A 144,179-nucleotide genomic window follows, 5' to 3' on the forward strand; every position below is an offset into this window, starting at 1 on the left:
GTGAACAGATAGAAAAGTACATTCATTATAAATGATCTACCTGGTACCACGGAATTCAATTTTGTTTGGCCAATTATGTTGATTCACATATATGCTGATTTGAATTGCCTTCCCATTTCTCTCGGTATTTCTGTACAGAAGGGAAGAGTTAAGAACCTCCCTTCTTAAGAGGTCTTTAAAATAGACTAGAGTCTCATCTGGGGTAGTTTAGGAAAGGCTTTTCCTGAAGGCAGATCAATCTCTCAGGTCTCATTACTGAAGAGTCTTTGCAATAGACGGAGCCTCTTTAGTGATCTCGAATTCTCCCTGTTAACCAGGAGAACATTATTTGCCATTGTCATTCTTCCCGTTTCCCTGCATCAGATGCAGAGAAAATACTGGGGCATCTGAGGCCTCAGGGTGTGTGGGAGAAGTGTCCTTCATCATTTGGACTATAAGCAGCGTCATTAGGGCATGCTGAAGGAAACGAGTCCTGAGAGGTTGCTGTGTGATTCCTCTGACCACATTTGCTGCAGACTCTATTTTCGAAATGCCTCACTAGGTTCTTTCAGGGGAGGTTGTTATCTGCTACTCTAACAACTTGCTTTCTAGCCAAGTCCCTGTGGAGAGGACAAGTTATGGGGCTTCTGAACCATGCTGGTGATGAGAGTGACAGAACGGCAACCAAGGGCCTTTAAGAGCTGTTTGCACATTAGGTTTGTTTGGAGCCCAATCCTGGCCCCATGGAGTATAGTGTTTATGTTGTATTTAATAAGCGCCTCACACTGATGGATGGGTGCTGTATAGCTTTCCAATGGGAGGTTGGGGAAGGTGAGTCAGGACAGCAGTGCAGAGGGAAGGTTGGAGTGGAGGAGAGCTAGCCTGTCTATCATTATCAAGTTCATACTCATCAGTTGTTGTCACCTGATTTAATGCTCTGTTCTGTGGTTCCCCTGAGGCCAGCCCTAGGTGAATGCTTGTTACTATTGAAGGCCATGGATAGTGGTGTCCGTAGGGGACAGGATGAGTAGACAAGGCAGGAAAGTTGTGATGCAACATAAAAATGTGACCCTGTGCCTATGCAAACACACCATACTTTATGCAAGAGATGAATTCTTCTCATTTTTTAAGATATTCCAGGTGAGCTCCTTATTAAAGGAACTCAATGGCAAATTATTTTTAAAATAGAGCTTCTTTCTAGTTATTGTCATGCTAACCTGTTAACTTTATTTTGTAAAGTTGGATTTTCATAGTCTAGATTGCATGACATAGAAAACAACAGCAAGACACCTTGTTAGATGTCACTTGAGCTCAGCTTAGGGATGTGAAGAGTTCCTGGCTTCAGATACCAGAGAAAACAGGTCTGAATCTCATATCCACCATCTGCAAGCTCTGTGACTGTCAGTGAATCATGGCGCTTCTGAGTCATGGATTGGTGCCTGTGCAGAACTGGTGTTAATGGTTCTTTTCACACTGGGTCGTTGTGATGTGAAGTCTCCAGCACAATACAGAAGCTCCACAAATGTTACTTCATCCTGTTCCTTTGATGTGCTAATGCTGAACTGAAGGCGTCACCTGGCTTATCAGAGAAATTGGCCAGTTACGGTAGAGATACAAACCTTCTTCAAATTATTATTACTATTATTTTTAAGGGAGATTAGAAGAAGGATCCAAAGCTCTTTAAAAAAATATTTTTATTACTTTTCAGCAAGAGAGGAAAGAAGAGGGAAATAGAAAGAAAAACATTGATGTAAGAATATTGATTGGTTATGCTCCCCGCTGGGGATCCCCACTAGGGATCGAGCCCGCAACCCAGGCATGTGCCCAGACCCGGAATCGAACCAGTAACCTTTTGGTGCATGGGATGATGCCCAACCAACCGAGCCACACTGGCCAGGGCTCAAATTATTTCTGAATGCTTTCCTTGGACTTTGATGACTCATCCTCAAGTCTAAAGTCACCTGTGCCAATTTTCTGACTCTGGCCCTTGTAGTGCCTCAAGGGCTTCCCTTACGGAATGGACCTTGAGAGTACTGTGCTAAGACAAATACCATACGATTTCACTTATATGTGGAATCTAGAAAGCAAAAGAAACAAACTAACAAAACAAAATAATACTCATAGATAACAGAACAGAGGGGGAGAGGATTAGGGGTGGGTAAAGTGCGTGAAAGGGGTCAGTTGTATGGTGACAGATGGTTACTAGACTTATTGTGATCACTTGGTAGTGTATAGAAATGTCGAATTATATTGCACATGTGAAACTAATATGTTATATGCCAATTTTACCTAAAAGAAGAGTTTTAGGCAATCAGAAAAAAAGTCAGCCTCATTACTTTATGGCGACAGCAGAGAAGGTTAGGAAAGAATCATTATAATAACACCCTAAGCACAGCTTTCGTGGACGGGTTGTTGTTAGAAAGGACGATCCTGAGTTTCAGCTTTTCCTTGGTCATTAGCATTGTGTCCTTTTCTAGTCATTATGTCGCCATTGGCACTTGTTTCTTTTCCTCCTTGATTTTTAAAAAAGATCATTTTCTCTGAAGGATCTTTCTTCCATGATCTCTGAACTGGTAGTTTCACATGTTTAAGGGAAGCTTTTGTAACACCAGTTCTAGGCATATACTTTGATGGTTTGAACCCCTCTGTTTTTTGTTCTTTCCTTTCTAGCTTAAGACTATCGTTACTTCTCACACCTGAAGCCCTATTTATCCAGCCATGATTCACTGCTGACCACTTGGTCTCCCTGTGGTGTATTTAAAATCCAAACTCATAGTAAGAACAGATGTGCATAATGGTGAAGCTTTTTTACATGTTATATTGGGGTGTGTTTGTATATGTGTGTTCTCTTGGCGGGGTTCTTGTCTTTTTACCATATGCCCCACCAGTCAAGTTTCTAGTACTTTCCAAGGCCAAATAAAAGCCTTTTCTTCAGAAGGAGACTATTTTTGTAGAGCAGCATTGGGGCGTTTGGTAGCACGCAGAATTTGCAAGAAAAAGGAAACTCAAAGTCAGGAAGACTGATAAGTGACCCAGTCAGCCCTGAGTCCCTGGGCACCAGGCTTACTTTCTGCTTCAATAAAGCCTCCTTCAAAGCAATCTCCATCCTTCATCAAAGAGGTTTCCAGAGCACTCCCAATGGGTTAACATAAATCCTACTGTTCTTACTCTTTTTTTATTTCCAAGTTGTCTTTCAAAAAGAAAAAAAAAAATCAGTCCTTGTGTCTCCATTTCTTCAAATCTTTATCCTCGGCCTGTGTGGATTACAGATCAGCAGTTAAGAATATTCCACAAAGTCCTGGCTCCTTTACCCTGCAGTGCGCACAGTCACCGATGACCATGAAAGGAATTTGAAAGGCACAGCCAGGCCATCCCAAACGGGCTCAGCACATTCCCTCTCTGCGGCTTATCACACTGTGGATGTTCTTTAGACCAGCCGTCAATCATGCTTGAAAGTTCCCAGTGATTCCTGAGGTAGGAGCCCCTTTGATAGGCGCTAACAATACATCCCATGCAGCACAGGCCAAGGAACATACTTTTGACTTCGAGTGAAAGAAATGCTTTTTTCCAGATCAGATTTGTACGCTTTCTTCAGGGCTCCTTTCTCTTGGGCAGCAGCGGGCTCTGTGGCTCCCTGCCAGGCAAACCAAGTTTGATTACCCAGGATGCTTAAGTGGCTGCCATAACCTGAGAAGAAAGATGCCTGGAGGGAGATGGAGAGGGATGAAGAGGACAAAGAAAGAGATGGAGCAGCAAGAAGAGAAAGGACGAGAAAGCAAGAAGAGCATATCAAGTCAATGACAGATGTGATTGGGAAGGAGCTGAATCCCAGGGGGGAGAGAGCTGGTGTGTTCCGGAGATGGGCAGAGGGAGGACGTCCTGAGGGCCAGCTTGTGCTTTAAATGAACAAATGGTAAAGGAGCCACTTTGGGCAATGTTTGGGGAGCTGAAGTTTCCTCCTTGCTGCACCCCACCACGTGTGAATTCCTTGCTGTTTTTAATATATATATACACACACACACACATAAAAAATTGCAGATCACTTCCATATAAATGTGTATGTATATATATATTGATTTTAGAGAGGAAGGGAGAGGGAGAGAGAGATAGAAACATAATGATGAGAGATAATAATTAATTGGCTCCCTCCTGCACACCCCACAATAGGGTTCAAGCCTACAACCCAGGCATATGCCCCGACCGGGAATTGAACCATGACCTTCTGGTTCATAGGTCAATGCTCAACCACTGAGCTATAAATTCTTCAGCCGGGCAATTCTTCGCTGTTTTTAAAAGTTAGGCTCTGTTTGAAAAAAATTTGAATTCTTTTGCCTAGTTCAGGGTAATAGGCCAGATAACTCTGCTTTGCTGAGGGAGTTTAGCTCTGAGCTCCCGGTGCTAATATTTAAACATCAAAGAAACTCAGGGAGGCCTCCCAGCAATCAGACAAACTTCATTTTCTGTTATTTCCAACTGAAAGAGAAGGAGTCATTGGCAAAATTATGAGACCCAGGACCCCCCAATCCTCATGCATTATTTTGAGTGGACAGGGGCATTGATTGCTCCAAGCTATAGGAAATCTTCCATCAACAGAACAACATAACAAACAAGTGCTACCCACATCCCTGTGCTGAAGGGTGGAGATTGTAATTAAATGTCCTCCTTTCTTTTATTTTCAGCTGCCGTGTAGAGGTACTGCCCTGGAGGGTTGATTTGCACCCTTTCCCCTGGGTTGGAATACTCCCATTAAAAGCCCTTTCCTTAATCAAGTAAAAACACTCTACCAAGTGACTGGCATTTGGCGAACTCTCTCTCTTTTCTTGATTATTCTGGTCTATTGATCTGTGCCTCTGGAGAAATTCTGGAAACTTCCAAGAAGTCTTTCAGAGTTTAAAATATTACCTTCCTTGTGATTAACTTGAATCAAAGGCTAATAAGATGAATTCCTTCCTTGCCTTGCCGATCCCAGTTCTTCCTTCACTCCCATCAATCCTCCAGCGCTCAGAGAACTTACAGACGAAGGAGTATATTTGTCACCAGTGGGTAGCAAGGCAATGGAACAATTCAGATTGGCCAGACAGAAATAAATGCCTTTGCAGCAGAGGTGGAAGGCACACAGTTGGTTGTAGGAAATTGGAAAGAGAGAATTTAACATGAAAACGGTGGAAGGGTAAACCACAGAATTCCATTCATCCTGTCTCTGGTAAATTCCATGATGTCTGGATCCAAATAATCTGGGAACAAGGAAAAAAAATGCAGATCTATTCCTTTGTACTGTATTTAGGAAACATCGTGATTGGCTTTTGAATTCCTGGAGCACATGAGGAAAGAATGCAGCAAGCTTTTTCCGGGAGTCTACTTTCTCCTGGAGAGAAGGTGGCCGAAAAATGAGTGATGGGCTGCCTCTAATTCATAATGATGGTTTCATCTCTCCCAGATATTACTTTAGTTCTTGGATGATCGGTTCTCCCCACCTGAATTCTGATTGCTTTTTAAAGATGAAAAAGATCACAGAGGCTATATAGTCCATTTCTAGCCATTACATGTTTGCAACTTACACACTGCTTTAGATACTAGTGTAAAACTCTTTGAATAATGACAATACAAGTTTGTTATATATATATATATTATTGATTTTTTACAGAGAGAAAGGGAGAAAGACAGAGAGCTAGAAACATCGATGAGAGAGAAACATCAATCAGCTGCCTCCTGCATACCTCTTACTGGGGATGTGCCCGCAACCAAGGTACATGCCCTTGACCGGAATCTAACCTGGGACCCTTGAGTCCACACACCAACGTTCTATCCACTGAGCCAAACTGGTTAGGGAATATATATATTTGTTCCTTGGCTTAACAAGCACTCATAAACAAAGCTGGCTAGTTCGTTTCTCTTTTAAAATTTTGTTTGTGCTTGAAGCCCAGACTTCAGAATGCCTCAGCTATTTTAAATATAGTTAGTGACTTTATTTCATCAGGACAAAACCTAATAGCCAGCACAGGAAATGCTGCTAATGTGTATTTGTCTTACATAACAAGAAACAGGTAAGATGTCTTGTAATATTGAAGCAGATTGTTTTTTGTGCTTGTTCTCAGATTTGGCTCTTGTTTTTTTTGTGTTTTAACTTATACTGTAGTTTTAAGGTGTTCTAAAGTCTGACCACTTTCATTCATACTTATATAAAAAATGCTTTCAAAATCAATGGTAAGGTCTTTATGCTACTTTTTAAAGAAAAAAAATCTTTAAAAAGCAAGGATAAAAATCCATGCATAATCATGCCATCATTTTTTGTCTCAAATTTAAGATCATTGCCTTTCTGCTTCAGCATCTTTATTAACTCACTAGAAGCCCAATGCATGAAATCCATTCAAGGGCCTTGGCCCCAGCCTCTGCCCGCCGTTGCTGTTCCCGGGGGCCTCTGCTGCCTCTGCCTTGGCCTCCCCTGGCTGCAGCTTTGTCTGGAAGGAAGGATTGGGTTTGGAAGGACATCTGGTTTAATTAGCATATTATGCCCCTCACAGTCTGAGGGGTCCCAGACTGTGAGCGGGCGCAGGCCTGTCTGAGGGACCTTCCTCTCCCCCCCCACCCCCCGCCCCCGTGCACGAATGTCATGCACCAGGCCCCTAGTAGATTATATTTGCTTCAGGGGAGTAAAAATGCACATTAGTATTATAAAGACTGAAAAAGTCCTGTAGGAAAAGAAATCTGTAGGAAAGGAATAAACCCAGGGTTTCTCAAGTCTATTTAACCATGGACCTTCCCACTACCTTCCCATTTTTTAAAATCTTCACCCAAGGATATTCTTCCATTGATCTTTAGAGATAGAATGAAAGGGAGGGAGAGAGGAGGGAGGGAGGAAAGAGAGCGAGACATGGATGTGAGAGAGACACATCTACTGGTTGCCTCCTGCATGTGCCCCTACAGGGGCCGGGGATTGAATCTGCAACCAAGGTACATGCCCTTGCCTGGGAATTGAACCTGAGACCGTTTGGCCCAGGCCCACACTCTAATCACTGAGCAAAACCGGCCAGGGCTTGCCTTCCTTTTTATTTTTTATTTTTTAAGACTTCCTTCCTCTTACTGTCCCACAGAACCAGTGCTCTGATTAATACCCTGGATTAAGCTGGAAAATTGTGTCTTCCCTGGGCATTAAATTCGAGAGGTATTTATTGATTGGGCACAGTGTCTTCAGGTATCACAGGAAGTCCTATTAATATGAAAAGGTGACTATGAAGCAGAAGCTTTTATTTCCCATGAGGTCAGGAAAAAACTAGTTGAAACAAAAATCTTGGTGAAATATTGCTTAGGGAGGAACCAGATACCACTTAAAGATATAAATGTCCATTATGGGAAGCAATGGTCAGGTCTGCCTAAAATGTTTGCTATTGCAGAGTTACAGGCTTAATATAATCTTACAGAGAGAAACTGTGTACTCTTCTGGAATGAATAACAATTTAGCATAGGCAAGCAGTATAGACTGATGACTTTAAGTGTCTTTGATTTTTTTTCTAGAGTAAGAGTGGACTGAAAAAAAAATCAGGTGCTGGAAATATTTTTTCTTGTATTTGTAAGTCTCAAGAAGAGCTTCACCACGAGGAGGCCCGTGTACAGCTTCCTCGTGACTCCTTCCGAGTATCATTAGAGCTCTTGTTTGAGACAAATGGGCGCCATCATTTCTTCACCGCTCAGACCTGTAGGAGGAAGACGGCACTGACGTGAGTGAAGCTTCCTACCCGGCAGTCACCTTCCTTTATTTCTGCTCCCCCTCCTTTTTGGTAATGAATTGGGGTGTCGTTAGCTGCCTGCCTTGTGTTCATCACTGTCAGCACTGGCAGGGTAACAGATAACAGCAGAGATTCAAGGCCACCCAGGGAATGAAGCCTGACAGGACCTCATTTATCACTCCCCTTTTAGGGGGTCTCTGTGGTGGAGCTAGCATCAAAGCTGTAATCGAAGCTCACCAGGTCGCACAGGGGCCGGGCAGGATCGCTCCGCCAAAAAGCCACGTGAGCTGTCAAATCTGCTTTGTAAATGAAGTGCTTTTCTAGAGACAGTGTGTTTATAATTGTCATCCTGTACGCAGTCCTCCATATCCAAGAGCTGCCCTCCATGCACTCCCTCGCATTTCTTTTAGACAGATGAAACTTACATTAGGCAGAGAAAAGCTGGGCCAGAAGACGGGTTTCTTTGACCTTGGGCATACCTGAGCATCCTCTACTTCTGAGCTTTATTTTTTGTTCTTAAAGGATTTGAGCGCTGCCTGCTTGAGCGGCTCAATTATTCGGGCGAGGTAGGGATGGCCTGACTTGAGTGCTGCCTCTTCTGTTCTTGTCCCTCCTGGGAGTCTGTTCTCTTGGTTAACCTGCATCCACGCAGGCCAGCAATGCCCGGGGTTACATCGGCAGCCTCCTCAGTCTGCCACTATCCATTCCAGAACGATATGTCTACATCTCTACTTGGATGTTGTACAGACTTCTCAAATTCATTATGTCCCAGACAAGAGATTACATCTTTCCTCTAAACCTGCTTCCCAACTGTATTGTCAATCTCAGGAAATGCGTCACCTTCCAGCAAGAACGGGAGGGGCATCCTTGTTTCTTTTCTCATCTTTACCTTCCTCTGAAATCCAATCAAAACCAAATTCTGTTGGAAGCAACTCCTAAATATCTTCAATAATTATTTCATCTTCTCTTTTCATCTTTTTAAAAAAATATATGTTTTTATTGGTTTCAGAGAGGGAGAGAGAGAGAGAGATAGAAACATCAATGATGAGAAAGAATCATTGATCAGCTGCCTTCTGCACACCCCACACTGGGGATGGAGCTCTCGCAACCGGGGTATGTGCCCTGACCAGGAATTGAACCATGACCTCCATGTTCATAGGTCGATGCTCAACCACTGAGCCATGCTGACTGGGGTATTTCATCTTCTCCATCGCTTTGTTTCACCTGGACTTGTTCAATCGCCTCCTGAATGCTCTTCCTGTCCCTCCCCCTTTATGCTATACAGAGCTGATCATGTCACTTTACTACTCAACAGTTAACAGTGACTCCCATTGCCTATTGGATAGGATCTACCTCTTCCTGTGACATTCCAGAGGCTTCAGAATTTGGCTCTTGACTATCTGACCACTTGCATCTCCTGGACTCTCTGCCTTGGACTTAAGCTCTAGCAATACAGAATTACCGGCATGTCCTAGAAGGTGCCAGTCTCTTTAATGTTCCTGTACCTTTTCACATGCTCTTTCCTCTTCCAGGAATGTTCTCTAAATACATGCTCACTCAGCCAATCCTACTCATTATTTAAATTTCAGTGCAGGGACTTTGTCACCTGTGAAAACTTCTCCCTCCTTCAGTTATTTGCCTCTTATTATCAAATTATTTTTCATGCCTGCTTTCCCACTATAAAACAAATACCATTTATTGAATGCCTGCAATTGCCAGGCATTATATTACCTTTTTAAAAATCATATTTATATTTCATTCTAAAATCAGCTTATGAGGTAAATACTATTAGACCAGTTATGTGGATGATGAAACTGAGGCTTAGACTGAGTAAATAGCATCCCTATGTTCATGCACCTAGTAAATGGTGGGAATGAGCTTCAACTCCAAGTTTATGTGACCCTAAGCTGCTGTTCTTTCCATTGGTTTAAACTGCATCTCTTCATGTCTTGAGAATAAGCACTGTGTGATCTTGTTTTTACTTCCTTAGTGCTGAACACAGTGTTTGGTACTGTAGACATTCAACATATACTCACTGAAAGAATGAAACTCATAAAGGATTCCGTCTGTCCTCACAAGGTACATTATACACATCATCTCCCTTTTCACAACAACCCTAAATTATGGGCATTGACCTCCCCATTTTTGCAGTTGTGGAAACTGAAGTTCGAGCAATTAAATGACTTTGCTAAGATCATGTATGAGGCAGAATCAGAGCTTTCTCACTCTATAGCCCGGGTTCTTCTCAACATGTCATGCTGGCTGCCGATGAATGAGTTGTCTGATGACAGTGAAAGAATCAACATCAAGGAAGCCATAGAGAGAGATTAAGAGCATATGGTTCAAGTCCAAAATTGTTACTGTGCCCTTCAAGGCTTTCTGGGGTTCATTATATTCTTTCCATCTGTTTTTTTTTTTTTTTTTAAAACACAGCTCTGCGACCTCCATTCCCCTTCTCTGCAGTCAGGCTGGCCTCTTCACATTTCCTCTTACACATCATGCCTGCTGTTCCTCTCTCTGATTTTACTCACACTCTTTCCACTGCCTGAAGTGTCCTCTGCTGCTGCACCCAGCCGAATCCATGCATCTTTCAAGGACAAGCTGAAGTTTCATATCCTCTATGAACTATTCCCCATAGCTCCATCCTGCCTGCCCTGACCAAACATAATGTTGTCTGCACCTTATATTTTGGTCTTGGTTACATAATTTTATTGCTTTGCTCTATACTATCTTGCCTCCTGTAATTACTTCAGCATTCAAGTTTTATTCCCAGGAATATTGCAAACTTTCTGACAGGAGGGACTGTGCTATATATTTCTTTTTTATTCCATGTGGTGCATAGCACAATTCCAGGCAGGCACTCAATAAATATTTATTGAATTAAATAGAATATGGCACAGACTACATTTAAACTTTCACAAAGTTCCTTTTCATAAATTATATGGAATGATGGGAGGGAACCACTTGTGCATATTCAGTCTGGGCAGGTACACAGGAGATTGCAGGACTTCCGTGCAGGTTCTTGGACAAAGAGAAGTGGGAAAACCGGGATTTGGAGCCAACGGTGGAAAAGGAAGACTGCAGATCAGGGCGGAGTGGGAGCAGTGGCTGCAGGAAGAGCTCAGAAACAAGAGATATGCCTCATAGCAAAGAGCCAGCCAAGAGCCTCTGTTTTCTGACACTATTAACAAGTTAAATAATTTCACAGTGTATTCTTATGTAGTCATATTTGCTAACCAGATATCTTTCTGGGTCAGCCAATTACCACTACTCTCAATAATTTCTGCAGTGTTTTTTAGTTTTACTTTAAAAAAGCACTTCTGTTTCTTTGTATTACTCCCTTCTCCCAATTCTCTCCCTTGACCACCTGTTCTCTCTCTCTCTCACACACAATCTTACACTCACACATCTACATTTTTCCTTTCAATTTCATAATCTTCCCTGAATATTTGGCAGGATAATATTCTCTCTTAAGTGACTAGATTCTTGAAAGATTTTGTGATTAAAAAAAACACTTCCATCTTGTATTTACCTGTTCTTTGGAGGAAACCCATGTTTAGAATTTGACTGATTACAGGTAATATTGACTCTAAGCTTATCGTTGGAACACAAGATGACATTATATTAAGCCACTCACAATTCTGATGTTCCCCTAATAATATTTCATATCTTTATTTTTAAATACCTGGCATTTTTTAAATTCTTGGTCTCATTCCTATAATTAGATACTCTAGGTTATTGCCAGGGATACTTTCCTAGGTTCTTCTAAGGAGATAGAAAACCAATATTCCAGTAGCACAGATTTGAATTAAGTGGCATCTTGGGAGACTTTCTTGTCCCTTTCCTTGCTTTCTAGTAGAAGAGAAGTTATAAAACATTTTCAACCACTTGATTGCAATTGAAAATCTGTAAATGTCTCCACGGAAGAACATGCCACTATCTCACCAGGAAATAGTCTCTGATAAATGCTATGAAATATTAAGATACTTGCTTTCCAGGAGGAAATGCTTACCCCCTCCTTCTCTCTTTTCTCTCCCTTCTTTTCCACATCCTTGGTGCTTGATTGTGAACCAATGACATTTCTCCATTAAAAAACTTCCTGCTCTGGCCTGGTGGCTGAGTTGATTGGAGCACTGTCCCATGCACCAAAAGGTTGTGGATTTGGTTCCCAGTTGGGGCACATACCTAGGTTGTGGGTTCGATCCCAGTCGGGGCATTTCCCTGCTAAGTGTGACCACATGACAATGTTCTGGCCAATGAGCAAAGATAGGATACTGTTTATGTACTTCCAGATCTGTAAGGTAATAAGTCTATGTTATTCAAGCCACTAGGTTTGTGATAATTTATTATAGTAGTCATAAGAAATGAATCCAGCTTAGCTGGTGTGGTTCAGTGGTTTAGTATTGACCTATGAACCAGGAGATCACAGTTCAATTCCTGGCCAGGGCACATGCCTGGGTTATGGGCTCGATCCTCTGTGTGGGGTGTGCAGGAGGCAGCCAATCAATGATTCTCTCCTATCATTGATGTTTCTATCTCTCTCCCCCTCGTTCTTCCTCTCTGAAATAAATAAAAAATATATTAAAAAAATGAGTTCACTAGGTTTGCTTGTTTTTCTACTTAACCTCTTTATTCCACATAGCTCCCCACTATCTCCCTCTTCTCTCCACTCACCCTTGTGCTATGAGGTCTATTAGTCTTGTCAATCCATTGGAATTTTAAACAATAAAACAGAAGTAGGCACTTAAATTCCTCTTCCTTTGTATAATTGCTCTCAGGCACCTAGTAAATATAGCCCTTTTCACACATGAAGATGGTACTACCAAGCCCATTTAGTCACATCGTTTTGAACTTGGGTCACTGTAGCAACCTTCTCTCTGTTCTCCCTACTATATTTTATCCTTCCAACTAGATAAAACTGATCTTTCTAGAACCATTCTTCTTATTATCATCAAGAATTTACACCGGCCCTCCATTTCCTGACAAACTGAGGCACGGTCTTCCTTTTAGCTCATAATCCTATCCGCCTCTGGAGTCCCAGATCGAGCTTGATTCTCCTTCACTGGATCACTGAACTGCAGTTGGCACCGGCTTTGTGGTTTTATTTGTGAACTAGAGGTTTATTCCTTTGTTCGTTTGCCTGTTCTCAAGGCCAAGTACATGGTAATAATGCAAATGGTTTCATCCTTAGGCAGTACCATTCTCTACTGCCTTCTGCACTTCTCCCTCATGACCATGTAATTAGTGCCACGATCCTGCAGAGAGGTAGCTGTGGATAGGAAGAGGGGGCTCAGAAGCTGTTAATGGGACCAGATCTGAAAACTGGATGCCATCAGGATTGTGTGAACTGTGCCTAGAAGTGTTTGGCAAATATTGGCATTTCATTTGGCTACTTGATTGACTATTTGGAACACTCCCATAGTCTTCACCATATCCACCTTTATGTAAACTGCATTGTCATCGTCATCATCACCATCACCATCCAGTATTTTCTTAAAAGCATAACTCGGATATTAGGTCTAAAACTTCCAGCTTGCGGGGGGTCATCTGTCTTCGATATTTAAATAACATTTGGTTTATATACCCATTCAAGTGGGAAATTCAATGTTTCTTCCATTATCTCTAGGATTCCTAGGAAGTGGCTTATTTTAGAATCACTGCTGGTTGTGAGTTCTTACTTTGGATCCATATCTGATTTCCAGCCTGCATTTTGCTCTCTTGGATACTGTCCCCCGACCCCCACCCCCCTCCCATGATGTTGTCCTGCTGCATATTGCCCTTATCCAATGTCTTTCTCCCCCTAATCCCACCAATTTAAGGTGCTATGTATTGCAGACTTTGTTGAAGATATGAGGGTTGCTGGTGGTGGACCCAGAGGGTCAGAGGGTCTGTGTTTATTGTTTTTGTTAAAAACATGTTAGACATTCCTAGTCTACTCTTCAGATAGACCTGCCTTAAAAATTACTGGTTATTTCTTCTACCATGCCTTTAATTCCTCCTTTCAGAGGAATTAAAGGTTATGATTCATATCCATTTTGGGACAGAATATTGTTAGATATTCTTTGTCTTATCTTAGAAGATTCAAGCTAAGCCTTATGAACTTTAAGATTATAATCAAACATGTCTATTTAGATATGTTCCTAAACAAAAATGATTTTTTTCCTTGAGAAAAATTCTGTAATACACTATTTTTTTTATCTTTTACGCTGAATTGAAAACATAAACCAGAATTAATTGTGGAAACTGTAAAATATTACCACTCCGTATCTTTGGGTATTAGGATTATGAATGATTATTGCTTTCCTTTTTTTTAGGACTTTATATTTTTCAAAAATTTCTATAATGAACATGTATTTGCTACTAGGAAAAATTAATAAAGCACTTTAATCTAAAATAAATATAAATACAAATAAAATTATTGCATTGATTAATACGTAGGTACTTATATATATTTCAAAATATTTATATCTTTCAGTTTTAGAATCTAAGCTTCTAAAGGAGGTGATTTTTTAAGTAACTTCCTTAGAAGGAACTAATGTACTGTGAGTCTCTGATAACTGAAATGATATCTACCTCATTCACTCCTCTAGCTGACAAACTGCCACTGCTTCAAGACATTAAACCATTTTATGGGGAAACTTGATGGGTACAAGTTATTGTCCCATTACCACTGTAAGACACAGAATAAAATACCCTTGAATTGGACCCATGGGAATAAGGACTGTAAAGCAAGAATAACTTTGAAGAGAAGAAACTAAAGTGATCAAAATGGACACCCAAAGTTTTGAAGGCACACAAATATTAGGGAAGGATGCGATGAGACACAGCAAGATAATGACTAGGGAACATGGGCCTTTTGGGCCAATTTTTATTTTTTTATTTAATTCCTGCTGCTAGCAGCGCTAAATCAACAATTCCGTTTGGGGCAGCTGCTCTAGTGATGAAGCTTTAAGTAAGGATATTGAAATAATGGAGACAAATGCTGGAGTCACCCTTTACCATAATATATTTTCATAATGCCTAATAGCCCCCCATTTAATCAAGAAATTGGAAGGACAGGAACAAGTTGGTAATTTACAGTTGAGATGCAATAAAAATGTTATAATTCATGGATGAGACACCAGACTCCATTATGTATTATGAATTTAACTTGACTTACAACTCTTTCTGGAATTTAAACTGTCATATCCGACCATATGCATTGACTTTTATAGTGATTTAATGAGTTATTTGGTGAAAATTAATGTTGACAAAGTTACAAAATTTTCTAATTCCATTCTGTGGGGTTTTTTTGTTTGTTTGTTTGTTTAAGATTGTTGCTCTCTCTTTGGATCCTAGAGCTGTCTGTCTTACAATAACTCAGGAGTTTCTGTTTCCCCCTAATGCAGGGATAGATTCTTGATCTCAGATGGGTTTTGCTCATTTTGTGTGCTTGATCTTGGTGGATGGATCCCTGCGAAAGAGCCTCACAGAACACAGTGATGAATCCCTGGTGGCTGCAAGACAGTAGCGTAGGTTTGGAAATACGGGACCCACAGCCCTGTATCTGAGTGTCAGCTGATTCCCCAAGGAAGTGCCTCATCTTCAGGGTGTGGTTTGGCTTCCACTTAGTTTTGCTGAGGGGCCATGTTGGAGCAGTCAGACTGCTGGTCCTGCTGCTGGACTTGAAGGGTGAATGATTATCTTGTGAGGACAAGCTCAATTCCTATGGACTCTCAAAGGAGAATTTCTGCTACTAGATGAATGCCGTTGATACCGAAAGAAATGAAATAATGCCAGAGTGTAGTGGTAGCATAGTGAAGAATCTCATCAAGTGAGCTGTAATTTGAGCAGGCACATCTTATGCACTCATTAGAAAAAGTAGGGAACAAGTAATTGGCTTATTATGTACTCCTTAATTGGTTCAACTAACTCAGGGCGTAAGGGAATAAATGGTGAATCCTGTTTGGGGGTTTGGCTAGGCCAGGGAGACCTCATAAAATTTCCCTACCTGATAAAAATGATTAGACACTTCACCATTTAGCAAACACAATAAGGAAATAACCCATAATCTATTGAGAGCTGCCTAAACATCCTGACCGTGTGGTCAATGAGCCGGCATGAACGTAAAACTCCGTGGGAATAGTCATCTGATGTGTGGGAGGCAGTGACCTCCTTTAGGGCACCTAGACCCCTGAAGAGCGACTTACTTCCTCATCCTACAGGAAGCCATTTGCCTCTCAGGGGCAACACTTTTCTTACCCATGAGTCTCATCCAGCTGCCACTGTTATCTGCATATGTAAAGGGAAGTGGAAATTTCAGGTAATTTCTTAGATCACATGGACCCCTAAAACATTTTTCTTCTATTGCCTAGATTTTCCAGTCAAATTTTTTTGGCCTAAGTGATGATAACCTTAATTTTGCATTTTACGTTGGCTATGTGGACTAGACTGTGTCACAAGAGGGAAAAATAGTAAGTTGTGGAAGGAAAAGCTTCCCAAGGTGCTTGAGATAACTCATAATGCTATGTTAAAAGAAAATTTGCTCGTGATAATTGATGCATTTTTATCCTTCAACATTTATTATTTAAGCCCAGGTTTTAATATTTAGATAAATAAATATGACATTATCTGAATGTTAAAAAAAAAAAAAAAGATGTTAGAGCCTGGCTGGAGTGGCTCAGTTGGTTGAATGGTTGTCCCATGAACTGAAAGGTTACTGGTTCTATTCCTGGTTAGGGCACGTGCCTGGGTTATGGGTTTGATCCTACCAGGGGGTATGTAGGAGGCAGCTGATCGGTGTTTCTCACATCAATGTTTCTCTATCCCTTCTTTTCTCTCTCTGTAAAATCAATAAAAACACACACATATATATGTACATACATATATATATTTAAAAAGGTGTTAGATATTTTTAGCATTAGAACCTGCCTACCTCTCACCACCTTCACTGCTAATACCTTGTCCAAGATACCATCACCTCACACCTGGATGACTGCAAGTCTCAACTGCTCTCCCACTGTCACCCTAGATCTGGCTGCTGTGTTTCTATTTGTTATGCAGTAGCCAGAGTTATCCTATTAAAATGCAAGTCAGGTTTTGCCATTTTCCTACTAAAAACCATTCAGGGCTTCTCATTTCACTCCAAGTAAAGTCCATGGCCATCGCCATGGCCAAAGGCCCTGTGAGATTGGTTCCCCCGCAACCTCTCTGCCCTCTTTTTGAGTCTTTGCCACTGCTCCAAGCACATTGGTTCTCTTGTCATTCCCAGAGAGTACTCTCTCTCCTTGTGATCTTTGCACTTGTTTCTTCCACTGGGATGTTCTGGCGCCACTATCTGCATGGCTCCATTGCTCGGTTGCTCCAGAATCTCTACTTAAATGGCCCCTCATCAGAGAAGACTTTGTGATCATTCTGCAAAAAAGATAATACCCTCAATACCCCTTCCTTTCCCTTATTCTTCTTCATAGATGTTATCATCACCTGATATTTCCTATATTTGTATCTTGGTCTGTTTGTTTCCAGGCTCCCCTGCCCCTCAACATGTGCATGAAAGCAGAGACTTTGTATTTTTGTTCACTTCTCATGGCAGATTGATTTTCCAAGATGTCCCCTTGAATGTGACATTGACACTTCCATGTGGAGAAATGGGGCAGAGGGCCTGTGCTTCCTCTCTTTGAACCTTGGCAGGTCTGGGGCCGTTGGCAGAGTGATGCAGTGTGATTTCCAAGGATAAGTCATAAAGTCTATATAGCTTCCTCTTGGTCCTCTTGGGATCCCAGTCTTGCAACCAGCTGTTATACTCTCAGGGACCCCAGGCTACAAGAAGAGGCTGCGATTAATTGTTATAGTGACGGCCCAGCTGAACTTCAGCACTGATTGCAGCCATGTGATTAAGCAAGGCTTTGTGATGACTCTAGGTCCAAGTCACCATCTGATGTCAATTGTATCAGAGACCCCAAGAAACAATTGCCTAGATTACCCTAGTCAACCTTCAGAACTATGTGACATAATAATAAAATAGTTGTTATTTTTTAAGTCACTAAATTTTGGGATACTACATTTAACTCAGTAGACATCAAGAACACTGCTATGTCCCCCAGAGCCTAGCACAGTGCCTGAAACATACTTCCTCAATAAATATTTTATTTTTTATTTTTATTTATTTTTATTTTTTATTGCTTACAGTATTACAAAGGGTATTACATATGTGTCCCTTTTTTCCCCCCGCCCTTGACAATCCCCTGGCCTCCCCTCCCCCCCCAGTGTCTTATGTCCATTGGTTATGCTTATATGCATGCATACAAGTCCTTTGGTTGACTCTTACCCCCCTCCCTCCTGCCCCCCAACCCTCCCCGGCCTTCCCGCTGCAGTTTGATAATCTGTTTGAGGCTGCTTTGCCTCTGTATCTATTATTGTTCAAAAGTTTATAATGGTCTCTATTATCCATGAATGAGTGAGATCATGTGGTATTTTTCCTTCATTGACTGGCTTATTTCACTTAGCATAATGCTCTCCAGTTCCATCCATGCCGTTGCAAATGGTAAGAGTTCCTTCTTTTTTACAGCAGCATAGTATTCCATCATGTAGATGTACCACAGTTTTCTAATCCATTCATCTACTGATGGGCACTTAGGCTGTTTCCAGATTCTAGCTATGGCGAATTGTGCTGCTATGAACATATGGGTGCATATATCCTTTCTGATTGGTGTTTCTGGTTTCCTGGGATATATTCCTAGAAGTGGGATCACAGGGCCAAATGGGAGTTCCATTTTTAGTTTTTTGAGGAAACTCCATACTGTCTTCCATAGTGGCTGCACCAGTCTGCATTCCCACCAGCAGTGCATGAGTGTTCCTTTTTCTCCACATCCTCTCCAGCACTTGTCATTTGTTGATTTGTTGATGATAGCCAGTCTGACAGGTGTGAGATGGTACCTCATTGTTGTTTTGATTTGCATCTCTCGGATGATTAGTGACTTTGAGCATGTTTTCATATGTCTGTTGGCTTTCTGAATGTCCTCTTTGGAAAGGTGTCTATTTAGGTCCCTTACCCATTTTTTGATTGGATTGTTTATCTTCCTTTTGTTAAGTTGTATGAGTTCCCTAAAATATTTTCTGATTAGACAAATGATACAGAACTCAAGCAGTTTCTTGCTAGAAATTTCTTTTTGTCTTCTGTAACCTAATGGCAACTCTTGATTAATTAATTTATGTATTATACATCTCCTTGTATATTTAGAAATTTTAGGTTAGCAATGCCCTTTTAATTTTTAAATACATTTATAAAAGAGTAGATAGCTCACAGGATCTGAATAAAGGATGGTAAACCAAAGATGAGGCTTAAACAAATGGTCTTCTTATCATTTTTTTTCTTTTTGTCATTTCATTATATATAATCATCTTTGACAGAAAGAATGTTAGTAAGTCTATGAAAAGGTCTTGATATTACCTGTCTCCTTGTTGTCTTCTTCCTAGTTATAACTGCTAATCATGACTTATATAAGGAATAGAGAAGCTCTGGCCTCGTTTCCATCCTATACTGTTACTATAGCAGAACTGCAGACAAAAGCAAAAAGCAAAGCAGAGTGAAAAGAAAATAACCCTAGTTTTTGAAGTCATCATAATTCACAGGAAGTAAAATTGTTTTGAAATGAGCTCTTTTCTCAGGAAGAAAGCGCCATTCCCCCTGGAGCGCTACTGTTTTCCTCTTCACTACCCAGCGTCAAAGCCATGGGGTGCTCTCACGCACAGCCCTTAAAAATGGCACCTGTGTCCAGTCCTAAAAGTTGTCCAGCCTGATTCAGTCACTTGACTTTAGACACGAAGGAGCCAAGCTTCTGTCTCGGGACAGTATCACGGATTTAGATTTAGATTGAACCCGAGTCCCTTTGGCAGGCCTCTGTGTCATCACGACAGACACGCCACTGTCCCCCATCTGGCTGTTCAAGCATGTGACTTAGGTCTTGCAGAGACGAGTAGACCAGGGTGACTGTGGTTCTTCTTTCTTTTTGAAGACACGCAGGAGAAATCCAGGAAATGGCTGCCTCATTTACAGTATCATCTGAAGTGTGTAAATTTCCCATCTCTGCTGACTCCAAAAGGAAACCCGAACACCTCAGGGTCGGGAACCATCTCATAACTAATGCTTTTCCAGTCTCCTGCGGCGTCTAGGCGTCAGCTCCGGGCAGAGTGGAGCCCTTCAGGCGGGCTCCAGATGTGTTCCGTGGCCCTTGGCCTCTCTTTAATCTTGATGATTTTCTCTCTTATTTCTGGGGGCTGACAGCAAGTTTGCAAAACAGCATGAAGGAATAAAGTCACATTAGAATTTTAATGTGAGCTTGAGGCAGAGCAAAAAGAGTGGGAATTTAAGACCTGGCACTCAGACACTGCATAGCTGTGACACAAGGTCTGGGATGAGCGTTGCTTACACCCCAGCGAGCTTTCCCAGCTGCCTCTGCATGGACCAGAGACAAACCTTCCCTACCAAGCCCTGCATTGTTTTAAGTCCTGGTTCCTTTTGTTTTAAGCTACTAAGCTTTGGGGTAGTTTGTAACGCAGCAGTTAAGTATCAGAACACCATTCCCAGTCCTGACTCCCAGGGGAAAAACATTTGACATTTCTATTTTGGATATCTAAAGACATTTTTTATTTTATTAATTTTACACATAGTCTGTTGTTTGTTCTTAAGATGAAGAGAATAATAAGGCTATGGTAGTGCACTCTGTGGCCCCATTCATCTCCACCCTCAATTTCTGTTCCCCAGTGTCAACCCCTTTCAATTCTTTTAGCTCTTATTCTGGTATTAACATTTGAATTTCTCAACACACATATACTCCAGTTTTTGATCTTTACATTTTACACATTGGTTCCTATTGTAGAAGCAAAGTTTCAGCTTTCTTAATGTGCACTTCCTGCCACACCCTCTCCCTGCTACACACCCTTTGATTTCTTCAAACTCTCAGAATTATTATAATTTTGGGGTAAAATCAGTGCCCAATGTCTACATTATTATGGTTTTATAAATACCTGTAATGTTTATACTTGGGCTACATATGTGCTTTAGTTACATTTTCTTTCTTGAACAATTTTTTTCTACAGTCAATAATTATTCCATTCTTAATTCTGCATAGCTTTCTGTGTGCCTGTTAACACAGAAATGGAAATGGAAATGGAAGTGTTTGTGAATGCAGCCACATGTATATTCTCATTGAAGTAAGTGAATGCAACTTTTCTCTACATATTTTCCATAAAATATGTAAAATAACCTACCAGTTCCACTGCTTTGGGGAGACGTCCTTCCTAGGGCCCCCTGTCTTCCTGCTCACATCTGGACTGCATGCTCTCTAAGATTGCCTCATGCCGGCTGCCCTGGGGCTTCCTAATCTGGGGAATGTCTTTCACTTCTCTCGTATTTGGATCTCTTCTGTATTAGTTGTCCATTGCCGTGTAACAACACATCAACCCAAACTTAGCAGCTTAAAATGATACATATTTATTTTCCCACGTTCCCCCCAGTTTTTGTGAGTCATGAATCCAGGAACAGCTTATTAGATGGGTGGTCTGGTTCAGAGTTTCTCTCAAGACTGCAATCTTCTGAGGCCTGACTGGGCTGGTGGGTCTGCTAGTAGCTTACCACAGCCAGGAGCCTCTTGGCCAGGGGATCTAGTCCCTCACCAAATGGACCTCTTTATAGGGCTGCTCACTTCATGGCAGCTGGCTTTCCCCAAAGTGAGTGACTCAAGAAAGTGCACAAGACAGCGACCAAGATGGAAGGCTCAGTGTCTCTTATCACCTGATCTCAGGAGTGACAGATGGTTACTTCTGCCGTCTCTCTGGGTCACACAGACCAGTCCTTGTCCAGCGTTGGAAGGAGCTGTACAGGGTATGAATTCCACGGGGAGGGGTCATTTGGGTGCATTTTGAAGACTGGCTAGTGTATCTTCTCATTCCATGTCTATTTTTCTCCTTGGTTGACTACTTCTTTTTGGTGGATTACATTTTCTTGCAGCATCCCGAAATAGGTTGACTTTGCATTTGTGAACATGTCTTTAATGTGTCCTCATCCCTGAATGATGGTTTGGACTTTGAATTCTAGGTGGATCTTATTATTCTTCAACACTTTGAAGGCATTGCTCCATTCTCAGGTAGTTTTCAAAGTTCTCATTGTCAAGCCTGATGCCATCCTGAATCTCCATTACCATGTGTTCCCTGTTCTTGTGAAAAAGTTCTTGAAACTTTTAGGCTCTTTTCTTTATCCCTTGCATTCTATGGTTTCATATCACCATGTGTGTTTTCTTCTTCTTCATATACTCATGTCTTTCCCTGGGTATGTATTGGGTTCTTTCAATCTGGAAACTCAAAATCTTGCATTCTGTGACTTTTTATTTTTATTTATTTTATAATTTTCTTAGTTATCTCTTTCTGGGGTTATATATGTTATGTAGTTAACCTGTATTGATTCTCTGGTTTTCTTAGTGTTATGTTTTCTATTTTCTATCAATTTTTCTTTGATCTACTTTCTGAGAGATTTCCTCAACTTTATCTTCCAAACTTCTATCGATTTTAATTTTCTGCTCTTACATTTTTAACTTCCAAGAAGTCCTTTGTTGTTTGATGGTAATTCTCTTTTTAAAAAACATTTGTCCTATCATTCTACTTTTATCATTTTGTCTCATTTCCCCCACTGGCTGCTTTCTGAGAAGTCTGGCTTAGTAACCTTGGACTGCCTGTTCACACTGAAGAGTGATGCATCAAAAGTTGATTGGAACTGTGTGTGCAGAGGCAGGACGTGGGCTTTAATTTAGGGTAATTGGTTGGTGCTGTTTCACTGATGGATATCCCAACTCGCAGTATTTATAGGTCTTTTTCTTGGGTTGTTCAGTTTCCTCACAGAAAAATTACCCAATCTCTTGCTTAGGGTGTATGTGCTGCGGGAAGGATAATAAACTAGGCTGCCAGGATCCTAAGAGCGGAGTGGGGCAGGGGGGTGGGGGAATTTCACCTCACCTTATGCATGATTTCATTGTTTTCTTGTTTTAGAAGGGCGTTCCTCAGCCCTGGCCTGTGTCCCTGAGTCTGGAGCATGTCTGGGTTTACCTCAGTAAATTGCTGGCATGGACAGAGATGGTCACCTGATTGTACAAGCTAAGAAGGGGGTTTAGGGGAATGGGTTAGACTGCTTCTTAGACAGACTTTCAGCTACTACTGCTCTGGTTGAGAGGCAGCCTTCCTCCAGCCTTCACAGGTGCCAGTGTCTCCTGTTTGGGGGATGCTTACCTTGTTGTTACTGCAGGTGGAGGGGCACTGATTAGAACAGTGGTTCTCCGAGCAGCCCTGTGAAAGGTCAAATGAATTTTTATAATACTACTAAGATATTATTTGCCCTTTTCACTTACATTGTCCTAGGAGCTTACAGAGGAATTTTCCAGAGACAATATGATGTGATATTACAATAGATTAAATGAAGCAGCAAATCTGAGAATCTGGCTGTCTTTGTTAAGCCAGACATGACAAAGCTTTGTAAAAATGTACAACACAGCTACTCTTCTCACTATATGTTTTTGTTTTGGAATATATAATTATCGTCCATAAACTATGTTACATATTCATGTTAACATATACTGAGTTTAATCTAAAATGTACCAGCTTGTGGTAAATATTGATATACAACATAGGCAAAAGTAGGTTTACAGTTATGAGTACATGAAACAGGGTTTATTTTTTGTATTATTATTATTACTTATTGTATTATATTCCATACGAACAACTGTAAACCTACTTTTCCCACCCTTGTGTATAACCAACATGAGCAACAGCTCCTTTGGGTTCTCAATAATTTTTAATAGTATGAAAGGATCTTGACCAAAAAGGTCTGGGTTGTCTGCATTAGAATAACACTCCTGGGTTCTTTCTTCTTCTTCCTTCACTTCCCCCTCCATGACAAGGAGTGACTTAATTGGACAGTAAGGAAGGGCAGGCACAGCTCAGCCCTTTCTTTTCACCTTTTTTTAAGGCAGCGCTTCTCAACCTGTGGGTCGCGACCCCTTTGGGGGTCGAACGACCCTTTCACAGGGGTCGCCTAAGACCATCAGAAAACACATATATAATTACATATTGTTTTTGTGATTAATCACTATGCTTTAATTATGTTTAATTTGTAACAATGAAATTGGGTTCACCACAACATGAGGAACTGTATTAAAAAGTCGTGGCATTAGGAAGGTTGAGAACCACTGCTTTAAGGTGATTCTAAGGCCTTAAACTTGAGATTTACCTGTCTGTAGAGATCATGTGTTCTCATTGGGTTTTGGCCGTGGGTCCACTTAGGGCCTCCTGGGTCTGCCCTGGTGAGACCTGAGTGGCCCTTCAGTGCTTGTGTAAATCTGTCTCATTCAGGAGTAGAGTGGGCAAATGTATCTAATTTAGGCAGAATAAGCTATGTTTTCTAATAAGAACTTCATCTGTATTAAAGGAGACATTTAACTTTAAAAAAATGTTTACATTTTGAAATGGTTTTAGACTTGTGGGTAGTTCCTCTGTACCCTTCCCCCAGCTTCCCCTAATGCCAATGTCTCAGTAACCGCACTACAGAGATTAAGCAGGAGATTCACAATCTATAATAATCTATAATAATAAAAGTGTAATATGCTAATTAGACTGGACGTCCTTCCGGACGACCTTCGGAACGAAGCCAGGGCTGTGAGGGAAGCCCGGATCCCAGGTGCCAGAGGGAAGCCAGTGCCGGCAGCCCGGGGAAGGAAGGCCTACTCTGGCACAGGCCTCTAGTATATTATAATAAACCATTCCATGGACCTTCATTGAATTTCGTCAGTTCTTTCACAGATTTTCTTCTGGTCCAGGATCCCATCCAGGATTTCACATTCCAGGTGACATTTTGATCTCTTCCTGTCTGGCTCTGAAGTTACATCTTAATTGGTCATGTACTCAGTTGAGAGAAAAGGGGATATCATTTATCAGTCAGCCGTGTCTCTCAGCACTTCCAAATATTGAATCTTTCTAGAATTTGATGGTGTGAAAAGTTAGTTCTTGTCTTTATTTCCACAGCCTTCACTAGAATACTTTGCAGCCTTCTCTGATTAACTCAGTAACCACAAGTTCACCTCTTTTCTATCTTCCAGAACTTTGTTGATGCCTCTCTTTTGCTCTTGTCTGACCTTTTGTGGTCCCTGGTTTGCTTTCTGGGAGACTTGCACTCTCTTCCCACCCATGCTCTGAGAACTTGGGAGTTAATATGTTTTCATTCTTTAATGTTAATATTGGTTGAGTTTTAGGAAGGAGCAGAGATAAATAATAGGTTTAATATCCTTGTTTAATTAGAAATCTAACCCTCATATATACCCAATTTGTACATTATTTTTGTTTTTCAATTGAAAATCTTATTTAAATTTCTTTTAATGAAACTTTTATAGTTACTCTTAAAGCAGAGTTGGTAGACTATGGAAAGATTATGGAAAGACTGGGTAGCTTTTAAATCAATTTTATAGGTTTACTATTTATTGTTAGCAAACATATGTAGGCCCTAATTAGAGTGCTTTTTTTCTCCTACCTTGAATTTCTTAGCTTGGAACCATAAGCTACTTCCAAGGATTTGCTTGGTAATTTAGGCTTGGCTGGTGTCATGGCACCTCCAGCTACCCACTGCTCAGAGTTGCCTGCGAGTCTGTCCTAGCCTCCTCTTCTTTCAGTTTCTGAAAAGGAAGAATTGTTGGAAGGAAGAAGCACAATCTTATCTCTGGTTCCCAGTTCTCAACTTTCTTCTATTATTTTCTCGAATTCAACTGAAAAGGAAGAGTGACATTGTGGCTATGAAATACTTTTCTACAAAGTATTTCACCGTCCTTGATTACTTTTCCTTGAATTCAAACGGAATCCAGCTCTTCACAGTTGACAGTATTTATAAGAAGAGTAAAGCATTCCCCTCCCATCTCTTATTTTAAAACCCTACCTCCATATGTTATCTATACCTTATCTTTATATTTTTGCTTTGTATTTGTGTATACATAAATAATGTGTTACATTATTTGTTGTGTATTTACAAATTGCATTGATGATTTCCTCTTGTGGGGTGGGGGCGGGGAGGGAAAGGAAGTGGAGAAGAGAATGTAGGGGACAGTATACTTGACTGTGATGCTTTATTTCTTAAACACAAAGATCTGAAGCACTTATGACACAGTATTAATGTTCATTTTGAGTGGTGGAAATAAGTGTTTATGAAATTTAAAAATAACCATTTTAATGCTAGCTGTAGCTTGATTTTAATAGGAATAATAGTGATTAGTTGGCTTTCTGTCATCAAAGAATGAAGTACTTTCCATAAGAGAAATGACTCTATCCAACTAAAACTTAACTTTAGGTGTGTGAACCACATTTCTGGGCCATCGTTACATTGGTATGGGACAATATACACAACAGTCACAAAGTATTTATTTCTGTATATCTGTTCTCATTTGGTCTGCAGAGAGTTTAGCCCCCTCAAATTTGGTAAAATAGTATAAAAATCTCTAAGAAATATCTGTGTTATGTAAATTTTAGAAACATCTTCTCCTGGCTTGCTATAATAATGACTGCAGTTACTGAAGACAGCCAGCTCAGCTATGTCACCAGTGTCCACCCAAGGTGGACAATGTTCAAGTCACCTGATACAATGAAGGCACTGACCCGTGTGCTTGATACCATGTAGAGCGTTCCCGCAGTCAGCACCCTGAGTGACAGTGTGCATGAAGCTGCTGATGCCACCACCTAGCTACCACTGGCACCGGTGTTGCTGATGTTGTATAGTCAGAGAGTCCCATGCAGGCTTCAGAGAAAGAAGTATTTTGGCCCCTATCGGCACACTCTGCCATGGGAGGGGCTGGAGGAAGAGTCTGAGTGACAGGCTCTTTCACTATGCGCTCACTGAATTCTCCCTTCCTAGCTGGGGCCATTGGCTCTGATTAGGATGAATTCTTTTCTAGAAAGAATCTTGATCATCATTAAAACAGATCCCTTGTGAACCTGTCCCACCAGTGCTTTTGCAATGTCCAGATATGCTAAATTTTTTAAAAAATATATTTTTATTGATTTCAGAGAGGAAGGGAGAGGGAGAGAGAGATAGAAACGTCAATGATGAGAGAGAATCATCGGCTGGCCGCCTCCTGCACCCCTCCTACTGGAGATTGAGCCTGTGCTCTGACCAGGAATCAAACTGTGACCTCCTGGTTCATGGGTCAATGCTCAAACACTGAGCCACACCAGCCAGGCTGCGCTAAATTTTTAAGAGAACATAGCTTAGATTCATGCTGGGACCCTGTTACAAGTTCCTAAGTGCTTATATTTTTAAAAGCATGATTTAAAAAGGAACTTTTCCTAACATGGATTACTTACTTTCCTGACTTTAGAAATTATTTTTGTAATTCAAATGTAGATACTAGTGAAAAGAAGGACCTCCTGCATCTCTGGGAATTATCTATAAAATCAAAGCATAAAAAGCATAAAAATGACTGTAGTTAAATGCAAAACATGACAAATATAAATATTGCTTAGGTCCAGAAGCAAGAAGTAAAATACAAAACTGGTTACATTAGCATTTAATAAAGATACTATGAGTTAAGTAAATGAGTCATAAGAAAAAACACATCAATCAGAAAAGGAAGTAGGTGGGCAGTGATGGAAGTTAGCAAAGTCGCAAGGCAGGCCTGCCGTTATGTCGCAGTTCTGACCAGGAGAGTTCTGGTCAGCAAACTTCATCTGTCTTGGCACATGAACAGCTTTTGTGACATGAACAGCCATACAACTACCAAGCCCACATATAGAACAATCAATTCCATTAAATAGTAGATTTTCAAAGCCAAATACTATTGATCCAATTCAATGATCACTAAGTCAACAGGTTAAAATTGAAGTCCCTTGGCTGTTAAATTTCCTGTTTTAAAGATACAATTTGTATTTGGGTTTATATATTAGTCTTTTGTAGGCAAGAAGTGAGTGCATCCATAGAAAAATGATCTGCTCTCAGGTCGTGAGGTCCCTGGAGTCCTCATGCTAAAAGGAGACAGAATGTCAATTAGAAGCATTCTGTCTAATAATAATTGCTTCTAATTTTTCATTGATATATATAAAAAAAACTGAAGTAATTCCACCTCTAGGTACATTCTCAAAAGAATTGAAAATGGGGATTTGAACAGATATTTCTACACCAGCACTCATGGTAGCATTATTCACAACAGCCTAAAGATGGAAACAACCAAAATGCCCACTGATGAAGAAATGAATAAACAAAATGTGATATAGGAGCACAGCACAATGTTATTGAACCTTAAAAAGGAATGAAATTCTGATACATGCCACAATATAGATGAACCTTGAAACATTATAAGTGAAGTAAGTCAGATAGGAAAGGATGAATATTGTATAATTCCACTTATATGAAGTACCTAGAATAGTCAAATTTATGGGGACAGAAAATAGAACAGTGGTTGCCAGGGGTTTGGGGAGGGAGAAATGGGGAATTATTGTTTAATGGGAATGGGGTTTATGTTGAGAATAATGAAAAAGTTCTAGAGATGGATGATGGGTGGTGGTGATGGCTGCATAACAATGTGAATATAGTTAGTGCCACTGAACAGTAACTTAAAAATGGTTAAAATGGTACATTGAATATATGTATATTTTGCCTAGTTTTTTTTTTTAAAAGATAAGCACGGATGACATTCTAATGTACATAGAAAATGCATATGTGTTCATGTGGATTTCCCAGAATTTGGCTTACTTCCTTATTCTAGAGCCTATAAGAGGTTTTACTGGATCAAAGTTTATGGGATTTAATAAACATCACCAGGTTATTTTATGAAAATAATCGTGCAAATGTACATTTCTCCCAAGTACATATAGAAGTACTGTTCCCATTGTTCGTACCTGACCCCTGTCCCCAGCTAAAGGAAAGAAAATTATTTTAATAATTCACAGTACTAGCTAAGGATTAAGCGCTGAGCTTTATAAGTGAAAAATGGTGCCTTGTTTTAATATGCACCTTGTTTATTAGTGAGGTTTATACTCTCGGTGCACTGTTCAGATTGCATCCCTGGGGTCTGTTATGCTCAGCCCCACCTGCAGGAGGCAGATGCTCTCGCTGCCCACCCTCGGGGCACCCCTGGCAGCCAGTATGCTTTGACAGATTCACCACCAAGAGTTCTCGAACTCATACCTCAGGGCCACCCTCCCAGCTTCCAGTCCCATCAGGTCTCAGGCCCCATTTCACCTTGTCTTGAGAGTGTTTATCTGAATTCGCCGTCAGTTTAGAGATAAAAACTAGAAAAGACATTGGATTGGGTTTCTATCATGGTTCCTATGAACACTTAATTGTGTTGATTTAGGTCTGTTTCCTCTACTTATAACAGCATTTTGATGGAAAGAATGATATGTTATTGTATAATATGTGGTGGAGGTTGTGTCTGTCTGTCCTAGATTTGTGTTCTAGGATCTTGACATGACCTCTCCCTTTTGTGGATTCAGGATCTATTGGTGTGAAGTTTAACCTCTGCGGCTGAGGCATTGTCATGTCCAGCTTTCTATCAGTCTGATGAACACTTATTCGGGAGTTCCTTTGTTCGTGGGTGTTTGCTGTGTGCTAGACATTGCATTGGCTTAGGTGTTGGAAGGCCTTAATTCATGCTTCAGCCCTTTGGATGGTTCATTTCAGTTTTCTGAGTTTCTGTTTTCTAACTTGTAAGAGTCTGGCAATAGTATCTCTCAGAAGCGTCTGGGGATTTAGTGCAGTGATTCTGGTCAGGCTTGTTGCTAGTCCTTAGGAGGCTTTGTGAGAATTAGAAAAAGGTGTCGTTACCTCCAGGAAGACACAGCCCTGCGCCAGGACCTGCTCTTCATGGGTGGAGTGTGGGCTGTATTCTCCCACCCATCCTCTCAGCTGGAGGGATGCCCTGGCACAGGCCACAAGTTGCACAGCTGGACACAGAGACTCTGTGACTTTTGATGTTTAGATAGTAATGACAAATGTTACGCATATACTGGGGATTATTATTAATAAGTTCTGTCTATCTCTGTCTTTGCCTCTATCTATCTATCTATCTATCTATCTATCATCTATCTATCTATCTATTATCTATCTATCTATCCATCTATCTATCTATCTATCTATCTATCTATCTATCTATCATCTAGCTATCACCTCCATTCAATTAATCATTCCACCCTTTTCTCCAAAGGATTTGAGATGGCGTTGATTAAATGATAGAATCACACCTAATATTTGCATGGTGCTCTCTCCTTTATTTAATTCTCATAATGACCCTCTGAGGGGACTGTCCTGTCTCATTTTACAGGGGAGGGAGAGGACTATGTCTCAGACACACGTAATAAATGATGGGGCCAGGATGGAAACTCAGATTTTATGACTTAAACCCATGTTTCTTTTCTTTCTTTCTTTTTTTTTTTTTTTTTTTTTTTTTTACCAATATCACACCATCCAATCAGCTTGTCACTATGATAAAATACAGTATGCTACAACTATTTATATTTTCTGCATTATATCTCAAAAATTGGAACTGCTCTGCAGTTACTGAAATGGAACAAAAATAAACATTTATTATTATAAGCACAATGGAGACATGCAGAGTTGGTATTCTCTTGGTTTGTGTACTGTCTTTAGCTTTTAGGGAATATAACTTAATTTATATGCGAGAGAAGCAGCACATTCAAAGGATGTAGATTACATAGAAATGAGCTATGTTCAAAAGGGACTCAAATAGCCAGAGGAAAGGGATATGGGGACAACATCAATACCCACAGCTTAAGTAATCGCTCACATCATTTGTTGTGGCTACTGTGCATTGCCGTGTGAACATATCACACATGATCTTATACAGGGGATTTCTCTAAGCAGTATTGTTGCTAAACAAAATTGGATTTTAGATAAATCTCATACATCCATTTCATATTGCCCTTTGTTACAGGATTTCAAAATGCTTGTGAAACACTAAGGAAATGAAACAGTATCTAGCTCTTATCAAAAGGGTGAGGGTATTTCGTTGATGATTAAGGAAAATATGATTGAAGAGATATTTTGAAATTGCATGTATGCCCCTCAGAACCACAACCCTGGGCTTCAAAAATCCCCCATTGTTAAATATTTTCCTAGAAAAGATGCATCTCTGTGATTCCTTTTATGGTAATTACTCATGCATTTCCAATCTCATCTTTATTATTGAGAGTAAGCATTGTATTGTTTTATTTCAGTGGTACAAGATTTGGGAAAATGTCACAAAGTAAATTGGATATAATTTTATAATTCCAGGCCTTGGAGCATTTTTCCAGAGGTAGAAGGTAATGGTTGCCACCTCCTCCCTGGGGAAGAGCTAAAGTCAGGTGGCTTTTAGAACAAAGAGAGACGGTGCTTCTTGGGGTTGATGTTGAAGTACAAGAAAAGGGAGGTTGACCCCTTCTTGTAGTTCTTTCCTGGGAACAGGACAAACACCCACATTCTAGCCTAAATTTGTCAGCTGTGTCTCAGGAGACAATTTGATTTGTGGCAACACTGAATCTAGATTGTAGAGAACAAGAGAGCCCACGTGGTGCTTGGCATTTTGGTAAGAAATGTGAGTTAGATAGGAACTTACTGATGTTAATCACATGGAATTGTTTTAAGGATAGAAGGAAGCTTCAGGATGATTTAGTCTAATATTTTTGTCTTTTCTGACAAAACTAGCTTTAGACTTACCCAGTGATGATGCCAAGGCCTTTCAGGTGCCAGGCACACCATTCATCCATGTCCTTTTGTCTTTAAGATGAGGGCAAATATATATATATTTTAAAAAGTATAGATAAGATTTATTTAGAACTTTATTGGTACATTGGGCACTGTGCTTTCTTCAATATTTTATTTAATTACTAGAGGCCCGGTGCACGAAATTCGTGCGGGGCGGGGGGTGGGTGGGTGGGTGTCCCTCAGCCTGGCCTGCACCCTCTCCAATCTGGGACCACTCGGGGGATGTCCCTGTGGGATCGGACCTAAACCGGCAGTTGGACATCCCTCTCACAATCCAGGAGCGCTGGCTTCTAACTGCTTGCCTGCCTGATTGGCCATAACCGCTTCTGCCTGCCAGCCTAATAGCCCCCTAACTGCTCTCCTGCCAGCCTGATTGATGCCTAACTGCTTCCCCACCAGCCAAATCACCCCCAACTGCCCTCCCCTTCTGGCACGATTGCCCACAACTGCCTTCCCCTGCTGTGACTCACCTCCTCCACCGGGACCGGCCTCCTCCGCACCATGCGGGGCCGTGGGACTCCCAGGCCTCACTGCACAGAGCGGCCGCCGGGACCTGCCTCTGCTGTGTGCGCAGCCATCTTGCGGTGGCCATCTTATGGTGGCTCTCTTGTGGCGATGTCACGAGCGAGGACCACCTAGGCCTTTATTAGTATAGATGCTATTGTTACCCCATCTAACAGATAAAGAAACCGCTGTCCAAATCACACACCTGGGAGAGCTAGGATCCTAACCCACTCTTATCTCAGAGACCATCCCCTGCAACTAATCCCCTCGGCCACAGTCTCTATGCTTAGTGTCACCTTGTGAAGGAGTTTCTGCTTGACATCAGCCTGTGATGGTGCCCTGGGGAGTGCCCTGGGGAGATCCACCTGGTCATTGTCTCCTTACTCATTTTTTTTTTTCTCTTCTGTGTTTGAAGCCAGAGGCAGCCCACACACCGATGGAAGCATCCCACCTCTGACCCTGGTTTCCAGCTCAGGGCTCCATTTGCAGCTTTTCTTCTTGGTTTATTTATACATTTGATTGTAAAGGTCCTCAGAGCAGAGACTGCTGTGTGTTTGGGACAATCGTATTTATTGTATAGGGCTGAGTATACTTTGGGCACACACATAAATATTAAAGTAACACTATTACTCATTTTGATTGAAGGAGATTTATATGTAGTTATTCTCTACAAAGAGCAGGTAGTTTGCTCAATTGCCATTGTGAGAGAGGTTATAAGTGGGTCCCTCAGCCTTTCTCAAACTAATGCACATTCTGTGTATTGAGGGCAAAGGAAGTGTATTTCCTTCCGCCTTTATTGGAGTTTGGCGGCATAGAGACTATTTGCTGCATCCAGAGCATTTCCCTATTTAGTTGAATGGTTTGCTGCCTTTGGCCTTATAGTTAAGAAAATACACCATTGGTGGGTGAGGAACATAACAATGAGGTACTTTGTACCTGGAAGCATTTCTACCAAGTGCTAGAGCTTGATTTATGGCGTGAATGTTGTTTGGGGGATGATAAATATGCAGTGTGGATTCATTTTTGACCTTAGTAATTCAAATTGCACAATTTCTTTGCATCCAGGGTCACTCGTAAGCGGTATGTGTGCCCGTCGCTGGGGTGCTGGTTTGCGTCTCTACGTTGTTCAGGCAGGTCCAACATAGGTAATGAACCAGGAGCTGGACAAATGGAAGTTTTCTATTCATTTTCTCTGGTGCTGTGTAGGTTCCCAAGAAAGAACACAAGTGGTGCCCCTGCTGGTGCCCCTGCTGGTGTGTAGATGTGTCTGTGGATCTCTGCTCACCTGGTGGGGATGCCCAGCCAAGTCAATTTGCAGCGGTACCGAGGAGACTTTGGGAGAGCACCCATGAAGAGATGGACTCAGGGCAGGCGGAGGTGTTTTGAGTACTGAGTACCGCATGTGTCTTGCATTTGTCTCCTTAGCGCAGCCCCTCTGCCTTGTGGCTGTAAGTGAAAGCCTGGTGTGTTTACTCAACACTACCTAAAGGCAGGATACCGATCATGCTGCTTAGGGACTGCTAAGGGACTGTCCACGAGGGCGGGGAGGTGTCCATCCTCCCTCCCTTATTACTGTAGACCACTGTCCAGCATGGTTCTCTCAGGTCCCTTACTGGTTTCATTCTAGAGCAGTGGTCGGCAAACTCATCAGTCAACAGAGCCAAATATCAACAGTACGATTGAAATTTCTTTTGAGAGCCAAATCTTTTAAACTTAAACTATATAGGTAGGTACATTGTTATTAACTTAATTAGGGTACTCCTAAGGCTTAGGAAGAGCCACACTCAAGGTGCCAAAGAGCCGCATGTGGCTCGCGAGCCACAGTTTGCCGACCACGGTTCTAGAGCATTCTGTTTGTTGACCATCACATAGGCCTGCAGAAAGCTCCGTGAGAGCAGGGACGGCCATCTGGTCCCCACATTATCACCAGCACCTCACATCGTGCTTGCCTCATAGAGGAGCTCGATCGACTTGTGGGATGAATGAAGTTTGGGTGAAGAATAGTGAAGTAGGGCTCAGGCTGCCCTGGGTGCCTGGCGTTGCTGGGGTGAGCTGCGTGGAAGCGAGAAGTTCGGGGACATAGAGCTACTCTGGGCGGTTGGCCAACCCTTCCAAGTCAGGATAAGGTGCACTGATCCTTGCGTGTTTTTTAATATATATTTCACACTGGGATTCTGTCTTAGTTTCTGTCACGTGACTTCAGATTTGTGGCACCCTCTGAGTTTACAGGAGCAGAGCCTTCGGTTGACTTCACAAAGTGAAGCCAGGGCTGAGTCACAAGCCCCGGTGCCTTAAGCGTTTGCCATTTGCTTCTCCTCCGTGTCACAGGTTTCAGGAATGCCCCTGGTTGTCAGGGCTGCTCATCTTCTGGCTCCAGGATCAGAGGACTTTAACACCTTTTCGCCAGCTGTGCTATGTAACAGGGGTCATTTGTGTGCCACCTGCTGAGCCCCGTCATCTCTTGTTTATTTTCTTCTGTCTCCACTCCTTTTATCCATGGAGTGTGTGTTTCACTGCTCCTTAAACAGTCATAGGCAAGCATGCAATAAGAGCCGGCCACAGGTACAGAGTATTCTTGTGACACCTGCTGATGAAACTGGACATGGGCAAGATGGCTTGTATTCATAATGAGGCCATTACGTCTCATTTCTATCAGAAACTTGAAAACCTCAGAGGGATGCAAAATTCTATGTGATGTTTCTGAGAGAAGAGAATTGTTCTGGCATTAAGGAAAATGTTCTGGAGATCCCCAGACAATGGAAAACTTAGTGTGTGCCTGCACAAGAACACGTAGCGATGGCATTCATGGGTGTTGTTGCTAGGACCATGAGATTGGAATAGATTTAAAGAAGTACCCAGTGTCTTATTATTTTCCCAGAATCTTTTGCTGTACCATGATTTTGGGTATTTGTATATCCATGTCTCATTTCCATCTGGCAAATTCCCACCCATTTTAAAAAAAGACTTTTTATTGGTTTTTAGAGAGGGGAAGGGAGAGGGAGGGAGGGAGAGGGGGAGGGGAGAGGAGGGAAGAGAGGGAGACGGAGAGGGAGAGGGAGAGGAAGAGGGAGAAGGAGAGAGACCAGAGTGCTACATCAATTGGCTGCCTCCTGCAACCTGGACATGTGCCCTGACTGGGAATCCAGCCAACAACTTTTAGGTGCATAGGATGACGCTCAACCAACTGAGCCATACCAGCCAGGGCTCCCACTCAACTTTTAAAGGCTCAGCTCCTTAAGGAAACAGTGATAGGTGCCCCCCATTCCCAACCACTACTTCTATAACATCCTTCAGTGCTTGTATGTATTGTAATATTGCTCAAGATAGGGCAAGGGATGGCAAGTTTTTCTCTAAAGAGGAAGAGAGTAAACAACTTTAGTTTTGCCAGACATGTGCTCTCTGCTGCAACTATTGGATTTGGCTGTGATAGGGTATAAGCAGTTATAGACAATATCTAATGAGTGAGTGGCTGTGATAGGGTATAAGCAGTTATAGACAATATCTAAATGAGTGAGTGGCTGTGGGCCAGTAACATTTAATTATGGACACCAAGATTTGGGATTCATACACTCTTCATATGTCATGAAATATTCTTTTTCATTTGATTCCCCCCCTCCCCAAACATTTAAAAATCTAAAAACCATTCTTAGCTCCTGGACTATACAAACTCAGGCAGGGACTGGGCCCGTGGGCTTGGTTTGTTCACCCCAACTTAGAGCATTTATTTGACCACACGTCTGTTTCTTCCATGTGACTGTCAGCAAATTGAACTCCGAGTGAGATCCCCAGGACATATGCTTGTGTGGGAGTATAAGTAGTAATGCTTCCCAATATTTGTTGATTACTTATTATGGTGTCAGGCATCGTGCTGAGCATTTTATATGCATTTTCTCATTTAATCCTCATTTAATTTTGCTATCTAGAGACATTAAAAGCAACAATTATCATTAGACATTATGCTAAACACTGTCTATGTAGACTCATTTAATCCTCTCAACAGCCCTATGGTGAGTAGAACTGATAATATCTACTTTACAGCTGAGGGAAATTAAGTTTAGAGAGATTATTTGTCCAAGGTTACCCAACCAGGCAGTAGACTGGGTTAGGAAGGAGCCTGGGTCACCAGACTTGAGGGTCCTAACTCCTAACCCTCATGATCTAGAGTCCTGGGGCTTGGCTGCCCTCTTCATGAACTTGAGTGTGAGGCAGGTTTGGGACCTGGCATGGTGATGTTGAGACAGAGATGGGGGCCTTTCTCTTGTCCTTCCAGCATTTGGTTATGTGTAAGAACTACCTCAGCTCTGTTCCTAGCTAACTGTGTAAAGTTGGGAATGTTGCTTAACATCTCCGGGTCAAAGTCTCCGGCCAGTATGGCCAAGAGTTTGATTTGTCCACGGTCAAAGGTCTGCTCTTACGAGGTTTCTGTAATTTCATTCTCTACCATTTTCTGCTTATGTATGGCTATTGCCTGTCTGTTCTTTTCCCAATCTTGACTATAGAAATCTCAGGTCCCACGGGGTTGCTTGCACCTGGAGGGGAGGACGGGAGAAGGAAAATGTCCATCTAGTTACAAATACATTTTTAAGCCCATGAAATGTCTGCTTTAGGTATATTTGCTTTTTAGCTTTTTTTTTTTAAGTGGACAGGTTGTTTTTCCAAGGAAAACAAGTAACATTATCTCTAACAAATGACCATAGTGATAGCACCCTGTATTTCCTTCGCACCGTTTAAAAGTACCGTTTGAAGGCATTATCTAATTCATCCTTCCCATATTCCTTTGAGACGGGTAAGAAGCTTTGTTATTAGAAGATCCTTTTATGTAGCTGCAGAACGAGGCTTTCTTTGTTGTAAACGAAAGGCGCTGAGTGTCCCAGAGAGATTTCAATAGCAGGCCACCAGGTGAGGGGTCATTTCCCAGACTAATGGTCACAACTCTTAAAAAAAAAAGTCAGACTTCTGCCAGAGTTTCTAGATATTAAAAAATATATTTTCCTCTTAATATAAATGTGGCCTTTGCTATTTATAGATTTGACATCCTTGCATCCTTCTTTGGCTGGTGAATATGAGCCAGTTGAATTGGGTGGGGTGGAGAGATCTAACTCATTCCAAATAAATATTTGTTAAAGGAGTGAAGGGATGGTGGAGACAATCTTCAAAATAGTACGAATGTTATTTATGGGGAATTTCCTTGTAACATGGACTTGTGTCGGCAAGACCTTTGGTTTCTATTAGATTTGACTGTGCCTAAGCAACATCTCTCTGTTTCTCTACAGACATTAAAATGTCCACAGAGGGATAGATCTATAAAAGTCAAATAAAACACAATTTTTTCCAGGTGTCTCTATAAATAAACACATCCAATGACCTTTTGAGTACAACTTTTCGATTTGTGTAAAAGGTAACACCTCCAAGATGACTTTGCAGGGGAGGCTTTGGCTTTTAGCTCTGCGAGGCAGTGATTACCACAAATATATCCTGACAGCCAGGGAAAGTCTCCGGTCACATGACAAAAGAGATAGGATTTGTTTGGGGAGGGCTTCCTTCTTCCTGTTTGGCCCCCAGGCCCCAGATCCCTCACACTGCCCTCCGCCTCTCAAAACCCCCAGGAGAGTGGAGAGTGCTCCTTCTGTACCAACCCTTCCTCAAGGTTCTAAGGCTTCCGGATATTTCTTCTCTTTGTCCTTTTCTCTATCCCCTTTACCCTTTCTTTCTTAGCGCATCCACTCTCTCTAAGCAGGAAATCAAGTGAATTCACATTATGGTATAAATCAATGCTAGGCTTTTATGAATAAGGGAAATTTAGAAAAGTTTGAATTACCATTATTTCTATTCAACTTCTATCACCATAGTTTTATAAAACAAAGGACAGCTTAATGCCTTCAAATTAGGATAGATATAATCTTACAATAAAAGATAGTTCAACCTAAAAGAGATGGTTGACAACTTCATATTGACACACCAATATCCTTTTTTTTTTTTTTTAAAGGATATACTTTTAGAAGAATTCAACAAAATTACAACATTCATTTTTTTATTTTAATTTTACATGAAAAACTGTCAACAGAGCAATCTACATCAAGAGATCAAGATTGTCTAAGGTGATCTGGAACTTTTTTTTTTAGTATAATCATGTCAAATATCAAATTCACATGTAGGAATCTGACGAAACTGAAGCTAGATTTTGTAGCTCGTTCAGTCATCTTGAAATGTTCTTGGTGAACTAAGAGAGCTCGGGAATCATAGCCCTCAAGTTGCCTGTGGCTCTTCCACAGAAACTGTTCCAAAGGCTCATTCTGCAGGGCTGGTGAGAAACCTGGGAAATTAAGTCAGAGCAGGGTTAGGGTTAGAACATTTTCTGAAAAAAGACTATAGAGCAAGTGCCAGGTAGCATCTGCTGACACACAGGTCTGTGTGCCCTGGGGCCCCATTGACACCCCTGGAGTCATCTGAAATGCACCTCAGAGGGAGGCTTCAAGCTGGTAAAGTTTTCTGCATGCAGGGGTCAAATGCCGCCAGCCTCTAGGAACTGTTTGTGTGAAAGGCATCGCTAACCTTTCAAGGGTAATTTGCATTTGAAAAGCTTTATACCCAGGGCTGTAGTGTGGGCAAAGATCCTTTGGGGAATCTGATCAGAGCCCTAGGCACTTTCCAGCCCGTACAAAAATTGCACATTTCTGTGTACAATTTCAGGCGATTTATTAAGCCCTGCTCTCATAAATGGATTTTGAGGAGCATCAGGATGAAGCTAAGGCTTAATGGGAGAATATTAAGGGCATGGAACCTTCCCTGTGATTTAAAATAATATCCAGGGCGGGTACCAGTAGCCCTGTTTTTAATGTCTCAGAGTCTTAGGTCTTTTTAATTATGCACCTTCTTTCTCATGCAACTAGGCATACATAGGATGAATATAATTATAGTCTGATCCAAACAGAAAGATACCTATTTTTGTTCTTCTAGCAAATTAAAGGATTGCTGAATGATAGTAAAATAGTCCCAGTTTATGCTTTGCACAGAAAAATATAGAAGCCATGATTGCCTTTTGATCTTGGAAACCCTCTTGGTGTTCAACCCCATAAACCAAGGCATCCTACCCAGACGGTCATAAAGAATTCATGTTCCAATGTAATGCAGTGACACTGCAGGCATTAGAGTCGTCCTTACGCTGAACTCCTCTGTCTTGTAACTGTGATGCTGAGAAGGTACAAGCATAGTTAATACTTTCTTGTACCCTTGGACGCAAATTCCTCTGTGTGTAACAAAATATGTGCTTATTAAGCCCTCGAGTTTTGTCTCTGATATTTCTATTGGTGAAAGTGATACTAACAATTAGAGAGATTGCATTGCCCAATATACTGCATACATTTTTCATGACACAGAAGCACGATTCGCTTTCCATTCCCTCCCCCTTGCTTGTGCTAATGCAGACCATCCATAAGGTAGAGTGGTTATCTCTAGGCCCTTCTTTTATACTAATCTGTTCAGTATCATCAGACAGGGTTCCTCCTGTGGGGACACACACACACACACACACACACACACACACACACACAGCACAGATTTTGCTTTGACTATTTCTTTTGTAAGCATATAAAGAGAAAATAGCATGATACTTTCACACTTCCTCTCCACCACTCACATGAGAGTTCTAAATTAAAAAAAAAATCTTTTATTTTTATTGTTGACGTTATTACAGATGTCCCTCATTCCCACCTCCCCCTTTGCCCACTCCCTCCCATACCCTGCCCTCCTCTCCCTCTGGCCCTCACCACACTGTCGTCCGTGTCCATGGGCTATGCATATATGTTCTTGGGCTAATCTCTTCACCTTCTTTCATCCTGGCCTCAAAATCACCTGGACCGAAATGACAACCCATCAGCTAAGAGACCAGTATAAGCTTGGATGGGGCTTCCAATTCTTCTTTATCTCACTGCCTTTCACACTCACACCCCAATCTCCCCGCTACTCTCCACTCCACCCTGCTCCTTGGTCTCCTGGAGTCTCTGGTACAAATAAGAGAAAGTTCGGACCCAGAATGCACATAATGGTTACTTTTTTTTTTTTATAAATAGAGATTGAATTCTATTTTGACTTTACTAAATATTTTTAGCCAATGTATGCATAAAAGATTTGCTTCAAAGCTAGGCTCTTAATGGAACTCCATCATCTCATCTGGCCTGTGTGAAGAAATGTTGAATGGGACTGACTTCAGTCTCCTAAAATGGCAACATCTCTGATTTTATCTAAAAACAGTGATGCTGTTTAGGACTAATTGTAACTAGCTGAATGTAGTGCATTGGGAACTTGATGCAACTTAAGCTACCAGCTTGATCCTTAAGAAAACCAGGACTTGGAAATCATTGTCAAAGTCCCAATCTGAGAGCTGGTATGCCTGAATTTAGTTACTGTCAGGAAGTTGGTAGTGTGATCTTTATTTAAAGAAAGCCTGTTCTTCCTCCACATGGACAATAGCGGGAGTGACAGCACTTTCCTGCCAGAGATTGGCTAGATACTCACCAGTCGGCTTCCTCTCCCGGGGCACACAGAAAGAACACCTTTTCCAGTCTTGCTTACCATCGGGTTGGGCCTATTGCAGTGGTCCCTGGTCTATGGGCTATGAGGAGAAGTGATGGATGGCATTTTTAGTTCTGCTCATAAAATTCTCTTTACCATGACCCACCTGGCTTCTTCTCCTGGGTTGTCTTGGAGATGACAGTGTCACACCGTGTGCGTGAGAGTTGTTTAGGAAAGCTGCCCTGCACTATGACGAGAGTGAGAAATAGGCCTTTACCATATGATGCCATTGAGTTGTTGGGCTTGTTAGTTACAGTAGCTGGCATTACTTATTAAAATTACACATTCACAGCACCTTTGAGATACTATTGTTAGCTTACGAGGGGGCTGTGTCAATCAGTTTTATAAAATCCTCCCTCAAGTTGACATGCTTATTTTAAAAAATGTCAACACCTACAGAAAAGTTGAAAGATTTAGACAATGACCATCTAGGTATTCTTCATCCAGATTAACCAGTTGTTCATATTTTGCTGCATTTTCAGTATCTTTTCCATTTAGCTACCTATTTTCCTTCTTCTTGGCACATAAGTCACAGACACCAAGATCTGTGAAGTTTTGCCCCAAAATTTTATGGTTGAGACTCCCCCCCCCCCAAATTAATTATTTGAATACAAGTACTTATTTTGAAAATGTTTTTCTGAACATAGGCTTGGTATAATTTTTATTATTACATAACCTTAAAGTTGATGGAGTAGATGATACAACTGAAGCTATTTGAAGAAAATGTCACATTTCTTTTCCACTTTTATAAATAGATCCTTATTGAATGTTCACTATGTGAGGCGTTTATGGGAGGCAGCTTCTGACACAGCTTTCAGTGCTCCCAACTGCTGGTATTCATGTTCTTGTGTAACAACACCATCCCCTCAAGTGTGGGCTGGACTCAGTGACTCACTTTGAACAAACAGAATATGGCATAAGTGACAGGATGTCACTACTATGACAAAAGACTGCAATCTGTCTCGACAGCACTCTCTCTTGCCTTCTCACTTGCCTGCTCTGACGGAGCCTGATGCCTCTCCATGATAGAGAGGCCCAGGGGGCCAGGAATGAGGAAGGTCTCCAGTCCACAGCTGACATGGCACCGAGCCCTGCCAACACCAGTGGAGTGAGCTTGGAAAACAGGTCCATTCCTAGGTGAGACCTCAGATGAGACCATGGCCCCTGCCAGCACCTTGATTACAGCCAATGACAGATCCAGAGCTGGAAAGCCCAGTAAGCCTTGCCCAGATTCCTGCTCACAGTAACTGTGAAATAATAAATGATGCCTTAAGCCACTAAGTTCTGAGGCAATCTGTTTTTTCAGCAATAGGTAACTAATATAGCACTGTATTAGATGATCAGGGTATGCTGTTGGCTAAAGAATGATTTCTGTCTTTGAGGAGCAATGGTTCTGTGGTGATCACTGGAGGGGCTACATGGACAAGTTCTCAGGGATGGGGCGACAAGTGCTCTTCATGCTGCCAGGTGCTGTCAGAGGAAATTGTGTTGAGTAGCTGGTACCAGGTCTAGTTAGGATTGGACTATACCAAGGAGTGGGAAGAAGGCATTTCTCACATGGAGAGCAGTGCAGGGAGGTGTGAAAGAGGCTGGCGTGTTTGGGAAGTGTCAGGTGGTCTAGTGAGGCTGGATCGTGGGTGAATGAGGAGGGACCTGGAAAGGGGCATGTGATGAGGCCAGATCGTGGGTGAATGAGGAGGGACCTGGAAGGGGGCATGTGAGGTGTGAGGCTGCAGGGCCTGGGTGAGGGAATAGGAGTTGTTCCTTACCAGTGACAAAGTGGTGAGCCCTGGGTTGAAAGTTTGCCTGTTGAAATTGGTATCAACCAAGATGTGAAGAGCACAGAGTCCAAATTTGGGGTCAAAAAAATTTTTGATACTTCATTATCCACATAGTCTATGCCTAGATAATACCAAGCAAAGTAATAAAAAGGTCATCACATTATTTGGTTTGCTATTAAAAATAGTTTTTGCCTGATTTTTCATTGAGTTCTTCCTGTCAGAATCAATATAGTTATCTTTTTCAAGGTGATGAATATATTAATGCACTTTATTATGATCATCATTTCACAACACATACATGTATTGCATCATTATAAACTTTAAGCTTACACAATGTTAGATGTCAATTACATCCTAATAAAACTGGAAGGAAAATAATCTGCATAAACACAGAAACAAACAGAGACCTGTTTAATGGCACTTATCCCTATATTATGGGCTTCGGGGGCCTTTCGACAGAAAACTGTACTCGTCCCCTAGGACTAATGATGGGGAAGTCCCCTTTCTCACTGAGCCTACAAGTTCCCCGGGCCTGCTATTACTATATTCTGGAACCTGGAGGGGGGTGGCACATATCAGGCTGTGTATGTATATTTAAATTCCCCTATGGAAAGAATCAGGTGGCAGAAAGTCATTACAGCATTGTTTTAAAGGCTGTGGAGAATAACGGAATCGGGTATTTCAGAAATCGATACCTACATAGCCTCAACAAGCCCCACATCTCTCAACTACAGACGTTATTAAAGAGAGGACAGTGTGTGCCTGAAGCAAACCCTGTTGAAAAAAAAAGATATTTTCTAATCTGTGTTAAATGGAAAAGTTAGGATTCTGTGATGATGCCCATTTTGTTGGGGGAAAAAAGTACCTTGGAATCACAAATCCACCACTTTTCAAATTTCGCTCAACTTGCATTCATCTCTTTCCCAGTTAAATGATCAAGTAGTTTAGCATGCCTGACCCATGCTGCTCCTATTTCTTTCCAGGTGTTACATTTTTCCTCCCTTGGATTTATTTACTTTATTCTTGGCTCTTTCCCCTACTTGTAGCCAATACTAACTGCCTTCTTGGATAGCTGATATTTGCTTTATTAGCCGCAAAGTGGGTATTAACATTGGGATGCCCATTTCCTTGAGCATCTGCAGGGCTTTGGGGGGAGGGGGGAGGGATTTCCCATTTTTTGCTGCATGAAGTGGGACTGATGAAGTCCTGGGCTCCTGTGGCCAGCCTGGCTTGGTTCAGTGAGTGCAGCTCAGGGATGTTGATTCTGGTGATGAGCCTGGCCTGTTAGATCATTTTTTGCACTTCTTTCTCAACTGGGGCCATTTGTACCAGAATCACTGCTATGGCGGTCTGAGTGAGTGGGGTCACCTTGGTGTATATGGAACAGCAGTGCACATCTATCAATCACAGGTCTGGGCACGTTTACGCCACTGTTTGAGAAGGGCCAGCCTCATTCCCTCGGTTGAGATTTATCTGTTGCTCGATATCAGTTGCACTAAAATCTCACTTCCCCATCTGCCGTTCTTGCGGATACCTCAGTCCTCGTTTGCACACTTCAAGTATGGCAGTTGCAGTCCCAGAAGGAAGAAAGGTTGAGTGGAGGTCAGGTCTATAAAAATATCAGAGGAAAGCTTGGGGAGGTCCAAAATCACTGTAAATTTTTACCAGCTCCTCTACCAGTATGTCCTACAGTTTTTCAGAAATCACATTTCTCAAGACTAGTTCAAACTCCAAATAATAATAAAAAAGCATCTCTTCTATTCTGAGTCACATTCTACATCATTCCCTAACTAAGTATGGGTACCAGTTGTATACATTGATAAGAATCATTACAGAATTACTCCTTTTTTTGAAGTTATGTTTTCTTCAGTGTTGTCATTTATAACAAAAGAACTGCCAAGATCAGGCCATAAGAATAATAAAAGGGGAGAAAAATCCCAAACAAACCCTGTTCTTCATGTTCACTGGGCTTCTCTGTTTGTAGCCCTGAACTCCACAAGCTGCCTAATGCTTTCACTCAAGAAAGTCAGGTTGTTTTGAAGATTTGGCCATTGTTTGCACTTCCCAGTATCCCAGAGCCAAATGCCTGTTCAATATTTCCCACGTTCACTTTGCTGGGAACATTCCGCTGTTGACCACAGCAGAGCAGTGACTTGGTGTGTTTCCCCTGGCAGCACTTCAGTATTTTATTGTTAAGAATGGCTCATAGGTGTATTAGTCAGGACATGCTGTGTAACAGTCAACCGCAAACATGTTAGTGTCTTACAAATGTGAGGTCTGTGTCTCGTGCATGCTAGGTGCCCGTTGTAGGGTGACTGGGGCTGGGCTCAGTCATCTTCACTCTACTGTGGAGCTACATATTCATTTGTACATTTGCCCTCTGTGTTTTGACAGGTGAACATTTTACTAAATATTGTATCACTGTGCAATAAGGATTGTCATCCTTGTAGACTCTGATTGCAGTTTCTTTTCTGTCCAGTCCCTGACCTGACATTTTAGTTTTCTTCTAGGAGAGCTGAATCCCACTTGTTGGTACTCCTTTCTGAATCAGTCAGGGTTAGCTAGGTTCTGCTGTAGTAACCCCCAAATTGCAGTGGCTTCAATGACAAAGGATTATCTTTTATTGCTATTACACATTGATGGACTCTGCTCTATCCTCCTCCCCAGACATCCAAGCTGAAGGAAGCTCCCTATCTGCTTCTATAGGGGCTCAGGGTGATGTCTTAGTTATGTATTTCTGTGTAACAAACAACTCTAAAACTAAGTGGCTTGAAACAACAACTCTTTACTTGCTCACTATTTTGCAACTTGGGTGGGCTTAGCAGGGCAGGTCTGTTCTTGCCTGGGGTGGCTGATGCAGCCACAATTAGTTGGTGGGTTGGCTGGGGACTGGTTGCTGCTGGCTGCCTCACTCGCATGTCTGGGGCTCAGATGAGATGGCTGAATCTCTCTATAACCACCTGGTCTCTCACCTTCAAGGAGTCTAACTTGGTCTTTCTTGTTCTAAGAAAGAACGAGAGGCAAACTTTCAAGGCTTCTTGAGGATAGTGCTCATGTTGCCACTTTCTCCACGTTCTATTGGTCAAAACAAATCATAGGGTCTGCTCAGATTCAAAAGGAGAGGAAAGACCCCACCTCCTGATGGAAGAAGCCACGGAGAATTAGCACCTCTTTTAATTTACCACAGCAGGAAAATGGGATTGTGGCAAATGAGGTACTTGTTCTTTTTTAAAAAATACAACTTTATTGTTGAAAGTATTACATATGTCCCCCTTTTTTCTTTTTTTTTTATTATTAGTTAAGGTATTACAAATGTGTCCTCATCCCCCCCATTAGCCCCCAACCTCCCCCCCCCCCCCACACACAAACTCATGCTCCCATCCCCCTGTTGTCCACGTCCATTGGTTTGGCTTATATACATGTATACAAGTCCTTCTGTTGATCTCTTCCCCTTACCCCTGCCCTCCCCTACTTTCCTTCTGGGGATTGATAGCCTGATCGCTGTTTCTCAGTCTTTGGGTCTGTCCCTTTTCATCAGTCTATGTTGTTCTCTATAATCCACAAATGAGTGAGATCATGTGGTATTTATCTTTCTCTGACTGGCTTATTTCACTTAGCATAATGCTCTCCAGTTCCATCCATGCTGTTGCAAAAGGCAAGAGTTCCTTTTTTTTTTTTTTTTTTTTTTTTACCGCAGCATAGTATTCCATTGTGTATATGTACCACAGTTTTCTAATCCACTCATCTGCTGATGGGCACCTAGGCTGTTTCCAAATCTTAGCTATGGTGAATTGTGCTGCTATGAACATAGGGGTGCATATATCCTTTCTGATTGGTGTTTCTGGTTTCTTGGGATATATTCCTAGTAGTGGGATCACAGGGTCAAATGGGAGCTCCATTTTTAGTCTTCTGAGGTAGCTCCATACTGTTCTCCACAGTGGCTGCACCAGTCTGCATTCCCACCAGCAGGGCAGAAGGGTTCCTTTTTCTCCACATCCTCTCCAACACTTGTTGTTTGTTGATTTGTTAATGATAGCCATTCTGACAGGTGTGAGATGATAACGCATTGTCGTTTTGATTTGCATCTCTCGTATAATTAGTGACTTTGAGCAGGTTTTCATATGTTTTTCGGCCTTCTGTATGTCCTCTTTCGAAAAGTGTCTATCTAGGTCCGTTGCCCATTTTTTTATTGGATTGTTTATCTTCCTTTTGTTAAGTTTCATGAGATCCCTGTAAATGTTGGAAATTAAACCCTTATTGGTGGTATCATTGGCAAATATGTTCTCCCATGTAGTGGGTCTTCTTGTTGTTTTGTTGATGGTTTCCTTTGCTGTGCAAAAGCTTTTTATTTTGATGTAGTCCCATTTGTTTATTTTCTCTTTAGTTTCCATTGCCCTAGGAGCATTATCAGAGAAGAAATTTCTTCGGCATATGTTTGCGATTTCGCTGCCTGTGGATTCCTCTAGTATTTTTATGGTTTCCCGTCTTACGTTTAAGTCTTTTATCCATTTTGAGTTTATTTTTGTGTATGGTGTGAGTTGGTGATTTAGTTTCATCCTTTTGCATGTATCTGTCCAATTTTCCCAACACCATTTATTGAAAAGACTGTCTTGACTCCATTGTATGCTCTTGCCTCCTTTGTCGAATATTAATTGGGCATAGTGATTTGGGTCGATTTCTGGGGTCTCTATTCTATTCCTTTGATCTATATGTCTGTTCTTGTGCCAGTACCAAGCTATTTTAAGAACAGTGGGTTTGTAATACAGTTTGATATCTGGTATTGAGATCCCACCTACTTTGTTCTTTCTCAGGATTGCTGCAGCTATTCGGGGTCTTTTTTTATTCCAGATGAATTTTTGGAACGTTTGTTCTAGATTTGTGAAAAATGCCGTTGGTAATTTAATGGGGATTGCATTGAATCTATAAATTGCTTTGGGTAGTATGGACATTTTGATGATGTTGATTCTACCAATCCATGAACATGGTATATTCTTCCATCTGTTTATGTCTTCCTCTATCTCTTTTTTCAGTGTCCTGTAGTTTTCAGCATATAAGTCTTTTACCTCCTTAGTTAAGTATATTCCTAGGTATTTTAATTTTTTTGGTGTAATGGTAAATGGGATTGCTTCTGTAGTTTCACTTTCTGTAAGTTCACTATTGGTGTAAAGAAATGCCATGGATTTCTTAGCATTAATTTTGTATCCTGCTACATTGCTGAATTCATTTATTAAGTCTAATAATTTTTTGATGGAGTCTTTAGGGTTCTGTATGTACAGTATCATGTCGTCTGCAAATAAGGACAGTTTTACTTCTTCGTTTCCAATCTGGATGCCTTTTATTTCTTCTTCGTGTCTGATCGCAACGGCTAGTACTTCCAGTACTATGTTGAACAGGAGTGGTGAGAGGGGGCATCCCTGTCTTGTTCCTGTTTTTAGGGGGAATGGTTTTAGTTTTTGCTCATTGATTATGATGTTGGCTGTGGGTTTGTCATATATGGCTTTTATTATGTTGAGGTATGATCCCTCAATTCCTATCTTGCTGAGAGTTTTTATCAAGAAAGGGTGTTGGATTCTGTCAAATGCTTTTTCCGCATCAATTGATATGACTATGTGGTTTTTTTCTCTCAATTTGTTTATGTGATGAATCACGTTTATTGATTTGCGGATATTGTACCATCCTTGCATCCCTGGGATAAATCCTACTTGGTCATGGTGTATGATATTTTTGATGTACTGCTGGATCCGATTTGCTAGGATTTTGTTGAGGATTTTGGCATCTATGTTCATGAGGGATATTGGCCTATAATTCTCTTTCATTGTATTGTCTTTATCTGGTTTTGGGATTAGGGTGATGTTGGCTTCATAGAATGAGCTGGGAAGTGTTCCTTCCTCTTGGATCTTTTGTATGTCCCCCTTTTTTCTCCATTGATTCCCTCTGACCCTCCCCCACCCCAGGCATTCACCACTCTATTGTCTGTGTCCATGGGTTATGATTTATGCATACTCGGTCTTTGGTTGATTACCTTCCATCTATTCACCCTTCCCTGCCCTCTCTCTGAGATTCTGCACTCGGTTCCATGTTTCCTTGTCTCTGGATGTACTTGTTCTTAAATCTTTTGCTGGGACATGGACATGACAATTGTCACTTCTACTCACATTTCATAAACCGAAGTAAATCACATGGTCATACCTAACTCTAAAGAGGGTGGGGACATGGACTCCTACCCTTTGTTAAAAAGATAGAAGGCTGAAACTATTCAGTAAAAGGAAATAATGATGTTAAACTTTTTCCAAATGTTGAACATAAAGGCTCCTATTGTTAGGGGTTGATAGGTTTTTTTGAATTGATTTTCAATAGTGAGCTGCTCAAGTAGCAGAATTTACCGATCAGATTCAAGGATCTTAAATTATATTTCAGCTGTTTGTAAGATTCTGTGATGCTGTTTTATATATGGCTCAAGCCTTCTCTAACGATTAATCATTTTATAGCCCTGCATTTACTATAATAATCTTCGCTGTGTCTGCCATGGATTTGTTCTCTTGGGTATAGCATCAACACATCAGATCATGATATTTATCACTTTTTGATAAGATGGGTCATCAATGTGTCTTTTTATTTCCTTAGTTCAAGGACAAGAATTCAATGAATATATGCATGAAAATGATTAATGATTAATTGGAGTACCATGTATAACAAATTTAAATTTAGTAGTAGCAATATTTTGATATGACTTTGAAGAGGTGGCAGTAATTTTAAATTCCCTTGTAGGTTGTACTGTTTCAATCAGAGATGGTTCCTGTTTAAGGAATTGAAGACTGGTGAGAGATTGAGGTAGGTTAATAAAAGTCATATAGTGTTCTTAACTATTTTTATGATGAGACTACATAAACCATGTCAAACATATATATATATATATATATATATATATATATATATATATATATATATATATATATATATATATAAATAACTTAAAACATTTCCCCAGCATGATTTTAGATTGAGTTAGCCTTATAATCTGTAGGGAAGTCAGCTGGCAGCGTGACGCAGGGGATCTAAGAGGCTAGTGCAGGTATGAATGGTGGGTGGGTAAGAGCAAGGGCTCTGGAGCCCAGTGGATCTGGTTCAGGATCTGGACCTGCTTTTTCCAGGCAGCTTGTCTCAGGGAGTGCGAGGATGAGCACATGGGTCAGCCACATTTCCAAGCCTCCCTTGCAGTTCAGGTCATGTGACTGAGTCCTGGCTACTAGAATGAGAGGGTGCCACTTTCAGGCATGGGCTAGAAACATGCCCTTCCATCTTTCCCCTCAGCTATTGGCATTGAGAAGATTTGCGGGGACAGAGGACCTGGAAGAGGATCAAGAAGTTGGAAGTTGCCTTGGTCTTTGAATGATTGGTTATAGTGCAGCCTACTTAGCCGTCCACACCTATATCCGCTGCTGCATTAGGCTGAGACATGAGCAAGATAGTTGCACTTTGTCAAGCCTCTGAGATCAGGGATTTGTTATGGCAGCTAGTGTTACTCTATTACATGTGTGCTGTTAGGCGAGATCCACAGTCCTTATCAGCTTCCCTTTCCTTATCTATAAACTGGGGCAACTAATTCCCACTTCAAGGGATTTTTTTTTTGGGTATAGATTTAAAAAGTGCTGAGGTTTATAAAGTGCTTGTATAACACCTAGCATTTAGTAAATAATCAATAAATGGTAGGTACTATTAATAATAATAAATTGGAATGTTAGGGTGTTTCCTTTGTAAAGTTGGAACAAACTACTGTTTTTCATTTAGTCCTAATGGACTATAGATTAATTATGGAAAATAGCTTTGGAAAGACTGAGGCAGCAGAATGAACAGTTTATTAAACACTTAGTTGGATACCTTAGGATAAGTAAAAAATAGAAGAATGCTATACTTTGTACATCAAATACAGTAGACTACATAAGGCATATGAACCTGGGAGTTGCTTATTCACCATATCATCAGATGCCAGCATGGGTTTGGTAAGACATTAGAGTTGAGGTACTTTGCATGTGTTAACGCCTTAATCTTCACAGGATCCATATAAAGTGGGCTCTGCTATAACCCCATTTTACCGATGAGGAGATTAAAGCCCGAATGGTTGCATATTAACTTGTCCAAGGCCACTCCAGCCGCAAATGGCAGAGCCAGAAATTCAACTGGGCATCCTGGCTCCTGGGTCCATGCTTTTGACCACTACATTACACACTCACATACACAACTGCAGAGAAGGTGCTCCATAAATATGGTTTCAATAAATGAATGAGGCCACTTGACGTTTTTCCAGAGGCCTCTATTACCCATGTGAGAATTACAACCTCCTAAATAGCAATCGTATCCCTGATCCTTTAATATATAAACATATGGTGAAAGGCGGTGGGAGGAAGTGTCAGAGAGCCATGTTAGATCTGCCAGATGCTAAAATGAACCCAGATTTCCAGCTGAGTGTGTGAGAGCAGCGCAGCCTCTGCTGGCGTGGTGTTGGGATCATACAGTTTTGGTCTCCACTCAGGCAAGCCTAAGATTTGAATTGGCAAATAAGCATAAATGCCCACCTCCTGCCCTTTGAGAAGCTTCTGAATTGGGCTACCTGTGCTCTTCACAGAGTGTCAACCAACGGCATGCCTTCCCCAGCGCTGTTCTGCAGTTTTGAGGAAAAAGAAATGTCACTTGAAAACGGAAGCGCAATTTACACTTAATAGTCCCCAAATCACTCTTCGAAGCTTAACTGCTTTCCCAGCAATTTTGTGATAGATAGCATTGCTTATTTTGTGTTACAAGCTACCCACAATTGGTGATATTTTTTACAAGAGGTCAGAAGGCGAGTAACAGTGTAGCTGGCACGCTCCATCTCAAAAGTATTCACACACATATATCTCTATATAGATCTATACCAGCAGAGGAAATAAACCCGGTTGACCTATGATTGCTTTCTTCTTAAAATTTCCCTGTGTCTGTGTCATAGCTCTGATCTTAAATCTTAGTGGGCAAGTCACAGAATGTGCTAGTTTATCCAAGAGATTTAAAAAATGACCTATTTTGTGCCTTCTGAATTTCAATGAAAGGAGAATTATTTGTCTTCACTATTGATCTGTTGCGTTGAGTAGTTCTTGCGATGATTAGCACTTTTCTGTATTTATAGAGAATCAACACTTCATAAATGTCAAAAGGCACTTTGCTTTACACAAGTGTCAGTGTTCTAACATTCCACAAAGTTAGCAATTATCACGAGAACCACATGTGGAAACTGGGAAGTAAGTAATTACAAAGGCAAGTAATTTTTTTTCTTCTTGATAGAATTGGAAGATGAGGAAAAGTCCTTCATTGTCTGTGTTATTTTGATGGCCTGTCCTTGGCCGTGGAGCCAGCTTTTTCATCTCCCTTTTCACTTGGTTCTTTGCATTACAGTCCCCTCTCAGGGCTTGTATATCCATCAGGTGGGCAATAAATGCCTGTGATGTGGGATGCTTATACTGGGACAGAGAAAATTGCATTTGGTTGTAGGAATCAGAAAGGGAAACTAACTTTTTGGGATTCTGTGTAATGTTATATTAAGGTCCATAAAGAAACTTCTATATACATTCATGACAATGTAAACGAAGATTTCAGACAGTTTTTAAAATTGGAGGGTGGGGGCTTCTACATAATGTTTAAGCGCTGTCTGACCATTTACCCTGCACTGGGCTGCTCAGCTTCTCCCTGTCCGATAGACATAATCCATGCTTGGAGGTATTCTTTTGTTTTGTGTGTGTGTGTTTTTTTGGTCTCCAATAAGGCCACTTTGAAAAGTTGTCATAGCAACACTGGCCACTGGTCACAGATAATATAGCAGGGCAAGGAGGTACCCTCCCTGGACTCCAGCTCTGTTAGTTCATGTTCTGTGTGCTGGAATGGCTCTTTTGGAGCTAACATTTTATTGCAGCAAAACATATGCCAGAGACCCCTGGAAAAGCCATATCTTGTTCTCAAAGTGGATAGGTCACTTAAACCTCCCCGACTGAGCTCTGTACCCCACCACCTTCACTATTTAATGGAGCCCATGTCCCATCTCTTGACTCGGGAATTGCCGTTCTCTCCTGAATCTTTCCCAATCACCTGCTTATGGAATGATGCTCAGCCAGGGCTTGGAGTCTCTTCTCAACAGCTTTAGATGGAACAGGCGGCTTTTCAGAACTGGGTGGGAGCCCTGTACAACTCTTCTGGTTCAGTCTTCCAGCAAAGTTTGAGCTGTCCTGGGTGTTTTTCAGCAGACTTATGCTGCTTATGTATAGTTATACATGTTCCAGCTCTTGCGTTTAATGACCACGTTAAGTGATATTGCTCTCATAGTTCACAGGGACAGCTGGCAAAACCCTGTGTATTTCAGGAAACTGTAAAGGAATGATGAATTCCATCTGTCTTCCTGGCACAGATTTTTTTGCTTCAAGTTTTCTGTGTTAAAGGTCCTGGGCTGTCACGTTTACGTTGACTAACTTGTCATGTCTGTTCAATGGATGAAGACATTTCTGCTTTCATATTTTTGCTGCTGTTTGATTTCCATGGTCTAATTTCTGGTACTTTGAAAAATCTTGCAGCGGTTCTCAACCTGTGGGTCATGACCCCTGAAAATACATCCTGCATATCAGATATTTACATTATGATTCATAACAGTAGCAAAATTATAGTTATGAAGTAGCAACAAAAATAATTTTATGGTTTGGGGTCACCACAACATGAGGAACTGTATTAAAGGGTCGTGGAATTAGGAAGTTTGAGAACCACTGCTGGGTGTCTTTCAGAGTTGCATTTTTCCTTGTCCATTTGCCTCTGTCTCTTCCATTCTTATTTTTCTGGCTTCTCACTTTGGCGCTATAAGAACATGATAGGCACCGAATAGATGTTGAGTGTGTTGAATTTTAGGATGGACAGAGAGAAAGCACAAGTTGGATGAATGCTATTTGAGTATTGCATCTTTATGCTGAAGTCTTTCAAGGGGCTATGGCCTTATGTCAGGAAGTAGAATAGATTTGCACGTCTCCTGCTGAGAACTGGCTGTTCCCTGTTTGAAATCAAGTGCAGATGCATTGGGCTACGGGCGGAGTGTGGGGACTGGCACCATTTTACAGGCTGATCTGATAATGGAGAATATTCATATGTTGGAAAGATGTCTGTAACTGCCGCCGGAAGCTAGCAAAGAAAAGAAGACAGTAATTCCTTCTCTGGAATAAGCCATTTCTATGTTTGGGTATTTCCATCAGATTTATTGCCATGATTATTTGAAATACTCTTATGTAGATGGAACAAAGAGTGTATTTTGCCTTTCATCCCACCGACGCCGGTGATATGTGGTCCCTGATTTTGATCAGCTGCGGTAGTGCCATGCGAGAGAGCAAGGCGATAATAAATGAGAAGGCAGCAGAGATAAACTGCCCCGTCCTGCCCACTCACCTCCATCCTTTAAACACAGATTGACTCCGGGACATGAAAGGACTGCCAAGCAGTTAACCTGCGCAAACAGCAGCAGAGCTGTGGCAGATGAACTGTCCTTTGATGAAAGCATCTCAGTGCCTCCTTAATTACATCCCCAAGGATTCACATATCTTAACAACCAGAGCAGCCACGTCGCAATGGCCACCTGGAGAAGAAGGGAGAAGGATCAGAAACCAGCTGATTAAATTACTCAGGGACTGTGGTTCACAGAACTCTAACAAAAGGTGGAAAGGAAATCTGAGCATCATAGGGAATAAATCACACAGCATCTTGATATTGTTTCAGATTCTTCACTTTCCTCCAAGCCTGCCGTGCCCCACGCAGCTCAAGAAATGAATTTTGGTAATTGAAAAGATTCTAGGATAAAATGTTCACATTTCCACGTTCCCAATGGTGGAAAGAATCTCATAGAAAACCCCCTAGGGGTTTGTCTACAGTACTCTTGTAGCTCTAAATGTAAAACTTTAAGAAAGCAAATGCCATTATATCTCCAGTTATAGGGGTCCATAATGACATTGCAAACAGTGAGGTTTCATTTACTATTTGAGATGTAGAAAAACTAAATGCCAAGGATGTTACTATGAAATACAATGTCATCTGGCACACAGTTGGTGTGTTCAATAATTATTTGAATCAAAGATCTGTGCTGTTGCCTTATCCTATAATTCAGGACAATCCCTTTCAGTTCAGTATACTTCAGTTCAATTCATCAACCATTTACTATCAGTTTGCAAGGCACCGTGTCAGGGACTGTAGAGAAAAATAAGATACAATCTGATGTTGTTGTTAGTGGATGTGATTGCCAATGTAAATACCAACAAATATAACATGCATACAACAGGAAATACTTGCTTCATGAGAGAGCTACCAAAAAAGCGAATAGCATGACGCAGGTGTGTGAACATGACTTCCAGAGTGCAGGTTACGGGAGAGAAGCCAGGTGGTGGTCACTGGCAGCCCCCTTCAGTTAGGTACAGTGAAGGTCACAGCGATTGAATTTGTGGCCCAGAATGAGTATGTGGTGGTTTTATTGAAACGCCCACTTTTTTAAAAAAATTCTTTATTGTTGAAAGTATTATATATGTCCCCGTTTTCAAAACTTCCTCTTGCAGAGGATGCTGTGTGGTCAGTCTAGTGGGGTGAGCAAAGACTTTTATTTTTTCCCAACTGACCCGTGCTCAGATCCTTCTTCCACTAATGGTTAGCACTGTGGAAACTGGCAAACCTCTCTGGTTCCCAATTCTTTTATCTCTAAAATAGCAATAGGATTCCTATTAATTCTGATTTGCAGGGTTGTCGTAAGGATTAAAAGGGATAGTACATGTAATGTGCTTAATACAGCAGCTGGCCTATGGTAGGCCCTCAGCAAAGATCCTCCTCTATCTTTCTCCCTTCCAGCTCAGAGGAAATGTACATAAGCCAATGCATTTTTTGGAGGCTTTTACCATTACTATTCCATGGAAAAGAGTAGTGATGCTTCTCTGGGCTGTTTCTTTTTAGTAGCACTAAGAAAACTTAAGAAAATGAAGTATCTGTAAGTAATTTGAGGGGCATTTGTCAGGATGAAGGGGACCAATCTACTGCAGAGGACCAATCTACTGTCTGCCTTTACAGAAACCTAGTGTCAGAGAATTCTTTTAAGCCTCTTTCACACACATGCTCTAAAAATTCACCTCGTTTACTGTTGAATTATGTTAGAAAAGTAGCCAGTGTATCTATGATCGAAAGTGGTGGTGGGTTACATTTATGAGCAATTCCCTGGAGTTTGAGGCTCTTTCAGTGTTAAACGCATTATGTTGTGTAGTTTCCTCTCATATTTTATCCTGGAAGCTTCTAGTTTCTCCTTCTTTTCTGAAGGTCTTCTTGAAATACAGATTCCCCTTCTTTTCTTTTCTTTTTTTCTTCCTAAGAGTCTTGCTAAAGAAACCCAGATTGGGCCGGCCTGTGTGGCTCAGAGGTTGAGCATTGACCTAGAACCAGGAGGTCACAGTTCGATTCCAGGTCAGGGCACTTGCCTGGGTTGTGGGCTTGGTCCCCGATAGGAGGCAGCTGATTGATGCCTGGTCTCCTATTGATGTTTCTCTCTCCCTCTTTCTTTCTCTCTCTCTAAAAATCAATAAAAAAACTCTCTTATTCAAATAAGCTTTTCTTATGTGTTAGAAAAACTGACCTTGCTGACTGCCAGGCACTGAACCCCACCAGGAGAGGTGCATTAAGAACCACACCAGACTCTGCAGAGTCCCCTTGTTGAGAAGTTGGTGGTAATAGTCTGTTACAGGCATTCTTAATAAATGGTAAAAATAACCTTTTAGATACTTAAATCATTTTGCTGCCAAGGGCATTTAATCAGGCCTGTTGCCAAATGCTAATTAATGATACAAGTGGAGGATTTTATTTAAATTTGTTCTACTAATATGTTGAAATATAAAAACTGCCAATTGAGAAAATCTTGTCCAAGGGTGGAATGTATAAGGTGAAAGAACAGACATGAAACTCTAAAATAATAGACCTGCTGTGTTAGAGAAGGTCATTGAAATAGAAACCTTGCAAAGAAGATAATTTATTTGTAAAGTGCTTTTTGTGATTTCAAATACTCAAACTGCTGAAAGATATAAAATAATGAGGATTATTATAGGCTAACACTTATTAAAACAGGATGAATTCAACTCAGTTGTGAGAGTGGTTAAGGCTGGGCGTGTGCTACAACGGCTGTCTCTTTCTATGAACATAGTTGCTCACCCTGACGTTTATGTTTCCAGTTGGTGTTAGTCCTGAGTTTATTTCCCAGCATTTGGTGCTGTGGAGGTTAGGATTTAAGTCTTTTTGATTTGCAAAGAAAGTTCTTTTTTTTTAAAAATATATTTTATTGATTTTTTACAGAGAGGAAGGGAGAGAGATAGAGAGTTAGAAACATTGATGAGAGAGAAACATCGATCAGCTGCCTCCTGCACATCTTCTACTGGGGATGTGCCTGCAACCCAGGTACATGCCCTTGACCGGAATCGAACCTGGGACCCTTCAGTCCGCAAGCCGACCCTCTATCCACTGAGCCAAACCGGCTTTGGCTGCAAAGAAAGTTCTTGGTAGGAACATGATATGGATAATGGCTAACAAGATTTCTTACATGCTCAGTGATATGTAAGTATGATAAACCAAACATGGCTGCAATATTTATCAACACGTTTTACACGGGGAATTCCCATGGTTCAGCTTTTTGCCACTACGCTCCTGACATGTCCTGACGGCTTTACTGTGAATGAACACTATTGTATTAGCTGAAGGTAGAAGATCTACCTAAAGTTAAGAGGTTAGTGGGGTCTACACACTTCTATCCTTACTAGTTGTGAACAAAAATGGGAAGGTCTATCTTTTCTTCTTGTGTTAGTGAAAAGATTGGATCTATAGACATCTAAACTATTGTTATTAATGAAATGAGTAACTCTGATTAAAGAAGCCATTTGCTTCAAGGAGCTGTTTATAATGGTAGGCTTGATGGGATCCACTTTGTGGGGTATAGAAGTAGTGAGTAGGAAGCTATAGGTGGTTGCCACATTGAGGAGTAGTGCAAGATATAACCTCTTCTGTTCTGGTTGCTTTGATTTTCCCAATTTAGTGCCTTTGTTGATGCCTATTTTCCTGCCTAGGGTGAGCCTCCTCCAGTTTGCTCCTCCCTTTACATTCATCCATTACATTCCAGCTCAAATTCCACACTCACTGGTGAAACCTTGAAGTACTCTGTCTAGAATTAATGTTTCAATCAGCTGAAGAAAGATATTGAACAAATTAAAAATCCAGTGGCACTTATTGCCTGGAATATGTGACACTTGTGATATACTATCTTGTTTTATTATTCAATATTAATTATTATTATTTATTATGCTTGGATACCCACCTCCTGCAAATTAGATTTCACATTCAGGGAACGCAGGGGTGGTATCTGCATTTTCCACTTCTTTGCACAGTGTCTCACTTAGGAAAGTTAAGTGAGTCAATATTTGTTGATGAACCAAAGAATGAACATTGAGCATTGAACTCAAATGGCTGGTGTGGACACTAAGCTGCTGACGACAGGGTGTCATTCTCTCTATGAGACAAGCTGTCCTGTTCTTTCCCTCTCTTCACTGTGGCCTTAATGCCAGAAGGGGGCCTGGATGCATCTCATTAAGTGAAACATTAACTTTTTAACCACACACCCAAGTGGTACAAACATCTGGGGATGCCGACAACAGACACATTCTAATCTGCACCGCCCAACGGCTACAAATGCCTGACAAGGCTTCTCGGGGTTTCTTTTTGCTTACAGAAGAGCTCAGTCAACATTTGGATTCTGGTGAGTGCGGGGTGATGCAACTCCCTTGGCCTCACGAGGAGATTGTATTTCTAGTCGCTCTTCTCACAACTTGACATCTTCTACCTGGAACTCTGGGGACAAACAGACCTCACAGACCTCTTCTCTTTACAGAGGAGGAAAGGGAGGCTTACCGAGTTTAAAGGACTTGCTCAAGGTCACTCAGCTCGTTATTGGCAGAGCAAACCCACAGAGAGTGTCTGTGCTCTTCCTGCCACCTGTCTGAGTACGATAGAATTCACAGACGGCTGCATTATTAGACCATCAGCTGTAGACTAAATCCTGAATTTTTTGACTCTATTATATGCTCTCTATCACCTTGAGCTATTTTGATCTTCATCTATCAAGCCTTGGGAGCCTCTGTCCAGTACAGCTCTCTCCTCATGGATGAGAAGATTGTATCATAGGGAAGTTAAAATCATTTATTTGAGGTCAGTGACAACTAAGCCCACGTGGAGTGGTAGTTACCAACACCTGAGCTTTTATTTTGGCATTTACTTCTGGCAAAGAAAGGATAGTTATTTCCCTGTGCTGTTGCTTGGCCGGTCCTTCCTGGAACCACGAACAGGCATTTCTAATGAAGACCGTTACTGTGACCGCTCACCCTCCTGTGGGTGCAGAGCAGTGCGCTGTGCTGCTGGGAGGGAGCCCAGAGTTCCTGCCCTGGGGCCTCAGCTCTCCGCAGGGCATGGAGCTCCCCTGCGAAGGCCTCTCCAGGTGTGTGTGGGGTTCCCCCGTGAAGTCTGGTGTGTGGACTCCTGAATTTCCAGCTTTAGAAATAAGCAGCACTGGGCAGCTTTTCTTGCTTTCCATGGTGATCTCCACATCCCCACCCCTCAAAGCTGTCCAAGGGGGCCTTTCTGTTGCTGTTTCTGATGGTGGCGGCTGGGAGGGCCCTGGCACTTACACCAAGTGCTGCTTCTCATCTCATGATGCCCACTTCAGGTTCAGAGTGGCGTGGGTCCCACCCAGAAGTGGGGAATGGATCTCTCCCCATTTCTTTGCCTCCCTTTATCACTTGGGCCTAAAACCTCATGACTTGGGTTTACAGTCACAAGAAGACTCATCAGAAAACAGCTTTCTCAGACCATAGCCCCGGTTCCTCCTGAAGTCAGATGGCAGGACGGGAACAAGTCCCATCAATACCTTCTCTGCGCCCTTCATTTCTCCCTCCTTTCTCCCTAACCCCGCCCAGACTCTCCTAAATCAAAAAGTAACACCCTAACTCTTCTTCAGCGAGACGCCACGTGTGCAAACAATTTGGGAAGGTCCCAGGCTTCTTCCTCAGATGGGGGTTGTGGGGGTGGGGTGCGGGGAACCCAAACCAGAAACCCCTTGCACGCACTGTTCTTACATTCCTACTCTGTGCCTATACCTTGACATACATTATCATAGTTAATTCTCACAACTACTTGAAAGGTAACACTGTTATTTCAGATTGAGCGCCGAGAGAACTAAAGCTCAGAGAGACTAAGTTGAGGTTAAGGAACTTGCTCATGTCAGGCAGTTGTAAGTAAAACATCTTGGATTCCGACCTGGGGTGGTGGGCTCCTCGGCTGATGCTTTCCCCCTGGGCTTGCCTGTTTGGTGTTATGTAGCAGCCATCAAACTTCAGGGTGCACAAGGCTCACCTAGGGTGCTTGTTAGAAAAGCAAGGCCCAGGACTCCATCCCGGGTGTCAGAGACTATCACCATCCCCAGGCGATTCAAACCCCAGGAGACTGTGGGAAACGCTGGTTGAAGGATTTCTGCAGAGCCGAGGGCAGGGTAGAGTCTGCTAATGCCAATGGAATGAAGACTTTATACCACGTTAGCCCCACGGCACCGTTCCTGCTTGAGCTCTGTCATCTGGGGTAAAGGTGATGCACACGTGCTGAGGAGTGCACTTGGATGAGTATGGCGTGTCCTGAGGTGCTTGGACCATCTGCCTCAGAATAAGGCATTTATTTAAAGAGAGCATATACCCTGCTACTTTCATAGGTCCACCGATCTGTGGGCTCTGAAGCCCGGGAACCTGCATTTTTACCATGCCCATAGCTGGGTGTTGTGCAAATCAACACTAAATATAAAAACAAGCAAGCAAGCAAGCAAGCAAACAAGAAAGACTCCCCCGACCAGGAACAGACCTGGAAATAGCTCTATGCTGCTTCCAAAATTAGTCTGTGTTTGAATTACCAATAAGTGAAAAAAAACCAACATATGACAAAGGTGTCTCTAGGCATTGTTTCAATTAAATTTGTCATCTGGGCTGTGACTACCTTTTCCAATCAATCCCACAGAGGGGATGGCGATGAGAACGCTATGAGAAATAGAATCAGAGCATATTAGATTGATCCTTTTCTTCCCCTGGGTCAGCGAGATGTACATTTCCTGTTGTTTTTCCCCATAGGCCTCCAGAAGAGATCCTGGGACCCAAGTCCCGTGAGAATGCAATTGATTGAAACTGCAAGAATATTGGAACATAAGGGGTAGAATTAATTAGCATCCTTGAAACAGCAGCACTAGGCCCTTGCATTTTTGGAACATATGAATGGTAACTGTTGATTTCTCAGCCCAAGCAGAACATCTGTTCTTTTGCAGAGAGTCTAGCAGGGATTGCTGTGCAGAGTCAGGTGGGGGTGGCATTGGAAGGAAAGGCAACTTGTATCTGAGCTGTCCATTTGGATTTATTATTAGACAGCACTCAGTATAATTGCTTTCTCAAGAATTTTTAGATGTCTGACACATACAGTGTACATCTTGTGGGGGTTCATTGGAACTTAGTCCTCTGTAAAGCTATTCCGATCAGAAATGCACATGAGAAGCACCCATCAAATGTAACAATCTGTATTCAGAATTAATTTTACATTAAACACGATTCATTAATTCCCATCAAGTCAGTCTCTCTGTCAACTTGCCTGCCCGGATCTTTGGGAGACCTCAGCAAGTCAGTGGAGAAAGGAAAAGGTGATGCTGAAACCAGGAAAGGGAGGGATGCAGATTAAGCTATTTCTCAAGAAGTGAAGGATTGTGAGAGCTAGAGAACAATAAGGTGACAGCAAAGAAAAGTTAAACAAAAAGAAACAGAATTCTTTTTAAAAAAAATATTTTTTATTGATTTTAGAGAGGAAGGAAGAGGAAGAAAGAGATAGAAATGTCCTGCACACCCCACACTAGGGATGAAGCCTGCAACCTAGGCATATGCCCTGACCGGGAATCAAACTGTGATCTCCTGGTTCATAGGTTGATGCTCAACTACTGAGCCACACCAGCTGGGCTGGAACAGAATTCTTAACAGGATCAAGTATAGACCCTTATCTAATGGATACAGTTCCAGCATTGCCACACACTTGTTTTGTGAGCTTTTGTGAAGTTAATGAAATTTTCTTCATAAGGAGAGTTTATATAAAACTAGTGGCCTGGTGCACAAAATTCGTGCACATTAAAAGGGAATTAGAGAAAATATTTTTTTTTAAATATATTTTATTGATTTTTCACAGAGAGGAAGGGAGAGAGATAGAGAGAGTTAGAAACATCGATGAGAGAGAAACATCGATCAGCTGCCTCCTGCACATCCCCCACCGGGGATGTGCCCGCAACCCAGGTACATGCCCTTGACCAGAATCGAACCCGGGACCTCTCAGTCTGCAGGCTGACGCTCTATCCACTGAGCCAAACCGGTCTCGGCTAGAGAAAATATTTTAATATTGCTATTTGCCCTTTCTCTATAATAGAAGTGTCAGAGATGAAAGAAAATTAATAAAATGTATATGAAAATCTCCCTCCTGTCAGAGTCTGGGATGCACCACGGGACCCAGAGTCAAGTCCCTGCCCACCCATGTGTGCCTCAAAATCACACCAGACTGAAACCTGATCAGCCCCACCCCTGTCAAGCCCTACCAGGTGGGGAGCGCAGCCTCAGGTTCCCCATCAAGCCCCGCTGGGTGGGGAGGGGGGCGCAGCCTCAGATCCCTTGTCAAGCCCTGCAGGGGTGGGGGCATGGCTTCAGGACTCCCATCCCAGTGCCCGGGTGGCCTGGCACCACGCAGCCTCAGGTCCCTGGTGATCGGTTGTTACAGCATCACAGTGTGACAACCATTTGCATATTAGCCTTTTATTATTATGATAATGCATTTTTCTCAGGGTTTTTGTAAGGATGAAAATGAATGTGTGCAAGGGCCTAGCAAAGTGCCCAAGATAAAAGGTATTTAAAATGCCAGTTACTTCTCTACCTCCTCTTATTTCTACTAAGTGCTATGCAGCTGATATTTTTATGTTCAGACTTGATAGAATTGGATTATTTAGTTGCTGCTTCACTAAATTAATTGGAAAGTGAATGGCTGACTACATTAATTTTCTGTCTGTTGCTCTGCAAATAAATACGGTTTCTTGTTATGAGCTGAAGAGGGTGGGGACAGGTTCAGTTGGGAGTGAGGAGAAAGGGGATGCTTGAATAGCAGATTCCTTTTCATTTTTATCAAATAGGTTAGTTATGAGTTTTTTTTATTCCATTGCAATCAAAATGAAAAATCAAAATACTGTGGCATTCGCCTTTGTTGCATTTTCTGCCATCTGTGTGGACCCTTCAAGGCCGCATGGGAGGACAGGGTGCAGACGGGGGTGTGAGCTGGGGGAGTGTTATCCAGTCTCAGGACTCTCCTCCTTTTGCCTCCAGATGCCTCTGTTTTCCTTTTGAGGGCTATGTTGGTAGGCTTTAAAAACATGAAAAATGTTTCCCACTGGTATTTTCAAATGTTATAAACTATAGAGGTTACTAGGAGATGGAGAGGGTCTATTGAGTGGGAAGTGAAAGGTGGGGATCCACACTTAGATTTAGATCATTAGGGTTATAGGAATGTGGCTCTTTCCAATGTATATGTTAATGTTCGATTCTTAGAGTTACATTTAGTTGGCTTGATGGTGAGTGATGAGCGCTGTTGTGGGTATAGCCAGAATCTCTGACTTCTTCAGTGGGCTTTGAAATTATACCATGTGTTATGTTAATTCAACCTGGTAATTTTATTTCTATGGCCTCCTTTAGTGGAGAGTACCATCTCTGTGACAGGGATCTGGGTTTTGTGCAGTGGTATCTATCTATCTATCTATCTATCTATCTATCTATCTATCTATCTATCTATCTATCTATCTATCTATATTTCATCTATCTATCTATTGCTAAAATTTGGGATATAGGCCCATACTGGTTGCTAGTGAAATGGTAATAAATATAGTGCTAATATTGGACTTAGATGATATTGAAAAAACACACACCTAAATTAAAAAAAAAAATAGAGAGTGGCTGTACTGGCCCAGATAACCTGACAATAAAAGCAAATCCATTCTCTTGATACCTGTTCCTGTGCTTCCTTGCACAGGTGTATCTTTCTCTCTTGGCAGGTTTTTTTTTTTTTTTTTTCAGTGCCAGAAGGAAGACACTCAGGTGTCGCAAGTGTATATTTTCTGGAGCCTCAAAAGGAAATTTCAAGCAGATTTCGTTAGGAAACAGTATTCATTGCTGAACTGCAAATTAGATTGCAAGTGCTTTGGGCATTCTTAGTAAATTATATAGCGAAAACCTGGAGCTATACTAAACCCTTTGAATTTAATTTGACTGCTGGCAGCTATCAATAGTTAAAAGATTTTAGAAAACCTGAACACTAATGCTCGAAGGTGCTGGTAGGGGATGTTGTAGAAAAGACAGGTGGCTCAGGAAGCCAAATAAAACACTGGCCTTTTACAGACTGTGCAAAAGCTAATACAATAGAAATGAATATACTGAATAATACTGTACGTAGCGCTAATGCAATCAAGGCACACACACAGCCTCCCGAGGTACAAGTGCATTTTCCAACTTCGGAGTTATTACTAGTACAGTGTACCTCTCTGCGCTGCAGTCCTCGTTCTGGGAAGGCCTGCCATTCCCTGGATTGCTGGCCTGTGTCCTTTTGCATGCTAATGCAATATTCTCTTCTAACCTGACAATAACAGATTAGCGAGTTTCTTGCCTAATGCAATTCCCGCCGAGCAGGGGAACAGGGAACCTGACGTTTGCCTTAAATAGTCCTAAGCATTTTTCATATGAAATTCAATTAAACTATTTCCTAGTCTAAGTGTCTGTTCAGATTTTTACCTTTCAGCAGAATGAAGTTTTCCTTCCTGTGAAAATACTTAAAAGCAAGCCATTGAAGGAAGCGGGGTAGAGAGAGGGAGAAGGAGAGGGAGAGGGAGAGGATGAGAGCTGAAGGGGGAGAGGCATGCTGTTTGGCACAGTCAGCTAATTGGCCCAGCCTTTGTTTTTTTTGTTCCCCTGGAAGATGCGCAGTATTTTAATTACCGCATGAAAGATTTGTCTTGATTACATGGTGAGGAGGTGTCAGTGCCTCTGAAAGAGATGAAAATGCACAGGGAAGGGGAAGGAGGCAGGAAAGGTGGATTCATCTTGGAGAATTGCTAGGCTGTCCTCCCTGTGCCCTTGCCACCTTCACTTCTGTTCCGGCTCCATTTCAGGAACAGAAGGAGCCTGGAGGTGTTTGTTGACACCGTGGTAGGGTGAGGAATGAATGGGTGAGAACTTTGCTGGAGTGATGAGAAGTGATGCATCAAATAGAATAGACCAAATAAAGCATTTGAACCTGGGGTAGAACTCCCATGCAGCATGGCCAGGGCTTTCGGCTGTACTTCCTGAGATGGAAAAGTAGCATACTTTGCCAGCCAGATCTAGACACAGGGTAGGTGATGTGGTCTACATGTAAAGATAAATAAGGCTGGAACCCCTGCACTGGCATTGCTCATAGTCAGTGGGGGAGACAAACCAATGGGTGCCTCGCTGCATGGAGATCCTCTGAGAACATGCACAGCTGCTCCAGGATGGGATGCCAAGGTCGCCACTGGGCGTGGCTGGGTAAGGCTTTGTGGAGAAGGTCGCCACTGGGCGTGGCTGGGTAAGGCTTTGTGGAGAAGGTCGCACTGGGGCGTGGCTGGGTAAGGCTTTGTGGAGAAGGTCGCACTGGGCGTGGCTGGGTAAGGCTTTGTGGAGAAGGTCGCACTGGGCGTGGCTGGGTAAGGCTTTGTGGAGAAGGTCGCACTGGGCGTGGCTGGGTAAGGCTTTGTGGAGAAGGTCGCACTGGGGCGCTCTTGAGGAATGAATGATGGGGACAGGGTCAGCCTATGTGACAAAGATATGGACTGAAATGTACTAAAAAAAAGTAGTCATTAGGTGGTCACTGGTAACATCAGTGAGAGCAGTTGGAGGGAACAGAGGGGACAGCAGCAGGTTGTCCAGCCCGTAGGATAGAAAGGGCAGCAAAGGAGATCTTTCAGATTTTTCTTTTAAGAAGTTGACTTTTGGGGGAAAGAGCAAGATCAATGTCTCATTAGAGCAGTGATGGCGAACCTTTTGAGCTCAGCATGTCAGCATTTTGAAAAACCCTAACTGAGCTCTGGTGCCATGTCACATATAGAAATTTTTTGATATTTGCAACCATAGTAAAACAAAGATTTATATTTTTGATATTTATTTTATATATTTAAATGCCATTTAACAGAGAAAAATCAACCAAAAAAAAAAATGAATTCGCATGTCATAGGTTCGCCATCACTGCATTAGAGTGTTTTCAGTCTAGGCTTTCATGTAAAGCAAAGCAAAAAGGTTGATATCTAAGTATCTCAGGCCCCAAAGTATTCTCATGAAAGAATAACCAGACTCCATTTAGTGTACGTTTTTCTAATTGCTAACACGATTAATGAAATCAGAAGACCATTGCTCAATTCCAAATTTCTCTTCGTCTCTTTGACACAGCCTTTCAAGGGGAATATTCTTCACAGGGAATCTATACAATTATCTCCTCTTTACTCTGGACATTTTTTGAATTTTAAAAGAAATAGCAGAGATAAAGGACCTAGTTTAGTTTAATGCGTTGCTTTAAAATAACCATGTGATATGAATGAGTTTAGCTTCATATAATAGCCAGAGAAGCAGTGGACACTTAACCTAAGGTAACATTTACTTGTATAAAGAGAGTTTTTGAACACAGAATATACATTTTATTCATTCATTTTTAAAATCCTATGTGGCTTTTTGTTTGTTTTGTTTTGTTTGTTTGTTTGTTTTTTAGATATAGAGAGAAGCATGGATTGGTTGCCTCCCATACATGCCCAGACCAGGGATTGAACCTGCAACTTTTGGTGTACGGGATGACATTCAAGCCAACCGAGCCACCTGGCCAGGCTCATTTATTTTTAAAAAATAATTTTTAAGTTCTTTACAAAAGTCAGTATGAGATCCACAAATACCATATTTTCAGTTCTTTTTATTATTAAATTGCATAACATTTTCATTGCTCTCAATGAAAGGCTTTGAAACACTGGTTGTATTAGGGGCATAAACACAGCTCTCCTCTGCCACCCCCCATAATTGAGAAAAAACAATCAGAAGTTCATTTGTAGAACAATATACGGGAGGAACGAAGGACCAGTTGGGGATTTGGGCGTCTGTGTGTGTGAGAGAGAACTAGCCTTTGGCCCGGCATGAGTTCAGGTTGGTTCTGGGGTCGGTATAGGTTCCATTTGGAGTTTGAGCTTTCGGTGTCCAGGACTGCTCACCAAGTTGAAATGGGGTAAAAGAGTAAGGAAAGTGTTTAAAAAATAAAAAAAGAACATTGCCTATTCTGGAAAAATTTGCGTCATCAAATGGCATCATATTTTTATCATAGAAAACATAATTTTCCCTTTCAATTACCACTAGAATTTGTTTTTCTTAAAGTAAGCGATTATCGAATGCCGGATGCATATGTGGTCTATATATGGCACCTTCATTCATATTTAGGTGGATGCTATATATTTTTTTCTACTTCTACTTTGTGAAAGTTTTATTTTTGGAAAATAACGGACATTTTGAGGTCCTGAAAGGTCAATAAATGTTGAAGCTGGATTTTATAGGATGTGAATATACTGTGATAAGTCCGATTGAATTATTTCTAGTCCAAAAGTATGCATTTATCTTTGTAAAAATTTAATAAAAATTGGGAGAATTCATCAGGAGGTGAATGTCAGAAATCAGAGTGCAGTGTTTTAGTGTATTGATTGGTCTTTGTTGTGCCTCCTGTGGGAGACACTGAGGAAGTGACCATGAGGCTTGATTTGAAGTAGTCACATACGCAGAAGTAAGCCACCAGACCTCCAGACTCCAGGGGGAGAGGCCCATTACTTAAAGAAAGTCTGACTCAGAAAGCAAATATATGGACTAAAGAAGATTCATTTACATTGGTCATTTTTTTTTCCTGAAATTTTTATGAGGTTGATAAGTTTCTTGCACTTAAAACAAAGAGGGGTCACTGAGGATTATTGCTCAGGTTTGCCCTTATTGTTGCCTATTTTTTTTTACTTATGTAGTTCATAGTCATGCAATATTATATTATGCCTCTCACTGTCATTATTTCATTGTGTTTATATAGCTCAATATTGCATATTCATGAAATACATATGAGTATTCATACATATTCATGTATTTATTTCATTGGTAACAAAGATTTACAATATTCACAATAAAGGGAGTTGAAAATCAGTAAATCATAAATCAGTGTCTCTTCAAAATGCCTACTATTTTCTTAGGTTGTGGTGAAAATGGAACATTTTCCTGGGGGCAACACATTATGTATAAACTTGGTAAAGAAAGTCTAATCACTTTGCAAAAAGAAAGACAAAAAATTCTTATTGGTAAGTTCAGAGGAAGCAATTAGAATCTCCTAGGAAAGGGACGGATTTCACCCCGTTCTCCAGTGCAATAGAAGACATTTAAAGCAACGCCACACATGGAATATTGGAATCTGCTCTCTGAGCCGGCCTTATTACTGGCTTTTATTGGATAAAGCATCAAAGAGTTTTAGTTCAATTTATCTTACTCATATTTGTCATGGGGGAAAAAACCATATGAACCACTAATCTAAATTTATAGTTATTTCACAAAAAGATAAAGGCTTGAAAGAATCTTAAAAAGTTAATGCAGTTAACATCCCTGTCAATCAATTTATGATACTCCCTCAAAACAAAGCAGTTTTAGAGAAATGATTTTTCTCATAAGGTCTGAGAAGGCCTGTCTTAGCTTTCTTAATTTCAAATTTCAAATGAGATATGTGGACAGATGGAGTGTCAGAGGCATCCGTTAAATCACATCATGGCCAGTGCTGGGGTTTATGTGTGTGTGTAAATATGTGGGAGTGTAGCATTCTGTAGATAATACCGACTAAAATTATACACATTTTTCTTCCTTAGAATCCTAATACTTTTAGGCTATTGTATTGGAGGTTAATTGGATATTGCCTACATAGATTGATCTGGTGTGTGGAATTGTAATTACTATAAATAACACATATTTAGACTTTAATTTGATTGTCTAGTAGGAATGTGTGACAAAGAAATGAGTTCATAGTTTATTCTGCATATGGAGGTTCCCGGTAGGGCAGAGATGTGATATCATATGAACTGAGTCTGATAAGCGAAATGAACTCCAGTAAACATGTTGTCAGGCAAAATGAAATTTTTTAGAGGATGAATATTTAAAGGATCCTTAGGATCCTTATTGGGAGACAGTTGTATGTCTGTGCTCCAATTCAGCCAAATCTTGATGGATCAGAAACCAGTTCTGGTGCCTGGGAATGATCCAGGGCGGCCTCCGCTGCTGGTCATTTCATTTCTTATTAGCATAATCCTCAAGCACACGGAAGGGAGTCGGGAGATAAAACTGAAATCAGCTTTGTTCCTTGCTAACAACCCTGGCAAACTGTTGACACCTCTGGCTAAAATGAAGTTTGGGTATTCTCTGTGGATTTCTATTATTTGGACTGTCCTTGTCTCCACAGATAATCAACAGTTCACTGCATAATATCTAGCAGATGCAAACCTGGCTCATTCTTTTGAGGTAATGCAAATCAACACCTTCACCTGGGGAAAAAGTAACTTTAGAATTCACCCAGTTCAGGAAATGGAAGCATTTTTTAAAATATGATTTTATTGATTTTCACAGGGTTTCAATAATAAAGGATTTGGAGAAAAAGCCAGGGGCTTTTAAAATTAATATACACTCTAATTATCCTCGATATCTACCAAAAGGGGACAATTCAAGTGGGGATGACCCTACATTTAAGTGAAATTGAGTAAGAAAGCACATGTAAAAACAACATATATTCATCCTCTCCTCCCTTCTTTTCCAACAGCTGTGCTGATCATTAATATTTAATCGTTTGAAATGTAAAAGCAGGAATTAAAAACTTTGTTCCATTTTTTATTTTAAATAGCCCCTACTCATTGTATACCCAATGTCCCAAAATATTAAGTCAATGAGGAGCTTGATTTTGGTAATTTTGCTTACTTATGCTTTTTATGATGCCTTCCCCAATGAAAGCATATTGTTCATATTATTTTATAATTTTTTTTTGTTCAGTTAACATGTTATGCCCTTAAATAGTCTTCTACAATGCTACTCCTAAATGGTACGTAGCATATTATATCAATATACTAGAATTTATTTAGTCCCCTAATACTGGTCATTTGGTTGTTTTCATTACTGTAAACAAATACAGTTTGAATATGTTTATAGCTAAATCTTTGCATAAATCCATGGTTTTTCTTTTTCAGAAAAAATACCTAAATGGGAGGCTTTTGCCACATTGTCTTCCAGAAAGGTTACACCTATTGATGTTTTTGTTTGTGATAATTTAAATATGGACCAAAGTCACAGGGCAGGGTTTCTGGAATATCCTATGTGGGTTGTCATATGAACTCAACCAGTAAAACAAACCTGTGTGTAGACACAACTCTGATGGCTGTGGTTCTGAGTGACACTAGCTTCTTTTAGATCTTGCTTTGTATTTTGACACCTTGAGAATAGGCCTGGTTTTCTTTTTTTTTTTTTAATATATTTTTATTGATTTCAGAGAGGAAGGGAGAGGGAGAAAGAGATAGAAATATCAATGATGAGAGAGAATCATTGATCGGCTGCCTCCTGCATGTCCCCCACTGGGGTCGAGCCCACAACCCAGGCATGTGGCCTTGGCTGGAATTGAACCTGGAACCCTTTAGTCCGCAGGCCAACCCTCTATCCACTGAGCCAAACCGGCTAGGCAGGCCTGGTTTTCTTCTGGGGCTCAGGGGAATCTGTCTGATCATTAGGAGGTGTGGGAGTTCTCCTTTGGAAATGGGCTATGCTGAGTCTGAAATCTGGTCTCTTACCTCCTCACTCTCCCAAGGTGGGAGTGTCTTTTCATTTTCTTGAAATCCTAAGATCATTGTGTGTGGTAGGCAAGACCATGCTCTAACACTAACCATGGAGTTCCAGAGGCCTCTTAGGGCTGTGGAGGTGGGAGCCCTGGTCCCTGGCTGACCTTCCTCTAGGCTAGTGGTTCTCAACCTGTGGGTCACGACCCCTTTGGGGGGGTGTCGAATGACCCTTTCACAGGGGTCGCCCAAGACCATCGGAAAACACATATATAATTACATATTGTTTTTGTGATTAATCACTATGCTTTAATTATGTTCAATTGGTAACAATGAAATTGGGGGTCACCACAACATGAGGAACTGTATTAAGGGGGTTGCAGCCTTAGGAAGGTTGAGAACCACTGCGCTAGGGAAGCTTGTCACCACGGAGAGGCCACCTGGAGAGAGACATGTGCTAGAGGTCAAGCAGGTACGGGTTTGACTGCCACCAAAACCCTCTTCTAGGGGTTCAGGAATCCCCCCTTTGGCGCCCAGCAGTGGAAGCCTTTCCTATAGCATGGTTACCCTTTGAACAGAGAAAAATTCTTCTACACATGTGGGACCCAGAAGGTACAGAGAGTTTTTATTTAAAAGAGAAATTTTAAACATAAGCCACATTCCGGATATAAATAAGCATTGAGGTTTAATCAATAGCATTAATAGATACCAGAAGCTTCAGAAAAGTCCTGTTTAAAGATCTGTTTATAATGGCTCTGAGGCACGCGATCTAAGGGTGAAGCCGACCACTATCAAGGCCACGAGACCATAAAACTGCTAATTTAGGGTGTTTTGTTCTTAGGGTCTCTCTACACTTATCCACCATATTCCTCCCTGTCACAAGGTAGGAAAACATACATTCTCTATCCTCTTCCCACAGTTCCCAACAGGGGTTGTATCCAATTTTAGTCTGTAGTTTAAAAGGCTATTAGAGAGCTATGTTATGGACCAAAACATTTCTCCTCTAGCCTGCATGCCATAGTTACAAAAACAGACAGTTGTGATTTGCTAATGTAATTAGTAAGATAAATATTCTGATGCCCGCCTCTGTCCCTTTATTCCTTCCGAATTTAAACACTGAGGATTTAAAAAATATCCTATCATCCAAGGCTAAAAAAAAGAATCTGTTTTCTATATGACTCTAGCTATAGTGACCAATGTCTTGAATTTTTCCATTTTAATTTCAAAAATACTTTTCTCATGGCCTCCATTGTATTGAATATAGAAATGTTTTTGATCATAAATCACATCCCCCTCTCCACCCCCCAAAATGTAATCATTGTATTTATGGTGGAAACACTGCACCTGTGCCTTTTCCACAGTGCTTCTCTCTTCACCTTGAGAGTGTCCTCACTACTCCCCACCCCTCTGGAACTGATAGGCCTGGGCAAGCACCCAAAACAACAATACTTGGATTCATGGGGACGAGCACTTTAATACCGACCTTATTCTCAGGTTTCAAGTGTTGTTGTTCAGTGGTCAATTATAAATGCTGGTGAACAATGAGAAGAGAAGACAACATATTTGTGTGTCCTAAATGGAGATGCCAGCAGCCGCGATGGGGCACGTGGGTTTTCTACTTGTTCCCTCGGCCTCTGGACTCAGTGGGAAGTCTTGTGTGAAGGATGCTCTCCAGCCCCTTCACTGCCCATGGGAATCGCCATAAAGCCGTCTGCCAGCAGGCATGTGTGAGCAAATGACAAACGGTACCTGACTCCAGGGGAAAATAGACTCTGCGAAGCTTTTAATGCCAAGCTTTATAATGTTTGGGATGAAATACTGCACCAGATTTCTCATGAGGATGGGAACGACCTCAGATCAGTTTAACAAAGCATTTTCCAGCAGAAGAGAACATGCTTGAATAGAAAAAGAAAATAACCTAGCACTTAAAGCTTAGAGAGGGCCTCCTTTTCTACCTATTGCTGACTTTCCCCACTCTTTCATCCTGACTCCCATTCTGTAACTCCCAGCCATGCTCACTTAAAAACTCCCCTCAATGGATTTTCAGAGTTGGTCCTGAGAGCAAATATTCTGCCCCATTGAACTCAAAAGTATCTTCATGATTGTCAGGTCATGTGCACCATTTAAAAAAATTATTTTTTCAGAAAACATGAGTCCTTTATTTATATCTAATCAGTCATTAGTGCCTTCCTGTACTTTCTTTTAAAGTTTATCTCACCTCTACCCCATCCTCTTTGTCACCATCTTAGCCTAGATCTTCATTTTCTGCCTGAATTAATGCCATTCTTTTCTTACTATTTTCATCTAGTTTGATGAGACTGGAAAGGGCAGGATGGATGCAAGAGATATTTTCACAGTAAAGTTTGTATGACCTGGAATTTGGGATGGGGATAAAGGTATCAATGATCATTCTTAAACAGTTCCAACCTCATCTAGGGGACCATCTGTCAGGGATGTAGAGAAAAATCCTGCTTTTGATGGCTAATGGTACTGCCTCACCACTTTAATTGCTTAGTTTATTTTCTTAATTTAACCTAAGACCAATTCTAAGGATCTCCCCACCATTGTGCCTGCTTAGTCTACAGTGGCTTCCGATGGCATTTTTCATTTTAAGAAGTAGGACTACTATTTAATTTACATTCCAGCCAAGCTGGTGTGGCTCAGTGGTTGAATGCCAACCTATGAACCAGGAGGTCATGGTTCAATTTCCAGTCAGGGCACATGCTTGGGTTGCAGGCTGGATCCCCAGAGGGGGTGCAACCGAAGGAGGCAGCTGATCCAATAATTCTCTTTCATTATTAATGTTTCTCTCTCTTTCTCTCTTTCTCTCTCTCTCTCTCTCTCTCTCTCTCTCTCTCTCTCTCTCTCTCTCCTCCTCCTCCTCCTCCTCCTCCTCCTCCTCCTCCTCCTCCTCCTCCTCTCTCTGAAATCAATAAAAACATGTTTAAAAAATAAAATACAGCTTCCGGTGGAAGGGCATGTGGGAGAGGAAGGTCACCACTCGGGACTCTTCCTCCTTGCTGCCCCAGAAATGTCTTCACTTTCAGAATATGCCTTGCGCATGACTCGCCTGAGTGCCCGGCTATTTGGTGAAGTTGCCAGGCCTACTGATTCCAAATCCATGAAAGTGGTGAAACTGTTTAGTGAGCTGCCTTTGGCCAAGAGGAAGGAGACATATGACTGGTATCCAAATCACAACACTTATTTTGTGCTCATGGGGATACTGCGTTTTTATGGCCTCTACAGAGACGAGCATCAGGACTTCAAGGATGAGCAGAGACGTCTGAAGAACCTTCATGGAAAGGGGAAACCAAGGAAAGGAGAAGGAAAAAGAGCAGCAAAAAAGAAATAGTGTTTGTCAGTGTGGAGAGAAACTTCCTCCTCCACAACTGAGAGCAGAAGCAAGAGTATTTATTCTCTTTCCCCATGTTGGATGAGGAACACAAATGCTCCGTGTTGAAGTCTGATCCAGTTAAAGTGTGACTGACTTCTTGACCACATTCTAATTCTGCAAAGTTATTTTGGCCTTGGTTTTGTAATCTGAGGTTTACCACATTCCCTACAGAAATGAATGCGGCCCAGCCGGTGTGGCTCAGAGGCTGAGCATTGTCCCAGGAACCAAGAGGTCATCGGTTGGATTCCTGGTTGTAGGCTCAATCCCCAGTGGAGGGCATGGAGGAGGCTATGGATTGATGATATTGCTCTCTCACTCATCAGTGTTTCTCTCCCTCTCCCTTCCTCTCTCTAAAAATCAATAAAAACATTTTTAAATGTAAAAATACACATTCTAGTTCCTAAATTCTATGTATTTCTGACATATTGTTTGAAAATAAATGATTATCTATCATTTATCTGTCTATAGTTTCTCTACTTCCTAATTATATCACTATCTATTTCAGAATGGACATCTTTTCACGCCTTTTGCTTTTTTTCTTATGTATCATGAATCTGATATGGTAAAGGGAACAGAGTAATAATAAATGTTATTGATCAGGCTTCAATAATGAGGAAGGGATACTGAGTATTCATGGCTTTATTTATTTATATATATTTTTTAGTTATCTTGGCGAATGAGTTCACTTGATGTTACCTTCCCCTGTGGGATTTTCTCTTGATGTGTGGAGAAGATCCTGTTGGGTGTATTCACTGAAAATATGTGGGTAGGGAAGGGACAAAAATCAGGTCTTAAGGCTTCCAGACCCTTCTTGCTCTGGCTGTTTATGTGGTTGAGGTTGATGACCCTCAAATAAGAGCAGATTAGTTCTCTTTGGCTGCAATCAACTTTCATATGATGAGAATGTTTTCAAAATAGTTCAGTCTGGAGAAACCATGACTGAGAAGCCAGTTTATTTTCATGTGTAAACTATATTGAGCTGCACTTTGAGAAAAGTTAATCATTTTTATGGAGTTTACTTTTTCCATTATAGAAGTAATACATGCTCATTACAAAAAATTCAGAAGCCAAATAGACGGACTGAAAAATGTCACCAGTGTTCCAGCTTCCCAAAGGTAAACAGGGTCAGCCCTCCAGTTAGTTTTCATCCAGCCCCCGTGAGGAAATATATATAGTTGTAATCATGCTTTCAGTATTTTTGTACCTGTTTTTTTCTTAGGCAGCTTTTTAATTGTTTCATAATACTATATTTATGAAACAATTAAGGTAACCTCTGCAATGTACTTACCTGTTGGGCATTTAGGTGATGTGCAGTTTATCATTATCCTAGTTAATGCTTATAATGAGCATCTTTGAGCTTTTCCAGTAATTAGGATTAATTTCTTAGGCTAGATTATGCAAAGTGAATATTTGTGAAGTTCATTATAAATTTTGCCAAATTAGTTTCAAAAAGTTCTATCAGTATGTGAGTGTCTTTTTCATCTTGCCTGATCAGTGAAGAATCTTCTTAGTTAAAAAGATACTAATTTTACAGGCAAAAATTGGGTTTAATTGAGTTTTCCTCGATTTCTGGTGATGCTTAAAATTTCCAGTGCTTATTATTATTTGCTTGTTGAGGGTTCCCTTTTGTGAATTATTTGCATGTGTCTTTTGGCTGGTTATCTATCACAATTTCAGTGATTTTCATTTTTTTACAGAATTGATTTAGTCGATTCTTCATGTGTTGAACATTCATTTTTGTTACATGCATTTTGGATGTTAGCTTGTTTCCCTTTTATTTTGGGTTATTTTTTTTTTAGCATGCAATATATTAAACTTTTATAGGGTAAAATCATCATCATCCAACTTTCTTGATAATTAAGAAAAATTCTAGGTTCAGCTTAAATATTTACCTTCTCCTCAAATGCTGCTCTCTACCAATCAATGGAAGATTTAAAAGAGTGTAATTAACTTTTTTTTTTTTTAAATATAGGAAACAAAAATCTTGGGAAATTTTTTAAAAAAATGTTTACTCATTTTTGTTATCTAATTACAGTAAAATAATAGTGAAAAAAGATTTGTGATTTAATTTCTTATTTCCTCCACTGAGGCCACATTTCATGTTTTACATATAAGAATTGTGCCTTAGAGCAGTGGTTCCTAACCTGGGGCAGTTTTGTCCTCAAGGGACATTTGGCAATGTCTGGAGATATTTTTGACTATTATAACTTGGAGGGTCATGCTATTGGCATGTAGTAGGTAGAGCCAGGGATGTTGCTGAAGATCCCAGAGTGCGCACAACCAGTCATTATGCAGCTACAGTGTCCGTGAGGCTGTTGTGGAGAAATCCTGCCCAAGAGTTAGTGGGAGAGAAATTTAATTTAAAATTCACCGCTTCTTTTTCTCTTTGCCTCCTTTTTCTCTGAGTGGGGAGTCCACTTTTTTCCACTTAGTTTTCCTCCAGCATGTTAATGACTTCCTTTGGCTCCCCTTTAGGAAATCGCCGGCCTGGGGAAGTGATGGGTGTGGGGATTGTGGTTGATGCTCCTTCTGGTGTTAATTTTCCTGCACTGGGGACCCTCTCATGGACCCTCCAGGGCGTGAGTGATCTCTCCTTTCCCATTTTTCATCCCTTGTTTGGAGTGGATACCTGGAAAGTCATGATATTAGAAATTATGGCTAGGATATGTTTGCGTGAAACTTAGAAACGGGGCATTGCATTTGGGCAGGGCTAGTTCTTCGGGCAGCCGCCCAGTCAAGCTGAATGAAGGGGAAGGGGTAAGGAAGGGTTTTCTCAGCTAAATTCCTTGAGGGAGAACCTACAATCAAGTTTGGGAGAGTCAATGCCAATATAAAAATTCAGAGGTAGTAATGAAATAGTAAACAATAGAGAGTAACTAGAAATAGAAATGAGGAGTTAAGTGGAAGCAGAATTGCAGTTTAGGAGTTGCCATGAATTTCATTGGAAGAGCTAGGCTATTTCTTTACTCAGAAAAGAGGGAAGCAGCTTTTATTTAAGTCCGTTCCTATTGTACAGGATGCTCATTCATATTCTGTAAAAACCATCTAGCCACCAAACAAGCAAATAAAACAAGTTCTTTTTGCAGTTTAAGTAAATTTAAGCAGACTTAAATGAAATTAAATTGGATTCTTTGTTGTAGGACTTCCAGAGGCTTCGATATGACAGTTGGCACTGGGAATCCAGGAGAGGGACATGTGGATGACTGCCCTGTGCATTTGTCCCAGCTGAGAACCCTTGCTTCACAGAGTGGGTCTGGCAGAGCGGGTGTTGCACAGCAGTTTCCATCATGGCTGCAGATCTGAATGAAAATGCCTGTGTGGGTGGGACTTAAGACCCCCAGTCTGGACACCCACCAGCTTCTGACTGGATTGGTCTGGGCAGGGGCATTGGTTGAGGGAGACGCTCACAAGAGACTCCACTGTGCAGCTGGGGATGAGCATCCCTACATCAATGCGACACACTTTGGAAAGAGCCAACTGAGAGATAATGTAGAATAGTGTTTCCAAACTTGTCAGTTCATAAGGATTATCAGAGGGCTCATTAAAACTGTGTTCTCAGGCATCACTCTTGGAGATTCGGATTCAGTAAGTGGGTGGGTTCCAGGAAAACGGGTGTTCAGCAAGTCCTGTGGTGAGGCTTCCACTCGGGCAAGTCTGTAGAACAGTCTACTCTTCTGGGTCTTCAATGGTGACGCTTTAAAGACAAAGGGAGTGTGGCTGGTGTCCAGCACTGAGTACCGTAGACTCTCACCTGTAGTGCCTCAAAGTGTTATCGTGATTAGCTAGTTTGTTAATATTAATAATAAGCGAGCAAAGGGCGGGCCAGACATTATAGGCAAGGTCATCTCAGTACTTCACCAAGGAACTACAGCTTCACACTCCCCAGGAAATAACTGGCCCCTTCCCTGCAGCTCACTGGGGAAAGGTGTCCAACAGTGAAGTAGGGGCAACGCTGGAAAGGTGCTTGCTTGTCAATCTAGCCTGGGATAAAGGATCATTGGCTGGAAGCTACTGCGAGCATGCGAAATCTTGGAAGGGTAAAACCCCAGACAAAGAGTTCTCTCTCCCTTTCCTTCTGGTTCCCCCTTACTCTCTCTTGCTCCATGACCCACACTCGCCTGCAGTGTAGCCTTAAGCAGGCACATGGCCCATGGCTATGCACACCCCAAATGCAATGGACTACAAGTGGAAACACAAGCTAAGCTAGCCAGATGCTGGACTGGACTGGACTTTAATATGGAGTAGAAACTCTACCAGTGGTCGGCAAACTGCGGCTCGCGAGCCACGTGCGGCTCTTTGGCCCCTTGTGTGTGGCTCTTCCACAAAATACCGACTTCTGCGCATGGGCCACGAAGTTTCAATCACACTTTACATGCATGCCCGCACGTGGTATTTTGTGGAAGAGCCACACTCAAGGGGCCAAAGAGCCGCATGTAGCTCACGAGCCGCAGTTTGCTGACCACTGCTCTAGGCTGTGGCCTTAATTCTAGCCCTGCTGAAGACAACATTGGACGGACAGAGATAGGACCTTGGAGGGGAACTCCCTTAGTTTTACATCATCAATAAAACCTTCCATGAAACCCCATCCTCCTGTGGCAGCCTCAGGAAATTCTTTTCCCCTCGGCACCCCAAGAACTCCACTTCCACTGAGAATAAAAGGTCTATTTTTGGTCACTTGCAGGCCCACAGACCTCTAAGCATGATTTTTTTTTTTATGCTAAGCAAAGTAAGCCAGTCAGAGAAAGATAAATAGCATATGGTCTCTCTTACACGTGGAATCTAATGAACAAAATAAACTGATGAACAAAATAAATGGATGAACAAAATAGAACCAGAGACATGGATACATGGTACAGACTGACAGATGTCAGAGGAGAGAGGTGTGTAGGGGACAGTCAAAAACCATATATGCATGTCCTGGCTGGTGTGGCTCAGGTGGAGGGTCGTCCTGTTCACCAAAATGTTGCCAGTTTAATTCCTGGTCAGGGCACATGCCCAGGTTGCAAGTTTGATCCCTGGTTGGGGTACATACAGGAAGCAACGGATTGATCTATCTTTCTTTCTTTCTTTCTTTCTTTCTTTCTTTCTTTCTTTCTTTCTCTCAAATCAATAAAAACATATTAAAACAACAACAAAAAGAACATATATGCATAGCCCATGGACACAGAGAACAAGGTGGTGAGGGCCAGAGGGAGGAGTGGAGGGGCAAAGGGGGAGAAAATAGGGGACACCTGTAATAATGTCAACAATAAAAATAAAATGATTTTATAAAGTAAATAAAATAACATAATATTTATTTAATTAAAAACAGACAAATGAATGTATTCATCCATAAAGGCTTCTTGAGTGCTCAGCATCAGAAAGTCCTCCCTTCTTTCCTTTCAGTCCCTCAGGATGTCCCTGGTTTGTAAGAAATGTTGGAAATAAAACAGATGGCTGGTCTTGAGTATTAAAAGGCAAATGGGTGAATGGGTGGGGAGGGATGGAGGGAGGGAGGGAGAGAGAGAAAGAGAGAGACTGAGATAGAGAGACAGCTATCTCAAAGTGTAATAAGGAGGGAAAACCTTGATTGTACAAAAAAGATCTGACTTCAGATAGAGCCTTTCATGTCTCCCCGAAATCAGAAGCCACACCCAGTCTGGTGGCTTTTAAATCGGCAGAGTGTAGAGGTGAACTTCAAATTGGGTCGATCTTGAGGCAATTATTATTATACCAGTGCTAAAATATTGCATTAATCCTGTTTATACTCCTTTATCTGATTTCCTTCTAGAGTTCTAAAGCCCAAGGCAATTATTTTAAGAAGAGGTCAAACAAGCAGGCTGAAGTTACAAAAGATTATTGCCGTTTTGGTTAAAGCTACTAGGAGCTGTTATCAGCTAAGTGGTAGATTTGACTCTAAGTGAAGTTAAGAGTCAGAAAACATTTATTATCTGGAAAACTCCTTTAAGGAACAAAAACTATCTTCTTGTTATGTGGGAATCGAGAACTTGCTTACTCTGCCTGGTCTGACTACAAAAAGGGTCTCCAAATGGGTCTTCTAGCTGCGGGGTTCTGATAAATTAGGCCATTACTCAGCAAGCTCCCCTGTGCCCGACTCTGCAGGGCAATGAGTATGGAATAGTGAAAGTTTGGTTAGCTCCTAGGAGACAGTGTAAGAGGGGTGTCCTATATATTATCTAAGACTGTACCCCCAGGTGAGTGCGGCCGTGTCCTGTACCACGACACTCTACCTTCTTGTGTAAAGCCGATCAGATGGCAATCAAGGGCACTCAGCCACCAAGATCCACCAAGGACCACAAGACCAGAGAACCGTCAGGAACTTGGACTTGGGAAGTAAGAGATGACCCCTGCCAGCATCAGAGGCAGAAGGTGAAGGGTGAGGTTGAGCTCAGGCTGGGGTAGGCTTGCGTGCTGAGTTGAAGGGGAAGAAGCTGGCTGGGAGAGAGGAATGTGGTGGAGTGACATGCAGAGAAGCCATGATGTGACCTTCCAATCTCTGAGGGGAGATGGAAAAGAAAGGCTCCGGTGTCTGATGTCTTTTATGTTCTGGTTCCTAGGAAGCTCATATTCTCAGGTGTCTGTGAGGCCCTCTGCATCCTTACCATACATCCCATTCAGCTGGCTTTGGCTGGAGGGCATCTCTGCTCTTTGCAGAGCAAGTGGAATAGAGAGCAGAACACAGGCAGTTACCAAGTTGTGTTAGGAGTCATGATGGGGAGGTACTGGTGCTGCAGGAGGGCCTGGGGTTTGGCAGGGAAGGGTTCCTGCAGGTGACATGTTTGGACAAAAAGGGGCCACATACTACACCTGACAAGCTCATGCGAGGTCTGCATGGCGGCCTTAGGATGGTCTGAAATGAAAAGTTTCTAACTAAAAGGAGTTCATGGTGGGTAGTTATGTCTTAGGGCGTATGTCTCCCTAACAAAGGTCAGTCTTCACCTTAACTGAACCTGTCTGTTTGCATCTAAGGTAACATACCTTTGGAATATCAAAGTAATTTCTTCCCCCTCCCCCTCGCCCCCAGGCCCCTCAAAGCACACCAGAGCAGAGACCACACAACTCCTCACAATTACTGTTACAGTGTTCATTGTTAACTATCCTATACCTGCCTATGTAAAAGATGTGTCTATTCCTTTTACTTTTTATCCAATCCCAGAGATTTCCCCGCTACGGCTCTCTCCCACCTCCCTAATCTATCACCAATGGATTTCATGTATTCCTTTATATCTTCCCCTTTGATCCCGATGTATGAAATAAGTGGTAAAGTTGTCATTTTCCAGAGAAAAATCTTTTGCTTCCCGGAAATTGTTGTCAGTTTGGCTAAAATAAACTCATAAAAATTCTTACAGGTTTAGACATTTCTTACGTTGACACATGTAAGGTGAGAACCGAATGACAAGGAAAACCTAGCAGGGCAAAGGGGCTTGGAAGAGATTGGGAAGCAGCATAGGCAATGGCTGAGTGATGAGAGGAAGCATGACACTCTCAAGGAACCTTGAGAAATTTAGAATGACGGCGGGGATAATGAGAGCTGAAATTGATGAAATTGGAGAGAGACAATGAAAGTCCTACTAAATCATGTTAAGGAGTTGGGAATTTATCCTGAGGCAAGGGGGAAATATACAAGAAGGTTAAGTAGAGGACTTCAGTAATATGACTTGCCTTTAAGAAGGGTTACTCTGGCTACAGTAGGGGGAGACTAGGGTGGAACCAGGAGGACCAGTTGGGAGGGAGTCACAGCTGGTGAGGAGCGCAGTAGCAGAAGGGGCGAAGGGAAGTGGGACGCGTTCAAGGCTACGGGGAAATAGAGCTGCTAGAGCCTGGTCATTACTTAGAGTTGGGATAAGAGTGTCAACAGGGTTAGAATGAGCTCCAGGTTTCCAACTTGGGGTATTTTCACTGAGATAAGTCTATCGTGTGCCTGGGACTTAGCAAGGTGATATTAAAGAGATGAGTTTTATTGGAGTGATGGGCCCAAGAAGCCAAAATATAGAGGGGAGAGCTATGAAGGGAGGTGAGGAAATGACCTAAGTTTTGGCTATGAATTTAAGAAAGGGACTGGGGTAGGTCAAGGGGATGGCACAGTTTGAGAAAGGAGCAGCCTTGGATCTGTGAAGCTGGGGACAAAGCTGTAAGTTCCATGGAAGTATGTAGGAAGAGTTAGGGGAACTCAGCTTCCTGGAGGAGGTGACATTGAGTTGGGGCTAAGAATTAGGCAGACTTTGCTGGATGGGAAAGTGGCAGAAAAGGGGAAGATGTATCATAGAGACACAAAATGGAATACGGAAAAATTTTGAAGAGGGAATAGTATGGGCTTTGGAATGGGGACTTCTAAGTGGGATTGCAAGAAAACCAGGGCACACAAGTGGTCCAGAACATCTGCATTCCCCATGTCCATCTGCAAGTATTTGGCAAGTGTAAAAACAGCCGACCTACTGTTTGACAATAGGGGACTTGCAATGATGCCGGCTTTTATGAATACGCGAGTGGTGTTCCTTAATATTTGATCTGTCTGGGTTGTGAGAAAAGTTTTGTGTGTGTGCAACGGATTGTTTTCTTCTTTCACTCACCCCTACCCCCTTCCCCATGCTCGCAGCCTGTGTTTGGGACTCTGTGCCCAAGCTGCTATATATCTTCTCAGGCTTGATGCTACATTGATGTATTGTTTAGGTTTGGTACCTAATGCTTTGCAGAGAACCTTGCCCCCTCACCGTTGTCATTGAGTGGATTTTTTTGGAAGACTGCAGCCAATTTACAGTAATTAATGTGCTAAGGACAGCAGCTGTAGCAGTCATTAATTCCTTAATCTTGGGGTAGAGAGGAATGGATTAGTGAGAGATAAATATAGCTTATGGCATTTTCTCCTGAGAACAGACCCTTTAAAAACTGCATTTCTGCTGCAGTGTGGGGGTGGGGGAGGAGGATGAGAGCCCTTTCCCCTTTCCTTGGGGAATTATTCTTGTAAGAAGGAAGGAGCAGGCATGAGGTGAAATGGGTTCATTTAAAATGAGACAAAAAGGCTGACCTTGGATACCATAGAAGCTTTTGTCTTCACTCCCAGGACCCCGAGACCTCTGGGTGAAGATTCTCCATTTGAACTGATACAAGTGTTTCGTGCACACATCAAATCTCTGTTTAGAGAGTCAAGCTGTGGCAGAGAGAGAGAGAGAAAGAAGAAAATCTGGGATGTTTATGAAGAAGAGATGAGAGGTTAGATAAAACTTAGATGAGATGAGAAAGTGCTCAAAGATGTTAATGGAAATCTTTGCAAACAAAAGCTTAAAGTTTGTTCAATCCAAAGAGTCACTCAGCCATAAATATGTGTGGGTTATTTAGATGCTTCCAAAGGTTACTTGAAAATTGTCTATTTTTCTGCAAAGAAGTGAGCTGTTTATTGCTTCAAAAATGTGCCTCAGAGTGAATGCATTTTTCGTGTGAGAAGGAAAAAATACTGAAATACATGTATTGCTGGGAAAAGGTTGATTGGAGAGCAGAGAGGTGTCTAGGGCTAGGTGTTTAGGATGGCTGCAGGAAGTGTGCTTTACCCAAACGTTCAAATTGAGGAAAAAGCAGGCCACATTGTCCTCACGTGGCATTGGCTAGTGTCTGTCTTTTAGTGGGTCCGATGAAAGGTGAGGCGGGCTGTGGGGCAGAGAAGGGGCCTTTGTAGGGGAGTCGGCTTTCTGCAACAGTGACCCTTAGGGACTGAAAAATAATGCGTCTGCGTGTACTTCATGACAGCTACCTGAGAGCAAAAAAGAGCTTTGCCTGACTCTTGATGGGATCTCGTTACTCCATAGCTGGCCCTACTGCATGGTAACAAAGTAATAGGGTCCACTTTTATTGTTTGGGAGACTCTATAATAGAGAATATCTTCTGGCCACTTAGGTAGATTTATACTGGATCCCAATAAAGGATGTTTTGTAGTTCGGATTCATCACTTTGTGGACTGTGGGATGGCCTTAACTGGATTGAATTTATGTCAAAATCAGGGTTGAGACCAGGCCCTAACAAGTGTGATTGTAATGTCAATACTCTGTAGTAAAGGGAGTGTGGAGGACCCCCTTTCCATAAGACCCTTTTCAGGGAAAAGAAGGTTGAGAGATGACATTTGCTGAGGGTCTACTGTGTGCAGTGCCGCGCTAGGCATTTTTCATGTAGTATTTTAATTCAACCTTAAAATAATCCTTGAAAGGTATTTCCTCATTTTCCCATATGAGTAAAGTAATATACCCAAGGTTGAAAGACACACACACACACACACTCAAAAGTGTTGAATTCCACACTGTTGGGGTTTACCTGCGAGTAAACGTGACTGAGAATATCCTGGTTCCCCAATGGGAGTCGACTGGCTAAGTGCCATCTGTTGCTTTAGTGATGCATCTAAAGACTCACAACTGTGCACCTCGCCCTTCCTCTACCCACTTCCGGGACTTCACAGCAGGCTGCGGAAGGCATGGTCCACCCTGTTGATCAACAAGCTGGGGCTTTCCCTCTGCTTGCCCAAAGCCCTGAGAACTGAGACCAAGTGGAATCATATAGTGTTAGTATTTGTACACTGAAAAACTTATGACCCATTGTTAGAATGTAGACGAATATGTTGGCTGCTGAGAACTGAAGATAAGAAATAAACCAAGTTATTGGCAACATATCCCATGGGTTCCACTTGAACAAGAATGAATTATTCATTGGATGTTCGTGGTCACAACCACCACCACCCTGGCTGCTTTTAAACACTGAAAAAACAAAACAAAACACCAAGTCAGTTGTTGGTTGTACTTCAGCAGCAGGAAAGAATAAAGCAAATTAATTTCAAACTCACAGTGCCCAAGTCCTCCTTTGGTATGGCTTAGACTGTTGAGTCTGTTTGAGGACAGGCAGTGTTAACTTGAACCTCTTGGAGCTATTCCTGATTAGGCAGGCTGGTTTCAGGTCCCGGATTTTGCCCCCAAAGCATGACTCAGCTTGTAGGGCTTTATGAAAAGTAGTTTGTTTACAACCCTATTAATGAAGCTTGCTGTAAATTTGGCCCATTTTCACCTTGTCAACAGGCAGAACATAATAGTACAATACTAACAGTAGAAGGGTTTCATTGGTATTCAATTTTGATCGTTAAAATGGATAGAAGATAAACTGCTGAGCAGCTCCTCACAACCACATAAATTGGATGTACAACAGTGCAAAACTCCAAAATGCATCTTTTAAACCTGTGAAAAGAAGCATTAGAGGCAGAACTTAGAATTTGTTTCAACTGAGTTGACAGTAATCCCAGACACAAGGGAGTGTGCTGGATACTCCTCATTTCTTTGAAAATTGATATGTTATGGCTAAAACCAGCCAATAGCTCTGGAAGAAAAGCTAACACATTCCTCAATTATCCTTGAGTTTTTGTGCTTTAATTTAAAATTGTTCAAGTTATGGTTGACTCTACCATGAGAGTCTTGACTGACTGCCTATCTGGTAAAAATTCCAAGTTAAATGTAAGTTACAAATAGTTTTACACATCAATTAATGATATTGATGTATGTGGTTAAAGAAAGAAACAATTGGTTTTTTCCTTAGTGTATAAATATATTTTATAAATTTGTTATTGATGCTTCTTCGTTAGAGGTATACTTTTCCTTTGTGGTAAGAGAAAACTTCCAAGCTAATTCCTGCTTGAAAATCCACAGTAGCTAAATGTATTCAAACTACAGAAAAATATCCAAATTCCTGAACTGGCATCAAGGACCCACCTTGCCAACTTTAACAGTAGGAACTGGGACAATACTTTCTGCTACTTGTGTGGACCCAAATTCTCCCAGTCTAGAATGTTACTGCCTTCCATCCTTAGTTTTATGCCCATCCTTCACATTTCAAAGCTTAATTTTATCTCTTCCACAATTTTGTTTTTTCTACCTAATCAAGATAGTGTGAAAAGGTGGTGATTCAGTTCAATACGAGAGGAAGATGCAAAGGGGAGCTGGAGTGGATGGCAGAATAGAGTGGGTAGGTGAAATTAACAGTGAGCCTGGTTGTATTGATGTTGAACTTGGAACATTGATAGAAGAGGCAAGCCCTGGAACTTGGGGACACATGGGATGGTAATAGATGAAAAGATAATAATTAGGTTAATAGAATGAATAATAGATGAGGAGTGGAGGTTGAAGATGTGCCTCCGGGAGATGAAGATTGAGATGGGAGCTGAAGCAATGCACACAAAAAAGATTTCTCTGAGATAGTCTAAAGATAGCAGGAAAGAGGGAAGGTGCATTAGCATCCACTGAGCACCTGCTTTGACCAGGCGTCAGAATACATTTTATTTTTTTAAATATATGTTAACTAATTTAATTCTTATAACAACCCACTCCAATTTTGTCCTCCTGTTAAGACATAGTGTTGGAACCATTTCTATAGTTGTTAAATACAGAATCAGAGAAGTAATTTGCCCATAATCAAATAGCACCATGTGCATAGCTAGGGAAAGGATAGCTGCTCCTGAAGGCAAAGAAAGAGCAGACAGGAGGGAAGAGTTTGTCTGGTGTGGTGTCACTGACGCCAAGAGGCAGGAGGGATCTACAGTGTCAAAAATTACTCGTTAAAGGTTAGCCAATCAGAATTCAGAATCCTGAATACCACTTCGTTAGAACCCACCCTCTGGATCATTGGATACTAGGTGGTATTCTCTTGAGGAATGTTTTATTATCTTGTATGTTGTAAAATATGTTGTATTTTTAGGTATATAATGGCTTCTGTGATGATAATGCATGTGAGAGAGACAGAGAGAGACACAGTAGGAGAAATCATAGATCACTATTTTCATATGCACAATTAATCTTCCCAACTAGACAGTCAGGTTGTAGAAGCTATTTTTGATTTTTTAAGATGCCAGTCCTTCCCAGAAGTATTGTTATAATTTTAGTGACAACCATTGTGGGAAGTATTTGACTTTTGGCTCGGAAGTTTTATGTTCCAGGTGAATCAATAATATATGACACATCTTTTACCCCCCCACCCAACCCCATCCCCCAATCACATTGATAAAAGGCACTCTTTAAAATGGCCCACCCACATTCAGGCAGAATCAGATGGTCTATTAATTCAGATCTGAATGAAAGACTCTCACCTCTCTGGCTTTAGCTATTCAGGATGCAGTCTGCGTCCAGTTATGAAAATGAAAACTTACAGTGACCACAGCCCTCAATCTCACACCCCATATGGCACCAGAGTGGAGACCTCGGCTTGTGCACTTGTGTCTTTGTTCATTTCAGACTGAAAATACAATTAGACGTGGCTGTCAGACAGATGAGATCTGTCATATTTCCCCTATAGGACCTGCACTCAGTCCAGATCAATAAATACAAAACCACTTGCACATAAATTGCACACTAAGCTTGCGCCTTCAATACGTGTGGGCTTAAATTCACTCGTATATGGCGTACACTGCTTCCTGGCCAAACAGTCTGTTTCTGTGATTAGTGCAATTTCATAGCTGGACCAGAAAAACAAGGCTGAAAACCACCGCCATAAAGCAGCAGATGGCTTCGCCACACCTTCCTGTAAGGGCAGTTCCCCCAGAAAATGGGGTTTTTAGCTGCTTGCTGTATAGAATGGAACTTTAAAATTGGGATGAGTTCAAGTCATTTCCTGAGTATAGTTCCATAAAGCTGTTGTTATTTTTTCCTATTCCTTCTTGAGATTTCAAACTGAATTTGTAATAAGCTTTGCCTGGACACGACTTGTCACGCAGAAGAGATGTGATTTATATAGAGATACAAGATTCGCTGTTTGTGCTTCATGGAGCCAGCTTTTACTTGATGAGATATACATGTTGGATTGGCTTCAGGAAGAATAAGACGAACTTGCCTTTTCCTTTAGAGACCGTTAACGAAGATAACATTTATTTGGGAGGAAGGTAAGCTTTAACACTTATCCCCCCTCTCCCCCCAACCCCAACCCCACTCCCCACACAGAGTTTAGCTTAGAGGCCCAATTTCACACAAAGGGAATATTTTTTTCCTAGTGTCACACTGAATTAGGCTGTAAAATTTGCTGCTGTGGGATATTAAGTGAGGCAATTAACCTAGACTGTTTAGAGGCAAGAATTAGACATTTGCTGTATCTGAATAAGAACATCTCTATTTTCAGGAGCTCCTGTGGAATAGAAACCTCCTGACTTCCAAATATGGTGCCTGCGAAGCAAAGTGATTATGAAATCAGGTCAAGAAAAAAAAGAGAAACACAATATAATAAAAAGACATGTCAAGCGAGGTGGCGTCACTTCCTCGAAGGCCACTGCCGTTGGAGGTGGACTGCATCCTGAGGGTGGCTACATCCGCCTGGCTGAGTGCCCGTCCCTTCTCCTTCTGGCAGTTTTCCTCTTGGGAATTCATGGAAGTCCAGTGGCATTGTCTGATGCTGCCCATTTTGAGGTGCTGACATTATAACAGAGGCTTCTCGTGAGTAGTAAATAGGAACCTCCCCTTTGAGGGCTATTTAAAATCAATAATTCAAAGTAGGTGGAGCAACAATACAAAAAATACCAGGACAGGTATTTAGGGAGAAATCATATGATGTGTGTAAATTATTCCTGGAGTTGTGATAGACTTTAGATGTGTTTTTAATTATGGTGAGTAAAATCTTACTTGTTTACCAGGTTTGGATTGGTATGGGCCAAGGATCGTCATCTTTCAGAAGTTGGAGGAGGGTGGAGGCATGGGGTTGGTCCATGAATAGGCCAGAGAGTAAACCTTAAAAAAACCCACAGCACAACCTTAGGTGTCATTTTATCAACTACAGATTAATTCACATGAGTAAGCTGATTTTAAAACATTCCCCGTGCCTGGGTCCCCCAATGCCAGCTATCTATCTATCTATCTATCTATCTATCTATCTATCTATCTATCTATCTATCTATCTATTAGAATTCTAACAGTAAGTAAACAAAACACTCAAATTAGGATAATTCAAGGAGAATCTGAGGACATTTATTTAGAAAGGGGTGAGTTCATGGAAACCAGAAGGGATAGTTCAGGAAACTGGATTTGCAACAATTGAGCTGTTACCACCCCCGGGACTGAAAGGTGTGAGGTCACTCAATCAGAACCAGTTACTAAACCCATGAGACAGTAATTCTCAACCTTCCTAATGCCGTGACCCTTTAATACAGTTCCTCATGTTGTGTTGACCCCCAACCATAAAATTATTTTCGTTGCTACTTCATAACTAATTTTGCTACTGCTATGAATCATAATGTAAATATCTTATATGCAGGATGTATTTTCATTGTTACAAATTGAACATAATTAAAGCATAGTGATTAATCACAAAACAATATGTAATTATATATGTGTTTTCCGATGGTCTTAGGCAACCCCTGTGAAAGGGTCGTTCGACCCCCAAAGGGGTCGGGACCCACAGGTTGAGAACCGCTGCCATGAGAGGAGAGAGTTTACTAGCGTGTACCCTCAAGAGAGAGGACCAGTGACCTTCAATTTAAGGTCTCAGTCATCTCCAGGAAACCCCCAGACGCAGCCTGGGAGGTCCATGCCCTGGCCGTGTCCCCATTTCTTCATTCCTCCCATTCCCTATTGGGGTTCCCCTTTGGATGGAGGGCACAGGAGTCTAGGGATGTGCTGCGTAAAGGAAAGAGCAGAGGGTGGCGAGTGCGTCTGCACCAAAGGGAAGATGTACTGCACACTAACCTAGCTTACTGAGTGAGAATACAGTCGAACAAGTAGACTTGCTCTCTTTATAACACCCAGCCCAGAGCAGCTACATCACAAGAATGGTAGTTTGGAGCAAGTGGGCATTTTATTTATTTATTTATTTATTTATTTATTTATTTATTTATTTATTTTATTGCTTAAAGTATTACAAAGGGTATTACATATGTGTCCTTCCCCCTCCCCCCCCCCGCCCTTGACAGTCCCCTAGCCTCCCCTACCCCCCAGTGTCTTATGTCCATTGGTTATGCTTATATGCATGCATACAAGTCCTTCGGTTGATCTCTTACCCTCCTCCCTCCTGCCCCCCAACCCTCCCCGGCCTTCCCGCTGCAGTTTGACAATCTGTTTGAGGCAGCTCTGCCTCTGTATCTATTATTGTTCAAAAGTTTATGAAAGGACAGGTTTATGTGTGAGAATTAGACCTGGCCAGAGGACAGAATCAGGAGTCCAGAGAGACTGGGTCGCCAGGGAAAAATCTTTGCGTGGACGGGTACAGGCTAAGGCTTGAGGTGGGAGAGCAGAAAGGAGGCTGGCTGGATATGACGTTTTGCAGTTGGAAAAAGCACCACCGAGTTCACTCCCCTAAGTTTACTATGTTAGAGACTGAGTCAGAGAGGCTAAGCGTTAGCTTTGGGTCACGTGGGAGTCACTGCAGAGCCAGAGTCAAATCTTGGTCTCTAAACTTGCTGTCCACTCAACTTTTCTCTGTTCTGCAGTCTCCAAAACAAAACACATATTACCCACCTAACGTTTTGCCACAGCGCCTAGTGACAGTGGCCACGTTAGGTATGAGCCACATTTTGAATGCCATTTTCTGTGCTTCAGTCAGAAAAATCTATAAATGTGTAATGGGAAACAACTTAATAATGCTCATTACATATAGTATGCATGTATGTGTGTGTGTATGTATGTATGTATGTGGAACTGTGCTATGTGTTAGGCTAGTTAGAAGGGAAAGAATAGTCATGGTGTCTGCCCTGAAGTGGTTTACCAAGTAAACCATCTGGTGCATGGCCTTGGTCAGCATCCCCCCTGTTTTCTGTGCTGTTTCCTTTGGATGAGGTGAGAGCTACACCTTATTCTTCCCCCGATTCTCACACATGCCTTCCTCATGGCACCCAGTCCTCCTTTGGCTTCTGTGACACCATTTGCTGTTTCTCCTGTTTTGCTTTTATTCTTGCTCTTTGCTCCTTCTCATTCTCTTCAAAGGTTTGAATGTTGGTGTTTCCTGAGTTCTGTTCTCAGACCTTTTCTCTACGGGCTCATTGCCTGAGATGAGGTGATTTTCCAGAAAGAAATAGGGCATGAAACCTCCAGGTTGCTGAACTTACCATCAACCAATCTGGAAGAATCACAAATGTGGAAGAGTGAGACATCTATAAGCGATGTGTGTGTCTCTGAGATAAAAACAGAAACCACAATGACATCAGGACAAAAGGCTATGTTGGCACTTCCTCTAACTACCTGATAATTACTGCTGGAATACACTTCTCCCGTTGGAGCTGAAATGTCCTCTAACACAATCATTATGGCCATAAAACCTTGGAACTCATGAAAATTTATGAACAGAAAGTAGAGATGTTGAAGAAATGACCCGAGGTAGAGAAAACAGAGCCTTAGACAAAACTATAAATGATGCATTAAACTAAGTTAAATGTGAAATTGAAGTCCCACCACCTTCTACACTGAGTTGTGGGCGTGTCTCAGAGAGCCCTGTCATAAATGAGGCTGTGTTCCTGGCACATGGTTGCTGGCATGGAGGTGCATAGGCACTCCTTGTAAGTTAGTTACTGAATCAGACAGAAATTAGGTCATGGTTAGTGGATTTGTTCTACCATTTAGCTTTTTATTTCCATTGACAATGTTTATCTGTTTTCTCCTTTTTGATATTTCAGAGGACACACAGTGATTTGATTTCCAAGATATCTGATACTAGAAAGTTTGTGGTGAGATTCACACAAAGAATCAAGCTTTGTGAACCGGAAGCCTCACAGTAAACCCATATCCTCATTGTAACATAACCAGATCTTTCATACGTGTTCCCCACGACACATGGAATTGTATGTACAGGATGGGACAGCACAGCAGACAATACCCCTGGAGCCGGCTCCTTTTGCTTGTCTAGCTGGACCCTCACTCATATACCAGCCTCTTCTAGACCACAATTTCCCTGGATTTTACTCCTAAGAAAGGAGGCTGTCTTTGCCAAGCCATGAGACATTAAAGAAGATTACTCAGCTTAGCTGCACTTAGGATTCAGACATTCATTCCATGCTCTGTTACCTAGAGAGAGGGGGCAAGATGAGGCAGACTTTCCATGACAATAAAGTACAGCAGGCGTGAAAGCTGATGGGCAGAGAAGAGATTTGGGCTGTGGACTCACCTCGTGTGGGACAGACGCCACACCTTCCGGTTGTGCCTTTGCTAACGGAGGAGGCATCGACTAGCTAACTGCTCCCTTGGGAGGGCAGGATTACCACCCACTGGCCTCATCTGGGGGTCACGATATGTAAGTGGGTGCTTAGAAGAGTCAGCAGGTCTGATTAATATCCTCTAGGCAGTACTTATGAGCCATTTTGGGCCCATCAAATGGCTAATAATAAAATACAGTGGTGCAATTTGTATTTTTACTGCCGGCCAATTAAGAAGGGGGAGAGAGAGAGTGTGGTAAGTAAAATGACATGTCCTTGCAAAGCAGAAACAACTGTCAAAGCAGCAGGAGGGGGGAAAAAGACACAGGGAAGGGAAGCAGCCAGCCACTCAAGGCAGCTAAAAGGGTCAGGCATCTCATGTCCTGATGCCCACCCCCTGCCAGAAAAGTCCCGTTTCCTGCTGGTTTGCAGGGCAGTGGATATTTTCAAAGGGAAATAATTATGTGGTAACATATGTTCATCCTGACAGGAATTGGTGAGTTTCAAATCAAATAGTATTAAAAAAAAAGTCATTTGAAGAGGAAATGGTATATCTCAGCATTCTTATGAGTTCCGTAAGACTTGTGTTCTTGGGTTTGTGATTTAGCCTGCCTTCCTCTGTTTATTTTAAAGGCACAGTGGGCAGGGGGAAGCTTTTAAAAAACTTTTATCATTTGATTATTATTCTGTACCCCCCAACACTCCCTTGTTCATTGAGGGTGAGTATTTGAGTGTGGGTCTGTGAAAACTTGCCCTCTTTGTAATGTAGTAATCACTCCAGGAAGTTCTCTGGGCATCTCCTCACCAGGCTGCTGCTTAATGTGCTGGTATTTGCTTTGGGCGCCTGGTGTTGTTGGAGACCAGGAGAAAGAGAGAAATGGAGGAAGGGAGGAGGAAGTAAGAGGGAGGGAAGGATAAAAGGGGGAGGAGGGACATAATTCGGGGTTACTTTATGAAGTGAACGGGGAAGAGGGAGGGAGGCAGGAGGAAAGGAGAAGCAGGATTCAATGGAAAATGTTCTTGCTGCTAAAGACAAATGAGTGGAAATAAATACTGCCTACTGCCTGTGGGAGAACTGGGTGTGGTAAATTTGTCAAGATTCACGCATATCCAAATGTATTTCGTCACTTAGAACATGATGATTGATACTGAGAGAGTGAACAAAAAAAAAAGAAAGAAAGAAAATTTCTAGCTAATGTAGACACTAAATATTACTACTGAAACTCGATTGGAGGCAGGAATAGGGTGAAGTATCAATTCCAAGTTGGCTGTTTTAAGTTGAAGGAAATCTGGATATTTTCTCACCCTTTTCTTTTTCTTTGCACACTCTATTTTGACCACTTTTTAAAAGATGATTTTGAGCTTTATCTTTTTTTTTCCTGGTTATAAAAACAAAACCCAAGTATGAGCCCTTCATTTCTCCACCTCAAGGATTCCACCCTGTAGTCTTTAGAAAAGATGGTGTTTGTCTTCCATCCTTTCTGAGCGCACAATGCTTGGTTCTTCTGGGTGAGGAAGAGTAGCCACGTGGACAGGAAGAGGGGTGAGTGCTAGCTTCTCCCCATGGCCTTCCTCTCAGGTTATCTAGAACAGTGAAACTCCAAGCTCATTCTACCACATGTGCAGACATTCAGCAAATAAACAATCCCAAGCAAGCAGGCACCCAACAACACAGCATGTCTAACCTGTTCTATAAATTCACTGAAGTCCTCTCATTTCTCCTTTCAGGGGCTCTCACCATAACCTGAGTGAAAGGTTCCCTTGAGGCAAACGCTACTGAATTCTCGAGACGATATTCCTTTACTTTGGTGCACTAGGCAAGTGGAAGTCTCTACACTGGGGTGGGACACAGGACTGTTTAGGGATCAAGACTCAGAGAACATCCCTGAAAACACAGGCCCAGGCTTGTCTAGGTAAATTTTTACTCTGCTCATGCAAGGGAAGGAGGGGTTGCTAAAACATTTTAGCCAATTCACATCTCTCGAATTCCACAAATTTCACCAGTGATTGCCCATTTCTAATATCCGTTATGCTCATTTACAACCCATTAATTTGCCCTATGAAACCCATTTCTGAAATTCAGTATGCTAATTAGCAAAATGTTTCTTGTTGATTAGAGATGTGGATTACAGAAGCCTTTTAGTAATCACCTCTGGAGTTAGGCCTTTCTGCTAAAATGCTAGTTGGCTGCCTAGGGTGTGGACTGCTGATTACAATTGTCTCCTTCTAGAATGTAGCCTAAGCTATAAAGAAAACCAAACCCTAAGTGAATCTATGTTATACTACATTTGCTAACTACTTAGTAAATTACTGGTACAGTAGCACATGTGAATACAAATCATTGTGCTGTAAGTTTAAATGGCCATCTATATATATAAAAGCCAAGTGACCCGAACGCTGGAACGACTGGTTGCTTTGACACGCACTGTGGCCCCCGATCGGCCCCTCCCATCCTGGTTGGGGGTGGGGCCGGCTGGCCTCCCATGCCCCACCCCCCAGGCCGGCCCAGCCCTGATTGGCTGGCTGTAACCCACCTATACACGAATTCATGCACCAGGCCTCTAGTATATAATTATATTAATTGTGTGTGTGCCATAATCACTAACTCGCCTTTGTTGGACATTTAGATTGTTTCTAGCTTTTGCTACAGTAATTATTGACATGAACATTTTTATTTTTATTTACTTGTTCTCTTCCTTCTTTAAAATGAATTCCTAGAAATGGAATTTCTGGGTCTGTTTAAATGTTGATACATGTTGCCAATGTTCTGCTTTCCAGAGAGCTTATGCTGGTGTAGATGGAGGGCATGAGAGAATGTGCATTTATATGCACCTGTCAGTATTTGGTATTGCCAGCCTTCTCCATCTTTGACAGTATCTTGGTAATCCCACTCAGTCTCCTGACCTTACATTCCACTATGTGGATGACTCCCAAATGCACATCTCCAGTTTAGAGGTGGAGGGGAGCTTTGGAATTCACCTTGAGGATTCAGCTATTTGACATCTCCACTTAGATTCCTAGTAGATATCTTCAAGTCGGCATGTTCGAAACTAAAGCCCTCAGTCTGCCCTCCGGCCCCCACATCTGCTTCATGTTCACTTTCCCCTCTCTGTTAATGGCTACTCCACCCTTCCTGTTGCTCAGGACAAAAACCTCATTGCCATCTTTGACTCATCTTTCAGATGTCACATCCAGTCCTCTGCTACCCCATGGCCCAAGTCACCTTCATCTCTCACCTGGATTACTGGGAGCGTCCCCTAACAGCTTGTCCTATTTCTAGGAGAGACTAGTCTCAACATGGAAGCCAGAGTGATTCTGATAATTTGTGAGATAGTATCACTCCCTAGCCAGTACCCTCCAATGCCATCCCCTCTCATTCATAGCAAATGCCTGGATCTTTGCAATGGCTCACAAGACCCAGGCGATATTGTCTCCCTCCCATAACTGATTTCTTCTCTTACCTTTGTTTTCTCCTGCTCTGGCCACATTAGCCTTCTTGCTGTTCTTGGAGCACATCAAACAGCTCCTGTTTTAGGGCTCATGCTGGCTCTAAGCTCTGCCTGGGACACCAGCATGGCTCACTGGAGGGACCCTCCCCCACGATCCTATTTAAAATGTCTCCTGTCCCCCCTTCAGCATCTCCTATCCCTCTTTCCAGCTTTGTTTTATTTCATAGCACTTATTCTCTAGTATATTATACTGTTTACTTATTTATCTTGTTTATTGCTTATCTGGACCCAATAGAATGTAACTATCACAAGGATTAAAATTTTTTATTTTTATTTTTAAATAATTAACTTTATTGTTTGTAGCCACTAAGTTTGGGGGCTGATTTATTATTCAACAGTAGTTAACTGACAAAAAACAACGCATAATTTAAAAAAATATATGTATTTGTATTGATTTTGGAGAGGAAGGGAGAGTGAGAGAGAAACATCAATGATGGGAATCATTGATTGGCTGTCTCCTGCACGCCCCCTACTGGGGATTGAGCCCACAACCCAGGCATGAACCCTGACCTGGAATGGAACGATGACCTCCTGGATCATAGGAGGCTCAACCTATGGCCACCGTGACAGGGCAACAACACATAATATTAAAAGAAAAAAAAACCCTTAGCTTAGAACAGGGAGCAGGGAAATGCAGCTTAGATAAAGATTATAAATATTTTACATAGAATAACAGATACATGAATCAGCACAAACCAGTATCTAAATGAGGTTAAATATCTTATTACAATTAAGGATATAACTGTTTCCTTCTGTTTTCTTTATTCCTAAATCCCTGGCTCTTTAGTATAATGCTGGTCACATAGTGGACACTTGACAAATGTTTGTTGAATAAATGAATTAATTAATCTGATAGGTAAAAAAGTTAAACCTCATTTTTATTTGCATTTTTTAAATGCTACTGGGTGAAATTTTAATCATCTTGGTGTACAGAAGGCCTCCCTGAGCTTAATAATAAATTCACAAAGCATGAAGAAAAAAATTGATAGATTTGACTGATTACAAATTAAAAACTCCAGCATAGAAGAAAACCACTATGACAAACGAGATTGACAAATAGGAAATTTACTTGCAAAACCTATTTCAGAAAAACAAGGTTAATGGCCCTAATACACAAAGAGTGCTTACAAATCAATAAAAAAGATGAACACTGTAATAGGAAAATGAATAAAGAAGAAAAGCTGGCCATTCACAGAACAAGAAATACATAGACGGATCTGACAAATGTTTGCCATCACTTTACTTTTTCTCAAATGTGCCTTCTTTAAGTCAGAGGGATGTTTTATTTCCCCTTGCTTTCAATTTCATCTTCTCTGAATTTAATTTCCAAGAAACATTCTTATTTTCTCTAACAACCACCGTGAATTTCCAGCTGCTTTTCCCTTAGCAAATAGAGCCCCATATCCCGTCTCTCAGATTTACAAATGCTTCTCCCCCTTCCTCCCTCCTGACCCCCCAAAATGTGCTATTATCAAGGGCAAAACTCCCAGAGCTATGCTGCTGGGTGTGATGCTCTCCTCCACCAACGAGGAAGAATCACAGTGTGAGGACCAACACCATGCTTATCCACTTAGCAGCAGTTCTATTACAAATACGTTGAAGCACAGAAAATGTGCAGATTTGCTATTTCAACAATGATACAGACCTTTCTGACTTGTGTAGCGTTTCATGGGCAAACGTGCTAGGAATGCTAATTGACAATATTTGGCTGTAGAGTAGTCTAAGCTTATTTTGCACAAAATTTGTAAACCATGCTCTGAAATTTATTATTATTATTATTATTATTATTATTATTATTATTATTATTATTATTATTGCATGCCAGATGCAGTGCCCTTGTCTCACTTTGGAATGAGCATTTTTTCTCATTCAGAACTATGTGTCTCAAAAGACAAGGAGAGAATCATTAACCAGGAAACGTGAGTGGAAATAAGCAGCGAGTAGAAAGAGCATAGACTCCTAAGGCCAAATATTTTTGTGAGACTTCGATAATGAGAGCATTCCTGGCAGACACCTACTCTCCATTTTAATTGGACCACACCGATATTCCTAGAAGAAGAGTATGGTAAACAGAATACTCCCCCCGGTGCCCTTGTCTGTGTATAAGCCCCAGAACTGGTGAGTATGTTATCTTACATGGCAAAGGGGCCTTTGAAGATAGGATTAAATGAAGGGTCTTCGGAGATTATCCTGGACAATCCTGGTGGACCCAATGTAATTACAAGTGAGAGAGGGCGTCAGGAATCAGAAGCAGAAAAGCAGACATTGGGGTGAGGCCATTGCCGGCTAGGTGCCAAGGCCAAGGTCTCCGAGCTGGAAAAGGCAAGGAAACAGATTTCCCCTTGAGCTTCTAGAAGGAACACAGCCCTGCCAACACCTGGGCTTTAGCCCCTTAAGACCCGTTTGGACTTCTGACGTGAACCGCAGGCATACCTCGTTGTGGACTCAGTATCTGGACGGTGCGGTGGGAAGTGGGGCCTTGCCCAGGTGTGCCTTCCATGCGTGATCACTGAGACTCGCGGGGCTCGAGTCTGGCCGCACAGCAGATGCACCTGTGCAACTTGGTAAAAGTACGGAAGCCCAGCTCTGTCCACACCTATTGGATTTTGTTCTCCAGCTTCGGGGGCATGGTCTTGCTGCTTTATTCTGAGGTCCCAGAGGTGACAGGGAGGTCAGGAAACAGGGTGTTTGAGCTTTCGTTGTAGCTGCAGCTGTTGGTGCCCATACAGACTTCAAAAGGAGCACCCTCCAGTTGGCCAGGAAGTCCCCTGTCCTGGCCCCATCACTCCTGCAGAACAGCCCCGTGAGCCAGCTGAAGCACCTGACCGTGTCCCCGCGGCCCACTCAGGGGAAGTGCCTGGTGAGAGCTGCTGGCCACTGTTGCCCCAGGAGGACTCATGGAGGAACATCACAGGCCTATCTCATTACATGGTTAGTGTTGCTCTTTTCTTTCTTTTCTTTTCTTTCTTTCTTTCTTTCTTTCTTTCTTTCTTTCTTTCTTTCTTTCTTTCTTTCTTTCTTTCTTTCTTTCTTTCTTTCTTTCTTTCTTTCTTTCCTTCCTTCCTTCCTTCCTTCCTCCCTCCCTCCCTCCCTCCCTCCCTCCTTCCCTCCTTTCCTTCCTTCCTTCCTTCCTTCCTTCCTTCCTTCCTTCCTTCCTTCCTTCCTTCCTTCCTTCCTTCCTTCCCTCCTTCTTTCTTTCTTTCTTTCTTTCTTTCTTTCTTTCTTTCTTTCTTTCTTTCTTTCTTTCTTTCTTTCTTTTCTTTCTTTCTTTCTTTCTTTCTTTCTTTCTTTCTTTCTTCCCTCCCTCCCTCCCTCCCCTCCCTCCCTCCCTCCCTCCCTCCCTCCCTCCCTCCCTCCCTCCCCTCCCTTCCTTCCTTCCTTCCTTCCTTCCTTCCTTCCTTCCTTCCTTCCTTCCATTCTTTCTTTTTCTTTTTAAATTGTTTTCAGAGAGGAAGGAAGAGGGAAAGAGAGAAACACATCAATGATGAGAAAGAATCATTGATTGGCTGCCTCCTGCATGCCCCCTACTGTGGATCAAGCCTGAAACCTGGGCATGTGCCCTTGACCTGAATCGAATCAGGATCCTTCAGTCCGCAGGCTGAAGCTCCATCCACTGAGCCAAACTGGCTAGGGCTGTTGTTGTTTTAATTAGAAAGAACAGAAGAAAAGAGAGAGTGTAAGTATTCTAAAAAGTTACTTTACAGGGAAAGTCAGACAGTACTGTTATTCTGAAAGGAGAGGAGCTCAGGCCAGGACCCAGTACATGGAAAGGATGGTCACAGATGCTGCCTCATACTCTCGTATGGAGTCGTTGCACTAAAAGGATTAGCGGTAGCGAAGAAAAATAGAGTTGAGCAGATCATGAAATTCAGTCCTTATTGATCCCTCACTGTTTCAAAAATGCTGAGGTCAGATCTTGGAGCGGGCACTCCTTGTCCCCTCTGTGAGTGCCCGGGGCTGGGGATGCACAGCGAGGGGGGGGGGTGTTGCTGCCCTGGGGCTCCCAGAGCCCTGGAGAGATGAGGAGCCTTGTTTCCAGGAACCCAAGCAGGTGAGTGGAGGTGGCACTCAGTGCCCGCTAGGAGGGGGGTGCAGGGGGGCGGGGGCAAGTGCATACTTTACTCAACCTGCTTTGTGTTGTAATTAGCTCTGCTCTGCCTTTCTTGTGGGGGTGATGTGATGGAAATTCGGATGGTGATAAGATGTGCAAAAGTTTAATTAAGAGAACGCCAGGATGCATAAGGGTCCTGGGGTTATTCAGTGTCTGGCCAGGGGCCAACAGGGCTTATTAGGTTTCCAAAATGGACCTATCAGTAGATATGTTTAAGGATGGCTTACAAACAAGGTTCTGGGAAATTTAAGGTGAGAAAAAAATAATCTTAGGATTTTCTAGACTTTTATTATTCCTAGATTCAAAGCTCTCATTCTTGGATGAGTTTTTGAAGAGGGGTGAAATGGGGGGAAAAGTATGGACTGGTCCTGGTCAGTGTGGCTCAGTTGGTTGTCCCATGCACCGAAAGGTCAACAGATTGATCCAATTCCATTCCCAGTCACGCATGTGCCCAGGTTGTGGACTTGATTGCCAGGAGGGAGGGTGCAGAAGGCAGCCAATTGATATTTCTCTCTCTCCCTCTTCCTATCTCTAAAATCAACACACACACACACACACACACACACACACACACACACACACACACACATATATATATATATATATATATATATATATATATATATATATATACATACTAGGGGCCTGGTGCACGAAATTCGTGCACTGGGTGTGTGTGTGGGGGAGTGTCCCTCAGCCCAGCCTGCCCCCTCTCACATACTGGGAGCCCTCAGGCGTTGACCCCCATCACCCTCCAATCGCAGGATCGGCCCCTTGCCCAGGCCTGACGCCTCTGACAGAGGCGTCAGGCCTGGGCAGGGGACCCTCATTTCCCCCAATCACTGGTTCTGCCCCCAGCCCAGGCCTGATGCCTCAGCCAGAGGCGTAGACCCCCATCACCCTCCGATCACCTGATCGGACCCTTGCCCAGGCCTGACGCCTCCGCCAGAGGTGTCAGGCTTGGACAGGGGACCCCCATCTCCCCCCGATCACTGGCTCTGGCCCCTGCCCAGGCCTGAGGCCTCTGGCCCAGGAATCATGCCTGGGCAGGGGACCCCCATCTCCCTCTGATCTCTTGCTCCACCCCCTGCCCAAGCCTGACGCCTCTGACCCAGGCTTCAGGCCTGGGCAAGGAGACCATCATATCCCCCCAATCCCCGGCTCAGCCCCCCGACCAGGCCTGATGCCTCGGCCAGAGGAGTTGACCCTCATCATCCTCCGATCACCAATCACCGGATCGGCCCCTTGACCAGGCCTGAGGCCTCCGGCAGAGGTGTCAGGCCTGGGCACGGGACCCCCAGCTCCCCGCGGTTGCAGGCTCTGCCCCTGCCCAGGCCTAACACCTCTGGCTGAGGCGTCCGGCTCGGGCAGCGGGGACCCGCAGCTGCAGCGGCCCCGCGATCGTGGGCTCCGCTTTAGGCCCAGGCAAGGGACCCCTAGCTCCTGAGACTGCCAGCTTCGACCGTGCCCAGCTCCCATCGCTGGCTCCACCCCTACTTCCTGCTATCACTGGCCAGGGTGGCAAAGGCGCCCGATTCTCCGATCATGGCTGGGGGGCAGGGCAAAGGCGGCCCCAGGGCCGCCTTTGCCCTGCCCCCCAGCTCTTAGCTCCCCCCTGGGTTTCCGATCACTGTCAGTGGCAGGGGGCTTCTTCCTGCTTTCCCTTTCGCCTCCCTGCATTGTGCCTACATATGCAAATTAACCACCATCTTGTTGGCAGTTAACTGCCAATCTTAGTTGGCAGTTAACTGCCAATCTTAGTTGGCAGTTAACTGCCAATCATAGTTGGCAGTTAATTTGCATATAGCTCTGATTAGCCAATGAAAAGGGTAACGTCGTACGCCAATTATCATTTTTCTCTTTTATTAATGTAGATATATATAATGGATTTTATTGGATGCTCCCAAGATATGTTACTTATCAAAGTGGATAAGTGTGCTGTTATTTTCTTCCTTGAGGAAAACATTATTTATTCAAAAAAAGGACACATTTGTTGGTTGGTACCTCTGTTACCATGGAAACATACACTTAAAAAATAAGAAAAATCGTTTACTACATTAATTTTTAGCTCTCCTGCATAACCTACCCTTTTCCTTTGGGGTGTGGCACAGCAGAGTGGTTCTGACCCAGGTCAAGGTTTGAGTGCTCTCCCAGGAGGCAAGCCCAACATCCTCTTCTCTCTTCTGCCTCACAGATTGGCCAATATGCATTTTAAATGCACGCTTTCAGTGGGACTAGTTTGCCTTAGGCTCCACATAAGCTCTGTGAAGCAAAGCACTCTGCCTATAGGATGTGGCTGACTAGCCCTGGGAGGAGAAGTCATTTGGGATCGAGTTGGTGGCAGACCACAGCCAGGATTTCCATGTGGATGCTTCCCTCGGTTCTCTGGATGCTCTAATTAGCTCTGCTCTGCCTTTCCTGTGGGTGTGATACGGTGGAAATTGGGATGATGGTAAGATATTAAAAAGTTTAATTAATAATCCTGGTCCTGTTTGTGTGCTCATCCTTAAACCTCCCACATAATTCACTTCTTTGGAGAGAGCGGACCATGGAGAAGAAGGAGCTTGCTATGGTGCTCGAGGTGAGCATGGGCTTTGGAGACAGGCACCCCTTGCTGTACCTCTGACACGTTTGGTAACCTGGGGCAGGTGACAATCTCCTCAAGCCTTGATTTCATCATCTGAGAAATAGGGACCATAGTTCCCGCATCACAGTGCTTTAATGGACATTTAAGGAGACAATACTGTCTACAGAACATGCTTAGCATCTTGCTGGGCTGTCAGTGTGGCGACGATTATAAACATCCCTGACAGATACCAGATGTGTTCGTCACTTCCCAACACTCCCAGGGGGAGAAAGGACACTTCTGTTGCAGCAGCAGGGTCACAGGGCTCCCACATTCCTCCAAGAAGACCCCCGAGATGCCTACTCGTTTGTTTGCAGCTCTATTGGACTCTAAACACCACCAATTTCACTCTAATGCCAGCGTAAACTTGAAAATATGATTTCATTGAAACTCTACTAAACACATACACTTCTCTCTTTTTTATTTATTCAAGAAATATATTTTGGGGTACCTGTTCTATGCCAGGCCCTGTGCTAGGTGCTGGGGAAGAGACGATGAATAAGCTAGCAATGGCTTTTGCTGTCATGAGTGTTACAGTGTTGGTGGGGACAAAAAAGATAAATGACTAGGCAGTTATAAGGCAATGTGTTTAGTGCTGTGGCAGGAATATGGTGCCACCAGAGCCTTTTTCTGGGGCACCTTACCCTGGTTTGGGAGGGGCGTCTCTGGAAGTGAGGTGATTTTTCGAGCCATCTCAGAACTGGAGGCCTATTCAGGGGCCCTTCTCACTCTGCCAGAGCTGCCCTGAATTGCTAGAATCCACTCATTTTTGCATTCACTCACTCACTCATTTGTTCACTCACTCGCTCACTCACTCATGTTTATTGAGTGCCTATTAGTTTCCAGGCTCTGTGCCAAGCTCTGTGATAAGTACAGTGGGAAATACAGACATGGCCCCTTCCCTTATAGAGCTTACAGTTAGTGGGAAGTGGGGTGGTATAAAACTAAATATATATAGGTAATAGAAGAACTTCTCCGATGGCAGAGGGAAAGGTGCTGTGAGATCATCCAGCCGGGGAGGAGTTTGCATTCTGAGCTGAGATCTGAGGGAGAACAGGAACCAGGTGAGGGAAGAGGTCGGCAGGGCCTTCCAGCTAGAAGGAGCAGCTCAGTGTGGGAAGGTCCTGAGGGGAGGGAGAGCCTGGCCCTGAAGGGTAGAGATAAGGTCCGAGTGGCTGGAGGGCATGTGGGGGAGCAGTGGGGATTGGCTAGAAGCATCTGGGCAGCCCTGGCAGGAGGGAGGCATTCCTATTCCAGAGGTCTTGGAATCTGATTAGCTCTCCCCGCCCTTATCCCCTCTTCAGTTCTTCTCTGGTGTTCAGTATGATAGGGGTTAAGGGAGGCGTTTTGTGGGAGTTTAGGATTATCCTCTGTGGGGGATGCTATAGTGTGTTGCCCAAGTCCCCTTTAAGGAATAAAGAACTTGTTTCCTCAACTGCCCTGAGTGCAGCTGACTGAGAGCTCTCAGCTCTCCTGGGTCACCTCAGCTGAAGGGAGCTGCCTTGCCTACTGCCTAGGGTGGTCCACAGCCAGTGACCGACTGACAGTATAGGAGAGCAAAGGCCCGACCACCTCGCCCCAATTTGGGACACCTCTGAAGAGTCACCCAGATCCAGAGTTCCCTGAGGGGTTGGCTGAGGTCTCCCTCTGTCCCTCCCTGGGCAGGTGGTGATCCCAGGAACACTCCTGAATGTACGACCTATCTCAGTGTTGACTTTCTGAGAGCCCTAACCTGGAACAGCCTTAAAATTCAACCCCTATTGGAACAGAGTGGATATATGAACATCCCTCAACAAAGATGGACTGGTTTCTGGAAAAGCAAGGATCTGATTATATCTGCACAGGATTTGCCAGTGAGGAAGTTTGTTCAGTTGTAGATAGAGAGAATAAAAAGGTGCAGAGAATGAACCCCCCCTTACCGCCCAACCCCCCACCCCCCAAAGACTTGTCTAAGGAAGCGGAAGCCCAGCCACTTGAATTCAGGGTCTATGATGGGATTAGTGTTTTGTTTTGTTTTTTTCTGAATGAAGAATTGTTTTTATTAACTCAGTCACAAACCTTCTCATCACATTGTTTGTGAGCCTTTTCCATTTGAAAAGCACATCTTAGTCGAGGGAAACTGGCTGGAGCTGTTGCTTTGATTTCCTTCTCCATTGTTTGGTTCTTGTTTCTGCGATGCCTGTCCTCGGTTGTTGGCCTGTAATGTTCTAATCTTGTCACTCGGATCTTCCAATCCTTCCTTTCTGTTCTGTTGTCCAGAGAAGTTTCTAGTGAAATCTCTCAGACCCTCTGTTGAGATGTTTGTATCTGTGAAGTGTAGTTTTAATTTCCAAGAGCGTTTCATTCCCTGAATGTTCATTTTTACAGTCACTTCCTGTTGTTCTTACAGTTGCAATGTCTTTCCTTATTTCTCCGAGAAGAGCAGTAACTTGTTTTTTAAGTTTTCTTCTCCCAGCGTGGTTTCTGTTTCCTCCAAGTCATCTGCTTATGTGTAAGATGGGGGACGACCACCAATCTGGCAGCTCTGAGCAGGTGGGTGAGGGGCTGGGAAGGATAGGGGGATCACTCCCCAAGGAAACCACATCTTGGGGGACGTGAGTGTGGGGGGGTGCCAGTGGCTGCTAGTGAAGGATCTGTAGGGCACTCTGGCTGGCCGTTGGGGTCCCCTTGCTGTGAGTCTCTTCAGGTCTTTTCGGAGTCCTCTAAGAAGGCACTGCCAGCCTCTTGCATCTGGGAGAGAGGCTGTAGATTTATTGATATGCCATCATCATGACATTCCATTAAACCTGCAAACAAAGACATCTCTTCTGATTTTGGGTTCACCAGCTCCCCTCCTGATTGTGGGCAGACTTGCCCTAGAAGTCTGCCCGGCAGAAGGGTGAGGTGGAGCCTGTTCCGCTGTGGCTTACCTGGCAGGTCTAATTTGTGTTGGCCATTAATGCTTTGGGATTCCGGTGTTATATGATTGCTATTCCTTGTCTATCACTGAGGTCTATCACTGAGGTCGATTAGGCCTCTGGCTGGACAGACCTGGACTGTTTGGAGACAGCCAGCTGGCTTTCCCTGGAGGCAATGTGCTAAATCCTTGTGCTCTGAACAGGCATTTTTCTTTTTAAAGTCCACATCCATATTTCTTGAATCCGTTTGGACCGATCCATCCTCTGCATCATAGCTTGAAATTCACCTGGCTGGCTTTTATTAAACTCATAAACCAAAAGTATTTTAAGTATTGTCTATGTGCAGGGGATTTGGCTATCATCATCGAATGAATCTTTTCTAACACACACACACACACACACACACACACATATGTATATATATGTATGTATTATATATATATTTGCTTAAGAAGCAGTTTAGAGCAAGCAGCATATCAGAGTGATGTGTGAAGGGTCTTGGGCCAGCTGAGCTGGGATTGAATTTTGGATCTGCCATTCCGTTGCTGTGGGGCTTGGGTAGGATCCTTTCCTGCTCTTTGCTTCAGTCTCCTTTCCTGCTCTTTGCTTCAGTCTCCTTATCAGGTTGTCAGGCGTCGGTGTAAGGAAAGTGCTTAGCATGGTGCCTGGCACATGGGAAAGCTCAGTAAGTGAAAGCAACTGTTATAGGGAAAAGGCACCATGACAATCACTCATGCTGCAGCCTCTCACTGTGTCCACAAGGTTTGCATCAGGGGTCTCGTATTAGTTTTAAGTGCTAAAATAAAGAAAACCTTGATGTTCCCATCCCAAATATATTTTCAATTTATTTTATAACAAAAAGCAGTAAAATAGATTTCTTCACAGGTGCCCAGGTTGGAGAGTCAGGTCTGACTGAGACGCTGGAGTGGGAGCGTCCATGATCGGCAGTCACCAGCGCTGGGAGGATTCTCCGCCAAGTGTGCAAACGTGGTGGTGAGTTTGTGGCCTGCAACATTGTTTTCCCTCTCCATCTCTTCCCACTTGCATTTTTAAAAGGAATGCAGTTAATTTTCATGAGCATTTTAAGCCCCAAATTAGATCTCATGTTGTAAATACTGCAGACGCTGAGAAAGATCTACTAAACTCCCACAAATCTGAATCGGACCCACAGAATTCGAACTTAGATGCAATGCATGCCCCAGAATTCATCCCGGTTCATTTCTGCAGGATTAAAGCAAATGCAGGCGCTCTGAGCTGCCAGCAGGCCTGTGACCATGGCATCTAATTGCAGCCGCCTTTCAACGTTGAGCAGGTCAATGGAGGCGCGATGAGCTCAGGGATAATTTGCTTTTTATGTATTTCTGTGGCGTGATGTACACCTCCTCGCTGAAAAGGGTCCTTGTGGGTGTCAGCTTCTGTTCCTACCCGTAATAGAATAAAGAACTGGTAAATAGGTGATTCTTTATATCTATCTCTTTTGTCCTGTGTGTTGTGAGCCGAGGGATGGGCCCACCTCTGTGAAGGCAGCAATGGGGGCATTCAACCCATAAATGATTCTGGACTTGCTTTATGTCGTGACTGGACTCAAGAATGTGTGTGGAGGCTAATGAAATCTCGCCACAGTATAATGACAGTGTCAAACAGCCAGGGAGCTGTTGCATCTTAAGTCTGACTTTCTCTGCTCACTCCCGAGACAGCCAAGCACCTCAGATGGGGTGGAGTACAGAGATCTGAAGAAGTGATGGCGCTGTCTTGAGGTGCAGAAGCCACGGAGGGTGAAGAACTCACTTTGTCTGTATCTGAACTTATTCAAAGTCATCTGCTGAAGTGAGGACGGCCAGGCAGTCCTCGAGGTTTATAGGATAACCCACAGCATAGCAGATGGAGAGTGAAACTCTGCTGTAAACATTGCAAGTGGGCATTAAGAATGGACAAGGTTTGGCCCTGGCTGGTGTTGCTCAGTGGTCAGAATGTCAGCCTGTACAGCAAAGGGTCGAGGGTTTGATTCCTGGTCAAAGGCATGTACTTGGATTGCAGGTTCAATCCCCAGCCCTAGTCAGGGTGTGTGCGAGAGGCAACTGATCAATGAGTCTCTCCCACATCGATGTTTCTCTCTCTCTCTCTCTCTCTCTCTCTCTTTCTCTCTCTCTCTCTCTCTGTCCTTCCCTTCCATTCTCTAAAAATCAATGGAAAAATTATCCTCGGTTGAGGATTAACAACCACAAGAATGGGCAAGGTTTCTGTCCTCTTGACTTTCCACGCTGTTGCCTTCCCCACCCCCTCACCCCTCAGTCTCTGCCCCAGGCTCAATAGCAAAAGTGTGGGGAGCTCAGTCAGGTGCTGTGGTTGGGTGTAGCGTAGGAAAAAAGCTCTCCCCAAGCCAGAAATTTCTCCCTACCCTCCTGCTCAGTATCCAGGGCCGCATCCCTGTCGGTCCCCTCGTGGCAGCTCCACCCCCATGCAGCAGAACCAGACAGAACGGCCCCAGGTGCAGACATGTGTCCGTCTCACACGTGCGGCTCCCTCTCCCCGACGGGCAGGATGCTCTCTCCTCTCCTCAGCGCGCTTTCTCTCTCTCAAGGCTGCACTGCAAAAAGACCTCCTCCTGTTCTGAAGTCCAGTTACCTCCACTTTCTCTTCCTGACCCCACTCCCCCAGTTTGCTTTCTTTCTTCCCCAATCATTCTACAAGCCACGTGGATAAATAGCCCACCTGCAAGCATTGTGCCAGTAAATATGAGAGTCTGTGGAAGAGGTCAGCAGCTGGGGAGAAAAGGAACAGGCATAACTTCAAGGGGGAGGTGGTCCTTGAGCTCCTTTTAATCAAGGGGGAGGGATAGGGCTGGCCAACGGGAGGAGGGAGGATGTACTGTGTCCAGGGCCAGAGTGATGATCCAGGAGGTCCGGGGTGGGGTCCCAGCCTTCGCAGTTATTTAGCCCGTGACCCTGGGAAAATCACACTGCTCTCTGAGACCCAGGCTTCTCACCTGTAAGATGGGGATAATCAGACCCGGCTTCCACTGTTGTTATAAGGGTCAGAGTTTTTTAGTTCAATAGGTACTGATTGTTATGTGCTGAGCACTGGGCTAGGGAGGAAACAGGCCTCGTCCCCTACCTCTAGGAGCCTCTAGAAGAGAGACAGATACGTGAACAACCATTATATTGAAACTATCGTGAGCCATGAGGGTGCAGAGAGAAGAGCGGTGTGGGCGGTTTTCACAGCGCGGCCAGGGAAGGTTCCTGAGAATGTGATGATGTCTGTGTGGTGTTCGTCATAGCTCCTCTCAGGGACACTTGCATGAGGACAGGAGATTAGGAAAGGGCTGTGTGACAAAAGCAAGCGTGGTGACAACAGAGACCGTCCTATCTGCAGACTTGCCTATCACACCCTTTTTTTCTAAAGTAGCCAGCTCACCTACAGGCTGCAGGAGGAGGAGTTTGCTGGTTAACTGTGTGTTCTTGGCCAACCCTTTTTATTCCCCCTTAGCTGGCTGCCCACCACCACTGTGATGGTGTGTGTGTGTGTGTGTGTGTGTGTGTGTGCACACGTGTGCGCACGCGCTACTCTCAAGCCTTGGAGAGAATGCAGCCACTGTGGTGGAAAAATTAGTAACATGGTTCCTGGGCTCTGAATTCATGCAGTGCTTTCTCTCAAGTGCTCAGAGGAGGGGCGGTAGTAGGGCTGGGTGTTACTTTCCCTCAGGGGAGAAAGGAGCGTGAAGGCATTGAGGGCGTTAGCTGGAAGTTTCACGGACAGAGACGGCCAGGCCTTTCCCGTGGGCCCCTGAGCCCAGTTCAGTGCGTTCGGCGCCAGGCCCTTAGCACGGGGGTGGGGGGTGGGGGTGGGGGGGTGTGGGGGGACGTGTGGATCCGCCCTTTCTCCCCCGCTGCTTCCTCCTGGTGCCTTGCAGGTGTAGCCAGGCTGCGGCCCTGGAGGTCCTGTCTGGGCCGCGGTCCAGTCCCCACCAGGTTAGACAGGGCTGCACTCTCCTCTTATGATAGTTAGGGGACTGGACCGCAAGTTGGAGATATTTCCTTGGCAGGCACCGCTTCTTCATCATGAAATTAACTTCATAATCGGAAGTTAGAGGTCAAATATTTTAAAAGGCCAATCTCTGATTTAGCCCAGGCTATTACCAAGGGCAGTGCATGGTTTCAAAGGTAGGGAAAATGTGTTTATTGTTTTTTTTTAAATTTATTTTTTTATTGGTTGGTGTGGGGGGACCAGGAGAGGAAAGGGTGAATGGCCAGGCGTTTGCACTGGATTTTCCTGAGAGACCTTGTATGAGGTGGATTAAGTCCTTGGCCAAAAGTGGGTGTGGAAAATGCCAAAGGCCACTGGAGGGTGCACGGAGCCTCAGGTGAAAGGTCGTAGGGCAGATCACAGGCTCGCTCAGGGGATGATTATTATTTTTGCATTTGGTTAAAAATTGACAAACTAATTGCTGAGCCCATTGTTAAAGACCAGGCAACCCATTAGAGATGATTGTAAGCAATTTCTCTCTATTATTCCTAATGAGACAGACTGAGGGACTGATGCAGCCTCATCTTCTGTATTCACTGCTCAGAGAGAATCGAGGGTTTTATCTATTCTGCTTCTGTCACTGGAGCAGAGTCTGCGGCACCAGCCTGCATCCTCCCACCTTCCCGCCCTCCCGGCTGCTGTGCAGGGTGGGGCTTGGCTCCCCGCTCCCCCCCCCCCCCCCCGCCCTCTCCCAGTAGAAGACAGATGGTACTTTGATTCCCCAGCGAGTCCCTTGCTGCCTCTTCCTTTTCCACCTTCTCTCCTTTCCAAACACCCTGCTTACTGCTGGCCAGCTCTCAAGATACCGTTAAGCTAAACACCAAGAATACACACCTTGAATACAAAGACAAACCCAGACCCTTTGGGAAGCGGAGCTTCAAGGACTGAAAGCTAAAGCTTCTAGGGGTTGGTGCGTCCGTGGGGTTTGGCAAAGACCCAAATATCCTTTAACAAACGTTTGGAGCACTTCCCACTGTCAAGGATTGTGGGTGTGAGACTGTGCCTTGGTGGGGTGTCCAGGTCTTGATCACAAAAGAGAAAGGTGTCCCTGATTCCATCTACTGGGGAATTACATCTCGGCCTGTTCTTTCTGAGCGAACCCCCAAAGAGACGATGTTTATGAGTCCAGTTCAACAGCCGGGTTTCCTGTGGAAGGTCAGACACCGCCGTCTCATGCCCGGTGAGGGCCCCACGTGGTGCTGCCTGTGGGAGGCGGGTCGGCTCTGTGCCGGCTCCCCTCAGGCTCAGCCCTTCCCCGGTCTCTGTGACCGGGAGACACGCATCTCTTCCATTTTTAGCAACAAAACGAGTTCTGGTTCCTCTGGTGGGTATGCAGCTGAGGATGTCCATTTTAGGGATGCTTCCTCCCTTGTTTTAAAATCCGTTTCTGTGCCAATTGCCCATCATTTGTTAAATTGTGACCATCAGAGGGAAGGATGAAAACAGTTGGAATGGCTGCCCGGTCAGTGTGCCCGAGCATATTTCATCATTCCAGCACACGAGGTGATGGACCCTTAATCATTTTCACTTTAAAAAAGAAAATGTGCAATGTGTTCTTTTTCGCTGGCAGTCGGCACCCAAAGCTATGAAGTATGTGTCAGAGGCTCGTTACACCCGGAGGGCTCACCGGAGTTGAGTGTCCGGCCATTGCGAGGTTGTCAGACTTGGAAACATGGGAGACGTAGTCACGATTCCTTTCAGAAGGGACCTGGAGGCCGCACTGGCTTCCCATTGCTGCTGGAACAGGACCACACACGGTGGCTTAAAACACACGCATGTGTTACCTTATCGTTGTGGAGGTCTGAAGTCCAGCGTGGGTGCCACAGGGCTCACATCGAGGTTTCAGCCGGGCTGCGTTCTTTCTGGAGGTCCTAGCGGAGAATCCATTTCCTGGCCTTTCTGGCTCCTGGAAACACCCCGAGTCCTTGGGTGAAGGCCCCCTTCCCTGGTCAAAGCCAGCAATGGCATCACTCCTGCCTCTGCACCCACCACAACGGCCTCTCTGAATGCCTCCCTGCCTCCCTCGTCGAGGGGCCTGTGAGTACATGGAGTCCCCCAGCTGATCCAGGGTAATCCCCCGAATTCAAGGTCCGGGCCTCAATCGCATCGGCAAAGTGCCCAGTGCCACGGGAGGCGACATAGGAATACCTAGGCTCCAGGGGTGAGGAGGTAGACATTTTGTGGGGGGGCCCTTATTCGGCCACTAAAGGAACAATAGGCAAAAGCAGACTAGAACATCGGTTTTGATAATGAGCGATACTAATACATCTTGCCTTCCCCTGTTCTTAAAACTTGTCTTGAAATGGTTGTGCTTAGTCCCACACAGGCTGAAAATGGCACAGACACTCACTGAGTTCTGTCTGGTGTCCTCTTTGAGGCTTTCCTCCTGTGTATGGGAGTTTGGTAGCTTTGTAGGACGAGAAATTGACCTTCTAATCTTCTTTTAAAGGTCAAGGGGCAAAGAGACATAGTTTTAAATGCGCGTTACCCACGAGGAGCAATTGAGGAGAGAAAGTGTTGTGGATTTTAAGATGTGACACAGTCCAGAGGCAAAGGGAGGAGAATTGACGAAGATATTAGCCGATTTAGGAAAATTCAAATCCTACCTTTGGGAGCATACTTGGGCTTCATATACATTTATTATAATTCATTAAATAAAATCCCTCTCTCAAAACTGTTTTATCATTAAAGTCCCCACTGGCTTCTCTCTGCAGACAGACAAACACCAAGAGCCAAGCTCTGAGGTGAAGTCTCGTCCTAGGCTTCTCTTGGTTGTCAGTGGGCGGTAGTGACTTCGAACCCACTTTCACGGGAGTATTGAAATGCGGGATGAAGTTAAAGGATGCTCTATAAACTTCGATCTCGCTCCCAGAACAGACCTGGCCTCCACCCCCTCCCGTCCCCCACCCCCTCCCACCTGCCCCGGCCTCAGAACAAACCGAAAGGCTCTGTTCTTGATGTCACTGGTGCCCTTAGGCCTCCCCTGCGGCCCTGGCTCTGGGTCCTCAGCTTGACCGTCGGGCATTTCTGGGTTTCCAGGTGGGCCTGCTCCCCTGTGGTGCAGGCCTGAAGAAGGCTTCTGTCCATGACCGGTTTCTCCGGAGAGCCCACCTGGTGAGGCTGAGGGGCTGCATTCCTCACACACCAGCATCTGCTGCTTTGGCTCCTACTGGCGACTGAGTGATGACTGAGTGATGGTCAGCGGAGCTGGGAGACCCGCTTCCCGCCTCATGCTGATTCCTTTAGGCAGAGGCACAACCCTTTCCCCTCTCCTCTGTGGCTGAGTCAGGCAATCAAGGGGAAGAATGAAATACAACTTGTTGGTACTGGCACCTGGTCAATTGCTTCAGCCGTGTGGAGACGGTCTGACTGTGCTGGCACCTCGGCCCAGCTTGGCAAGACCAGTGCACATGCCATTCTGGCCATGGCCTGGAACAGGAGCGGGTGACAAGTGGCCACGAGATGATGACAGAGAGCAGCAGAGGACAATGGCTCCCTGGGGGAACGGGCAAGCAGGAGTCAGGACCAGGAACAGCGTGCAGGTCAGAAAGGGTGAAAAATAGGGAAGTGCTAGTTGCTTGGATTTTTTTAAGGTTCTTACTGAGTTTTTAGAGAGAGAGGAAGGGAGAGGGATAGAAAGATAGAAACATCGATGAGAAAGAAATAACATTGATAGGCCGCCTCCTGCATGCCCCCCACAGGGAATCAAGCCCTCAATCCTGGCATATGCCCTGACTAGGAATTGAACTGGTGACCTCTTAGTTCCTGCATCGATCCTCAACCACTGAGCTACACCAGCCGGGCTGGACTTTGTGTGTGTGTGTGTGTGTGTGTGTGTGTGTGTGTGTGTGTTTTTCTTATTTTTTGTTTTTGCTCTTATCTATGAGGGCAAAGAGCTGTGTGGTACTCTCAAGGCTGTCTTATCTTCTGATTTAGTGACTGGGTTGGCTTAATGAATCATTTCATACTACTGATGGGGCTTTTTGGAAGAATGGCTTTGGGGTAAGAAATACAGTGAGAAGTTATCACCAGCAATGACCTAGTGGGACTTATGATTTTGGTTGGCTGTGACCATTGTTTGCTGGTTGAAGAGTACTATGTACTGCTGAATGATAGATATCCTTTAACTTTGTAGAAAATCAAGGAAATGTTTGAACTGATAAGTATAAAATTATTTTGTTGTTCTGTAGCTTTATAATGTCTGAGGAATTGATGAATAGGAAAATCTTCTAAATAGAAATAAAATTTTTTATTCCATTTTACTCAGTGGTCTCAAAGTTCGTTGCACAAGCTACCCCAAGACCTTGGTAAATGCAGACTTCTGAGCACTATACCCAGAATTTCAGATTTAATGGGCCCGAATTAGCATTTTTTACTACCTCCAAGGTTATTCTGATGCAAGTGGTTACGGTCACTGTTAGGAAAATGGGATCCTATACTTGGATTTAGCTAATCACGAGCTGTCCACGCAACCCCTCCTCCCTTGGTTCCACATGATATGATTTCTCTAAAACAGCAGTTGTGTTTCTTGCAAGAAGGAGGCTTCTGATAGTGCAGTGTATCACCTGCATCGTTATTTTCAGAGCTTTCAGTCTCAGGTTTATTCCTGGAACAAAGATTGAAAGATAATGTGAAATCAAATACATTTGTCTGGGAGTTGAATGTCTGTCAGACCCAGGCATTGATTTCCTGGAGCTTGAGTTCTCAGTAAATGTCTTTCCAGTGAGGATTCCAATCAGGATTCTAAAGGTTATGTGAAATAGGCCTGATTTCTGAGCTTTCTCTGGGGAGATTGCTTAATTCATAAGCCAAGGGGGGAGGAAACCACTCACCCACATTGTTTGTTTGTAATCAGTGCACAGTTCATATTTTAGGATAAAACACTGTGTTGATTAGTGATGTGAACTTGGCTGAGCCAGAAAATATTTCTGTGCAGAGAATCCTTAAGGGTGAAATATTTGGAGGATGTAAAGGCAGCAACGTGAAATCTAGGCTGAACTGTAGGGAAGTTTGCCTGGGAGCAATACCGGATTTCTACATGTGCTCTTACTTATTCTATCACCAGGGGGCAGCATTGCACTTTGGTTGGAAAACGGTGTCTGTGGCAAGCAGCCCTTTAAATGAAAGGCGAATGTCTCCAAATGAGCAAAACTAAAAACCAGAACATTATTAGCGAGAACCAGAAAACCAACAACACACAGAACCCAAACTCTTTGTTACAATGTGCCATCTTTGCTTTCCTTGGTGCGCGGAGTTTAATATTGTAGTATTAAGACTCTCCAGGGCATACCTTATCAGTCCATTAATACACACTTCGGAGTGGTAGATAATGCAGTAAGATTATTTTTCATTTCCCCCACATTTTGTTTGGCTCTCCCATTTTATCTCACTGCTCTTCCCAAGCAGCTGCTCTCTTACCTGCTCCCCTCCTGGAAGAGGCAGACCTGGTGACTGGCTGCCCCCTGGTAATGTTGGTCATTTTGTGGAGCCCGTGATGTCTGCAGAGCTGGCTGGAAAGCTCCCTCCCTTCTCCTTGGTGGGAAAACAGGTTCACAATCTGCATGATTCTGGGAAATTCCTGGGGACTGTAGTTACCTTATATACCAATATGAACACACTTTTATAGGAATCAAGCCATCATGTTACAGGGAGTGATACAAAATGCATTGCTGCTAAAATTTTGCATCTTTAAATTTATCCATTTATTAATGGACTAGAGGCCTGCTACACGAAATTCGTGCATGGGGGGGAGGTGTCCTTCAGCTGGGCCTGCACCCTCTCCAATCTGGGACCCCTCGGTGGATGACCGACTGCCAGTTTAGGCCCGATCCTTGTGGGCCTTAGATGTCTGGTCTAATTAGCATATTACCCTTTTATTAGTATAGATAAAGTGTGGGTGGATTAAAAACAAAGTGTTAGGAATGTAAGTCCCACCAGGACAGGGATTATGTCTGTGTGTTCAGGGATGTATCCCAAGTTCCTGGGACAGTGTGTGGCATAGAAGGCATGCGAATTTATTGAACAAATCAGTGAATTTAATCACATGTTTCATGGTGGCCCCTGCCCCACGTGGGCTTTATTTTATTTTATTTTAGTATGTTTTTATTGATTTTTTAGCGAGAAAGGAAGGGAGAGGGGTAGAGAGAGAGAAACATCATAGATTGGCTGCCTCCTGCACACCCCCCATTGGAGATCAAGCCTGCAACCCAGGCATGTGCCCTGACTGGGAATTGGTTCCTGGGTCGACGCTCAACCACTGAGACATACTGGCCAGGCTGGGCTTTGCTTTTGAGCAGTAATTCTCTTAGGAAGCCAAGCAAGACTTGGTCCCTGATTGGTTTTCTTCCTTGTCTCAGCCTTTGTCTGTCTTGTTCCGGGGCTTTTGGAAGTACAGCAGCTGAGAGTTTCTTGAAGGAAAACCCTAAAATTCAACCTGCAACCCTGACTCTAAACCCCAAATATTTTTATTCTCTGAGATTTGCATATGAAGTGGCATACTATTCCTGTTAATTTCACCATATTTTTTTTTTTTTGCGGGGGAGGGGGGGAGGTCATAAAAACTGTAGATTTGAAGGTAACTTCCTATTAATGCCCTTCTACAGGGAAGGCTTTCTGTTTTGCCTCCTCCTCCCTTTTCTTCTTTTGCAAGAAACAGGCAGGATGGGCGACTTGACTGTGAACAGGAGCAGAAGTGTGCACAGGGCAGGGAATTACAAGCACCAAGAAGATGAATTACTCTCATTGGAATCCAGCTTGACTGGGCAAGGTGAGACGGTTCAATTATTCAATCACGTTGGTGCTACTGGCTTCCGCGGACCCGAGGGCTGGGATAGCCCCCCTTCCCACTCAATTTATACGAAAAGTCGCTCCTCAGCCCGCTGCTCCCAGTTGAAGCCTTGGGCAGAGGGAGAGAGAGGAGCCATGGATTTGGGAAGAGGTTCCCATCCCTGCCTCCTCCAGGACTACCTCCATGGGGAGTTCTCAGTGCCCACCTGCCTGTGTCTCTTCTGCTCCGGGCAGGCTGCTCCCCTCCGGGCAGAGTGGATGCTTTCCCCCTCGCACACAGCTTCTCAGGCCTTTCTTTTTGGCTGGAGGATGGCTACCCATCAAGCTACATGCAGTGCACACCATCAGAGCAGAATGTGTGAGAGCAGCGTGGTCGCTTAGAACTTGCTGTGATGCTGGGCGTGCTCTCTGTCCGCCCTGTCCCAGTGGCCCCATGTGGCTGTTAGCGCTTCCAATGCGGCTGGTGAGATGAAAGAACTAAAATGTTAATTTAAACTTACACCTGGAACTGATACAAAATAATACTGAATGTAAACTGTAATTGGAAAAAGAACCCCAAATATAGTTAAATAGTTACCTGTGGCCAGTGGATATGGTATTGGACAGGGCAAGACTAGACGTTACCCACAATACCCAAGAATTAATAACAAATTAAAAAAACCACTATGTTAAATAAATGTAAATAGGTTATTTTGATGTTGGTTTCCCCTGCGCATAATCTGTCCATGTGATCTGTTACATCCAGAGGTGGAAAATAGATGCTACATTTTCCAAATGGATTTCACTATGCAATCCTATGGTGATAAGAAAATGATCGCACTTATATGTGGAATCTAGTGAACAAAATAAACTGACAAGCAAAATAGATCCAGAGACATGGAAACATGGAACAGACTGATGGATCTCAGGGGGAAGGAGGGAGGAATTAACCAAAGAACTTGTATGTGTATATGCATAACCCATGGACAGACAACCGTGCAGTGAAGGTGAGGGGTGATGCGGGGTGGAGGAGGTCAATGGGGGGAGGGGAAGAGGGATGTCTGCAATACTTGCAACAATAAAGATAAATTTTAAAAACACACATAAAAACAGACAAACAAAAAATGCTCTGGAACAATTTTTTTTTTTTTTTTTTGCTAATGATTTTTTTTATGGAGCTTGACCCCTACACTATTATACAGAGGGCTGGTTTACACCATAGTCCCTCTATTATTAATGTTGGTTTGTTTGTTTGTTTGTTTTAATCATACCTCACCATGCCCTTTTGTTTTCCACTATGACCCTCTGCTATTTTTGCCTTGGCGTGTCACTCCTCATTAGCATCTGAGGAGGGGCAGGGAAATGGAAGTTTACATATTGTGCTGGGGTTCCTTGTTTCCTCTGGTGGCAGAGAAAGAGCTTAATCACAATCAACACAGCATCCCCTCAAAACAAAATGGGTTCAGTGGCCATGTCTCCTCCAGACCCCGAGTTTTGTATCGCCATGGTCCTCGCCTCACCCAGTCTGGCCATCAAACACTCTGCTTAGCACAGATTTTCACAAATGTTCTGAGACCTGTCGACAATTTGTCTATCAAAACGAGCCCTCTAAAAGTGGCCTTAGGAACCAAATGTCTTCGGTCCAACTAGACACAATAAGAAAAGGGTAGGCCGTGAAATATCACAGTATGTAAGATGGAAAGTCAGTGCCATCCAGGCTGAGTGATGGAGCCATAGTTGATGACTTCCAATCGTCCCCATCCTCCAGCATCCAACCTGCCCGATAAACTCATCATTCTCCTGCTGCCTCCACAATACTGATACTCGGGTCCCTGTACCTCATGCCCTAGTTGCTAAAATTCTACAAAAAGAAGGAAAAAAAAGGAGTCTGTGAAATCATTCTCGTGGTTCCTGTGGTTTACACCTGCTAGTTAATTCCAGCCTTAATGCTGGTGTCTCAGAGTGACAGAAACAGCAGCCAGTCTGTTGTTGTACAAGCGAATGCATATAGCCTAGTTGCTAACACCCTTGAAAAATGTCCGCAGAAATGCACTCACAAAGCGAGTTCTTTAAATTAGGCTAGATTTGTAAAGAGCCCATTTACTGCCTGACTTAGAGCTAAATCCTGTGGCAGAATGGAATTTGAGGCTAGCCGCCAGTGACTAGAAAACAGCTTGGTACCAAACCGTGAGCCTGTGAGTGTCAGGGAAAGGAGAGATGTCAGCACAGAAGGCATCCTGAAGTCTGAAAGTAGAGGAAGAACCAAAACAGAAGAAAGTGTCCAGAGATCAGGACAGGGGGTTGTCTAAGAAAGGGTTGGGATGCAGAGGATGAACAATGAGAGAGGAGACAAAATGGATAAGAAAGAGTTCACAGGGAGAAAGAAGGAGGGAGAGGAAGGGAGGCATTATCTACATTGTTTTCTTGCTTTATATCATTAAAGGGATGGGGCTGAAAATCAAGTCATTTCAACAGGCAGCCGGACAGCATAGAGTCACGAGGCAAAGCTGCTTCTGCACCCAGGTGTTAAGTCATGAAATTCCTGTGTGCAAATCAACAAGCAATCAAACAATCAGACCAATCCTATCCTGTACTCACCCTTTCTAGGTTAAGTTGCTTTTAATGGGAGGAAATTTCACTAACATTTCAATTTACTTGACATCAAATCTCTTGAGGGAATTTCCTCAGATATTCCAATGTCCTTGATGCCAAATCTCTTGGAGAATTTGAAGTGATGAGAAGTTGGGTTTCCCCAAGGCAGCCCACTTCTCGTAACCTTCTGTGCGAATGCTGCCCCTCCCCATTTTCTCCACAAATGGAGGCACCATGGCTGATCAGTGTCTAACTGCAGAACGTTTAGTTGCTTTGTGTGTTGGGGACTCTCACTTTGATGGGCTCTAGAGTCTTCTGGGGAAGCTTATTAAGAAGATAGTTGCCTGGACGAAAGCCCCAGAGATTCAGATGCTCAAGGGAAGATGGCGTGGCTAAGAGAAACCCCGGCTGGGGAATGTTGCAAAGTGGGGTCGAGCTGTAAGATATGAACATTTTAAGGCAGCGGTTCTCAACCTGTGGGTCGCGACCCCTTTGGGGGTCGAATGACCCTTTCACAGGGGTCGCCTAAGACCATCCTGCATCTCAGATATTTACATTACGATTCATAACAGTAGCAACATTACTGTTATGAAGTAGCAATGAAAATAATTTTATGGTTGAGTCACAACATGAGGAACTGTATTTAAAGGGCCAGAAGGTTGAGAACCACTGTTTTAAGGTGTAGAGGAGGAAACTATCTAATGTGGTGCTAGTTAAAAATTACTGAAAAAAAGACAGTTTGTGGAATGACTTGATTGGAAATTAGGGCAAAAGGAAATAGGGGGTGGCTTATTTTTCCACACATTGTAGTTCTTGACCGGTAAAGTCCTCTTTTTCTGCCCAGTTGATTACTGAAGAAAGACCAAACTCCAAACTATGAACCATTTTATGGATGATTCAGATGGGAGTACAGTTGGGCTCATGGATCTTTATTTGAATCTGGCTATCGTCCCATCCCTTCTCTTGCGTGGGGCCCTTTCTGAGTCCCTAAAGCCCCCAGGTTCTGTTGCAGTCCATGTTCCTGGAGAGTGGGACAGACGTCCTCTTTCTCAGTCCTGTCCAGCCACTTACTTAACTATGAGACTGGGGGAAAATGACTCTCTGAATTTCAGTCTCCTCCATTGATAAGATGGGTGTAATTGTCATTCCCCACTGAGCTGTAATTCTTATACGAGTTAAGGTACAAAAAGTGCTTGGCAGCATAAGTGTTTAAAAAATGTGACCACCCTGTGGGGGCTTCTCTCCTTTTAGCTAGCAGAATCCTCAGCCTTCCACGATGTCCAAGGTTTTGCCAAACCTTCTACTGCATTCTTAGAAAAAAGCTTTACCTCAAACCCTACTCCAGGTGAACTGGCCATCCATGATCATAAGCCTTGGTTGCCTTCAGGTACTCTAGTTTGATGTCATGTTTTCCACGAAGACTTGAGAAGACAGTAGGTGCTACCTTGACAAGCTGAAGTTGGGGGTTGAGGGGCAAGCCAACTTGGTTATGTCAGGACCTGCTGAGCGTGTCTGCCAGACAGCAGAACCCCAAAAGTTTTCTGGGTGGCCTTGTTGTGAAGTGCAATTACTTATTGGCTGAGAGGTACTTATACCGTAATTTCAAGGACTGACATATAAAATTTTCCACCGTGCCTTGTTCTCACTCCCTCCTGGGCAATATATAAGATGGAGAATGTATCACCCTTGTGGGAATTCAAACATGTCATACTCGCTGACAGGCAATCATGATCCTAATGAGGGCAGAAGAATTTAATTCAATAAAAAACCTATTAGAACCGACAGTACAAATGTAAACAGGCCCCTGATGAATAATTTTGCTTGGCCTTCTCCGCTGCTGTATTTGTTGACGTCGACCATAACCAAATGTGGAAGGCAGATGCTGAGTCTGTTCCGACAGGACGGCATTGACACATGCCTCTTAATTTGCCTGGTGGTGTGATGAGTGAGAGTCCCCAAGAATAAAGCAAGTTAAACGTTTTTGCAGGTGGATACCAATCAGCCATGGTGTCTCCATTTGTGGAGAAAATGGGGAAAGGCAGCATTTACACAGAAGGCCACGAGAAGTGGGCTGGCTGAAGGGAAACCCACCTTCTTATCGCTGTTCAAATTCTTCTCATAAGAGATTTGACATCAAGTATATTGGAATAGCTGAGCAAATTCCATTCGCATTGAAACCATGGACCCGGTTGCTGGGAATAGTCTCATAAAAATGATATTTTGGTCTCTTTTTTATGGGAAGAAGGAATCCTACGATGACTGGAAGTAAATATTATTGGGAATGTTTTTTGTCATTTTCAAGAGATGCAGGCAGTAAAAAAGAACCCATTAGTCAACTGCTTTGGTTTTCCCCCTGAGACTTCTTAGCATATTATGCCAAAAAATTGTATGAATGACTGGAATTCTTTCCTTGTTTTAGCAACTAGATTTTAAAGACTTTTCATTGGGCTAGTTTATGAGTTGTTGCCTATTATGATAAATTTAAATTTCATCTGACAATACAGAGCTCCATTTTTAACAGATATAATTATTAATATGAATTAATCAGCATTATTTATTAAAAGACTCAGACATAGCTAATTGTGTACCAATAATTCCTTGTAAAAATGGCATTTTTTCCTTCATTGTTGTTTTCTTCTACTGCTTCAGAGGTGAGGTATTACAATTTTTATTTATTCTTTGAAAAAAGACAGAGGGGCCTGGCTGGTGTGGCTCAGTGGTTGAGTGTTGACCTATGAACCAGGAGGTCATGGTCCAATTCCCATTCTGGGCACATGCCCAGGTCACTGACTTGATCCCCAGTAGGGGGTGTGCAGGAGGCAGCTGATCAAAGATTCTTATCATTGATGTTTCCCTCTCTCTCCTTCTCTCTTCCTCTCTGAAATCAATAAAAAATATTTTTAAAAAAGACAGAGAGAAAGAATAAATAAATAATAAGGCCCGATGGAGAGATCTTCTCCCTTTATCCAGATGAGGATGTGGAGAAGGCACCAGGCATCACCCAGGAAGAGAGCTCGCTTTAGTCATGACCAGGCCAACGCTTGACCTTCTCAGGCCCCAGAACTGTGAGAGAAATTTCTGTTGTTTATAAGCCAAAAAACAAAAGCTCTCTCTGCCCCGAACCCCTGCCCAAACCCAGAGAATAATCCTCAACATGTGTCTTGCAAAAAGTCTTTGCTTCATTATACAATTAGTAGTAAATACAATGTACTATCAGTATTTGACTGTTCTCTCCATTTTTCTATTTGTAAACCTTTGCTTCAAAATTGACCAAATGATTACTCATCCTCAGCTTTTTGCTGGAGACTCCTATCAAAGAAGCAGGAGGCCCAGTGGCCCAGCCCTTGGTCATCATTTCTGGGCTTTGCACCTCGAGGAGGAGGGAGCTGGGCTGCAACACTGTGGCCACGTACTCCACAGGCTGCATTTGCACCGTGTCCTCCATTGGGGGATACATGATATTTTACACACAAATAGCATTATTTTTCCATATATGTAGGTGCTATGGGGGGGGGGGGTTAAATGCAATGCAAGTTTAGAGTAGCTTTTTGAGATTATAAAAAGGCATCTCGTCTACGGCCATACCACCCTGAACGCGCCCGATCTCGTCTGAAAAAGGCATCTCGTATCATGTGGGGAGCTCCGTGGCACTCACAACACTGCAGAAGAGACTCATGCCATATCTGTAAATATTGGGAACCCTGCCCTAACTAAAGCTGGAAGACCAGATAAGTAGTCTGAGTCTAAACCAGCCGTGGGCAAACTATGGCCCGCGGGCCGGATCCGGCCCGTTTGAAATGAATAAAACTAAAAAAAAAAAGAAGACCGTACCCTTTTATGTAATGATGTTTACTTTGAATTTATATTAGTTCACACAAACACTCCATCCATGCTTTTGTTCCGGCCCTCCGGTCCAGTTTAAGAACCCACTGTGGCCCTCGAGTCAAAAAGTTTGCCCACCCCTGGTCTAAACCTTTACTGTGTCATGAACTTGCTGCTTATTGTTGAGATGTTGTCTCTGCTTCAGTTTCTAAGCGGAAAGGAGATGGCTGGCTGGCCAGCTGCTCCGAGAAGAGGTGAGCCGCGATGCCTCCTGTCACCATTGAGTGGTGTTGCCAGGGCCTCCTTAGGAAGCTCTCAGTGCATTTGCTCTGCCACTGTGAGAGAACAGAAGTAAATACTACGCTTTTGTTGTGACCGAGAACAACTTTCCATTCCTTGGGATTGCTTTCCTGTGGCCTCACTTTGACTTTTTCGTTTACTTCTCTTTCCTTGCTCAGGACTGTTCTGCCTCCACACACTGAAGTCCAGGAGCTTAGGAAAAGAATTCAGTGAATCACCCGAAGCCATTCTGGAGGAAGAAGGGAGGAAACCTATTCCCGAGTGCCCGCTACATGCTGGGTTTAAACCTGTGCCCCCTGAGGTACATAAGGTCCGTGGTCACAGAGGAATTTGGGGCTTTCCAAAGGGTGGGTTCTTTGTTATTTTGCTTGCTGTGAGTGGGGGGCGGGGGCGGGGGAGGAGGAGGCAGCGGGAATCAGTTCCGGGTCTGGAGCTTCTAAAACCCTTTCCACCGCCCCTTCCGTCCTTCCATCCTTCCTGTAATACTCGATGACTTATTAACCACTTTGGATCTTTAGATGACTTTACATTTTCTGTGAATGTGTGGTTTCACTTACATTCGTAAATGCGTGCCAGTCTCTTGTCTTTGACATTTTTTATTCATAGCTAGGAAAATCCAAACTGAGGATCTATGTTTTTGGATTATATTTTGGAAATCTACTGATAAACAGTTCTCGGTATATTAGAAAGCAAAGTTGTTTGTTTTGTGTTCCTAGAAGAGAGAATGCTCCTATGAACAATAGAAACAAATTCCAAATATGGACTCTTTTTTAACTTTTACTTTAAAAATATTTTTATTGATTTCAGAGGAATGGAGAGGGAGAGAGAAATAGAAACATCAATGATGAGAGAGAATCATCGATCAGCTTTCTCCCTCCCCCCCTCCCCCCCACCCCGCACTGGGGCTGAGCCTGTAACTAGGCATGTGCTCTGACTGGGAATTGAACCGTGACCTCCTGGTTCATGGGTCGACACTCAACCACTGAGCCCCACCAGCTGGGCCAAATATAAACTTTTTTTCTCAAATCCCAGCCTTTGGCTGATAACACTCATCTGCTTTTAATGGTATTGTCCCAGGTGACTCAAGTGTTTGGATGTGTTCCCCGAAGTGCCCGCCCTGTGATCCAATGCTCTCGCACTCTTCACACCACTCCGAACGGAGAGCGAGGAGCAGCGCGCGGAAACACGCTGTCAGCCCGGGCGGGTTTGGCATTTCCCCTTTGTTACACCTCCCGTTTCATCATTAACTCTGGCATTTTATCCCCATTTCTGGCCAAGCCTTTGAGCCGTGTGCAGCCATGGACAGCTCACAGTTCTGACCTTTCCTGCCTCTCACATTCTTTTGTAGAAGCGCTCAAAACATCAAACAGCCAGTTGAGAATGCCCGCTGGTGGGCGAGCTCTGTGGATGGTGTCCTTTCCTGGGCCTGCAGGCCTGTTCCCTGGTGACTCAGGCCTGTGGAGGCGCCTGTGCCCTGGCTAAGGCCCCTGGCATGGGACCAGGCAGCCAACTACGGGGTAGTCTTTTATTTTTTTTAAATTTATTTATTTGTTAGTTTATTTTCAATTGCAGTTTATATTCATTATTAGTTGTATTAGTTTCAGGTGTACAGCATAGTGGTTAGACAATCATATATTTTACAAAGTGTTTCCCCTGATATTTCCAGCACCCACCTTGCACCATACAGAGCCATTCCGACATTATTGACTATCTTCCCTATGTTGTACTTTATATCCCCATGACTATTCTGTAACTGTCAATGTGTACTTATCAAGCCCTTCCCCTTTTTCACCCAGTTCCCCAACCCTGCTTCGCTCTGGCAACCATCAGTCTGTTCTCTGTGTCTCTGAGTCTATTTCTGTCTTATTTGTTCATTTATATTGTTCTTTGGATCCCACATATAAGTGAGATCATCTGGTACTTGCCTTTCTCTGACTGACTTATTTCGTTGAGACTGGTGCCCTCTAGGTCCCTCCATGGGTGGCCATCTCTCTGAGCATGAGAGCACCTGGCTTTCTGTGTGTGGTCATCTCCTGCCCTCTGGCCCTCTCAGACACCTTGGATACGGTGCAACTTTTGTGCTTCATCGGACAAAATCTAATGACTTCCAAAGAAGAGAAGTGCAGCTAGGAGGAAGGCAATGTGAAAGTGAAAGCTGGGAACGTGAATGTCTTAGATCTTTGTGAGAGTCTTCGGAGCCTCTGGTCAGCTGAGGGTTCCGCTCCGAATAAACACCCAGAGCATCTAGTTACTGATCTCAGGCCCTGGGACTCTCTGGCCTGGAAGTTTCTACGGTTCAGCTCTCCTTCTACAGAGCCTCCCAGACAACCAGCATTTCCCCGCCTTGTGAGGGTCCCGCTGACCCTCTCTGCAGTGTGGCTTTCTGTTTCTCTGTCCCAGTGGCTTGAAGAAATTAGACCTTTGGCCTCCCAACATCATGCTAGTGGTCCAGGAAAGTGAAAACCGGGATCAAGTTGGACGCTGCCCTCATGAAATCAGAACCTCCTCCATCTGCTGCAGCCTCCTCAATGAGGCCGGCTGGCGGCTCCAGGCCAGAGTGACAGGCATGTTGGAATCTGGGCAAGCTCTTGGGTGTCTAGTATTTAATAGCTGATCATTTCCCCAGTTTTTACCCAGTTTCTTGCCCTGAACTTGTCACTGTGGGGTCCTGTTCTTTTTGCTTTTGGCCTCTTCTCCAGCTCCTTTAGACCTTATGGGAACAAAGTAAGAGGAAAGCAAAGCTCAGTGGAGCTGCCAGGAAGAACAAATGTGTACCCGAGACTGCGGTGAAGCAAACTTTCATTCCTTTACTTAGCATCCATCCATCCATCCACCCACCCATCCATTGTCCGTCCACCCATCCATTTATCAAATTATTTTTTTAGCATGTTCAGTGCGCCCAGAACACTGCTAGTTTCTCAAATGATAAATGTAAGCCAAGTATATAAAAACTTTTCAGCCTTTGACGATGGCGCTTTATTTTGTTAGCCCAATAAAGGGACCCAGGCCTCTATTTTGTGGCCTGTAGGAGATCCAGTCACCCTTTCTAAGGACTGGCTGTGGGTGCACCTATGCCTCTAGTGTCATCTCTTTCTCTGGGTGCTGCTTTAGCTTGGAGTGCCTCTTATTCCTCCTCCTTTCTCCACCTACTCCTGCTGCTCGCTGCCTGGGCTATGGTTTGCATCAAAGTACAGATACATTTTCCCCTTTCTTTGCCCAAGGCTGCTGGTGGGGGGGGAGAGATGAACAGATCACAGTGATACTGTAGAAGTCATCGTGAGAGCATCGCATCCTCGGGAAGGAGAGCATAGGTTAGATATTGGATCTCACTGCCCCAGAAGCATCTTGCTCAGCCCCGGCCAGAAGCCATCTTGCTGGTGGGGTCCACTCCCACCCATCTGTGCTGTCCTTCCTCTTGCCTTGGGCTCCTCACTAGGGAAGAGCAGGGGAGCCTTTAAAAAATGTTTTTATTGATTTTTCAGAAGGAGGAAGGGAGAGGGAGATTGAGAGAGAAACATTAATAAGAGAGAAACATCAACATTGCACCCCCTGCTGCGGATCGGGCATGAGCCCTGACCAGGAATTGAACCGGTGTCCTCTTGGTTCATGGGTCAATGCTTAACAACTGAGCCATACTGGCCGGGGAGGGGAGCCTTTCTACACTTGATCTTAGCCAAAAGGCCGAGAAGCGATAAGGGAGCCTTTCTTAGCAGCCAGATAATGTCTCCTCAGCGGCACTCGGCTCTCCAGGTGCTTGATCCTAGCACTGTTTGATTTCTCATAGTCTCACTCTCTGCTTTCATATTAGGCTTTGGGCAGTTTCTTTGCAAATTAAAAAACAGTCAGTGTTTTCTTCAAGAAAAAAACACAAATTTTCCCCAAAGAGAAATCTGTTGCACGACCTAGAAGCAGAATAGCTATAGGCGGCTTCCAGAGATGCATCTTGCTTCCTAATTAAGATGGCAGGGCCCTTGCCCACAACCTGGGCATAGTAGGAGAGAGAGTGAGCGAAGCATCCTTGCAGCCCAATAGTGACCTGACAGGCGTGTGTGGGCTGCTGTAGGAGGGAGCATTTAAGTCCGCCCCTGGTCCCTGGAAGGCTTTGTAGACACTCGCATTAGGAATTTTCCAGGAAGATAACAGGAGACACCATTCTGAGCAGCTGGGACAGTATGTGGAAGTCCCAGAGGCATGCAAATGCCTGGCAGGTGGAGGCAAACAAGTGTTTGCCTGAAGCACAGGGTGGGAAGGTTGGGGGAGGACCCCGGGGTGTGCTCAGGGGTCGATAAGTAACCTTATACTGGCTGTGTCACGATCAGATCTGTGCTTTAAAGACTGTGCCGTGGCAGCACAAGGGACGGACTGGGAGAAGTGAGGTGGTCAACTCCAGAGATGAAGTCCTGAACTCCAGCAGGGCGTGGAGAAGAGGGCATGGAGATCAGAGAACGATAAGCCAAGTGACCTCCCCAGTGTGCCAGGGACAGTGTTTACAATGAGCACATGAAAGTCAACCAGTAAATATGGGTTGAAAGAAAGGATGCTGGAGTTGGACATTGGTGTCCAAGGATGTCCAGAGCTAGCATCATTTTGCTCATAGAAATGTGGCCGAGTAGCCTTCATTGTGCTGACATGCAGGATAGGAGTTTTTGAATCAATGTAGCACCTCTTTCCTGCCGTTTTGAAAGGATACTTTGAGGATGGTTTGATAAAGAGGCACATTACAAAGTGGGGGCAGCATGTGGGCAAATGTTAATAGAGAAGTGCCTGGGTGCATTCCCATCCCTGAGCCCCAGGGACCAGGGAGGAGGTATCCCTGGACCTGAAGGAGAAGGTTATGTAGGGTGGGCGGCCTTGACAGGGCCTGAACCTGCAGGAGGTTTGCAGTCGGCTGGAAGAAGCGGAGGGAATGAATACCTTACCATTACTCTTCTCTCTCCCCAGTCTTCTAGCAGGCCTTCCAATGGGCCGAATTCCACCTGAAGCTGAGGGTTAAGGAGGCCTGTGGCCCTTCCCCGCCCCCTCCCCCAGCCAGAGGACAGGGTGCCTGCCATCTCTGTAGCTTCGCCTTTTAAACTCAAGTTCAGATGTCTGTGGAGGCAAACAGAACTTTCTAAACTCTAGTTCGCCCTAATCCCCTGCTTCAGCTGCTGCCCCAAAGTTACCAGGGATTCAAACTAGACCTGGGGCAATGTGTGTGTCCCTTCTCTCCTCTACCTACTGACTGGCGACCACCTGGCTGACTAGCCCAGCTCAGTGGCCCAGAGAGTGAATTCCATTGGGTGCTTAACTCATACAGTAGCAAAGCAGGAGGAGCTCCTTTTCGACTTGAAATTTGGTCAGGAAACATGAAGTCTCAGACATAATTAAGGGCTTTATTCAAAACCCGTGCCATGTTTGAACAGAAGCCCACCATGGTGGCTGGGTTCAGGTTTTAGGTCAGGTGCGTTATAAGAATGAACATGGGAGGATCCACATCGGTCATAGTCATGTGAAAGACAGCCTTGATAAAACTTCCCATCTCTGTGTATTACTTCTGTTAAACTAAAGAATTTCGCAAAGCTCTGAAAAATTAAACTAATGTGACACCTCTGCGGGGATTGTTGCCACAGCTGCGTAGGATGCATCAACTATTAAATCCCAACACTTCGCGAGGCAGCCAAGCCCAGAGCATGGTGTCCCACGGAAGCCTCGGAGAAATTTAAATAGACGGGCTGCGGGAGCACAGCAGGAATTGGACTAGGCTAATAGTATTGTATGGGTATACAGACCTGTCACTTAGCCTCAGGGTTTCTGCCCTTCCTTACCCTTCGCTGCTCGGTTTTCTCCTGTACTTTCTGACAAGGGATATAAGGTTGTCATGAACCTTCTACCTTGGATGGTGGAGCCATTGCAAGCAACACGGGCTTTTATTACAAACCACAGTTAGGAGATCAGCGGGCTCCTTGATACTCCAGTGCAGTGATGGCGAACCTTTTGAGCTCGGCATGTCAGCATTTTGAAAAACCCTACCTTAACTCTGGTGCCGTGGCACATGTAGAAGTTTTTTGATATTTGCAACCATCGTAAAACAAAGACTTATATTTTTGATATTTATTTTATATATTTAAATGCCATTTAACAAAGAAAAATCAACCAAAAAAAATGAGTTTGCATGTCACCTCTGACACGCGCGTCATAGGTTCGCCATCACTGCTCTAGGGTTTGACACAGTTGAACTTGGCAGCCATTGGTTCGTAGGACGTCTCTTGATGCTCACGTGGCCCCTCTTCTGGGAATTTTGGTTTTCCAAATGAAGCCAACCAAAGAGCTTCTAACTTTGATCCTCTTCTCAGTGAAGCTACAATGACGAAGGCGGGTGAAATAAGGTGTCTCTTTACTAACATGCAATTCCATCGCCCAAATGAAGGCGACAACCCACCGTGTTCAAAGAGACAGAAGTACGCATCTCTTTAGCAGAGTGTTACTGGAAGAAATGTACTGAACAGATGCTAACATTAAATTATTACCTTCTTACTTAGCTAAAGCCAAATCAACATTACATTGCAATCAAGCAGGGGCTTCTCTTTTTAAAATCTCAGTTTCCTAGAAATCCCTTCTTTAACTGTGACTTAGGTAGCCCTAGGTATCCAATCAGGCATAAAAAAAAGTCAGAATTTTTTTAAAAGACAGCTTGCATTTTGTTAACTCTTGCGTTTACCTGCTATGATACATACTCTAGCTCCTTGCAAAATCACCCTCAGGTCCCCCAATAATTTCTGGAAGTTTTCATGATGTGATTCATGTGTGCTCATGAACCAGGCTGGTCACCTACCTCTGGGCATCTGCTAGGCACAAGCCTGTCCTACATGCTCCTGCTTCTGCTGGGCGGTTCTTTTTTGGGGTCATTTTACCCCAAGAGGTCATGCAGTCTTGCAGGGAAGTAGACCCTTGACAGTCCTGCCTCATCAGACTGCAAGACACACTAACATCTGAGGCCTAGCAGGGGGCTCTGTTTAGATTTGAGCTTGGATCGCCTCATCATAGTGAGATTGAGTTGAAAATCATGGTTTTTAGGTTCAGATCTAAGTAGACAGTGGGATGAACCAAACTGGAGGGCGGCGTCTGTTATGGCTGAATCTGGACCCCTCACCCTCATTCATACATCGAGGTCCTAACCTTCAGCACTTCATGATGTGACCATATTTGGAGATAGTCTTTTTTTTAATTTAAAAAACCATTTATTTAATGATTCAGTAAAGACAGTGCTGAATATGTTGCATGACAATGTAAATACCGTATTTTTATGAAAACTAACAATATGGAGACAGAGTCTTTACAGAGGTAATTAAAGTGAGGTCACTGATGTGGGCCCTAATCCAATACAACTGTTCTTACAGAAAAGGAAACCCAGGCACTGAGATGGACACAGAGGGAAGGTGCTGTGAAGACATGGGGACAACACAGCTGTCCACAAGCCAAGGAGAGGGGCCTGGAACAGATCCTTCCCTCGTGGCCTTCGGAAAGAACCAACCCTGCAGACACCTTCATATCTGGCTGTTAGCCCCCCGCGCTGGGAGCCAATGCGTTCTGTTGTTTAAACCACATGGTCTGTGGTGCTTGGTGTCAATAACCCTCACACAACAGCCCAGGAACACTTCAGATCTTGTGGTGGGACAGGCTGCAGAGGCTGACTTGCCTGCAGACGTAGGAGCAGCCCCCCTGCAAGTTACACGTGGTATCTGATGAGTGCGGTGGCAGATTGGAGAAGTGCCAGCATCGAGATGGGCCCGCAAGGGGTGACAGGTGGCGTCCTTGCAGGATGGTGGAGCCCAGTGGTGAGGCGTCTGGAAGAGGCAAGATGCTCAGACTCAGGAAGGCATACATCATTGTCAGAGAGGCTGTCAGAGCTAAATGACGGAAAAAAAATGGACAGGGCTCTGGTTTTGAGGAAACTGAGGATAAGGTAGGGAGCCAGGCTAGGACTCAGTGGCTAGAAAGTGGGGGAGAATGTGGGCACCTGGTTGTGTGAGGAGCGTTGTGACCAGCTACTAGCATCTCATCATAAAGTCAGCCTGGGACTATCGAGGTCATTTTCCACCCCAAGCACTTATATTTCTGATCTGTATGTCCTAAGTCATCCTGCCTGGGGACACGTGGGGTCCTCGTGTCTAAAGCAAGCCCAAACCTCTGAGAGGGAATGCCACATGGCTTCAGCGGTGAACTGTGGGGACCCAGGGAGGCAGGGAGGTCATTACACTGACAATACGATTCTGCTGAATGAACAAGTGGGGACATCTTCCACAGGGGCCATTCGCTCGGTTCGCTTATTAATTTCCAACGTGCCATTCTGGGATCTTTCCCAGAAATGTCATCCACGACTCCTGGGAGGAATTGTTCCAAGCAGGTGTCACCGCTCTGCTGCTTAGAGAGGGAGCGTCTAAAATCAACAGGAGGTGCCTCTGATGTACCAGGGATCCTGGGCAGAAGCAAAAATGCCCAGCGCAGGAGAGATGGTGGGAAAGGTAACTAGGGTTTCAGTTTTAGTTTTGCCTATAAATGGAAAACAGTTTAAGCAGTTGCTCCACTGGTTTGTGAAAGTAATCAGAGCTGGTAGCAGAGAACTCGGCCTCACATTTGCCGGGCCTAATGCTCTAGAACAGCACTTTTCAAACATTTTGCAGCTTTGGAATCCTTTGTTCGAATGGATGCTTAAGGGGACTCATGATGTGACAACAGAAGGCAGAGGCGCAGCTTTCGTTGAAGCGGGTGTGAGGCCCCCGTCCTGGCTCTCACCCCACCCAGAGAGTGTGCGGAGGAGGGCAGTCTGAACGCCATGTGTAGCTTGTAATTCACTGAAGAAGAGTAGCCTATTCATTAATTGGTCAGCTGGTACAGTATGATTATTGATAAGTCTAAGAAATTTTTAGAGATTTTAAAGTATGAGACTTACAATCTTAAAAGACAAAGAGAAAGGTAGCCACATAGTGGTCCCAATTGTTTACTGTCCTTTAGCAAGCCATCCCTATTCTTAATGGCTCAAATAACAACACTCTAATTTGCTAAGGAACTGCAGTTTGGGTGGGCTTGCTGGGGACAATTCTGCTCTGTGGCCCTGGCTGGGGCGGCTCCACAGGTGCTGGAACACTCACTTCCAAGCTGCTTTTCTCAGATGGTTGGCTTGTTGGTGCTGCTGTTGCGGGAGCGGGGGAATGTGTGCAGGTGGGACTTCTGGTTTGGAGCCTAGACTCGCTATCACACAGCCTCTCCTTGGGCTGTGTACAGCGTGGCAACTGGGTTCTGAGGCAGGCAGTGGAAGCTGCTGGTCTTGTAAGAACATGGTTTGGAAACTGATATGGTGTCACCTCCACTTTATTTCATTGGCCAAAGCACTTACAGGGCCCGTCCACATCCATAGGGAGATCCCACGGCAAGTTAGAGAATGCCAAAGAATTTGTGGCCATCTTTAAACCATCCCGGTGGTCCTTTGTCTCTTTATCCCTTTTTCTTTTTCACCATCCTCTTCCTCCTCCTCAGCATGCATGGAATTATTTCTCTATACTAGACACTTGGCTCAGTGTTTCAACAACACACGAGGGAGGAGGGACCATCACCTATTCATGAGAGAAGCTTTAGTTCCTTTACAATCTACCAGTGAAAAGGAGTCACTATGCGCGATCACTTACATTTAACAAATCTATATATATAAAATCCTAATATGCAAATAGACTGAACAGTGGAATAACCGAAAAACTGAAGAACTGAACAACTGGTCGCTGTGACATACACTGACCACCAGGGGGCCATCGGCAGCAGGCAGAAGAGCGCAGAACATGATGGGTGTCGGCTGTGGCGGGATGGTGGAGCAGGTGAGCAGGGGTGCCAGACCAAGGCAGGGTGCTGGTTACTCTCATTGGGGAAAGCCTCTGGTGGTTACTGAAAATTCTTTGCTCCCATGTGCTGTGGTCCTGCCTGGCACTCGCACCTGCTGCCGGTGCCTGGCGCCAGCCCCGATCTCTTGGTGCCATCAGCGGGTGTGAGCAGCAGCTGCTGGCCCCTAATCACTATTCAGGACTTCTCCACCTCCCCCTGCTCTGAGGGGCGATCGGGTCAGCAGCTGCTGCTTACATCCACTGATGGCGCCAGCCCAACTTGCACCCACTGCTGGCACTGGCTCTAATAGCTCCATGCCATCAGTGGGTGCAAGCAGGGCTGATGCTGGTGCTGCAGTGCATGGGAGCAGTGGTGGTGGGAACAGGGCTGCCAGCAGACAGGGGCCGGGGGCGGGCTTGGAGGATGGGCCAAGACCCGCCCCATGCCCATTGCAGCCTTGTGGTCCACAGTTCCTTTCAAGGTGCACAAATTCGTGCACTGGGCCCCTAGTGTTGACATATTGCTTACTACCTGTGTTGACCAGGATCATTATGGCCCTGGACTTACCATCAGTGAGTTTATAGTCAACAGACTATTATACAAGATGGAATGTGGCCTGTTTTCCTGTGGATTTATCAGCAGTGTGTCAGGAGAACACAGGGGGCAAGCTAGGTTTTGGCTGGGATGGGGAAGGATTCAGTGGGGAGATAGTGGTTGCAGGAGCCCCCAACCGAGAGCTTTGAATGAAAAACATTCCAGGACAGAGGGATCTGTGAGCAATGCCCTGAGGCTGGGAAGTGCTGGGTTTAGGGAGCGATACTCCGGGTGTTTGGACAGGAGTTTGATGTGCGCGAAGGTGAGCTCAGGAAGATAACATTGAAAACATGGTTTGGGGTCTTGTCAGGAAAGTCTCAGAATTGTACTTTGAAAACCCTGGTTTAGGATATTTAACATTTCTCATGTTTTATTTGAGAGCAAAGATTTGTTCCGAGCGCACAAAGATGAGAGTTCCGAAATGCCATCCGCAGCTGCTGTGAATGGAGATGTGGCCTCCTGGTGGAGGCGAGATGGAGATGCCGGAGGTTCTTCCTGCCATCTCTGTCCAGAGCCAGCGTGGCCATTGCTGTTGGAGATCGTCCATCTCCTGCTGAAAACTGTGAGTGAGGATTGTCGTCTTTCCCTATGCTCTCCTTTTAGTCTCAAAGGCCTGCCTGCTGGTGTGGAAAAGCTTTTCAGAATAGCTATTGCTCACTTTGGGTGAGACGCCTACGGTTGGCTGGAGAAAAGCGAGCAGGATGTGGAACGGGGACGCTATCGAAGCGGCTGCTGTGCCCGGGTCTGTAGCCAGCTGACAGCAGGGTCCCAGAGAAGAACAAAGCAGCAGATAGAATGCGTGATGGGCACGACCCAGGAAAATATATTTCAAATTAGAGGTCAGGATAGCTGGGGGTCCTTTGTGGTTGACGGGCTTGGTATAGAGAGAGTGTCGGTGATTATTTCAAGTCAGAAGATAATGCCGTCACTAGAGGAATCGAGACAAAGGACACAGGGAATCTGAGCTTCAAAGGGAAACAAGGGAGTCAGAATTGGATTGTTTGTGAGTTGGAAAGGCCTGCAAACATTTTGAAGGAAAGGATAACGTGCTAGAGGTGTTTAGTCAGTGCAAGGTGATCAGGCAATTTATTAGGCATGCGTTGCTGTCAGCCCCTCTCCAGAGTTGTGGCCCAGTTGGGGCTCATGTTCAGAACTCTGTATTCAGGCCCATCATAATACATAGTGACCTGATTGCTTTTTATTTCCTTTTCGACTCCTTATTTCTCCCCTGTCCTCCCCTCAAATCAGGATGTAAGTTGCACAAGAGCTGGAATCTCACCTGTGTTGTCCATGGTTGAATCTGAAGGGCCAGCTTACAGGACCCACTCTATGGAGAGTGGCTTCATGAATGAAAGAATGGAACTGCCTTCATTCAGAGCTAATCTTCCCCTAACTTCTGGGGAAAACACTTTCCCCATGGTTAGTCATGCAATGTAACTTTCCAGGAATTGTGTCACAATTCAGAAATGCACCCAAGACAGAGAATAAAGAGGAAGGTTCGAGGAGTTGTGGGTGGCAACGGAACCTCAAACACCCAGGAGGAAGTGGTAGTTGGACACTAGGGTGAGCAGTACCATCTTGTAAGGATTGGAAACACCACACATTTGCATGATGCTGCACAACTTTCAGAGTCCCCAGAAAGAAAGCAGGAGGACAGGGTAGGTATCAGTCCCAGTTTACATAGGAGAGTGGGGTTGCTGAGAGCCCAAGAGGTTCTGGGTGGAGCTGGAGTCAGGGCCACGCCCACCAATTGCGGGGTTGGCAGGAGGCTGACCTCATTCCCTTGTACATGACAGCCTTGTGTCTACAAGTTGAACACTAAGAATTTGAAAGAATAGCTTCGTGGAGGATGGGAGGATATTCCCGCTGTCCGCAGGAAGGGACAGTTACTGGTTGCCAAGGTAGAGCCAGAGAGGTGAATAATGAAAGGTTTAAAGGCAATTAATTCCTAGCTTTCAGGCTGTCTGAGTTCAATTCAGGTAGGTGAGTAGACGTCCTAAAAATATAAACCAGTTTCTTTTTTTCTTTTAACTAAAAAAAAAAAAAAAATGTGTGCAAGGAGCTGAGCCCCTAGTTTGGTTTGTTGTCATTTGGTTTGCGGCCAGTTGGTTTGTTGTCATTTAAGGCTATTTTCTTCACAAACGTGAAAGCACCCAGGAAAGTCGCAGGTCCATCATATCTCTCTCCCGAAACCTCCCAGCATTTCTCTTGGACGGGAACCCCAGGCTTCCTCAGCATCATTCGTGCCTGGTGAAAGAGCCCTTCCCCAGGCCCTGCAGTGTGACTGTGTCCGGTTCCAGAAGCAGAGTGGGGCTCTGTGGCCTTGCTGGCCGGGCAAAGACACAGCTCACTCGCAGAAGGCACTGAGAATATAAATAGATGCACAGCGAAGCCCCCACGATTCTGTTAACTCAAGGTCACGGTGTCTGGGAGAAGTGTTTCCCTTGGGTCAGCCAAATACACACCCAGAAAATGTACGTGAGGATGGTTTCTCTCCTCTACCACTCACATACTAGATGGATCCTTAGCAGGCACTTGGGGATATCTAATGCATATGAGTAAATTTCATCCAGTGATAGCACACTGGCAAGATGGACTTTTAATAGTTGTGTGCTATTCTAACTTGGTAACAAAATGATTTCACTTCAAATGAGGTCTTTTGAATTACTCTTGATTTGTGCCGTTCCTTTTTGCCATGTCCTCATATGAAATGTGGAAGGGCATTCTCTGCTCCACATTTTAATTAATCGTTCGACTCTATTTATCTGTTAGAGAACTGAGATTCTCAATTGCCTTAAATAGAAGGCAACATTAAAACCCAGACAGGTCAGAAAAGTCAGGCTAAGCGACTCTTTCACTTTAAATGGGGTTGTTTAAGATTTTTAAAGTCTTCTAACTTCTCATCTTCAAATGTCTTTTGAAGATGAAATGTGTGCATGCCAGTGTAATGGGGTCAGTCCTCCACTGTCTGTGGGTAATTGAGGTCCGCGGACAGTAACACCATCACCTCTCCATCCAGCCATTGTAATCCCTCCACCCACACAACCCTCACCTAATATTTGTTGGAACTCTTAACAGGAAGCAAAAGGACATTGTTCAAGTCTCCTGGTTCGATTGTCATAGTCCCTTCAGGCTTCTATAACAGAGTACCATAGACTGGATGACTTATAAAGGACATACGCTTATCTCTCATAGTTCTGAAGGCTGAGAAGTTCAAGATCAAGGTGCCAGCAGATTCGGGGTTTGGTGAGGGTCTGCTTCCCGCTTCATAGACCACCTTCTCTCTGTGTCCTCGCATGGTGGAAGGTACCAGGGAGCCCTCTGGAGTCTCCTTTCTAAGGCTGTTGATCCCCTTTATGAGGGCTCCATCATCATGACCTAACCACCTCCCAAAGACTCCACCTCTCAAATACCCTCACCTTGGGGTTAGGTTTCAACATAGGAATTTTGAGGACACACATTCGGTCTATAGCAAGGTTTGTTCTCTAATGTGCAGTGAAATGGAAGAGAAGGAAAATGTTATGAGGGTTGGGGCGGGGGGGAGGGGGAAGATGCGGCATAAAATAGATGGTTGAACAGTCTCCTCTGCCCAGTCACTGCAATATCCGATCTTGATTGGGGGTGCCCAGACCCCGGCTTTTCCTGCCTGGCCCACAGCTCTCATCAGCCGAGGGCGCCTGCTCCTCCTGCAGGAGCAACCTTCCCGCACCCCAACTTGGCTGCTCCTCCATTAAATGCACTCAAGGCAAACAATGTTTGCTCTTTGGTGTTGTGGAGTCGCACAGGTAGAGGCCGAGGTTTGCACCTTTGTGAAATCTGATGAAAGAATGTTCCTTCTTGGTGCCTCCTGAGCCAGCCTCGCCACAGCTCCTTTCTCTGGTAGGAAAGATCAGCGAAAATCCCATTATTCAGCCCGTGAGGTTGCGATGGCAGTTTCCTTTGAGCCTCTTGGCGAAACCCTGCTTGCTTTAGAACTGTACATCATACTGGATCCATTGAGAGCCATTATTTATCTGACAGGATATTTATAAAAGTCCGCATTCGCTGCAGCTGCAAGTCAATATGTTTCTCTCTTGCTGACACACATCACACCAACAGGCTTGAAATATTTAAATACAATAGTCCCTTCAAGAAATCATTAATTTTTCTATCACTGTTAGAAGTGATAATTTGATGGAAATGGATTTAGTTGAAATAGCTGAGCAGACTGGAGTGGATACTTTCAAGTGTCTGGACTTCAGAGACGCCTGTGTAGGACCCAGCGAGGGTTCAGCAAGGACCAGAACCCCAAGAGCCAGCCCACCCCCCAGCGCCTTCCCACCCACTTCAGTCAGGAAGGCGGCAGGCTCCCTGGGAAGATGGTTAAATATCAAGGAGAGGAAAGAAACTGACCAAACCACCTCATTACTGCCCTGTCTCTTTCTGTCCCCGCCTGTCTCCCTCCTGCGTCTCTTCTCCCTAGCTCTCTCCTGCCCTCCTATCTCTTTTATCCCCATCTCCATTTTTTCTCTGCCTTTTGCCTAGTTTCATCTTTTGCTCTTTGATCTTCCCTTTCCCTTATTCACAATTCCTGATGTGTGTGGCTGCACTGAAATTGAGGACAGTCTTAGTGTCTCCCCCAGGGTCACTGATCTGGAGAGGGGAGGATGGGAGAACAGCATGTGTGTGTGTGCATGTGTGCACATGTGTGTATATATGTGTGTGTATATATACACACAAGTGTCTGAAGTCCAGACACTTGAAAGTACCCACTTCAGTTGGCTCAGCTATTTCAACTAAATCCATTTCTATCAAATTATCACTTCTAACGGTGCATGTGTGTGTCGGGCTGTTGCCTCAGTCCCTCCCCAGGTTTCCTCATACACAATGAATGCAGAACGTTTCCCTGGCCCTTCACAGGCCAGGACAGGGAGTCAAACTGTTCGACTTTCTGGACAGCTGAAGGACCTGACCCTTGTCTGAATGGACCGGACCTTGTATTCCTGGGTATGTTTGCTGACCAGAGGAAAGAGGTCTGTGCACCTGTGAATTGCCAAGCTAGTATGTCTTTACAGAAGCAGCTTCGTACCAGACAGGGCCCCTCTGCTTTGAAGATGAGGCAAGCAGTGAGGGAGGAGACATATTTTCCCGTGAAATTCTTGATGACAAATTTTGATTGAACCAGGGAAAAACAATACACAGTTCAGTGTAGGGTTAACTTGTCATGTTGGGTTAGCCTTGGCATTTTTGTCTCAGCCAAATTTGCAGTGAAGAAAGGAACCAGAAGCCCAGAGGAGCTGTGGGCAGGAGGGTGAGGCGTGTCCCCATGGCTCCTGTACCGCTGGCCATCCTGGTAGCAATGTTACCAGGTCTGGTCAGTGCTGTCCTCCCCTCTTGCTCCATTATAAAAAAGTTGTCTCTTGTATTCCATTCCCTCTCTCTCTCTGGACCTAGGGTTAACTGTAGTTGTGATTAACTCATAGCTCTAGGCCATTAAAAAAAAAGACTAATGACTTAACTTCTGAGTTCAAAGATCTTACATCTTTGGCTTGTATCTGGAGAGAGAGAAAAAAGGTAACAATTGCAAGCAATATATGATTAAAAGTGTAAGGAAGAAGCGAAGAGGGAAGCTCACTTTAAGCTGCAATAAAAAAGGTGCCAGTAGAGTAGAACCACGGAGGATGCTCTGGGTTATAACAGGTGGAGTGGAGAGAGCAGGAGATTTGGGGGGAGATGTGGAGAAGCCGCAGAGTACCAAAAAGGGCTTGATGATAGGAAATAGCTAACATTTTGTGAAAGTGTAACCCCTCCCAGGAGTATCTGCTCACAAGCAAGGATTGGAGATGAAAGAATCAAATTATTAAAGGTGTGAATTTCAGGCTCCAGGACAGATAGGTGGGCAGCTGGTCCTCATTTCAATGTGTGGGTGGTGATTCCCCACCAATGTCAACAGTGAATTCTACAGAGAAGTATACCTGGCTAGCCACGTACCCTAAACCCTTATGAATGACGTCTCATAAGCATGATGTTCCTCCCTCTCCTCACCTTAGAAACAGCATCGTCAGACTCCACAGGGCTTATTTACAGCCAATCGTGAGATGTATCTCCTCTTGCCGAGAAAGCCACTTAATTTCTGAATTCAACCTCAGGCTCCATGAAGAAAGAAGTGATTTAAGAGCATCCACAGTGGCATTCGGGCATCAAAACCATCTTTCTGGGTTGTCTCACTCAGAGGCATTAGCTGTCTGAGCTGTCAAGGACCCTGGAGACCATCCAACTCACAGTTTCTCAAACTGGTCACACAGTCTCAGGGATTTCTGAGTTTTCACTTGGATAATAACCTAAAAATGAGTGTCACCATGTTCTGAAGGACCACCTTATTACCAAGTCTGGCTCTTTCAGTGCCTGATGGCATTGATGACCATGTTGACACTATTAGGGACTTACTTATGTTGACAGCTGAATAAAGAAGAGAGGTAGCCTTCATATGGAAGGCCAGATGGTAATAGGAAGCCACCTGTGAACAAAGACAATGACATTTCAATATAATTGCCCTCCCCCCCTCCAATATCCTTAGGTGAACCTTGGAGATACTGTGTGGTACCCTGCCTTCCATTACAGAGGGTGGGTTTATAGCTGAGCGAAGTGGAGGAAGACTCAGAGAGGAGGTTTTATGTTGGTGAGGGCTCAGGCTGCTCTCAGTAGGAAAGAAAATGGGAGTGGCAGGAAGGAGCAGGGAGAAAATAAGGAGTCTTTGGTAAGTTTGGGTAGAAAATTGAAGATGAGGAAGAGAGGTCTTAGGCTAGTTTTGGTATAAAAAGTCTGGAAAAGACAAGGAATACAGGAAATGGGATTTTTAAGAGGGCTGTTCACAGTTATAAATGGGACTTCTTGTATGTTCTGGGGCCCAAGAAGAGAGGAAACTCTCAGCCAGACGCTTCTCTCCACCAAGAATTAAATATGTTGGTTAATATCTTTTTCAAGAGGTTGGTTCACATCTTTCACTCATATGATTCGTATGAAATTTTAATGAAGGCTGAGGGTTCAAAGCTTCTATGGGACTTTGGGGAGTTTCCTTTCAGGGCAGAAGAATGGCAGGTGGGCTGAGGAAGGGTGAGTCGGCTGCACGCCAGCGAAGTGCACGCTGGAGCACAACTGATGAACATTTATCCAAGGAGAAGATTACATTATAACTCAAATAGAAAAAAAGGTCTGATTGGCCTGGGGAGATTTTGAACATGGGTCAGGGCTCATTAAATAGATGACCCTTAGATTAAAAAAAGATATGCCATTTCAAGTTCATTTTGAAGTGTGGTACTTGTCACGTTCCTGCTGCTGGTGGCTAGCTCTTTATATAATGGCATTTTTGGGGGATTTAAATAGAAGAACCCAGTGTTCAAACCCACTGAAAGTGCTCCAGGTGGCTAGAGAGCTTTCAAATAAAGGCTTTCTCCAAAGGGAGGAAAGGAAAGGAAGCTTTCTGCTCCCAGATTTAAAAAATTGGAGTCACCATGCTTTGTACATTTGGAGACTCTGTCACTGTTCGTTGTTATAGGATTGTTTGGTAATCCAGGCAGGTTGAAAGGGTTGGTTTGACTCTACAAGCTGTCTTGGTCAGAGTGCTGGAATGCTTGGCACTGATGCTTGTATCAGTTCTGTTTACCATGGAATGGGAAGATGATGTGAAACTGGGCAAGGACTCAGAAACAACACAAGGCCATACTTCTGGGACACAAGATGGAAGCTCATCAAATTTCTCAACCAGTTCTGAAGTTGGTGATTTAAAAACAGAACAAAACTATGATTGATAGTTCCAGCAACTGCTTTTTTTCTGAATAGCAACCAAAGACTATATTAAAAAGCTACAGAAGAAAGTGTTTTTTGCTAGTTACAATAATATGCATATGCTCAGTTGTTCTTTCCTTTCCTTATTAAAGCTTTTGGGTTGTTCTGTTTTTGGAGCAGTAGCACCTACATTTATTAATGAAATGCTGAAATTAGACGGCTGGTGCCGCCTTAAATGCATGGCTCTGCTGACTACTAGATTCTAAATGCTGGAAGCAATAAAGAAATTGTTCCAAATACCTCATTGTCATTGCCCAGAAGTGCACATTTTCAAGAGATTGGCCAAAGGCAAGTCTTGTCTAATGAGCATGCAGACTATTTTATCTACTGTTTCTAACAGTACAGCATGCCATGATGTCATTTGATCTTTACTTTGTCTGAACACCATTTCTGGATTGTCTGCCTCTTGTTGTTTTGTGTTTTTTTTTTTTTTAACTTTTCTCATTAGACCATGACAATTAATGGTATCTGGCGACAATTACATCATAAATATAGCATTTCTGCCTCCAAAAATTTCTAGCTCAATATTTAAAATATATTAATAAGTTATAACAAAATAAAACAAAAAATTAAGTTTTTGTAGAGAACTTGCAAACCTCTGAGAATATATCTCTAAAGCCCAGTGCTAGTTGCCTAGCCAATATCCATTCTACCCTTCTTCCTTGAGGACCTTGATTTTTTTTTATTCACCTTCCCATATTACTTTACTTAAAGGATACCTCTTGGCATGGTTTTGGCTAGTGAGATATAAGCAGAAAACTGTTACAGATTTCAGGGAAAGTTTTGCATTTCTTAACTCCTTTGGTCCCTCTTCTCGTCTGGAACTTGGATGTGATCCCTGGAGGTGCAACCACGAGGCACTAAGCATGAGAACAAAGGCCTATATGCTAGGATGTTAGAGTGGAAAGATGACGAGCTTGGTCCCTGATGACACTTGTTCCACATTTTCAGCTCTGGACTGTCTACTGGACTCTAGTTTTGGAGACTTTTATCTGTTTAAGTTACTACATCAGGGTTTTCTGTTAGTTGCAGAAGAACACAGTCCTAAGTGATATTGTCAAAATTTTTAAATCTGTTTGCAGTTATTCTTTCTTTAGTAAAGCAAGAAAATAATTGATGGGCAGCTTCTGTATTTGACCTTTCTGTAAAATTATATACAATTATTAGCTACCCTTAGCGCCATTTCTCTGAGTGAACTGAGTCCAGCATCCGTCTGATTGCCTGCTTTTCTGCCCAGGACCTTCTAAAGTCTCCAAATACATGAACAAGAATCAGGGTTCAGGTTAGGAATTATCTAAAGCTAAGCATAATGGATGGTTGTAGTTTCAACATGCTAACAATCTAATTGGACACCTGGAGTCATTGTTATTTCATTAAGAGAAGCATTTTGTGGCTGATTGTATGTAGTCAGCTAAATTATTTTATGGCATATCCATATGTCATGCTCCATTTGATTTGCATTTCATATATTTTCTCCCTCAGTATAGTAATTATTTAAATGCTTAATATTTTATTAATATGTCCTCAAAATATCCTGAATGGGCATAAATACTGATAGGAGTTAAATAATTGAGATTTAATCATAGTGATTTAAGATTATAGTAGGTCCATTTAAAATGAACTGTTATTGTGTTCCTTTTGTTAGATTTATTATTAGATGTATAAGGCATGCTTGTGGCTATTACATGATAGTTCTCTTAGCTTTTGTTTTGAAATTTTAAAAACAAGTTGAGATAAACTTATTGGGAATGCATGCCTTGAAAGTACAACAGGCACTTCCTTTTTCCTTTTAATTTGAAAAATTTTTTATTGAGATAAAGAAACCACAAAACTTAGAAGTCAAATCTGACAATTGTCATTTCCTCTTTTTCTTTATTTTTTTTAAATAAAAAAACATATTTTATTGTTTTTTTACAGAGAGGAAGGGAGAAGGATAGAGAGTTAGAAACATCAGTGAGAGAGAAACATCAATCAGCTGCCTCCTGCACACCTCCTACTGGGGATGTGCCCACAACCAAGGTACATGCCCTTGACCGGAATCAAACCGGGGACCCCCCAGGCCAATGCTCTTTCCACTGAGCCAAACCAGTTAGGGCTCATTTCCTCTTTTTAAAATGGGGGCATATCAGCGACTGGTCAGGTGAGGTTCCAGCAGAATGTTCCTTTTGTTCTCAGAGTACTTTGAGGAAGAGAACTGAGGACTGAGACAGGGGCAGGAATGGGAGAAAGTGGATTTGCTCTCTGTAATAAAGCAAGGGTAATTTTTCTGTTGCTGTGGGGAAAGAATAGAGGGAAAGAATGAGAACCGAACAAATTTGTGCATGTCTGGAGCCTAGTTTGTGGAAACATCTGAAGACATTTTTTAATTTATCAGCTTTATTGAGATAATTCACATACTATAAAATGTACTCTTCTAAAACATGTAATTCAGTGTTTTTGGTATATTTATGGTATGATGCAACCATCACCACCATGTAATTTTAGATCTTTTTATTACCTTCAAAGGAAACCCTGTACCCATTACTAGTCACTCCCCACTCCCCATCCCCTTGCCCCTGACAATCTCTAATTTAGTCCAATTTTTTATGGCTTTGCCCATACAATATATGGCCTTTTGTGACTGGTTTTTTTCACTTAACATAATGACTCAAGGCTTACCCATGTTGTAGCATGTATTAATAATACTTCATTCTTTTTCACATGCAATAATATTCTATTTTATGCATAAATTATATTCCAGTCATCATTGATGGACATTTGAGTTGTTTCTACTTTTTGCCTATTAGGAATAATGCTGCTATGAACATCTGTGTACAAGTTTTTGTGTAGACTGACAAAGACTTTCTCCTTGACCAAACTTTATTCAGATTCCTCTAAACCTTCTTCTGGACCAGGCCTTGACCTCGGCCCTGTCCTTGCAGGACTGCATGGCTTAGGTTTAGCAAATATCCTACTATGTCAGTTTATCAAAAATCCTCCACCCTTGATATAGGATCACTCCTGATATCTGATCAAATTCCCCAAACCCACTTCTGATTTATAAGTTGATCTGTCTTTAGCAAGCATCCAGTTAAGTTAGTTTAGCAAGAATCTCTCTAACCTGGATGTCTTTTCTTAATAATTTCCCACCCACTGACTTCCTCCCTCTGCTTGTTTGTTATAAATCCCCATCTGTCTTTGCTGTGTTTGTGGTTGGGCCAGAGCTCTCTCCCCTATAGCGATAGTCTTGACACCTATCACAGTAATCCTGAATAAACTCTACCTTACCATTTTAACAAGTGTTTTTCTAGTTTTTTCTTTATTTTCAAAATGTTTTCATTTCTCTTGGGAATATAATTAGGAGTGGGATTGCTGAGTAATATAGTAACTCTATATTTAACATTTTAAGGAGCTGCCAAACTGTTTTTCAAAGTG

The 144,179-nt window shown here is 43.3% G+C and overlaps 1 protein-coding gene and 1 long non-coding RNA gene across 2 annotated transcripts; both read left to right on the top strand.

Annotated features, from left to right (window-relative positions):
* Window positions 1-7,495: 7,495 nt before the first annotated feature.
* LOC132235530 (uncharacterized) lies at window positions 7,496-92,728 on the top strand. Its single transcript, XR_009453040.1, has 3 exons — window positions 7,496-7,694; window positions 87,863-88,173; window positions 91,338-92,728. It is a non-coding gene; the product is annotated as an uncharacterized LOC132235530 (long non-coding RNA).
* On the top strand, window positions 73,317-74,122 carry LOC132234297 (small ribosomal subunit protein mS33-like). Its single transcript, XM_059695320.1, has one exon. It carries the CDS (start codon window positions 73,373-73,375, stop codon window positions 73,691-73,693), a length of 321 nt encoding a protein of 106 aa, XP_059551303.1. The 5' UTR covers window positions 73,317-73,372; the 3' UTR covers window positions 73,694-74,122.
* Window positions 92,729-144,179: the final 51,451 nt, after the last annotated feature.

Source organism: Myotis daubentonii, chromosome 5 (genome assembly GCF_963259705.1).
Source record: "Myotis daubentonii chromosome 5, mMyoDau2.1, whole genome shotgun sequence".
Taxonomy (NCBI): domain Eukaryota; kingdom Metazoa; phylum Chordata; class Mammalia; order Chiroptera; family Vespertilionidae; genus Myotis; species Myotis daubentonii.

What these genes read in the sequence shown, in the direction of transcription:
- LOC132234297 (XM_059695320.1), top strand. Translation starts at nt 73,373, where the DNA reads ATGTCTTCACTTTCAGAATATGCCTTGCGCATGACTCGCCTGAGTGCC.